Genomic DNA, 144,179 nt, shown 5'->3' with positions numbered 1-144,179 from the left:
ACTGAGCCGCAGGCGGAAAAACACACAGAAGACAAAAACACAGGCTTTCATCTTTCCATGCGCCTTGCAGACATGACAACTATGGTCCAAAAAAAAAAAAGAGATGGGTTACAGGTTTTCATCTGTCCCCAGGCCGTCTGCTCCGGTTGAAAAAGAAAAGCTGCATGTTTGAAGCAAAAAAGACTGGAGGTGTGATTGTTCAGCCAGAAGATTTCTCTTGGAAACTTAATGAAACTTTAAATCACACTGTAACTGTAAGATAGATTAAAGATGACAACTTGATGAGAGGTTTGTCCTCATCTGCTTTTGAAATGTCAAATTCAACAAAATCTTCAACCTATCATATCTGCAGCGTCTTAAACATTTGCTGTGAGTCTTGAATGTGATGCACAGCTCTTGTTTACAGAGTGAAGAAAACATGTGGTTAATATATGCAACTCTCATCATTATGCTCTTGTTTGTTGACAGAAGTAATACTATTAGAGTAATTTGAAATCAACAGGATTAAAAAAAAAAGAACACTCAAGGTCCACTTACCAACTTTTAACTGGATTTTAAAGCACTCTCCATCGTCAGTGATTCTGCTTCAGTTGTTGACTTGTGTATGAAATAGTTGTTTTATAAGATGGTGGAATTACAACTGCTTCCGCTCTTTGATCACAACTGATTCAACTCTGTTTGCACAGTGAAGTGTGGTGCAACACTTTGAAAAAAAGAAATCTAGCAAGTGGACCTTGAGTGAAGATTACTTTGCTCAAGTACGAACTTTGATGCACAACAAGAAACCAGTTAGTTAACATTCACAGGACTCCCACAGCAGGATTAAGCTTAACCATCATTTTAATGGAAAACCTCAAGGGAACTGCAGTGAACATCGTCTGTAATAATCTCTGCAGCGTCCTTGCAAGATCCAGCATGGTAAGAGAGATAAACTACACCGAGAGCAAAAAAATTAAATACTGCATTACACTAAATAGGCTCATTCTGAAGTGTGATACAAACCCTTTACATTCCTTGTTTTCATGTAATTATTATTAAAAGCAGGGCTGTAATTATTTTTCCACTCACTGGGTAGTATATAAAAGACATGTCACAGAAAAAGAGGGGAGAAAATGCAATGTAGGTCATCAGCCAAATGCTACCGAGAGGTCCAAACAAAATTTTAAAAGCATAGTAACATCAGATTGTATTCATATAATTAGTCATATCTTCAGTTTTAGTCCATTTACTGAAATTGTTTTACCTCAAAACCCTCTAATTTCTTGCTTCAGTTTACGATAAATAATATTTATTTGACTCACAGAGTGTTTCTAGTAGTATCTGTTGAAGAATCTGTTTAGCTTTCACACATTCTTTTATACATTCAGTTCTCTACTCTCAACTTAATCGGGTTTACTTGCATGTGTTGCTGTCTAGGTTGCAAATGTAGGGTATTTTCATATTTTATGCACACAGATTTAAAGAAACAACCAAAATAAACCAAATATTTTATAAAGGTAAGTCCCATTTAGTGACAAAGACTTTAAGCACATGCTCATGCAGATTGCTTGGTTGATGCAGATTTTGTCTGCTATTTTGAACAGTGTGCCCGAGGACGACGATGTAACAACAAGGGCGTAGTAGAGAGACACTGGGGTGAATACAGGAAAGAGATAATAAGCATAACCCCAGATGAATACTGTTATTGTGCTGTGTGGAAGATGCCACGGCAGAGATCTCATAGTGGAAACAAATAAGTGATGCCTCAGGCTGGAGGTGCTGCCTGCAAACAAGTGTTATTCACTAGGGAGCTGAACACTACCGAATATGCTGGAGCAAAACTATCTCGATGACTGCAAGAGGAAGTTAAGACAATGGTTGATGGTCTTATTTACTGGAGGTAAAGCCCAGGGGAACGCAGCAGACCCATCATCAGAGCAGTGGCAGCGGAAAAGTAATTAGACCTTCCCCTGAGAGTGTTGCCATTAATTGGAATTATTCAAGGGTGTCATTGGAGGTCAGAGGAAAGGTGAAAGAGAGCCAATTAAAAGAAGTAAAAGACAAACGTTTACAAAAAAGTGTCTCTGAGAAACAAAACCCAGGCATCACAGAGAAATCAAAAAATGCCACGTAGTATGACCTTTACCACATTGAAAGCACTGGAGCTTATCTTGAACTGATTCAAGATAATCATGATCAGCAATTTAGCTCCAGCACACACATGCAAGACTGAAATGTGCATTTAAAGGGGGCATTTAATTGCTTTTGTGAATTTTATGTTAAGGGTTGTAGAAAATCAATGTATAAACTGTGGACTGTATGACTATTTGTATGTGACAGCCAAGTCTTTTAGTGACAAACTCACAGAAAAATTATTGTATCCCCAACTCATGTTTCAGCTCACTATTTTGGTTTTCCAGCCAATAAGTTTTTGCTGTTTTGGCTCAGTCTTGCATCCTTTGAAACCTATAGATATGGTGCCAGATCTAAGAAGCAAGATATAACAATGTCACTTGCAATTCTGACCTATATTATTTACAGTTAAGTTCAAAATTACCCATACCCATGCCTAATACTAATTGATCAATAGAGTTATTCTGGCTGGAAATGACACAAAAAATTATAACACAAAAGAGGAGGCGTAAATGATTATGAATGCTATATCCCAAATTTTTCATAGCCTTTGTTTGTGTCATTTCCAACCACAAGAAACCTACTGTTCAAATAAAAAATCACTATAAATCAAAATTTGGCATGGATCTGAACAATATGGGGTAACTGTAAACTGTGCATATTGCTACTACAACACGGCTAACATTGTGATTTTCATTTCAGTGAAAGATGTTTTAATTAAGGATTAAAAAAATCCTTGTTTTGACCTAAACCAAGTAAAACAAAGGCCTGAAAAACGGACTGTAAAATCTCTGAACTCTTCTCTCGCGGCATCATGTTTTATGCCCGGCGATTTGATGAATAATCTCTTTATTGAAAGTTCAAATGGAGGCAGTGAAGTGCTGCCACACTCGAGGTCCGGGGCCTCTGAGCCACAACCGAGCTCCTGTGTAAATGCCACTGATTCACACACTAATAATTTCAAATAACTTATGTGTGCCCTGTGCAGGTTCAAATGGCCTCATCACTCATTCTTACTTCCAGACTAGACCATCCTCTCTTACATCTCTTCCACAGTATAAAACCTAATCAGAGACAGTCATTTATCCTGCTGCAGGAATATGACTGCCATTACTGGACTGAAAGTGCTGTGTGTGCAGGTACACCACACGCTCATATATAATGCCTATCAAACTACTCATTAATATTGTGAAGCTATTTTCAGCCTTCCTCACCGGTTCTTATGCTAACGTGCACAGCAGAGAACCACACACTTTATTTGGCAGATGGGTTTGGAGATGGCGACCCCAGGCAGTAAACGAGTTTTGGCATCGTCTAACCAGAATAAACAGATGAGATCATCAAAGCCCATAAAAGACAACGGTGTGAATCTCACCGAACTCCCTTTGAATCTGTGCGTTTTCTCACTCATTTTCAGCGGAATATTTTCACTGTAACAATAAAACAAGTACATGGTGCGGATGAATAATGACAATCATTTCCATTTACAGTACGCTGTTCCCTCACATGTAGCAACACTTTGGGTTGTAGCTGCAAATTAAACAGATGGCAGACAATTGCAGTGAAAGAATATCTAGTTTGACATTTTGCATTTGTTGCCTCTCTTGGCTCTCATCTTACTTATAAAACAGGCAGATGGAGAGAAGAGGCTGCAGACGGGGAGAAATCACTGAAGTAGTTGTACTTGTACGTGCTCTGATCCATAGCTAGATATGTTATTTTAATAATGACGTCTGATCCTCGGGCTTTGGCATTTGTATCATAATGCTTTTTCATTTTCTCGATTGCACCAACTTTGCATCTCAATGTGGCAGTTTGTTCAGTGAGCTGGTAGATTTGTCAGCAAACATGATATGACCCACTTCAAAGGAAGGCATGCTGTTGTATTGGCTCAGTCCCTTTTTCACTGCTGCACTGATGTTGCTGCTACTACCTGCAGCTATTGTTGAATTTGCTTTAGTTGGCAGGAAAAGGCGGAGGTGACCTTGAGGTCACACTCTGGGGACTGTATTTACACCTGACTCAGACCACACTGAGAGCCTGATCACCTCCAAATGTGGCCTCTCTGTTCAGATCACACACTGCTCTCAATGCACTCTGAATCCATTCACATCTTGTATTAACACACGTTTTTCCTGATTCAGATGATGTATCCAGATATTTCAAAGCCAGCTGCAGAAAGTCGGTTTAAATAAGAGAAAATGAAAAGTTACTGCAATTTTCTCTTGAGACATATTGAAATACTTGCAGTCACTGTGACATTTATCCGGGTTGCGCTTCTGGTGGTAGCAGGAAGAGGAAGGCAGCCCAGACGTCTTTGTCCAAAACCACATGCTCCATTTTTCTGGGGGAACCTGAGGCACGTCCGAAGCAGATGGGGTGTTTAGTCACTGAAGCGTTATTGCATCTGTCCCAGGGTCTTCCCTCCATTAGTCTGTAGGATATTACTCCTGCAGTTAGTGTCATCCATAGACTGTATTTCTTAGACATTCAAAGGTTTCCACCTCATCAGACCACAAGGATTCACAGCCCATGTCATCAGAAACTATCCTTGATATTTATTATTTAGCCACAATTGTGACCCTTCTCTTCACAACATGACTAAGAAATCTCAACTTAATACAGTTGCAAGCTGTAGGGTCATCAGGTAATACAAAAATACTGGTGAATACTGACAATGATGGCAGAAAATGAGATAAGATTATACAAAATAAGATAAGTCAATGAGAAACTTGAGGTAGAATCTGGTGTGACTCACCAGATGTAGCCTTCCATTTCCACCACACATTTCATATAGCCTTCTCCTCCCCTATCTGTACGTTCCTGCTTCCAAAGTCCCCTCACTATGTAAAATAACAACTACATCTAAGCAGCAACCTACATGCTGAAAATGTCAACTTTAGCTGAGAGTCCTGCAATAAGGCAGCTCTGCTTGTTCAGTAAATTTTCCTGTTTTAATGACAATGTTCACTTTCTTGCATGCAAATGTTCCACCAAAACAATTCCCCCATGATTATTGTGCAGGGACATCATCCCTACATCCTTGGCTGAACACTGTCCAAGACATTTAGGATTGATTTAGAACAATACAAACAAGGCAGAGCATTTTCCCCACCTGAAAAGCATGGCAGTGGCTGGTCCAGCTGTGTGGGACTGCATAGAAGGTGACACTCACTGCATACCTTACTGCTGCCGCATTCAATCACTGGAATCCAGCAGGTGTCTAAAAGGGAGGAAAGACAAACAGGCAGCTGAACACACACTGCCACACTAGGCAGGACCCACACAGATAGAGGAGCCTTATGTAAGCAACACAGTCTGTCATACAGACAGCAGACAGGCAGTGACCGGTAATGATGCAGCCACAGACTGGGCTCCCTACAGTTGGGGGCCGTATTAATGCGGTGTGTGGAAGAAGGTGAGAAAAGAGACTGAAAAGAGAAGAGAATGTCAGTCCCAAACAAGACAGGGTTATACGACAGTGAAATAGATTGCTTTAGAGTGTGGGGTTTGAAGTTCTCCAGTTTTGAAGAATTAGCTGAAGGAAGTTGACTCCAAAGTCATTGAACTCGGCAGAAAAATGCTCTGCTGCCTTCTTATTTTTCTTTTTGATTCTCAAGACAGCATGAAAAATGTGATCCTCTGAGGGCTTGGATGAACAGAGAGGTCAGATAAATAGGATGGTGAGCACTTGGAATGATATATATGTTACTGAATCAGTCTAAAGTAAAATCAAGCATGATGATGTTTGGTGCTGCTACAAGCAATTATTTACCATGAAGAAATCCTAATGCTGAATGGATCATTACTCACGGACTGTAGATTGCAATGGATCTTTGGCCACAGGTGACTGAACATTCAGATACTTCAAGTGAAGGCCATACGGACACCAACACCTGACAGTTACTCTGATGAACAGTGTTTGAATAAGCTTAGCTTAATACAGAATTCAACAGACTAATTTGGATTGAACAGGGAGCAGGCAGATCACCGAACTTTGAAGTTGATGATGCTCCAAGATGTTTGTCATGAAGGACTGGTATGAAGAGGTGTGCAATTCATGGAGCTGTTGGAAAATCAGCTCCTGTATCGTTTTCCGTGGTGTGGTTTCGAACAAGTCTTAAAAAATTGAAGCATCATCAAGTCTGACAGCAGCAGCAGTCGTGACATTTTGACAGCAATAGTCATTGTGTTTACGGGGAAACATGCAGGCAGAGGCTGCAACTGCTTGCCGTCTGAAAGCACCTTGAAATAGCACTCCAGTTATTTGGTATTATGCTCTTACAGCAGTGTCATTGTCAACATTTTTTTTTCCAAAACACTTTCAAAATCAATGCAACAAAACCAGAGATATTATCCTTTTTATTCCACACTTCATTCTGCTGGCGCCTACATTTGCAACCCAGATTGGTTGTAGATTTTAGATCAGCTCCAGACGGCTAATGTAGCCTGAAGCAGAGATGATGACTGCGCTATAAAGGTCTCGTGAGGTTCAATTCTCGCTATCTCCACGCCCCCTGACTGTTTTTCATTTGCGAGTTTGTAATCCTAATCAGTAGCAACTCTAAGTGTCATCACTTGAGGCAGTTCCCTGGATTTCACACAGGTCTCTGGTGCCATGAAAGGTTTTATGCAACTTGCTTCACATATGCAGCAATAGTTCCTAAAACCCCTCAAATCCAAGAGCAGCCTTGTTCTGTGGTGGATTGATGCAGCTGCTTCGTTTAAAAAAAGGGCAACATAGTCGGTGAATTTTTAAACTTAATTGAACAAAAATATTCCAAAATTCAATCTATTTTGAGGGATGAATCAGAAAGAGGTAACAATGTGTTTAATTTCTTAATATGTTTTTTATTCAGGAAGGATTCTATCACCACAATGCTTTTGTAAGTTTTCAGTAATAAGAGCTTTTCTTCTAAAGTTTAGTGGGTCAGATCAGTGGACATCACAACTGTTAAGTGTTAAAAAACAAAAGCATTTGTGAGAATTTTCAGAACTCTTCTGTACATTATGTGAGTCAAACAAATGAAATCAATTTAAAAGATGGTTATTTCTGCAATTAAATTGCAATGTAGTATCTGTAAAAATCAACACATTCATCTGTGAAGTCACCCAACCCATTTATGTCAAACAAGAGCTTACTATAAAAGGACTGGAAATAACATCAGTTACAATAATAGCCCAAGAAAAGCAATAATAAGTCTCTGATAGATGACACTGATGATGCAGACTGCACAATCATATGACAAATATGGACATAAAATGATATTAAGACGATATTTATCTTTATGTAGACAACATTATTACCCATAAAACACAGTGCAGTGCCTACATTGTTTTCAGAGTGAACTTAACATAAAACAAAGGAGAGTTTAAGCCAAATACTTTAGTCATATGGAAACTTGCAGAACACGTGGTTGGATGAACTTAACGTAAAGGTCTTAGTGTTTGTAGTTCAGCAGCTCCAAGCAGCAAAGGACTGATAGATACAATGCATTAATGGATGCAGCAAATGATGCTTTGTCCCGCAATAACAAAGGCAAGAACATGCCAGTGGTGCAACACTAAAATATAAAGCTGTTGAAATGATACACAGATGCTTTATGGGCAAGGACAGACAAACATAAAGAATCATTTCATGAAAATTTTCTGTGATAGCCAGGCTACTAGCAAACAATGTTAAGCAGGCAATGAAAGTGGGACACACGGGAAAGAAAAGTGACTATGTTTGGGTGCGAAAAAAAAAAGAACAAATAGTGATCATAATGAATAAAAATGAGCATAGCAAATGTGTAACAGCATAAAGTAACAGTGGCTGCTGCCAAGCTCCAGAAAAGATAGCTGGAGGAAAACTGCATGTGTAAGTAAATAGGCTTATCACTGCCAGGTCATTAAAGAACTGCAGGGATTTTTTTCATTAATACAGTACGATGTCGACACACTGAGGCGGCGGAGGATTTTCAATTCACAGAGTTTGCTTTGGTCTGTGTCCCCTAAAGGCCTCGCTAATGTGAATGTGAGTGCAATCTTTTGCTTCAGTCACTCTCGAGACTCCAGTACAGGAATATCAGCACACTTAATATGCAACAGAAAATTTAATTCTGTAAATATACTCGACAACTATGACCCTCTTTTTTAGTCTGGAAAAAAGACTTGTATTTTTCAGTAAGTCATCACATTCCCTCCTTTGTCCTTTGGACTTGGATGACACAGTTGCTCCATTTTCCACAGAGTTCAAAAGATTTTATATTTTGATCCGCACAGCCTGAGCAGGTTAGCTTAGCCCCAAACTACATCATTGTGGTGAAACAGAAAAGCCAGGGCTAAGCCCAACTTTAGCTTCGTAACCCACTAATCCTGCTTTGTGAGGAAGGCCCTTGAAAACAAAATCTTAATGTCACATCTAATGAGAAAGCCCTTATGCCCCAAAGTTCTTTTCAGATAAGCTTCTTCATGTACCCACTTGCAGCACAAAGCTGAACTCAAAAAATAAGCTCTTTTCATCTTTCCTAGCCTTCACTTTTCTCGTGGATGCTCTGTGTCGCTGTTTGCAAACTGGTTGAAAGTTAACATTTAGCAACTTTTATTTTACACTATTATAGGCATAAATGTTCTTTACAAGGGGAAGGGAAAAAAAACCCTTAAGGACCTGAATAAATGAGGCAAGACAAACCTTGGAACAGAATAGCTACAGCAAAAGTGGCTTTGAAACAGCATCCTGCAGAAATCAATTTGAATACAAGGACTGAAATGGTACACTGAGATAAATTATACATGTTACAATCCAACAGCAGATCTTTTACACACAGAGTCACAGGTTAAGGTCTACTGGTGTGGATTCCTTTTATCTTAAACACGACAGTTGGGGTATTCGATTAATTCTATTGAAATATTGTCACACTGAGTATTCCCGATTAGGCTGTTGTGAGCCGCATTCAGCATTATTTCCCTCCAGGGGTCGGGAAACCACCTCTCCAGCTGTCACAATAAACAATGGCTCCTCGAAGAACCAACCCACTGACCGAAAACTCAACTTTTTCTGCGCACAAAGTCTTCTCTGTTTCTTTATCAGTTCACACAGACTCCGGCTCTGCCCTCATTAACATACCAAAATGCCCGAAACACGTGAGATGCACCTGTTCTGCTCACCTCTAATCTCACAGAGTGCAGGTGTTGTAACATGATGCAGATCTGACTAGTCTTGTGTTTGTGTCGTGTATTCTTATCTAACACAGGTGCAGCATTCATATTAATCATGTAGGACTGGAGGTAAACATTCTTAGGCAATAATTAAATGGTTAATCTGTTTTAAAACCCCTTCAGATATATTTGTTTTACACGAACTGTGAGCTACAATCATTATTTTTTGCCAAAAAAGTCTCATCCTTTCTGAGTCTGAATGCTTTTTGAGGAAAATGATAAATCAAATTGAGAGAGCGTGTAAAGTCTCCTTTCTTTGAAGATATCACAGAGAGAAAAAAAACCTGTGGTTAAAGCATTTGTTGGTCAAAAAACCACAAGATGGAAGTTTTTGAAGTTTGTCATTTTCAGTCTCACTGATAGCATGAATCAGTGGAAACAGCATACTTTCCTTTTGCTCCATCATGATGTTAAATTTGAGGCAGATGTTCGCAGGTTCACAGCAAATGAATCCTAATGATCTCATTGATCCTGACTCTTTTACAAAACATCAAATGGAAAATTTCAGTTTAACTTTGAACATTTTCTATTACAAATAATTAATAAGAAATTGTCCATAGTTTTGGTTTCTGAATAAATATTTGTGAAACTGAAGTTATTCCCATCCACCTCATCTGTACTTTGGGTTTTGTCCTAATTAGCAAATATTAGAAATATTAGCACTAACATGGGTAACTATGACAAGTAAAGAAGTCCTTTTAATTTATATAGCATTGTGTGCTATAGACGTTATATAGCCTCAAATGCAGAATTTCTAAATCAGTCACTTTCCAGATGAGGCAGAGGGATAAGCAATAGAAATATATGAGGAGTACAAGTGAAAAACATAACCAGAAGTATGAGTGAGATAAAACAGATGAACAGAAGGAATAATACATAAAAGGCAAGTTTAAATTCAAAAACATACGAAGCGAAATAAAAGTGGTAAAATCAAACTTTAAAACAACAACAAAGCAAAAAACTGGGTGAGAACAATAGGAATCATTAAAGAAAAGACTTTAACAAGACCATGAGGCAACCTCAGACTAAATTAAAAGCAAGACAAAAGTGGGGATTTATGTGAGTCATGCATTGCCTTGATGTTCCAGTTAAAAGTCCAGCAGCTACATTTTGAACCAATTCTAGATGAAAAAGGTTGAAATAGGTCAACACCATTCATTTAAAGTTTTAGTAAATCCAACCAAGAGATGATGAAATAAAAATGCCTTTATTTTGATAGTTTTGAAGTGATACAATCTGACTTTCTCTACACAGATGATTTTTTTTTTAATTTTATGTTTTTTTGTTTTGTTTTTTTAAGCACACAGTCCAGGAAGGCTCCAAGAATTTTAGGTACAATTTGCAGGTTAACAGACAGGGGGACTAGAGGGACGACCAAATAAAATCAATTCATATTTGATTTATTTAGCTGAGGGGAGTTCTTTGCCTTCCAGCCTTGGATGTCATCTTGGCAGTCTAAAAGGTTCTTCAGTAACAGGCACAATAACACCATAACAGTGACACAAATTATTGTACTTTTAAAAATAGAGCCAAAGGGAAGCAGATGCAGAAAACAAGAGCCCCTAAAATTGTTCCTTGGGGGATGCCATGTTCAGTCAGAGCAGACAACAGTATCTTAATCTGAAGAAAAGGGTTCTCTCTCTGAGATAAGATGTGACCCACCAAACTAGATTGCTGAGCAATAAAACACACACAATATGACCTTTTGAAGTCAGAATGTTAGCACTGGGACTTTGAGTATATTAGGATGCTAATTTTAGCATTTAGCTCAAATCAAAGCCCCACTGTGCCAAAATACCGCCTCACAGAGCTGAGAGCATGGCTGAAGATGATTTAGTTTCTATCATCCTTGTTTTTTTTCCTCCCATTTAATCCATAACATGCAAGAAACTGTGGGATCACTGTAATATTTAAAAGGAGACACACATTAGGAATAGAGGCATATGCATTTCTTTAACAGAAACAGACAGCGAGAGAGTGAAACTGTACAAACTTTATAGATATTTTAATTCTACACTAACACTTCAAAGCAAGATGATGGTTTTTCCCTTTCATGTCTTACTAGGGGGATTTGCTCTGTTTTTCTATTCAAGTGGTGCATCAGTGAGGGCTTGTGCTCAAAGCCCTTCTGCTCTTATCTTCACCCTGAGCCCAGGATAAGACAGGACAGGACTTGCTGTCTTAAGTTGCCCCTCTTTAGGCAGTTTGGCTTCTTGCCTATTGCTGACCTGGAAATGCAAAGCATGGAGTGAGAGCTCTGGAGAGATGACAGAGCTGTGTCCCTGTCTTCCTGACAGAGCTGATCTTTAATGCCGCTTTGCTTCTCCTTAGCTGTCAATCTGCTCTCCCTCCAACCGATAACTGGCTGCTCTTGCCTCCTCTCTAATTGTGTCTCTTAAGCTTAAGTTTGTCATAACATATTGGTGCATGGCATCGTGGCAGTCATGAGCATGGACAGCCTCGACTGCTCTGACAGCCTGGTGCTTGCCAGGCTTACGCCTTAGATGCCCTGTAGTGAAATTGAAGATTTTTTTTCTTCTGGATCCTTGTCCATACTTCAGCAACATATTTAGCAGAGCAGCAGACAGAAGAGTTGCCTCACAGCAGTCCAGCTTAGGTGTAGTGCTTTCACAGCGTGGCTGCACGTTACTGCGGTCACTGGTATTTAGGAATCAGTTTACCTTGATACATTTTCACAGGAGAGGGGCTTAATAACACATTAAGCCGGGAAGGAAATGGGTGTCATCAGAGTGCAGAGGATGAAACTGGCAATAACCTGCTTATTAAATACAGCCGAGTAAATAAATGGATATTTAAAAAGATAATCTGTGAGAGAGATTTGCCATATGGAAACTTCTGCATAGCATCAGTGGCTGATATCCACAGCTCATAAGCCACTCACTTACTTTGAGAGGCTTATGAGTAAATATGGATACTGCTTCTCTCAACCTGACAGAAATCACAAACTCAGAGTAAACTAATTAATTAGGAGAGACAGAACCTGTTTCTCTGACTGCATGCAGATTACACTGCATCTACTTAATAAGTTGCTGAAATATGAGAGAAGAGCAATCTGGCAAACACACTGAGAAGTGTATTTAATTTTATGGTAGCTGGTTTAATATAAAGAATAATAAGAAACTGAGATGATAAAAATGAGAAAATGATTTAAATGGAATATAATGAAAAGATATAAAATAGAAATGTCAAGTTCTTTTAAAAAATACAATTCTTTGTACTCACAGCTTAACAAAAAAGTAACACATTCTTAAATCTGTGTTCTAATTATGAGTGTGTTACTTTGTTTTTCTTATTTATATTGTATATGTCACCTCTTCAAATCAGAATTGTGTTTTGTTTTACTTTTTTCTTCTGACACTTTGCTACAGTGATATTACAAATTTACCCTTGTGGGACGAACAAAGGATTTTTACTCAATTCTATAAAATAGAAAGCTATGAAAAGTAGCCATCAAGTCTCAAAGAATAAACAAAAAGATGCGTTGTTTGTCCTCCAGACGCCCCCATCAGCAGAACAACATAATGACATAATTCAATGTCTGTGCCCTCCTTTCAAAATGTTACAATTTTGTATCATATGAAAGCTAATGCTTAAATTGTTTTTGTTGAAGCACACAAACCATCATAATTTGGGCTGAAATTGCAACCGGGACATTATTGATCATCATCAGTAAAACAGGTGATGACCAAGTAGCTGTGCTTTGGTTAGAAACAATGAAAATTATTCCTCTACACAAACTTTGTTGTTTTTAAGAACCTGAAATCACCAACATTACTGATGTTGTCACTGCTCTTAGGACAGTGTAAAACTAAAAACTCTACAATTCAGTGCAGCCACTGAAAACACAGATTCATGCAAACTTGAGTTGTGTGAATTGTTCCTCCATTTCTAAGGTGACACACATTTATATAGCATTGTGCAAATATGTAAGGCAATTTAAATGTTCAGACTCATATCCATTGCAGTATCATGAGGGAGCTGCTGCTTGATAATGATCCCATACAGTCAGAGTCATGAAGACCTTTTTTCAGCCATAAGTAGAAAAAAACAGTCCTGCAACAGATGGTATGGCCTCCACAGAGTCCTGATTTCAACATCATGCAGTAAATCTAGGATTACATGAAGAGACAGAATAAACTGGGACAGACTAAATCCACAGAACTATGGCGAGATGCTAGAAACAACCTACCTGCCAAATATAATAAAAAGCCGGGTCTATAAAGCATAAAGGATGCAGCATGACCAAATGTTGATTCGATTTAGGGTTTTGTACTGCATAAATGTTCAAATTTAACTGTAAATGTCATTTTTGTTGAAAGCATTCTCCTCTAAGTCTAAAGCATTTACTCAGTACTGTATATACACATTCTCTCTCTGCTGTAACCTAGAAAAATCCATTATACTGTACATGTTACTCTTCACCCTGGAATTTAAGCAGCAGTTACAAGCATGTCCCTCTGTACTTCTGTGCAGAGGGACATGCTTGTAACTGGTTTAAAAGATTGGTCTGTGCTTACAGGGCAGAACAAGGATTAGACTGCTGATATCACTGGATTTCTGGAGTGTGAGTTAGGCAGGATTCAGCTTCTGAATGAACATTTGACAACACTGTTTGGCTTTCGTTTGCCTGTTTCACTGTCTTAATTATTAACTTGTGTTTCAGGGCTTAAATAGAAATGGACTACAAGCAAGTGTCCTTGGTTAGACTCTCTCAGTGTGTGTTTCAGGCAAATGCTACTGAGGGGGGAAAAAAGGAAAACACTATTAATTATTCTTTCACAAGACAAAAAACATTTCAGCTACTGATTTGTCGGAGATAGCAATTGCAACATATGAAATTTGTGAAATGGCTTAAAATGGTTCTTTTTTGTTTGTAGCTGCTTTTGCTTGTCAATTCAGTGTGCTCTTTAGCACATAAACGAATCTCTATGGTCTGGCCTTACACCAATATTGCTGCTGCTTTATATTACATACTGTGCGAATGATGTTAGTTTCTGCTGCTGCAACGACAACAATGACCAACATCGTCTCAAAAACTAGATTTCACCAATAAAAATAGCTCAAAACCGCTTATTGTAATTGGTTTGATGATCTTTAAAGTGCAAAAACATTTTTGGCCCACCTATCTGTGCATATCTGTCTGCACAGGAGTTGGACAAAATGAAAGCTTATGTCAATTTTCAAGATCATGAAGCCAAAAATATAAGCGGCTACTTCACAGACTGCCATGATATCTGTCATGGCTATCGCATTCATGTTATTCTCTGACCTCATGACCTTTCGCACAGCACCACCGTCAGTTCAGAAGCTACCCCTGACCAACACTTATTCATGTTATTTCAAAGTATTGGTTGTGTTTCTATGACATTTCTTGTGGATATTCATGGTTTCCTGACCTTTTCTCTGGAGCTACTGTCAGGTTCAAACTTCAACATGTTCGCAAAAAGTATTAAAACCCAAAGGGAGGGTTGTCTTGAAATTTACTGGCGCTTTTACTCTTTCAAAATATATGAACTCTCTGCAATTTTGCAGACTGTGCCAACAAGGCAAAGAGACAAAATTTGCTCTTGCTCCCAGAGGAACAAAACCCACATGATTTTATGATGCTGTGGCCTTAAATCCAGCACTACCTTCAGAGCAGAATTTGCATTTTTTTTCAGCTGCCTGGGGTCATAACAATGAACACTAAAGAATGCAATCTTACAGACCTTGTGTCTTGTTTTTTTTCCCCCCATTTTAACAGTATTTTAACTTCTGTTCTAGTAAAAAAAGACACGATTCACTCTAGAGTTTGGTGACCTTTATTGACCAAATATTTCTAAGACTACAATATTCTTCTTGCTGCAGTGCCTTTTGTGTTTAGTGTTGCTCGTAAGTACATGAAGTCAGCAAAAGGGTCAAACTATTCCATCCATAAATCATACAAAAAAACTTTATGAGCCCAGTAAGCTGCCCTTTATTATTCAACCACCAAACCATCCATCTATCTATCGAGTTTCTCTTTTCGTAATCCATCTTGGTACTTAGTGATTCAGTTTAATGTGGCAGTCTGACAGTTTGTCTCATACATTTTCACAGAAAAATCAAAAAGCCCACTTACACCTGTGATCTGTACTTCAATAACTTATCTGGACAGTGGGAAAAGCTTGTTAATGTGAGCAGTAAATCCACTCAGAACACACCGGGATGGTGTTGCAATCGGAGCAGCCAGACTGTTTTTAGAAGTGGTCGGGCTTGCACTGTGATTGGTCTCAGTCGGCTTAAAGTTCACCAAACTGGCTCTTTCTGTAACTCAAGAAAGCTCAATAAAAGCTAAAGGAGCAGCAATGGAAGCAAACAGTCAGCCTCTCCTGTTTAATTTACATATTGAGATCAGATCAATTTCAGCCACAGCGGAGATAACAAGAATGCATTTAAACACCAGGTGTAAATGCAAAGGCCCATTGATCAGATGTCAGTATCCAGAAAACTTCTCCCAAGACAGACTGCGTGATAGTACCAGGGCTAAATTTCCTTTATTCAGAAATACTTTCTTATGTCTTTATTGGGTTGCAATAATAGTCCAAACACAAGTCTGTCTCTGACTTGAAACTCAGTATGAGCTATTATCAGATTTTAAGAAAAGACCTTGCTGTCAGTCACTAGACAAAAACCCAAGAAAAGGGACTCTGAGTGTTACCATTTGAATAAATTTTCTCCGCTCAGTTCAGATAAAAAATTAAAACCAACCGTCTTTCTGGATGATTAAAACAAAAGATAAGAAAAGATGGAAATTACTTTGAATAAACTGTTGATTTAAAAAATTTAAGACCCTACATGGAAAACATTTCTGGCACTTTTCTTATCACAAGTAGAGCATGAGTCCACACCTGACACATACAACTTTGTATTTTTCTCACCAAAGCTGGCGGTGCACATGTTATTAATATTTCAACACCTGTTTGGCCAGATCTCGAGGACTCTTTAGTCTTGGATATCTTTGCTTAAGTCATTTTTGTTTTTATTTGTTAAATTATTTATTATTAAGTAAAGTAAAAGATGTTTCTGACCAATTTTTTGTCCATTTGGGGCCCTCTCAAAAAGGTCAACTTTGGCATTGGTTAGAGAGATCAAAACAGTTACTGACTAGTACTTCCAGCAAACACAGGGCAACACTAGAGCTCATTTAAAGTCATGTTTCTGGCCATCTGGCAAATGTAAGACCAATAGCAACTCTGCCTTTGGCTCCGTTTTGGTCACCACTCACTCTAGAGGGAAATCTGTGGCTCTTCAGCTGCTAAATGCTCCACAGTGTTCGCCAGCAATTTTCACTATCTGTTGGTGCTGAGCTGCAGTAGGATTTTAGAGGTTTTTCACTGAAATACACTGCAGACTATGGCCAAAAACAATCCTATAAGAGCAGTGAGGCTGTAAGTCAATAAACTGTTCTGGAACCAGAGAAGATCTATAGGTAACACATTCTCTGTGGATTTGTCGCTTTGACTTCTTTTTGACTCCATACACATACAGTCATTTCATCTGTGCTTAACAGATGAAAGAATGAATACTCTAAGACATTCAGCTCTCTGAAGCTCTACTTACACACAGCAGGGCCTTGAACTAAATGCCAGTGTTGGTTTGCTAAGTGCTCACAATGACAGCAACAGGCTGATGCTCAGCAGGTACAATGTTAACCATGCTCACCATTTAATTTGGTATTTCAGCATGCTAACATTTGCTAATTAGCACAAAACACAGTGTACAGCTGTAAATGATGAGTGTAGTGAGTGTTGTACTGAATTCATCATTAACCAGAACTTCAGCTGATGTTGGCAATAGAAATAAAGTCAGAGATTAATAAACATTGGAACATAACACAATAAATGTTTTTAGTTTAAAACCTTAAAGTAATATTTGGGAGATTACATTAAAAGTCAAAATTGTTAACCTGCCAGTTGTGTTAATTAAGGAGATCACCAAAGTTGATGTAGTTCATCCTCTGGGGGCTAAGAATGCTGTTACAAAATAGAAGCTGGTGGACCGATAAACAAACTCACATTTTGAGAGTCATGCAGCTGAAATAGTCCTCAGTTTTAAATAATTGCAGATACCGTTCTGTATCACTGTGAGCCAGCTGGGTTTTGAACGCATTGCATATTGGTAACCAGGTACAGACGAACCAATTAACATTTTTCACTAACAGCCACAATGTTTGCAAAAGGTCACACTGTAGAAATTATTTCTGGACTACTTCAGAGTTGTCTCGCAACAAGTAACCTCACATTAACATTTGCATTCTCCTGTGACCCACAGGGAGAGGCTGAGATGTATCATTATACAGTATCGCATTATTGTAGGCTGCTGCTCACGGTGAATGCATTCAGGGTCGGCGCACCCTCAGCTGTGCCTGCTCAGGCACAAGTCTCGACTGTTGAATTTAGATAGAAAACTAGAGGAGCACGTTCATAACTTTCACTTCGAGCCAGGCTGCAGCTCTGATTATGACTGCAGCCTTGGGATAGCTGTCACCGTGGCTGTAGCCATGGTGGTGCTTTGGTGGTTATGGTTATGGCTGTGGCACATTCATGTTTAACGGCTGTAGCAGTGATTGCATGCGGTGGTTGTGTGTGTGTAGTGTTAAAGTGGATCAGTGTTGTGCTGAAGCCACAGCGTTCCTCCTGTGGCATGTCGGCAACACATCTGTCAGGTCAGTTTTAAAGTGATGGGCATGTTCATAACACCACAGAATGAACAGCCAATTACTATATTCAGTCACAGTGGGGCAGAGCATCCGTGGCTGTATGAGATCAGCCTTTTAAAGCAAGTATTATTCTGTAAATGCATCATGTAAAGTGTCAAATCATGTCTCCTTTCTGTAGCATCTGCAGAGCTTTTGCCTAAACTGCACACTAACTGTTCACATTGATCAGAAGGAATACAAAACCTATTGCAAGATACTGCAAAAGTAATTCAGAAAAAAAATCCCAACCATGATCTTTTGGGGCTTTGTGATACTGCAATATCACCATCTCATAGCACTCTATCATAAGAAATGTATTGATCAGAAGCCATTAAAGTCAGCTTTAAGTTTAAACTGCCTATACATCTACTTATTTTATGTTACTGTAGCCACATCACTCAAGCTATTATAGTCTCACATTAAAGTCAAATGGGGTTTTTCCAGATGACTGCAAATGCTGCTAATTTTCACACTATTTCTCTCCCACTCATTTGTTTCCCTAAATTAATTAGCTTTATTGAGGTAAATTGCCCAGCCTTAGTCACTGTGTGGTGTCTGCGAGGGAGCCATGGGTGAATGTGTCACGCTCAGGGGTAGGAAGCGGTGCAAGAACTCGGATCAGGTGTGTTAATGGTTCTTTATTGCTAAAGGAGGGGAGTGTTTAGTGGAGGAAGGGTTGGCTGTGGGGGTTCGCAGGGCTGGGGATCTCGGCTGGGTTTTGGCTGTGGTTCAGGGCTTGGTCTGGGCTGTGGTTCCGGGGTCCGTCTCGGGCGTGGTTCGGTTCGTGGTCGTGGCTGTGGATGTCTCTTGGCTGTGGTTCTAGGCTCGGCCTGAATCGTGGTTCGGTTCGTGATCGTGGCTGTGGATTTCTCTTGGCTGTGGTTCTAGGCTCGGCCTGGGTCGTGGTTCGGGTCGTGGTCGTGGCTGTAGATTTCCCTTGGCTGTGGTTCTAGGCTCGGCCTGAATCGTGGTTCGGTTCGTGATCGTGGCTGTGGATTTCTCTGGGCTGACTGCCTGTGCTGGGTCCGGGATTCGTTCAGGCTGAGCAACTGGAACTGTGAAGGCAGACAGAGGACAAGAGATTTACTGTTCGTTGATTTCAATTCCGATTTCAGAATATCTAGACAAGGATTCGTATGGCATGAGCTTGGCTGGAGAGTCACTAACATGGTAGTCGTATAACAATCCGGCGTCGAATGAATGTCTGAACCGGCCTTTTATTGTCAGAGAGGTGTGATGGTGAATCTGAAACAGCTGCTCAGCCCGCCCTGCACCCTTGATGAGAGGAGTGGCCTCAGCTGATGCTGAAACCACTCTGACCTAATTATGGGAGAGAGAGTTGGGCCAGAGCACAACACAGACAGGCACAACATGGCACAAAAAACAAGGCTTGGTCTGGAGGACAACACAAAACCTGGAAAGAGTCCAGGAACCCAAGCAGTCAGGCCGAGAGTCATAACAGTACCCCCCCCTCAATGGGCGCCCCTCGGCGCCCTACAGGGCTTGTCAGGGTGGGCGCGGTGGAAGTCCCGAATGAGGGAGGGGTCCAGGATGCGGGCCTTGGGTACCCACAAACGCTCCTCTGGTCCATAACCCTCCCAGTCCACCAAATACTGCAGACCCCGACCCCGACGGCGGACATCCAGCAGCCGCGAAACCGTATACACCGGATCGCCATCCAGCATGCGAGGAGGCGGGGGGACGGGCACGGGAGGGGCCAGAGGGGCTTCCCGAACCGGTTTGATTTGAGACACATGAAACGTGGGATGAACTTTCAGTGACGGAGGTAAATCTAAACGAACAGCGACAGGATTAATGATTTTGGAAACGGTAAAGGGACCAATGAACCGGAGAGACAACTTCCTAGGACAGGCACGTAAAGGCAGATATTGAGTTTTTAACCAGACCTTCTGACCCGGGGTGTAGATCGGCGCCTCGGACCGATGACGATTCGCCAGATCCTGAGTACGGCGGGACGACCGGAGCAGGGCGGCACGTGCCCGACGCCAGGTGCGAGCGCACCGGCGGAGATGGGACCTGACCGAGGGTACCTCAATATCCTGCTCTTGTTCCGGAAACATGGGAGGTTGGTATCCATACACACACTGGAACGGAGAGAGACCCGTAGCGGCACTGGGGAGGGTGTTATGGGCGTACTCCACCCAGGGGAGTTGTTTGCTCCAGGAACCCGGATCCTTTGATGACACGCATCTAAGGGCCGCTTCCATCGACTGATTCAGCCGCTCCGTCTGGCCATTGCTCTGGGGGTGAAAACCAGAAGATAAACTGACCGTGGCTCCAAGGGCCGAACAAAAAGACTTCCAAACCGCTGAAGTAAATTGCGGCCCACGGTCAGATACAATGTCTCTCGGGAGACCATGGGCACGAAAAACATGGTGAACCAATAAATCTGCGGTTTCTCTGGCCGAGGGAAGTTTCGGCAGAGGAATCAAATGAGCAAACTTTGAGAATCGATCAATTATAGACAAGATAACCGACTGACCGTGAGATGGAGGCAAACCCGTGACGAAGTCCAAGGCGATGTGCGACCAGGGTCGTCGAGGAATGACCAAAGGCCGAAGAAGACCTGGAGCAGACGCGGTGGAAGTCTTATTTTGTGCACAGACGGAGCAGGCGGCAACGAACTGGCGACAGTCTCCAGCCATGGAAGGCCACCAAAACCGCCTTTTAAGGTTCGATAAGGTTCTAAACTCCCCTGGGTGGCAGGCAAACTGGCTGGAGTGAGCCCACTGCAGGACTTCTGATCGGGCTGCTTCAGGAACGAACAAGGTTCCAGGAGGACCGGCCTCGGGGAACACCTGATCTTGCTGAGCTTTCTTGACCACTGACTCGATATTCCACGTGAGGCAAGCCAGGTGACAAGGAGAAAGAATGGGTTCTGGATTCTTAGGAAATGCCTCCTTTGAGGCGATGCGGGACAGCGCATCGGGTTTACCATTACTAGAACCGGGACGATATGCCAGAGTAAACTGAAACCTATCAAAAAATAAAGACCACCTGGCTTGCCTCGGGTTTAGTCTCTTGGCGGTCCGTAAGTACTGGAGGTTCTTATGGTCTGTCCAGACCAGAAACGGCACCTCTGCACCCTCCAGCCAGTGCCGCCACTCCTCCAGTGCCATCTTTACAGCCAACAACTCTCGGTTACCGACATCATAGTTTCTCTCCGCTGGTGAGAGTTTTCGGGAGAAGAACGCACAGGGGTGTAGCTTCCCATCTCCACCTGCACGCTGAGACAGCACCGCTCCTACTCCGGTGTCCGAGGCGTCGACCTCCACAATGAACTGTTGCGTGGGATCTGGCTGAACAAGAACAGGAGAGGAAACAAACTTAGATTTCAACGTGTTAAAGGCATGATTCGCTGCCGGAGACCAAACAAACGGACGTGAACTGGACGTGAGTGTTGTGAGGGGAGACGCAATCTGGCTGTAGTTCTGTATGAAGCGGCGATAGAAATTGGCGAAGCCCAGGAACCGCTGGAGCTGTTTGCGGTCCCCGGGCTCCGGCCAATCCGCCACCGCCGCCACCTTGGCAGGATCCATCCTGACCTCCCCCGCGGCAATGATGTAACCCAAGAAGGTCACCGACGACACGTGAAACACACATTTTTCGGCCTTGACAAAAAGCCGGTTCTCTAACAGCCGCTCGAGAACCTCTCTCACGTGTCGCCGGTGCTCCCCCAAGCCGCGGGAGAAGATCAGGATGTCATCAAGATACACGAAGACGCACCGGTTCAAGAAGTCCCTCAGGACGTCGTTCACCAGATGCTGGAAGACAGCCGGAGCATTCGTTAACCCGAAAGGCATAACGCAGTATTCAAAGTGACCAAATGGAGTGTTAAACGCTGTCTTCCATTCATCCCCCTCCCGCACCCGCACCAAGTGATAGGCATTTCGTAAGTCTAGCTTGGAAAAGACGGTGGCGCCATGCAATGGAGTAAAAGCGGAGTCGATAAGCGGTAAGGAATACTTGTTGCGAACCGTGATGTCGTTTAATTTTTTATAATCAACGCACGGTCGGAGTCCGCCGTCTTTTTTCCCCACAAAGAAGGTCCCCGCCCCGACTGGGGAAGTAGACGGACGTATTAAACCTGCGGCCAACGATTCCCTAATATAGTTCTCCATGGCTGATCTTTCCGGTTTCGAAAGATTATATAGCCTGCCATTCGGCAAAGGTGCACCCTCCAACAAGTCTATAGCACAGTCATAAGGTCGGTGTGGGGGCAAGGTCTTAGCTCGGTCTTTATCGAAAACATTAGCTAAATCATGGTATTCCGGTGGTACGCCAGATAGATCAGGGTTAAAAGACAGAGTTCTAGGCTCTGGGCAACCGGGGGTCTCTGCCGAACCCAGACATGATGCATAGCAGTCTGTACTCCATGTTAAAATCTTTCCCAGTTTCCAATCTATCTGAGGGTTGTGCTTACTTAACCAAGGATACCCCAAAACCACGGGCGAGTTCAAACCCGATAAAACATAAAAAGACAAGGTTTCAACATGGTTACCTGATGTCCGGAATGTAACTGGAAGGGTCCTGTCACTGACCTGGGCTAGGCGGCGACCGTTGAAAGCTACAGCACATAGAGGCATCTTAATGCATTCTGTAGGCAAAGATAAACGTCTAACTAAGGTCACATCAATAAAGTTACCCTCCGCTCCGGAGTCAATGAGAGCTTCCACCGGTGTTTGGGATCCCTCCCAGTGAAGAGAGGAAGAAACCAAAAGGTGTGTTAGCACAGGGGAGACTGATGCCTGGCTCACCCGGATCTCCCCAGACCTAGGTGAGCCGGGTCTTTTCCCGGCCGGGATGGGCAAACGGCCACTAGGTGGCCCCTCTCGCCACAATAAAAACATGCCCCTCTCCTGATGCGCTCCGCTCGTTCCTCCGGAGAGAGGCGGGCCCTTCCGAGCTGCATGGGCTCCTCGCTCATGGTTGTAGCGGATCTGGCTGGCGGAACCCTTCGTGGAGGTGGGGTAGATGGAATCGTCGGAATGTAATCTCCAGGTCGTGGTTGCGCAGCGAGGGTAGAGCGCGTCGCCTGCAGGTGGGTAACTCTCTTTTCTCGCCTTCTCTCTCGTAGTCTATTATCCAAGCTGATGGCTTGATCTATAAGCGTGTTCAGATCCGCTGCTTCATCTCGGCGGGCCAGTTCATCCTTTAATTCCTCCGAGAGACCACGAAGAAACTGGTACCGGAGGGTCGAGTCGGTCCAGTCCACCTCAGCTGCTAACGTCCGGAACTCTACCGCGTAGGTGGCCACACTTTGATCCCCCTGAAGCAGGTTACCCAGTCTTTTCATGGCTTCCGCTCCTCGTACTGGGTGATCGAATGCCCGCTTCATCTCTTCTATGAAGGTCGCGTATGAGGCGCACGCGGGACGTTTATTCTGCCAGACCGCCGAGCCCCATCGAAGCGCTGAACCCTTCAACAGGCTCAGAGTGTAAGATATTTTCTGTTCGTCGGTGCGAAATTTCTGTGGCTGAGTGCTAAAAACTAATGATACCTGCATCAGGAAGTCTCCACAGGCTCCCTGATCCCCAGCGTATCGCTCCGGGTCTGGTATCTTGGGTTCCGGAGCCCAGTTCGGGGTTAACATAGCTTGGTCATTGCTGAGAGATGGGGGGTTCGGCGGAGGAGCTGGGGAAGCTGGAGGGGGCTGCGGGTTTGAGAGTCGAGCGAGAGCGGCGGTGATCTGGTGCAGCTGGGTACTCATGTCCCCCGATCGGTTGTTCAGAAGCTGACAAGTTGCTCCAAGCTCCTGAAGCGCTTGACTGTGCTGTTCCAGCACCGTGGGAGCTGAGGATATCTGCGTCATGTGGTCGGACAGGGTCTGGAGTTGGGCCGAAACCTGGTTCCCCGCTTCCACCAGATCCTTCAAGGTCTTACTGTGCTGTCCTAGAAGTTGACCATGGATGGCAACAGCCTGGAGGACCTGGGCGGGGTTTGGTTCTTCGGGACCTGAGTTCTCCGCTTCCATTGAGGCCGGATTGTTCTGTCACGCTCAGGGGTAGGAAGCGGTGCAAGAACTCGGATCAGGTGTGTTAATGGTTCTTTATTGCTAAAGGAGGGGAGTGTTTAGTGGAGGAAGGGTTGGCTGTGGGGGTTCGCAGGGCTGGGGATCTCGGCTGGGTTTTGGCTGTGGTTCAGGGCTTGGTCTGGGCTGTGGTTCCGGGGTCCGTCTCGGGCGTGGTTCGGTTCGTGGTCGTGGCTGTGGATGTCTCTTGGCTGTGGTTCTAGGCTCGGCCTGAATCGTGGTTCGGTTCGTGATCGTGGCTGTGGATTTCTCTTGGCTGTGGTTCTAGGCTCGGCCTGGGTCGTGGTTCGGGTCGTGGTCGTGGCTGTAGATTTCCCTTGGCTGTGGTTCTAGGCTCGGCCTGAATCGTGGTTCGGTTCGTGATCGTGGCTGTGGATTTCTCTGGGCTGACTGCCTGTGCTGGGTCCGGGATTCGTTCAGGCTGAGCAACTGGAACTGTGAAGGCAGACAGAGGACAAGAGATTTACTGTTCGTTGATTTCAATTCCGATTTCAGAATATCTAGACAAGGATTCGTATGGCATGAGCTTGGCTGGAGAGTCACTAACATGGTAGTCGTATAACAATCCGGCGTCGAATGAATGTCTGAACCGGCCTTTTATTGTCAGAGAGGTGTGATGGTGAATCTGAAACAGCTGCTCAGCCCGCCCTGCACCCTTGATGAGAGGAGTGGCCTCAGCTGATGCTGAAACCACTCTGACCTAATTATGGGAGAGAGAGTTGGGCCAGAGCACAACACAGACAGGCACAACATGGCACAAAAAACAAGGCTTGGTCTGGAGGACAACACAAAACCTGGAAAGAGTCCAGGAACCCAAGCAGTCAGGCCGAGAGTCATAACAGAATGGGAAATGGTTTGGAAGGAAAAAGCCAGCAGATAAAAACGGAACAATAGAATCCCTGAATGCAATTAAGCAAAAGAATTAGAAGTGTCTGCTGTGAAAAAAAGAAATGTCCTGCCTCAGTAGATCCTCTCGTTCATGCAGGGAAAAAGAACTTTGGTGTACAGATAAAGTAAAGCCTTTCATTCGGGAGCTTCTGGTGTCCAAGAAGTGAGGAGAATTTCAGACTTAATTTTCATGCTGTGAGCTCAGTGTGCATGACATTAAGAACACCTTCTTCACTGACTGGTATTATATTTTCCTCCCCAAACAGCAGGTGCTCTTTGAAAAAAAATGGATTTTACAAGATGTTCCACATGAATGCCGGCAAATACTGACCCCTTTGCCTTTCATGTTTCTAGCAAATTTTCTCATGGTGGATCTCACCCACCGTCTAACGCTACTCGGTTAGAATGAAGATCCCGGTGTAAGTTTAAGTCACTGGAATGTTTAATGAACCATTCCTGGAAAGTGTAGCTCTTGAGGATCGAGGAATTGTCAGATTTACACATGAATCAGCTGTCATCTTCGAATGCAGTTAATTAGTGAGGATGTTTTGATTTGTGTGATGTGACATTTGAATGCCTCTCCATTGTAATCAGGCAATAAAGAAACAAGAATCTGACAGCGTTGGGTATCGCAGTCAATTTATGTTCTGATTAACCCACAAATCACCCCTAGAAAATGTGATTTATCATAGTTACATCTGCTTTTTTTTTTAGACAGAAAAGCTACCTGGCATGTTAAAAGGGGACAATAAGATGAGGTCAGAAATCTGTAATCTGCATGTAACAGCACGGTAGAGGAAAACAAAACTAATCACACATCATGTTTTGTCCGTTGTTCTGCAACATGATCGACACTCTCATCAAGGATGTGAAAAAACCCAGTGAACTCGACAAACAGGATACAAAAACAGACAAGTGGGGGAAGTTTTGGATCTTTCCTCACCAACACTGTGATTGTTTAGGATTAGTGCTGTTTGTATTTTGTGTATGGTTGCTTCCATTCACACTGTAGGTCTGAATTAAGCAACTATAAGGCATTGTCTGGTAAGAGTTCCTTTTAATGTGATTTTGCATGATCGAGAAAAAGGAATTGACTGGTGTGTGTGTGTGTGTGTGTGTGTGTGTGTGTGTGTGTGTGTGTGTGTGTGTGTGTGTGTGTGTGTGTGTGTGTGTGTGCTGATGTGAACAAAAACACATAAAACAAGAGAACCTGACTATACAATGTTTTGAGAGCTGCAGTGTAAAGTAGCCATTTATGTGGGAACAGCTTGGAATTATTTCATTTCTAAATACAGAGTAAACAACAGCAACAAACAAAAAAGCAAGGAAAAAATGGAAACATGGCCTGAGGGACAAAATTACTGTAAATAGGAGACGGAGTCTCACAGCAATCAAGCTCTGCTGCTGAATTTACAGAATGCACTGAGTTTGCTGACGATGCTGATTAGTTACAGGAATTAAAAATAATTCAAAGTCAATTTAAAGTTCTTAATAAGGCACTTAATGTGCTTTTCTCAATACCCATAGACGTGACTCCGAATTCTTGATTGACAGACGATTGTTCATATTTACTGAAAAAGTGTTTATCCTTTAATTCTTTCAAGGCCTCAAGAAAAAGTTGAGGCACAACTTTCACAGCATTCGTCACTAAGTTTGAAGAAAATCAAAATGAGGGACCACTCTTGTCAGATTTTCCTCCTCAGTTGTTACAATTTTACATCATCATTAATTCATCTTACTTTCTTTCTCACTTAGCAGATGACACATTTCAAGCAGAGAAGCAGATGTACAAGCTGATTGGTGTGATCTGTAGAACAGAAGCACGCCATGCGTGGAACATTATACCATACAATTTTGCATAGTTAGTCAGTTGGAGTGAGACAGATGTTGTCAGGAAACAGAGGACGACTTGACTTGAAATGATCTCCTCTAGCTTCCTTTCATGTGGCTAATTTGGAAATAATGTTGGCATAATATGCAAAGTTGTATTCCTTCTGAGCATGAAAAAGCTTTAAAATGAATATTGGATTCTTGGATTCAGCAGTTTAATTAGGAAGGGCAGTGAAATACCATGAACTCATTAAGAGAAAATCATATTACCAACATCTCTTGACGTGTACAGAATTAGTTAAAATAGCATTTGTGAATATTGATAGACATTTGGTTTGGTAAAACCACACTACCATTCAGTTAACTTTTTAGTCCTCATTAGCCACATAACATGAGCAAACTTTACATCGTATGTTAATACTGAAGACATCAAAGCTATAAAAGAATACATATGGAATTATGTTGGAAGCAAAAAAGTGTTAACCTTCAGTATTAATCTACAATGTAGAAAAAAATACAAATAAATAAAAAGCATTGAATGAGAAGGAGTGTCCAAACTTTTGACTGGAAGTGTATGTGGAGCACTTGGCTCGTAAAACATGTCAGAATGCAAATGTACCTGTTTTATCATCCTGAAAATAAAGTTCTACTTAATGTTTCCAATCAAAGATGAAATAAACACTGTCTTTACAGAAAACTATGTCTTTCAACTGATATACTTTAGATGAGCAATCTGTATATTTGTACTGTGTGACCTCTGTGCTGCTGGAACAAACATCGTATAATTCACTGTTGATTTTATTGCTTTGCAGCAGGCTGCAGTATCATTTAGCATAGCTTGCACTAGTTATGAAAAGTTATTAACTGCCCTGACAGCTTTCAGTTTAAAAAAATAACAGCTTTGACTTTGTTTCGTCTTTTGCAGTGACAAAGTGCTCGATTTTAATGCTGCTGTGTGAGGGGCTCAGTGAACTTTTGCAGAACAAGAGGGCACATTCACACAGAGCTTTGTTTTTGTAAATCCTTTTCACATGCTGTGACCAGTAGTATTCTGTGATACTTCAAGGGAAAAGACCTTGAAGCATCTCGACTGAGATGAAATACCATTGTTTGCTGAATATGAGACAGAATGGTGAAGTAGGATGCTGGCTGTAGAGTGGAGGGGGGTTTCAGGAAGGATTGCTGTGGCTTTTGGGATCGGCAGACCCCCGGGGGACCCTGTGAGAGATCAGAGAAGAAAGAAAGAAAAAGAAGAGGGGGGGGGGAGGCTACAGAGAACAAGAAAAAACAAGAATACAGGTCAGGAAGGCTTTCAAACAACAGAGATGACAGGAGGAGCAGTGTGTGGTTCTGCCCTTGAACTTGAACTAAGTCGTTTCTTTTTACAGTGATTTGGTGGGATGATGTCTGCTCGGCTCTCTAGTAACCAGAGCTGGGTTCTGACTAATCTGTGAATTTGTTGCTACATCAACTTGGCATCAGTCTCACTACAAACCCACTGAATACATTATAAAGCACTACACTTGTGCAATGACATATTAAAAATCTTTCTCCCTCCATTGCTCTTGTGTGGTGACAACAATAAATTGACAAAAATGAAAGTCTGAGGGTTTGTGTTTGTTGCATCAATGGTTGACAAAGCCCATTATATGGAGGGTAGCCAGTCGACACTGCAGTCATTACCAGGCGGAGAGAAAACAACTGTGCTTACTCTGCCATCACATCCAGAGCACTTCTCTGTGCACTTGCTTCTTTATCTGAAAGACTTTAAACTATGTAGTTTCACTAAACAATTGGGTAAGGGAACAGTTGGAAAAATACAGATCTCTGCACCTGAAAACATGCAATAAGACATATGGCCAAACACAAATTTGTAAATGTCATAAAAGTCACACTCCAGTATCATCAGATGAGAGTCATGCAAAAGCAGTTGCAAGGAGGAAAGCATTTAACATGGACCTCACTAGTTTTGCGCATATATTTGAGTTTTTTGTTGTTCAGTTGTCTGAGTGCTGATAGCAGTGTGTGACTTTCAATAACCTTTGCATTTTGAAAATCACATCCTGAGCACATCCATTCAGCACAAAGCTTAAAGGACATCCTTTGTTGAGGTGCTGAGCTTTAATACCCTACACTTAGAGGATTAAAGGGGGTGTGTTGGGTGGAGGTGCAGTCAGGTAAGTGAGACTGCGGGGTTCAGAGAGGTCCACACCTGAACAAAACCCTGCCGGTCAGACACAGGCTACTGGGTGGTGACACACCGCATGAACAGCCCCGGAGGAGTATCAGAGCTCACTGCAACACCAGTAACATAAGACCCAGAAAGATCCTGTTCGATAGAAGCCAAACTCAAGGGCCCATTTTCACTTTTTATTCATGATATTAGGAGTACAGTGAGCTTTAATAACAAAGAAGATAAAATCGATGCTGAGAAAAATAAGAGAAACACTTGGCAAACCTTCACCAGGCAACCATCTTTATTTTTCTGTGGTTGGTTTCTGAGTGGGTGACTTCTCTGTATTGTGTAAGTACATGTCGCAAGCTTGTTTCGAAAATTTCATGCTTTACCATCTTCGTGCTCAACTAAAATACTACTTCACTCCGCTAATCTGCAGAAGGGATGCAAGCAACGTATCAGAGGCTGATTTACAGGCGTGCTGTCGCTTGCAAGTTCCTCCTCATTCCTCTCATGTTTTGCTGGATGACTATGACATTTCCAAAATCAAACCAAATATTTCCTTTTTTTCCTTTCACTGCCTTGTTCTAACACATGTCACTTTGAACCGTTGACAAGATTAAGTATTTTGTTGAACAGAATAGAATAGTATACAGTGCTGTAACTGTGTTATAGGAATATACTGTGTGTCTGCAAATGCCTTTTCAATGAAAAAAAAGCAACTAACCTTTGCATTCCCTCTCTGACAGACTGAAAGCTTAAATATCTGTACACTACACTGAATGTGAGTGTGGTAGGTGAAGAGAGAGTATTGATTTTTTTTTTTTTTTTTTTTTACATTATGGTGAAAAATTGTTGTGGAAGAACACTTAAGGGTTAGTTTTTATCACTTATGTTAGATCTTAGGCTACAGTGTAAATCAATGTGCAATCAGCGCACAGCAAATTGTGCTGCAGAAAGTAGTTGAAAATCCTCCTGCTTATCGGGCTCTCGTGTCCTCTCATCCTCAGCAACATAATGGTGTTTTGTATCAGCAGTTATACATGATCATAATAGATTATCTACTGCCCTCTACATCTGCTGCCAGCTGGAGAGTGACAAGTTGATTTATGGGACTTGGAGGAACAGTAATGAATTAATTAGTTTGATAAGTTGCACTCGTCAAGGTCACTGTCCACTGGTTCCCATACATCCACTCGCTGGCTGTAAATCTGATTAAAACACGGCGAATAAACAATCAGCGGGCGACCATAAAAAGACATGACAACCGCCAACATCATTATGCGTCATCTTTCTGTTTGTTTTAGCTTTATTTATAGTCTTTAAAACTGCCTGTCATCTAACTGAGGGTTCCAAAGCTTGCCTCGAGGAGTTTTCAGTTAATTAAACACCATTTAACTTATTTAATTATGCAGTTTATTCATTTTACACAAAAATATATCTTATTTTTTTTCTAACATGTATAAAGCTCATATTAAAAGAACTGCCGTACGCATTACAATGAGTTTCAGCTGACTTCTAATAATCAGCAGGCCTGATGAAAAGCAAGCCTGATTAGAAATGTTTAATTCAACACAGAGTAATGTGGCAAAACCAACCAAGAGGAATGTAAACATGGAGGCCTTAACTGTAAGACTGCGCTGTCAGATTAAATTATAGTCTTATAATTAGTATCCTGTCTTAATTACAGCCGGTGCACTGAGTTTATCTTCTCCGGTTTTGTGTTTGGCTGCTGAATGGTTTAAGACAACAGGTGACACATTCACTTATTTCTGCTTTGTTTACAAAAAAATTTCCCATGATCCAGTAGAAGCATGTAATAATCTTTGAACAACAGATATCTGCCCAAATTTAAAGTGAAAACATCTCCTGGTACGGCCCATGGTTGGATGTTGAACGAAAGATATTGTTGATTTTCCATTATTCTGTTTACCACTTATTTGACCTCCACGTTTGCTCGTGTAAAACGAGAAACACAAAATGTAAAGAGATTTTTAATGAGAGCAGCAGGAACAGACTCTGACATATCATCACCTTTAAAGGTGAGAAGAAGAACACTTTGGGCGGCAGTTCTTCTTTACACATTTTAAAAGGTGCGGAGCAACATTAGCATTCGTACAGAGTCATGTCTCCGGCCACCTGCAACTCTCCTCTTGCATGTGTTTTTGGTCTCTACCACCTCCCGAGGGAAATATCTGGCTCTTCAGCTGCTGAACGCTCCACTATGCTCATCAGCTAGTTGCTAACTGTGACTCTGCCGTTTGGTGCTGAGCAGATCATGCGTAGAGGCTGTTCTCTGACAGCAGCTGCCTGCCAGATGAGCAGTAAATTTTCAGGATGGAACACCAAAAAATCTAAAAGCTGGTCACTGTTGCCCTGCAATAATAAATGTAATTGACTGTAAATGGGGGGGCTGTACAGTGCCTTGGTGGTTAGCACTCTCGTCTTTCAGCAAGAAGATCCCTGGTTTGTGTCCTGGCCTTCCCGGGATCTTTCTGCATGGAGTTTGCATCTCCCTGTGCACGCATGGGTTTTCTCCGAGTAGTCCAACTTCCTCCCACAGTCCAAAAATATGCTGAGGTTAATTAATTATTCTAAATTGCCCCTAGGTGTGAATGTGAATGTGACTATCTGTATATGTAGCCATGCGACAGACTGGAGACCTGTCAGCTGGGATAGACTCCAGCCTCCCTCTCCCCTCCTGCGACCCTAATAAGAATGAGCGATGTCTAGATAACGGATAGATGGATGGATGGACTGTAAATGGAAAAATGTAGAATACAGGATTTAAACAAAACGCCTCAAGGATAAAGTTTACATAGAGGTTCGATAAGTTAAGCAGCCAGTATGCCTGTGTTAGACATTAAGAGTTTAGCTTCTCAAACTTGGAGATGTGAAGGTGTCTCTGAGACGAACTGTCCTCCTCACCCTGTGTTCCCAGAGGCTGCCGTTCAAATGATGAATCCCATTAGCAGACCATCCACCCCCTTTAGTTCTCCTACTTAGTGTGCCAGGAAAACCAGATTTAATTTACTCCCAAAATGGATCTGTCACCTGTAGTCACCGCCAATTTCTTCAGTTTAAGGGAGGCACAAGCGTACAGTTTCCATTTATTGGTCGCAGCAAACTAAGAACTTCCACTTTGCTCAGCAAAATACCTCAGACTCTTTCCTTTTGCAGGCCATTAGTTCCCCGATCAGAGGGAGTTAAGATGGGCAGATTTTACCAAAGCTGAGGCTGTTAAATAGAGGTGGCCTGTGGGTTGTGGGTTTCATTGATGATGCAACTGAACGGGCTCAAGCTGTGTGAAACACCCAAAGTGACCCAGCAGGGAGCTCAGGGGGAGAAACCATTTAGCCAGCTCAGCATGTATATGAAGCAGGCACCATTATATCCCATTTGCAAACATAGGGAACGGGATCTGATGTTATTGTTTGAGGGAGGCAATTTAATTTTATTGCTCAGTATGCCTCAAGAACGATATCAGTTAGTTTGTCTTCATGAATGCTATGCGGCGTTCCTGCCTCTCTGTTTCTGTAATGTCATATCTCCCTTTATCTTTTTTTTTTTTTTTTTGCCATAACAAGCAAGCAATGTTTCTCACAGTTGCTATAAGGCTCTTTAAGAAAAAGGCTGTAATTTCTGACAGTTGTAATATCAAACCACAGCATGTTAGTATGTGAGCAGTTTCAAAGCTCGTTTCTTTTCATGTGGTTCTTTATGCTAGAAAGTCAAATCCTAGTGTCAATCTTGGCAGTGAAATATGAAACTGTAAGAATGCTCACGATGAAATTAAATCTCTGGTGATGAAGTGAATATATTTCTATGGATGTAACATATGGATATAAAAGAGAAGACTTCTATACTGAAATGTCATTTCTGAGGCAATTAATGGTGCATTTGAGGTATGTGCTGTAACAGCAAAACATATAAAATACTTGCAAATACAAAATCCACACAAGGGTTTTGTGTTTAACAGTAACAGGAATTAAGGTCAGGGACATTTTTTTTTAGGTACATTATTTCTTTTCATTCTAAGTTACACTGTGTGCTCATGCACTGCTAATGGGAGACACAAAAAATTATTTGCGAGAGAAACATATTGCCATGTCATTTTTTGTTGCCCAAAAAAAAAATGTTTTAATTAAGCATCTCTTAAAAGTCAAGTCCTTGCACAGGTTAGCATTAAGATCATAGCATGAAGCTTGATTGTTTGAACCTGCTGCTTGTCTTGCCTGTTCTCTGACAGTAATCTGCCTCTGGAATAGGCTCCAGTCCTCTAAGACCTGACAGATAAGGAAGGTATAGCAAGTGGATATCTCCAAAGTCACATCTTGCAGTTTCAGTTGATACTAAACTGTTTCACAAAAATGTGAGCTTTTCTCTGACTTTCCCAAAACGCTGTTGTTGCATAAACTCTGGTCAAGTTGCCTGCACTTTGTATGTCTGCCCTACACCCTGACCTCCTCTCTGCAATTCTTACTATGACTTGTTAACTGTATGCAAAGGTGCAAAATGTAATGTTTCCCGGAAACAAACCTAATCTCAAACAGAAATCAGGATTTCAACCGTTCTCACTAGCGTCAATTTTCTGTAATCTGCACACTGACTATCCACCCTGATGCCAGTAGGAAATGGTAGCTGTTTCAACAGCTGATTAAATACAGTGCAAGCAGATTAAAGATAAATGAAGATTAATAATGAAGAATAACCCTTTTTAACAACATAATTCCATATGTATTCTTGTATAGATTTGATGTCTTCAGTATTAATCTACGATGTATGAAATAAATAAAAACCATTGAAAGGTGTGTCCAATTTTTTGACTAGTAGAGTATATTTTCTTCAAAATATATTGACAGATTAAGTATGTACATGTGACTTCTAGGAATCTGGGTTGTGTATCACTCTTATCTGGTTTAAACTTACATAACCAGTGACAGATTTGCAGGTGAACAGATGTTTAATTTACAGATAAGTGTTCATATTAATATCCGATAACACTCTGTCGCGGTGTTTACAAAAGCAAATGTGCTTTTTTTTCTCTTTTGTGCGTTGTGCATGACAAACAGAAGAAGACTGTTTTGACACTGCTTGTACTGTTCCTACAAAACATAAATCTGTGAGTCATGGGACATCACAGATACAGGCAGCATCTTTAGTTGTCCCTGGAAACATTTTTCTGAAGCTTGAGGCAGGCTTGTTTGTCAGGTCCTCACACTATAAAAAGAGTACACAAGAGCTTACACGAATAATTGCCAGTTTAAAAAATTCTGCTTATTTCTTTCAATATTCTGCTAAACAGCAATAAAGTTTCCAGCCACAGCTGAAGTAACATTGAGTTCTATTTATCTGTACAGAAAAGAGTGATCTTGAATAAACAACAATATGTAGGACCCTATCACAAGAGACTCACGTAAAAGATCGATTGTACTTGTGCATGTGCAGTGGTGTAGTGTAGTGATGCCTGATGAAGTGGGTATACTTTTATTTTATTTTCTATTTTCTGAGCAACTGGTCCAACAAAGTACAAACTGCCTTCCTGAACAAATACACTGTGACATGTAAGACTGTCCTTGCACATTAGTGTCCAAAAATTAACCAGCAGTGTTTGTGCATTGTTAGTCAACTTCTGTTGTTTGATTTCTGGGATTAAAGATTATAACGAAATTAACATCAGTCGCAAAAAAGGTGAAGATTTTGAAATCAGTACCAGCCTACAACTTACAGGATGAGACAAATACGTCCGTGAACTCTTCATATGTCAATCCACACATCAACTATCCTCTTGCTTTGCAAGTCTATAGGTCAGGTGACCCTTTGAACAGTCGATATGCAACAGATAGACCACAGTGAAACATTCTACTGCTCCTACACACCTAATGTATAAATATTAGATATATTCAAGATGTGGCAAACTTGACATTTCAGAGATTTGTTCATTTTTAACAAACATGCAAAATGACTAAGCTTATTTCCATCAGCTATACACTGCTTAATCCTGCAGGGGGCTGGAGTCTATCCCAGTTGATATAAGGCAAACACAGGGGACACCATGGACCAGATCACCAGTCTATCACAGGACTACACAGAGACAAAGAAGCACTCTCACATTCACAGCTATGGACTATTCTGAATCATAATTACCCTCAGCATGTTTCAGTACTGTGGAAGGAAGCTGGAGAACCCGGAGAAAACCTGTGCATGCACAGGGAGAACATGCAGACTCCACACAGAAAGATTCCAGGCCCAGGCCGGGACACAAACCAGGGATCTTCTAGCTGCAAGGCGACTGTGCAAACCACTGAGACACTGTGCAGCTCACACAGCGGATTTTCAAAATAAAATATTTCAAACCTGGATTTGGCTAGTCTCAATATATGTTTACAAAGCAAGTTTAGGGAAGCAAAGGACGTCCAGTTGTTGGTAACAGACTCCTAAGTGTACTTTCAAGAGACAATTTAAGAAATGTTTCGGTCTCGTGTGTAAACCAAACCAACACAAGCAACAAAGGTGGCAATTTCTAGCCAGTTTAAGGCAAAGTAGTGCACGTCATGACTTTGCTCTCTTTGGGAAAAAAAGGTGACTTGTTTGCACAAATGATGGATTTAGAAATGGGTGTAAAAAAATATGTGTACCACAGAGGTGATGCACTGTGTGCATGAGTTTCTGTCATTCTGTAAATGAAATATACAATGTATGTGTTTTGCACGCCCATTTACACCATTTTGTTTTTGCTGTTTGTTGTCACACAATCCACAGTTGAATGGGTAATGGCAGTTAAGAGACATTTTCACACCATGCAAGCCCATTATCATCCAGTTAAATGTCCCAGTAAGCCATGACAGTGAGCCAACATTCACAATACCAGAACCCTGGAACAGGATCGACTGCAGTTGTTTTAGCTATTACAGCTGTGCTTATCTTGCTGTGACATGTTAAAATGTTTGTTGTGAAAAAGGTGAATTTGAACAGAAATGAGGAGACAGAGAATTTTTTTTGGCTCAACCAGTTCACCAAACTGAATAACAGAACACGTCATCTGTCTGTATCTTCTAGAGCAACACATAAAAATGTTTTGTCGTCTGATGTTCCAGTCAGTTCGATGGTATTGTTCGTCTCTGCACTGAAAAGTCAAAAATGAACATATGAAAGATGAATTTCTTTAACCAGTTGTCAGCACTGTAGTTGGAGTCTGGTTACTTGTAAACATTAAAACTTCTTGAAGGTAAAATCATAGCAAAAAACAAAATAATTTCTTTGCCAAGGTGAGACAAACATTGTGGTCTGAGGTACAATGATTGTTTCATTGAGGTTAAGGTTCCTTCCTCAACATGGTTATATGGTTGGATTGGAGGATAATCACAATCATTCTTCAAAAAAACCACTATTCTGTCTCTGTTTTCTTTGTCTGCAGGCTTTGTGACTTCAGAACAACATCACCAGAGTGCCTCCTTTGCTCCTGTCATCAATCCTGTGCTTCAGGGCTTTGTCTTGTGTGGAATTTTTCTCATATTTTCCTTGATTAATAGGGGACAACAAACATATAGCTGCAAAGACAAACATGAAAGACAACACAGCAAAACAACTACATAATTGAAAAGTTCATGACTATTTCTCCATCAGTCACTGCAGAGTTCATGAGTTCCCTGCTGTTTTGGAATGTCTGTGGACATGTCAGTAGCATATGTCAGGTTTTACGTGGCGAGGCAGCTGGAGAGGCTACATGGCTGTTGATTAACAGTTGGCGTTCCAGATGTTTTGCACTACAGAGAAATAAAATATTTTGCCAGTAGGTTACAAAGATTAAACAGTCTTGCATTAAATTTTGATAATTTCATGTCACTGGGAAAGAGATCCACAAGGCAAAGACACGTACAGAATGGATATGTTTAAGAAACAACTTAAGATCTGTAGTTTTTATCCAAAAAATCTGTCTACGCATGCATTTCAAATAACAGTTCCCTCCTTCGTGCTACATTTAATACACATGCCAGGATTTTTTCATTATTTAGATCAGCGGATTTTATATATGATTCATTAATACTGCAACCATGTTAATGACAGATTTGCTTTTTGAATGCACGCATAATGTTATATGTGATGGGTTTATCTGTAGGAAATTTGTTAGGGATAATGGTTGTGATTCTGTCACGGTTACAGTAATTTCCTAGCTGCAGATCTATAATTGTATCACTTATTGGTGTGTGATTCTTCTGCCATGCAAACCTGTGAAAACTAACAGTTTGGATAACCATGACAACCAGTGAATAAGAAAGTCATGATTAAATTAAACTAATGCATGCTTGAGTAGGTCAGGCATGTCTTTGCTGGAACATTCATCTTTTTCTCTTATTACACCTCGTAATTAAGACAAATGAAGAGCTTCATGTTTATGTACTTCTTGGTTTGCTGGGTTCTGTAACAATCTCTCTTTCAAAACTGAACACTAATTGCAATTATTGTAATTCTGCAGACAGGGACGATAGCTGTTTCCTATAAATAGCTGCACATGGCTGGCAGTTGCTTCTTTGTTTTCTTTGATGGTCAAACAGATGACTTTGGTCACTAAACTTTCTCTGCAAATTACACTCGGTCCAAATGGGCTCTTTTGTCTTATCCAGCTCATTTCTGCAGAGCGAACATCTGTGCGTATCCATGTACTGAACAATCGAGCAACATATGGTGCCATATTGCTTGTCAGGGAAGGATGGTTTACTGTAAAATAGAGGCTGATGCTGCAAATAAAAGAACAAAGTCCATATCTGTCCGTCCATAAAGAATGTATACATAGAGAGAGAGAGACAGAGAGAGAGAGGGAGAGAGAGAGAATTTATGATCGTTCAATAATTTGTGACAATGAGCCGTTATCTGCAGGCTCAAACTGTATTGGTCAGGTAGTTTATATATAAAGAAAAAATGATCAATTTGCTCATCAGTGTTGTCCTTAAAAAAGCACAAAAAACAATGCCTAATTCTATTTTTTAATTTGAAATTTACCCTGCCACCATGCAAAGCCAGAATCTCAAGAGACAGGGACGTTGAAAGCTTGATCTAGCTTAATGTAAAGTAAATGATGCCTGCTATTTTAGGTTACAAGAATAAGGTCAGAACTATTTTAAGCACGCTGAGCAGAACCTTCCCGTCTCTGAGGTTGTGTTTTATGCCGTCAAAGCAGGCAGTTCACAGCCCCGATTTCATCGCTGTGTCTAATAAAGGGGAGCTCTCGCGGAGCCAAAGGTTAGTTGCAACAAAGGAAACGAGGAAAAGAAACAGAAGGAGCAGCATGATTGAGAAGCAGGAGAGTAAGTCACTAATCAAAGCTGCCCCTGGATCTGTAACTTTACAGCTGGATGTGGAGAATCTTCCCTGCTAGTCCTGCTGGCAGAGATGCACTAACCTGCAGTGACCAGGGGGAACAAAGATTCACACTTTAATTGATTTTACTTTTATGTTCTCGTGCTTAATGAAAATCAAATCAAAACTAAGCCACAGGCCACTCAGTCTCTCTTTCTTTCTCTTCATCTTCTTTCCTCCCTGTCTTTTCTTCTCCCCCTATCCTTCACTGTGTGGCTTTGAAGTGTAAATCAGATTCTACTGATGTATGAAAGTAAAGTGCAGACTGTACACCAGAGACCATTTTGCAGCACTGAGGCCATGCAGGGTGTAACCAGATGTAAGTCTATCTTTTTCACCAAATGTTTAGGTCAATAATGCTTTATGTAACCCTGTGTGAGTGGATGCGTAAAGCCACTCCACTAAAGAACTGCCTATTAAAATTTATGAGGCTACACAGATATGAGAGTGATGTATTTCATAGATACACCTGCAATTTCTCCTTTCAGTCTACTGTAGACAAGAAACACAGTAATGTCAAGTATTTTTGTCGAGTGCTTGTCCTTCCTCAACATGGTCCTTTAGAGGAAGTTTAAGCCTAAGTTTGTACTTTGTGTTGTTTTTGCTGTGGGGATTTCAAACAAATATATCTAAAAGTGAAGTGAAACTAAGCACATTGTATTATCACACAGCTGATTTCCAAAAGATTAGAAAAGCCAGCTTCATGTTCTGTTTGGTCATTTTCATCTTACGCCCATCTGACTTCTGCTTCCTTTCATTTACATCTTCTCTCTCGAGATTTGGAGAGATTTAAATAGAAAGATCAGTTTCATTAGATTAATGATAACTACTTTCAGTTGGATCCAACTCATCAGTGTTCTCCCTGAAAAGAGCAAGTTTTAATAGATTCCGATCTTTCAGTATCTGTTCATGTCCTGCCTTTCACACCCGAGTTCATATAAAACTTGGCTCTGGTTCATATCTGAATACACAGAAGCTGAGCTCTGCTTCCTTTCTGCTGCAGTAGTCCCATCTTTCAGACATTTCTTCACATTCAGTTGTGGGTGAATGTTACACTAAAGTATGTAGCACTACTAAAACAAACTGATAAAACCCAGATGTGCATCGGTTTCTTCATTTCACTGATACTATTCTAGCACATTAAAAACAAAAGTAAAGCATGTGCATGGTTAAATCTGCCACTGCTGTCTTTTCTTAAATTGAGTCTTTAATTAAACCTCCACGTTAATGAAAAATTGCATTTTTCACACTCAACTTGGGCAGGAATTGACAGACAGCAAATAAATATAACATCTACACCATTCATTCTTTTGTGTTTGCGTCAATGAACTGAAATGTTTTAATCTATTAAGTTACATTTAGTGATCATTACACTTGACTTATCCTGCTGTCATTTGTTTAAGGCGTGTAATTGTTTTCACCTGAATGCCATAAAGACTCATACAGATCTTCACAAAGGTTATAGAGGACAGGTATTTACCTATAATGAATTCATTCAGGCTGATATCTCCTGTCCCAGGTTTTGTTTGTGTCGACAGTAGCTATTTAACATGCATCAGAATCAGTCAACCTCATGATTTTACTGTATGAAAGGCTTTTATTTATATTTGAAGGCTGTACAGTCAGCTGTAAATGGCCTTACTTGTGTCTGATCATTTTTCATCGAGTCTCTTTCGTTTGGTATCTGTCAGTGTGTGGTTGTGTGTTCACTTTTGGCCTGTTTTTAGTGCAAATTTAGATTTTTTTTTTTTTTTCGATTTCACTCCAGCGCAATTGATGATCGCTAAAAGATCAATACAACTGAGGATCATGATGCATTCAATGGTGTCAGCTACTGATTAAAAATCTACAGATAAATCGATGTTACGTACAGTACCAGTTCTTTCCTGGAAGACTGATTATGACCTCAGTGGTTCAGAAATCAGAGGTGTTGTTTTCACATCATCTGCTGCAGAATCACCTATTTTTTCTCAGAATCATACAAACATACTGGGTCACAAGTGCTAAAACACTTTTCCTGACTCAAAGTGTTGAACTCATTTCCAAGTCACTCTCCCACAGCAAAGAGACGTCACCTTTAATACCACTCAAAAATTGTTTAAGTGGATTTGCTGCATGATGTTCTGCTTGTTACACCTGATATTTTAGGAGTTTTAGGCAAACTGAGATTCAGCATTAAATGTTTAGCCTTGTTAGGAAATATGAATGAATCATTCCTGGCTTAAAGGCTTATAAACAAAGGGATTTAAGACAGATTAGTTTTTTAATAAGCAGGATTACACTTGAAGCGCTCTAGGGTTAGTACAATATATACCATTTCAAGAGAAAGTAGTGTTCGGAGATGAAGAGACTGACTTTATTCATTTACAGTGACAAAAGGAAACCATTCTGTGTATTAAGACAAATGTACAAAGAATATTCACTTCAGTATGATTGGATGTGGGGAAAAAAGGCCTTAATTGACTTTAAAATGATCCAAACCCTTGTGATGCCACACAATGCCTTGAAGAGATTTACTCGTCACCCTCAGAAAAATTATACATACGGTAGAAGGTTTGGGATTCTCATTCAGAGCAACAGATCTATATGCATGATGTCAAAGTCTGGATTCTGCTCCACTCTGCTGAGTTTGGCCAAATTCACTTCAGTCTTGCATGAAAGATGAAAAGAGTCTAAAGCTGAAATGGAGAAAGTAGGGCAAAGAAAGGAGATTTTATGGTGGGCATTAGTCTTCTCTATTATAATGGTCAGTGATGATGAGTTCATTTCTGCTCCACAGTGGCTGACTAAAAGGCCACCAGACTTTGAAAATCTTTTCTGAAAAGAGGTTTGAAACGCTCAGAAGCATGAAGCTGAGAAATAGCTGCCAGTCTAGATGGAGAATTTTAACATCTGATAGCCATGACGTGGAAAGAGAAGCTGATGAGCAAACATGAATGAGGGTTAGTCACAGTGGTATCTTAGTGTTACTTGGAACCATTAGTACTAATTGTTAAACAATGAGTTTAGAGTAGTACTTCCACTGTGTACGAAAAGCTTGATGCTGTCAGAGTTCAGGCATCAATTATAAGTCCAAAATGCTCTTTGAATGGTTTGATGTTCACATTTTAGCAGCTTGAGCCAACATCACACTGGATTGTGTTACATTTGGTGACAAATGAAGGGAAAAACCAACATCATGAGAGTTAGTAAGATGTTCAGTCACCACAAGCTGCCGGAACAGCTTCAGCGTACCTTGTCAGTGATTCTACAAGTCTCTGGACTCTACAGTGATGTGCAAAGCAATTCTTTTCAATGCCCCAAATGACTAGAATCTGCTCATTATAAAGATTTGTTCAACAGATTGGTACAGAGTTTCAGAACAGTGTATAGCAGAATAGTGTATATTCCTCATGCTCTGTAGCTTTCAGAACTTGAAGCGCTGTTTCTTTGACAGATATGGGAAATTCTGTGTGTAACTCTCAATATCTGTAATATTTTCACGCTGAATATCAGAGATAAGCGCTGGCTTATAGGAACTTTTGAGCCTTTTCGAACAGCTCGGCTCTACTGTTGAACTTGCTCGACCTGATTTTAGCAGTTTGAGTCACTCACACCACTCAAGGCTCACATTCACTGTCAAGACTGTTCAGTGAGGCAATCACAGCAAATTATTGAATTCAATTTCCTGTCTCATCGACCAGAATAACATTTTAAGTTTGTGTTTACCTGGGAAGCCTGTTAAAGCACACATTAAAAGGTGCATGTTTGTGTACATGTGGCTTAGTATGTGAGGGGTCTGAATATTGGTTATATAAAGACGCCTTAATATGCATTTAATGTTTTAAAAAGAAGCCCTCCTTGGAATACGTTATCCGGAGTTTTTAAATATATAACTACTGACATTGCACATGCTACACACTAAAAAGGTAACACAAAAAAACTAAACGTACAATGGTAATCAAAAAAGGTTAACAGTCTGGTGTCCAACATTTTGTTGGACAACATGAAGGAAACTGAGATGAGCCGAAAAGAAGAGCTCCTGTCAGAGCAGAACTAAAACATACTGTTCAGACGAGGTGAACTAACAAGCACTTGCCACATGTTTGACATTGTTTCATTAGTTTTTTTTACATGATAGAATGAAATTGTCAGAATAAAAACATCAAAAGTTAGTTTATTTGTCTCATTTCTTTTAAAAGTTAGGATGAGGTTGAGTCATCTCAGCATAACATTGCAACAAAGGATCTTCGAGTCAAAATTATTTTTCAATTTTCCTTAGACAAAAGGATATTTGCAGAGGAGCGTAGCTGCAGCAACAGTGTCTTCTGGAGGTCACTCTTCACTACTAGTTTCCCATCATGTCAGTGGTTCTGACAATATCTCGCTTTTTCTGTTTGTACTTTTAGAGTTTTTAATTGCACCATGTTTGACTGGAATCCAAAATCTTAAATTATGTGCACATGAAGATAATGTTATGCTTTTGCTTTCTTCTGTTTTTCTCTCTTCCGATAGACACAGATGGCGATAACCTTCTTTGATTCCCTCCTGCTTCCTCCCATGACTTCATTTTCAGGGCACCAAACTGATTTTGTAAACTCGATTTCCTTGCAAAGCCCAGGTGAACTCGTTCATCTCTCTCCTTCAATATCCTATCAAGCTGAACTTCTGCTTCTCCTTGAGTGTTCTGCCATCACTTTCTGATACATCAGTTAATTTTTCTACATTCAAAAAAAAAAAACCCTTTATTGCCTTCATCTTGAAAAATTGCTTCTCACCAGCTGAGAGAGAACAAACCAGTCCCCTCGTTGGTTCCCCTCTGGGTCTCGCTTTTCATTTACAGCCATTTTCTGAGCCCATTTATTCAGCAAATACTTTCCAAAATTAAAGACACACGTATTGCTTTCTTGGTCCATTAAGGCTGTCTATCTCCTCAAGACCTGTGGCTTCTCATTTTTTGGTGGTTTTATTCGGAAAAAGATGACTTGGTGCACATCAGAGGCAGCCTGCAGAGCTCAGCATGTTAATAACACTCAGATCGCTGACCTCAAAATGTACAGAGAGATGAGATTATTAAAATTATTCTTAGTGAAAGGATGCTGTGCTTCAGATCAGATGACACCAGGTGGATGCAGCTTTGAATGTGCTGAGGAAATGATGCCTCTTCCTGACTGTCGACAAAAATTTGGCTACATTATGCACAGGGGGATGAACACGAAATCTGTGCAACGTAATGAAATTTTGTGCAAGATCCTTGCAACATCGCTACCTCAACATGCTTGAAATTAAAAGGTGCTCATTGTGTATGGTCCACACCAGTTCTGCTCAACACTGTATGACACCATTTAATCCAAAAAATAAACACCACAAAGAGTATTGTACCAGAGCTAGCTAGTCTCTTAACCCATCTCAACAAAAACAGCATCATACTTTAAGCTTCGGAAATTAAATTTTCATTACAGAACAGCTAAAATTGGTTATACTGCATTAAACAGCGCAGGTCTGTGTCCACCTCTTGTAGATTAATTAGACATATGAGGCTATTCTGAGCCTGGCGCTTTGTTTGTTTTGCATTTCACTTGTTACATCATGTATTACAGCACTTTCTTCTGTCATGTGAAAGATTACGATAAGAGAAATCTGGATAGGTTGACACTTTCTCTCCGTGGAGTCTTTTGAGACACTTAATGAAGGGCTCTACAAATAAAGGAGCTTGAACTTAATGTGTTTCTCATCTCACAATCAGGTAATATAGATTTGCAACCATCCACCTTAGCATTATCTAAAAGTAGAAATATTCAGCACATGGCGTCGAGTTAAAAAAAAAGTCTTTCTGATATGAAAATATCACTTGAATCCACTCATGCCTTTGAACAAGGTGCAGGTGATAAAAAGTCTGATGGCGACTGAAAGCATACATTCATCGCCCAAATACATAAAAATAAATGTATTCATCTGTTGAAATAGTCCATGTATAAAATTCATTTCATTTTACCGCTGTTTGAACTGCAGAGGAGCTGTTCAAGTATTTTCTCTTCAATCCTAAAAACTGGAAAATATGCAGAAAGAAAAAAAGATTACTTTTAGGTGCTATTTCCCCACAGTCTAATGAATCATATGTGTGAAATACTACGGCTGCACTGGTGCATGTACATCTATATTTAGATGCATGTGTGTGTGAATAAATCTGGAGATATTGTGTAATTGTGTTAACAGTCTTATGTCATGCAGTCATGTGGTATATAAAAGTGAAATGTTTCTACTTGTGGATGTATTAATGTGACGACAGAATACTGACAGTGACCATGACAGTAAAATTGGAGAGCTGCCTAACTCAAATTAACTGACGTTTTTTAGGTTCCTGTACAACATTTGACGTGTGCACCATTTAAAAATGAAATAACTTAAAGTGAGTTTGTGTCTCGTGGGAAATTTCCTTTTTCTTGTTGGCCTCAGTGCCCACAGAGAGTTCACAGCATGGGTGGAGGCTGTGACCAACAGGAGGTCATCCTCAGAGCAACACCTTCTTTTCCAAAATTTGTGCCTCATTGTGGATGAATTGTTTAACAATAAATCTCTATAATTTATAGCAGTGAGTTGCAATTCAATTTCAGCAGAATATTTAAAAGCTGCTGCAAAACTTCACAATTATGCGCATATCTTTCTATGTTGTTAAAGCCTGATACTTAGATGTCCAGTCTGAGCTTTGTTGATTAATGGTCACTGTCTCAGCAGCTGAGGAACTTCCAGTGGTAGTGTCTTTGTCTTGGGGACCTCACACTGATGATTATAGGATAACCTCTTGCCCACTGTAATTAATCAGCCCAGAAGAAGCCTATTCGCTTTGACTAAATGTGACAGTTGCTTGGCTGAGTGGATCATTGAGGAGGAGGATCATAGGCCTCTAACACCAGCCTCAAAATGTCCCTGAGCCTGGCTCCGGTTCAAAAGAAATCGATAGAAGTTGCAGGTCCAACACCTGCAGGTGTTTATGGCTTGTCAGTTAAATGTGCACAACACAACACTGAGGCTGTCTCTCAGTGACAATACTGCAGGACACTCATGTACGAGCTTCATTTTTCTCTGGTGGCCTCTAAACAGAGAGAGTCATAAAACAACAACAACAATAAAGTGAAACCAGAGCTGAAACTGCACATCAGTGCTACTCATACATCACGGTGCACCACTCTGTTAGTTGGAAAACAAGCTAATCTTCGATCACAATCTCTTCAATTTGACTGTCTGGTGACTTAGCAGAGATAAAAATTTTCTCATTATAAAATTTCAATCCACTTTAATTGTGTTCATCTCTACACTGTGCACAGTCTGCAGTCTGGAAATCACACAGACCGTTTGAACTCAGTGAAAGAAAATATCCCAAGTTTGGATTAGAATATTGCAATTTCTACGCTTCATGTATCAAAAGTATATTTTAGATGATGTGAAATTTGAAACCATAGTCCATATGGATCCCTCACCCCCCGAGTTAGGGAGGATGAAAGTTCGGCTGGCTAAATATTTGATCTAACATTGACACAGCAGGATTACATAAATCATCAGTTTAATAAATCATGAGTGAAATCAAAACTATGCAAACTTCAGAGCTGCAACCGTTTCTTTTTTTACCATAACGGATTCATCATTGTTCTAAATAATGGTTCTGCCCAAAAAATCTGAGAATAAAATTCATATCACATCATTTCAGAGCTGAAACAATGACTTCATCCATGAAACAGTTCGCTTAATAACAGAAATTAAAATGCAACTATAGCGATTACTTGCTGATGTTTTCAAAGAAAAATGACAAATATCCTTCCAGCTTCTTAAATGTGCTCTTTTTAATACCTTTATAAATGAGATGTCTTTGAGTTTTGATTAGATGGATGAAACAAGACAATTGTTGCTGTCACCTTGAATGAGAGTGATATAGATTGTTTATCATTGTCTGACATCAAAAAAATAACAAGCAGAATAATTAATAGTGAAAACACATGCTAATTAACCCAAAGCCCAGACTGGTGTCTTCAAATTGCTTGCTTTTATCAGGCCAGCTGTCAAAAAACAAAGAAATTCACTTGATGGAGGTATAAAGCAGACACTTCTCACAATAGAATTGCTTGAACTATAATGTTTGGCTGAAAAAGTCACTATTAAACACATTATTTATACTAATTGTTAAATCCTTTTAGCTAGGCTTCTATAACTGTTCATTATATTCTACATATAACATTTTAAACTTGTATAACAGACCTTTTTCAAGGGCAGCTCACATCGGTTTGGGGGCACAAGTACAGAAACAGTTTATTGACTTTCAGGAGAGTCTAATGGATTAAGATGAATAGAAACAGGCTAAAAAGCAAGAAAATGCTTTTTCATTACATCTATGTAACTAGCAAACGAAAAAAATAACCTTCACATATTGAAACGAAAGAAAAAAACCCTACCTTTTTGTACTCTGGCAGGTCTGTTAGCTGAGATGAATGAGCAGACAGCTCCTGCATTGATCATCTCAGAGCCATAAATGGCTGCAGCTGAACACAGGACGAAGGAGGAGGACCGTCATGTGACCTGGGTTTCAGAGATGTCAGGAGCTGAGCTGAACACAGAGATTAGATTTTTAAAAAGACGAGTTTTGGTTGAAAAGATAAGTATCGACTAACTCTGTGCCCTAGAAGAGGTCAACAAAAGTCAACTAACCTCAGAGCAAACTGAAGTGCAGCACGAAGCAAGTTTGACATCGGGGTTATTCCATCTCAGATCTTCAGGGACCTTCTGCTCGACTATCTGCGATTTACTTGAAACTTTTCTATCATAAAATTGATAGAAAAGATTGATATATGAAGTACTTTTCTTGATTAGATTCATTTTTTCTTTTAAAAAAATTGCCTGTCGACCTGTTTTCGGTACGTTTTTCCACACCTTGAGATTTGAGGTTGTTTGACGCTATCTGACAATATCTCAGGAGCTATTTAAGATAAAAGCCTGAAATTTTCACCAATTTTTCTTATAATGCGAGAGTGAGTCTCTGAATATGGGCGAGCATTGAAGCAGCCACGAAAAGTCCAATCTTTGAGCACACTTTGCAGTTTTATTCCAGCAGTCAGCTAGTGACATTTTCTGAAACATATTTTCTGATCAGTGCTGAAAGTGGTCATTTTCAAGAAATTCTATGAAAGTATCTGATATATCAGGCCTCTTAACAAATCCATGCTATAAAAATCTGAGGCAAATCAAAGGCGGTAGAGCAGGAATAGTTTTACAAATGTGATGGTTTAAGGTTGAATGACCCATAGCCAGGCTGTTTCTGTGTAAGCTGGCTTGAAAAAAAAGAAAACCTCAGTCAGAGATGGTGGGTTTTACAATTGTGGCTGTCCACTTTCTTTGTTAGCCCAGCATTACTTCACCGGGCTCCATGCCCACAACCAGAAAAGAGGCGTTGGACGTGTCATGTAACTCTTCTTCCACACAAAATGAACTGATTGTTTGCCGCCTACTTCAGTCAAGAGGAACAGGTTGGTAAAATGGAGAGCTGAGCAGAATGTGAAGATTTAGGGGAATGCTGATGGACAATGATTAATTATGTAATATGATGTGTATTTTAGCACCAAGTGCACTGGGTATTTAGCCTAGCCGCGCTAGACAACCCACGGCAACGAATTTAATTCTATGCCAGGGAGGGTCTAGTTACCCTCCATAAGGCTCGAGGCTGGATTCTCCTAAAACTGGCCGGACCAATCACCATGAAGTGTAGAGTCAGAAGGCGGGCGTAACGAAGTCATGACAGAGGCGCGACGATTCTGACAGAAACAACCGGCGCACAATAAACAGTTATCTTTCGACTCGGCTTTGGCCACAGCCCTTAAAGATTTGAAGCTAAAATTCAACTTGAAAGATAAACAAAGGACGGCACTGAAGTGTTTAATTGAGAAGAAAGACATATTGGGACTTATGCCGATGGGATATGGCAAATCCTTAATAGCTACACCAGGCGGCTCCTTGGCTCCGCTGGTTAGGAAGCTAATGGGACTTAGCCACAATCCGCCGGTGCTCTAGGAACTACGTCAGCCTATTCGTTGCGCTGATTGGTTGTATACCTACCCAATTGCTGCAGAGGGATTTGATAGACAACCTTTTAGCCCGCCTCCCTCCCTGTCGAGCTTCCCTAGACCCTTGAGCCGTCAGAAACATGGGTGTAGCGTGGCTAGGCTACTGGGTATTATTTTTAACATGAGAATTGCACATTGGAGCTCTTAAATCTTTAACTCCATACATTGAAAGATCATACTCAGTAAAAGCATTTAGGTCTGACACCGTCTCATAATGACAGATGCAGGGAAATCATCCATCCATTATCTGTACACCACTTTATCCTCATTAGGGTCGCAGGGTGGCTGGAGTCTATCCCAGCTGACATAGGGTGAAGACAGGGGACACCCTGGACAGGTCACCAGTCTATCACAGGGCTACATATACAGACAAACAATCACACTCACATTCACACCTATGGACAACTCAGAGTAACCAATTAACCTCAGCATATTTTTGGACTGTGGGAGGAAGCCGGAGTACCCGGAGAAAACCCACGCATGTACAGGGAGAACATGCAAACTCCATGCAGAAAGATCTCGGGAAGGCCGGGGAGAGTGGAAATCAGTTTTTAGCCAAATCACAGTGAAATGAACACTAGTGACTGAATATTCTCAATGATAAATGCTTGCAGAATAGTACATTTTCTAATCTGTGTTCTCTTAGCTGTAATATCCAGCACTGCAGACTCGGCAGCAAATCCTGATCAAGCACACACACATATTTAAGTATTTTCTGCAGCACCAAATGAATTCAGGTGCTTCACACAGCAGATATAAGTCCCAAACTCGAAACAGAACCTCCTCTGGAGCATGTTAGCTGTGCAGCATCAGTTACCATTGTGCATTGTTGCTACCTTTGTATAGTGCTAATGTGTAGTGACAGATCTGAGTTTTAAAAAAATACATTATGAAAATAAATTAGAAAACTTTTCTCTTTCAAACTGCAGCACATCTCCTGTTGTCATTTCAATCTTCACTTCTTTCTATCATTCCCTATAATCGAGGGGTATGACAGCAGCTAGCCAAAAAGACGACGATTCAATTGCATTTTGCTCTCAGGAGTCAGTGATTTGGATATCGATGCAAACACAGAAATTAGCCGGCATTTGCTCTGTTTTTCTTTCCATCATAGTCATTCAGGAGAAAGACAGGAACCCAAGTGTCACTGTAGCGCTGCATATTACATTTAAAAGCATAATTCGTGTACTTTATTGATGTAAATTTTATTTTTCATTGCTGAATATAATAGCTCCACTCTGGCAGCCTGCTGTGTTGTAGCTGTCAGGCAGATTGGATGACAAAGGCTGTTATTAGGAAATAATCATCTGGCAAAGATGATACTGGAAAACGCTGTCAAAACAATCAAGCATTTTGGTTAAAAAAGAAAAAGAAAAAAGAGAGAAAAGCCTGTAATAGAATGTATTCAGAGGCTGCAGTTTTCATGTGCATTCAGATCTTCATTTGCAGAGAAACACAGGGTGTCCTAAAATAATTTGATCTTCTTAAAGAGGACAAATAAATGGCAAATCAAGCAGCTTTAGACACACAGAAAAGGACAGCAACTAAACAACTGGCAGATCCACATAATCCAGGGGCTCTGCTACATCAAACACATTACATTCCTGCAGATAGGAGAATTAGTGCTCGGTATTACTGAAAAATCTCCTACACAGGGGCTACATTTCAAGCTTCTTCCTTTAGCTGTGTGTCATTTAATGAGGCCCTATTTTCTCTGGCTGCAGAAACAAGCCCAACTGAGACCAAAACTATACATAAAAATACTCATAAACCCTGGGAGGATGTAAATAGATCCTGGATATAGACAAGTCCACAATCTGAATCCAATCATCAGCAAGAAGAGGATGCACACAGAGACAATAACAATGCACTGCCTCAAAGATGGAGATGTTTAGAGGTTAAACTAACGATTTGCAGTTTACACTTTGGCAGAAAATGGCTTCTTGGTCTTATTTCCCTGTACTGGTGTAACTTAAAGCAGCATGTGGGTTGGGTGTGGGCTATTTTCTGTCTCCTGTGTGGCTTCATGGTGAGGTGGACCAGAGCCAGACCTTGTAACATGACCCCACACCTCGATTTCACAGGGAGTCCCGTTGTCTCTATCTCGTGGTTTGATCCAGTATTGCAGCAGCAGGTAGGGTGCACAATTTTTCACTCCTTCGTGTTTCAAAAAAATCGCTTTTACGCATCTGCCCGCTCACGCACGGGACAGAGATTGCGCTTCAGTGTTTCAGCTGGATTGCAAATACGCAGCGTAACGTTGGCGTGGCGCAAACATCCCGCCGCCTGTGCAGAAATAGGCTCTAATACTTTACGTCCTCTACTATGGAAATAGTCCGGTCAGATCCACTTTCACAGTGAATCAGTGCGCAGCGGGGACGCGTGCAGCGGGGAGGCTGTCAGTCCTCTCCATCCCTCCCATTGGCTGCAGCAGGATGCTCGGCGTCTCTCCTGTTTCCTTAATCCTCAAATGCAACTGGACCTGACGGAGGTTCACAATGGAGCGACAGAGGGGACCTTCACCTGTAGATATTTGTTATTAACCTGGCGCAGTCCTCAAAATAAAACTCACGGCACTTGCCAAGTGAATGCTTTGCGCGTTGGATATCGCATTGCTGCGCAGTCGCTGGGAACAACTTCGGTATTTTAAGGCTGATTTCTTTTCTTTCTTCTCTTCTTTTTTGTTGTTGTTGCGGGTGACTGTCGCCCAGTGCTCCGGTTTAACGGGATACTGCAGCCTGTATGGAGGGATGTCGGCATGGCTTGCACCAGGAGAACCAAAACTTTGGTGTCCACATGCGTGATCCTGAGCGGCATGACCAACATTGTTTGCCTGCTCTATGTCGGATGGGTCACTAACTACATCGCCAACATTTACATCAAGGTCCCGATGCCTTTACCGGAGAGAAAGTTAGAGGGGGACAAAAGAGGAGACACTCTCCGGATCATGGAGAGGCTCGATCGGCTGGAGAATGTGGTCAACCAGCACATACAAGGTAAAACACCGGTTCTGCAGCCCCTTAGTACTTTGCGATTCGTGCTCGTCTAGGAGGAAGTTTAAGTGGGTTAATACCTTTTCTTCTGCTTTGCACAACAAGGTGTGTGCTTCTCCTGTTGTGTGTTTTTGATTAGAAAAATGGGTACAGCTGGAACTTCTTTTGTCTGCTGGAGATCAGGTTGTTCAGAGGGTGTGATAGAGGACAAAGCACTGTGAGAAAAGCTGCAGGTTCCCCAAGGATCAGTACAGAGAGGCTCCTCACTGTACTAATATGTACATACAGCCTAATATGATACTACAGATACAGTACAAGAGCAGAATAGTTCAGCAGTAAGTGGGCTGAAGCGAGCCTGTGTTAAATATGCAATAATGTCTAATCAGCTCTTGATTTAGAGACAGTGAATGGATCTGATGCCTCATTCATTAGTGTTGTTAAATGCACATTTGTGTCAGCTTGAATGCTTGCAGTGCTGAATAGAACAGCATATTTTCCAGAAAAGTGCACAACTTCACCTGGAAATGTACAGTGACAACACATTGCATTGCTTTTGAGAGTACAATAAAATGTCAAGTACTGGCAGTAGAACAATTCTGCATTCAGCTGGAGTTACATTTTTAAAAAAAATCCAGCCATATTAAGTGTGATTATGTGTGCGAGGAAACTTGCAAAGAGAATTTTGTGATCTGCTCCGTCATTCCTCCCTCAGTTACATCATCTGAATGAATGAAACTGCTCAAAGCTAAATCTCTGCTCCCTGAACACCATTTGACTTGAACTTGTTCTCATACTTTTAGGAATGTCAGGAATTTTTTTCTCTTTTTGCTCAAATTCCTCGCTGGTGTGCAGTTACCGGTACTTTACGCTTGATCACACATGGTTAATTTCTCTCCATTCTGCGCCTTTAGAGGAGCTATTCTTGTCATCACATGGGGGGGAGGAAAGGATCATTTTGGGAAGGTCCCAGTTTGAAACAGCACAGAGCTGGTGCAAAAGTGAAACGCAGACAGAAGTCTACTCATGCTTCCTTCAGCAATAAGGCTCTGTGCTAAGCTTGGGTAAACATTCCTCCTGGGGGCAGGTCTCCATTTCAGCTTGGCACCCATAGGCGTCTGCAGGGTGGAGCTTTGCTGAGGTGCCCCCAGTGACTTACCTCTAAAGAGCATGTTTCAGCTACTTCGGTTACTCTGACGGAAAGGATAATTCTGTGCCACATTTATGCTTCTAAATCTGCACGGTCGCTTCTTCAGTCATTCTTCAGGAGAACTTCATCTAAATGAAGAGCACTCATAAACATATCTACTACTTATACAGAAAAAGCCATGCTCTCAAGAATCAATAGTGCTTTATTTGCTTTATTTATGCCACTTTTTAAAAAGACAGATGGCGCAGTCTGTATCTTAGTACTTGAAATGCCAGTTGTAAGGTGCGGCTTGTTCACTTTATTGCATTAAGTTCAATGAAAAGATTGAAAAGCCTCTTATTTCTGTTTGGCGAATATGAAGCTAAAGCCAGTGGCTGCATTGCCCAGTTCATCATAAAGGAGTGGAAACAGGGAAACAACTCGTCTGGCTCTGTACAAAGGTAAAAAAGAAAAAAATGAGGGGGGAAAAAAACCCTGCCTGCGGTACCTCTGAGGCTCACTAATTAACACATTAAGTCTCTGAAGTTACTGCACCCGGGCCAAGAAGTAGTCCCACACACAACCTTTCATAAACCACAACGCAGTGTTTTTACACTTTGGTTTTTGTATAGATTAAACAAGCAAGATATATCATGGCAATTAGTGAGACTTAAAGATGCTGATAGGTAGGTTTTCTACAGAAGTTCACTTGTTTTACTGTTTCCAGTCTTTATGAGGAGACACCTGGCTGCAGCTTCTAACAGTATTCTGAATCCTGACATGAGTTTGGTATCAATCTTCTCATCCTGCTCTTTGCCAGAGATGGAGAGAGCAAGTCAGCTCCCCCAAAAGTGAAACTCCTCCTTTAAAAAAAAAAAAACTGGCCATGGTTCATTGTCTTTTTATGCTACTTTTAAAAACTAGGACAGTCGCTCCGTAATTAGTTTTAAAAACGTCATGCATATCAAGCATTCTCACTTCTTCCTCTCGTCTCTCTCTCACCGGATCTTGCACGGTTAGCCAGCATCATTATTGGCTGCTGTGAGTGTTTGTACTCATTTTAGTTTGTGAACTTGTTTCCAAGCCCTCTAACATAAACTGCAGGGACATGACAGAGATCCCATTAATAGCAACAGTTAGTCTCTGTGCTTGTCTTTTTTTTTTTTTTTTTTTTTTTTACAGTTTGGGAGCACAGAGCTGTTGTTGACAACAGAATCTGCTGCAGCTACTGCAGCAGGAAACCGTTGATGACGTACAAATGCATATTTTGAACAATAAAAACTATTAGAACCAAATGACCTGTCATTTTCTGAGCTATATTGTTACATTTCACTGATAATTGCTCTGAATGCTTCCGCTGCAAATCTAGACCCATAATCTGTCTGTAAGTGGCCGACAGCGTTCTCAGTCAGACAGGAGCCAGAGTCATTAGTGCACTTTTGAAATCTCTAAAAAATACATATTCTTCCTATATAATGATGAGACAAGCGCAGAAATGGCATATTCTGGCTCTTGTATTTATTTCCCACTGAGACTTGTATACTTAAAGTCTTCGTGCACTACTCACACAGCCATAAACCGTACATGCACTTAGTTTCAGCGCTCTAGAGGCCAACAGGAGCTCTCACACCACAGTGCATTACGGCATGTGAGAATGAAACATTTAGTGCAGCTGACTCACTGCGGACAGTCAAGCGAGATGTCTCTGGTGTCAGCTTCGCACTCAGGGATGAGACAGAAGTATTCCACTAGTGTAACTACGTGTTGGAGTGAAGTGGTCTGCTCCCAGGACAAAGCAACACGGCAACAGCACATAAACCAGCTCAACTCTCGCTTTTATTAAGTACAGTCAGCCGAGGAGAATTTATTGGGTAGCTGGACTGAGCAGGTTCACACATGCCCGCCATGTGGGCTGTTTGCTGCACTCCTCTGCTTCATGCTACCAGAAGCAGAAATGTCTCAGCTACATGTTGTTTAGAGAACACTTTGTCAAGGCTGTAGTTTGAAATGTCTTATGTGCTTGTTGCAGTGATGCTGTAGCTTTGTTCATGTCCTACTTCATCTGTATGCATAGTATTCAGACTGCAGTTTAACCGCTTTTCTCTTCTTTTCTTCTATTTATTGTGTGTATTTGTTGATCTGGGTTAGGAGTTGCTGCGTAGGTAGTATGACTGAACGGAAGCAAGCTTCAGCTATCAGCTATGTTAATTATTGCGAAAATGGTCACTTGTTTTATTGATTAAGTGTTTTGTCTATAAACTGTCAAAGAAAATGTGAAAAATGGCGTTCACAGTTTCTCCGAATCCAGAGTGAGTTTTTTATAATTTGTTTTTGACCACTAACAGTTTGCCACCTAAAGATGGTTGGTTTACTGCTGTATATAACAAAAAATAAATAACAAAATCCAGTTAATTGTTACGTTGTAGCGGGAAAAATGGCCGAAACAAGTAAAGGAGAGTGCCGGTTAATTGTCTATCAAATGATAAAAGATAAATCAACATATCAGATTGCGTTAAAAAAAGTGATTCCTTGAAAACAATCCGAAGTTTACATGGAATTCTGATCATCATAATATTGTCAGTGCAGGGATTTTTAAGCGCTCAGTGTAAGATGTATGTGTGTCATGTATGCCGTTAGAAACGTGTTTTTAAAGAGTTTCATTAGTGCGCCGTTGATGAAAAGACAGCTTGTTTACAGCTTCCTTTGACCTCTGAGAATGTGTATTACAAGTGTGTTGTCTGATTGAATGGCCATGAAGCCTCTGAGAGCAAGTCATTAACGCAGCGCTGATTTAGCTGCAAATGATCATGACGGCTCCCATGATGGCTTCAAGCAAATCCACTTGTCAAGTCAGCTGAGAATCGCAGTAAATCAGCATTTCTGCCGATGCTCAGAGGGCAGTTATATTTTGGTATTTATCTGATGTGATTTTCCAAGAGTGACAATGAGTGCAGTGTTGGAATATATGAGTGTGGGCAAAAAAAACAACTCGGAGAAGGGAGGTGGGAGCATGTTCCTGTGCATAGATGTGTGCAGGTGTTTGTGTGCATGCTTGTGCAGGCTGTGGTATGCAGCTCTGGAAAGTACAAGTTAGGCTCACACATACTTTTGGATTCTCAGGCATTTCAGAGGAAAAAAAGAGTCTTTCATACAGTTTTAGAAGAGGGCGAATGTGTGTTGTTTTTTTTTGTTTTTTTTTGGCAGAATAAGAATTTGCTGAAGTTTTCAATGTAATATAATGTATGACACCTAAAGGCAGGAAAGGCATTCAGTGCAGAAGAGGTTGAAAAGCCATAATCAGTATGAACCAAAAATCTCTTGTGCTGCAGAAAAATGGGAATAAAATAGGCTTCATTTGTGGGGGCTTTCTGCTGCTTCATTTTTATCATGTAGCGTCTTCTCAAAGATTTTAATTTGGCAACTCTGAGAGCTCATTACTTGAAGGTAGCAGGTTGGTGCAGCAAAACTACACAAATTGCTGCTGCCATGGTGAAGTGGTGAAATGCAGATTTTTTTTTTTTTCCTTTCCTTGCTTTTTCCTTGTGGATACATGCTGCTATGCGTAGAGGTTATACTGATCTTTTAGTTTTTTTACATGCAAACGGTGATTATTATTATTATTATCAAAGCATAGTTACGGGGATGTTTACTGGAACACAAACTAGGGATGCCCTTCTCTTAGTGGTTAATTATTCGTGTCTTCCTCCCAGAGCAGTACGGAGCAATGAGGCAGAAGGCCAGTGTTAGTGGCTGCAAACTGGGCGGCTGATTAAGGTGAACGAGGTGCAGGTGGTAGCAGGTGATGATCAGGACAGCAGGAGCAGCTGAGGACTGCTGCTGGGTGGAGAGTGAAGGCAGCGTCTAAAGCGACAGAGCAGGTTCAGACTGGCAGACTAATGGATAATAAGCCAAAAATTGCAAAAGTATCTTGTCGCTATGGCAATTAGTTGAATTGTAACTGACTATTGACATCTTCAGTGATGAAAAAAAAAAAAGAAGCCACTGTATAAAGTAGTCATTTCCAGATAATATATGTTACATTTTGAATTATACCGTTGAACATCTCTTGCAACTTTTAATAATAATGAGAAATTGCAATAAGCTCACACTACAGAGTTTTAAATCCCAACAATAAGGAGAATTTTTACAGATACTCTTCTCTCTAATCTCAGACATGCACACGCTGCTAGATCTGGAAATAATGCTGTGTGCACACGTGCTACAGGATGTTATTAAGATTATGCTGCCGGGGGGAATCGGGGGAATCACCACCTCTCGTGATCTCATGGGGATACGGACGTAAACACAGTGAGCAACTTTTTCTAACGTTTAATAATACCTCGCAGCGAGGAAAAACAAAAGCAGAAGACTGAATAAGAAACTGTTTGGGAAGACGTGGGTTGTTAATTTTTCAGTGAGAACGGGAGGTGAAATTTCAGCTGTTAGTTTTACTCTCTGTTGCTAATGTTGGACTCAAGGACTTGAACATAGAACATTTAGGCATAAACAAAAAGAAAGAAAGCAACAGAGCGAAGCCTTTTTCCCATTGGTCACCACAGCCTCAGGTGGGAGAGGCAATTTATTCTCCTATTGGGCAGTTTTGATAACATGCCCTGTCAGTCACTTAGCAGCGGCTAATCAGGTTAGACTACCTGTGGAACATTCCGGAATTCTGAAAAAGAAAAGATAAAGGAGTGAAAAAGAAGAAAAGAAAGAAGGTAACAGAAAACTGAATTGTAGAGTGACAGACTGATTTAATTTTGAGAGGAAAAGGTCTACATGGAGATAACAAATGTTACGCCAGGTGTTCGGTCGTTTGTTACACGTGTCGTAACAAATGATAACGAACAGGTCTGCTGCTCTGGGCGGTAATTGTAACCATTTTAACCATTTTTTTTCTTTTTTAGGGCAGCCTTGATCAGTCTGCCATCTTCAGGTTAAGGCTAGATCTGTACAGCTGTCACATTACCAATAATTTCTTTGTAAATAAACCCAAAATTCTGCAATGTGAGCTCAGCCTAAGACAGAGCAGCACTTTGGCTTAAATGCTAAACGTCAGCAAGTTGACATATGTTTACTATATTCATCATGTTGGTTTCTATTTGTGCAAACACTGACTAATGAAGTAATTTAGCAGGTATTTGGTCATAAATCAAAGCTGTTGTTGTTTGTGGACAAAGTGTGATTACGATTCAGTTCTTGATATATTTCACTGTGGAGCAAAGTAATGGACCAACTCACAGGCAGATGCTGCCATCTTGGAGCTTTGCTTAAATTCAGTAAATTGGCTGATATTCACTTTCATAAATTAATTTGTGTTACAGATTTTTAAATTTCTACTCAGTAAGGTTATTTACAGTAGAAAAATAAACATGTAATTGCTTTTTGACCCAATCTATATCCTGGCAAGATTTTTTTGCAATTAAAAACAGGATTCTTCGCTCATTTTCCTGCAAAATGCATCTGAATTGGTGCTTCTCAGCTGTGGAACAGTGTTTCCAAGTAACTGCAAACATATGTCGGGTGTTTGTGCACTGCAGTTCCACGTGACATTCGATATACGTATGTATGCCAATAGCACAGATCTGTGACAGGATTCTGTTGGTTGATAACGTTGCTGGCTGACTTATTGATCTTGTTCTACTGTAAAAAGATTATGTGAAGAATACAAATTTGATTTATTAAATATTTTCAGGGCTGAACAGTTAATCAATTTCAAATCAGAATTGCAATTTGAAACGCTGCAATTAGAAAATCACAAAGGCAACAATTTAGCGTATATATTATGCAACATGCCTGACCCAGGAATTAATTTGTTGTGTCAATCACCGTATAAATTCACGCTGTCCTCGTTGTGTCGTGCTTTCATTCTGCCTCATGTGGAAAGGCTCTATCACGTCTTAAAACTATCACACAGCCAAGACCGCACTGAAGCAGGACTTTGAAAAATTATATCACAAATCAAATCTCAATATGCGTCAGAAAAATTGCAATTAAATGTCAATCAGCCCTGTTTGACATGCCAGCAGAATTCATGACTTATTCAGTAACTACAGGTAGAGCAGTGGGCACATTTACAGGCAGTATGAACATTAGAGTGGTTAGAATAGCCCGAACCCTTTAAACCTTTCTGTGAATTGATCACTAGACCGCATGTCAGACCTCATTGAAACAGAACAAAGAGAATTTTACTGCACAACTTTTCCTTACTGTACAGAGCTTTGCTGTCCTTGGTACGCACAAAAGTAATGTAACAGTGCCTATAAATATTCTGCTGTACATTTATTACAGCGCTGATTCATCTGTCAGCACTTGCTGTTTGCAGCCTGTAGGCAGGGCTGGAGACTGTGTGAGAGAGAGCAAGGACGTGAGCGGGGCGACGACTGGGAATATAAAACAGGAGAACGTTCTGGGTGGTAATTCCAATAAATTTGAGAAGTTATTGAAATACGGGGATATGAATCCACTGGAGAATGTTTGGCAATAAAAACAATTAATTAGTTTGACTCCAGAGGGCTAAATCATCATGAAGAGTCTAAAATAGGCAAATAAAAGCCTTCTTTATGAGTGTTGATTCAAACATTATCCCTTGTCAATTTTTACTGTAGCAGATGTTCTTGGTGTCATTTTTTTCCTCTTGTTGAGTTTCTGAAGTTGCCACAATAACATGAAAAGCACCGTTGTAAGTCAGGTGGAGATTTGGTTGGAGCAAAATCAGCAGTCAACATTATTATTATTATTAATGACAGTCTCAAAAATGCAGATTTTAGTCTTCCAGAGTTTCATACATAACAAAAACCGAAGGAACCATCAAGTCAACTTGCCGGGGAGAATGTCCTCCTTGAAAAAACGACCACATAGGTCGTCTGTACACGCCCTTATTACAACCTAGTGTTACGTTTTGAAGTTAAGCGATCTCTAGCCGTTGAGTAAATATCGACACTCCGGTGTCTCAGCTAAAACGTCACCATGAACAAACTTTGACCTAACACTAACCCTAACCATAACCCTAAACCCGTCTTGCGAAAGTGAGGGAAAAGCTGTTTCACGAATTAAATCCCGTAATGCCTTCCTGTCCCTCGTAGAGGTGCTAACCTAAATATGCTCTCATGGGTCGTATTTCAGGGGCACATACATACGACCTGTGTGGTCGTATGAGTTTGAGGGCTTGTTGTGCCGGGTGGTGCTTTCTGAGTCACTCTTCTTCAGAATAGGTTTCCGGATGAAAGATGTTTGACTAAATGACTCTAATAATGCCTTTGTGTAGAATAGAGTATTTTCACAGGGCAGAGTCGTAAGTGAAGCTGGTGTGTTCAGCTGCAGCGAGTCCAGAGAGGTGGGTGGAGAGATGTCAACGATCTGCACATTCTAGAGGAAGCAAAGATGCACAGTTACATCTCAGCCATTTTAACCCAAGAGATACCCATTTTCCATTGAATATGGATCACTTTTGACTAATGTTGTGGATCAAAAGGTTAAATCAGGTTTATTCAAAAACTGGAAAGGTATTTTAAGGCTATAAGGATTCATGGGTGGCTGTGGCTCAGGTGCTGCAGCGGGTTGTCCACTAATTGTAAAGTTGGTGATTCGATCCCTGACCCCTGTGTAAGTGGATGAATGTGGAAAACATTGTCAAGTGCTTGAGTAGCTGTTAGGTAGAAAAGAACTATATAAATGCAGACCATTCATCATTTAAATAAATGTTTATACAAAAAAAAATACACCAAGATTTTCCCTCTGAATTAGAATCACTGAATCCACTGAAACAGCTTCCATGATGAAAACCGCTGCTCTTCTGTAAAGGCAGCGGCAGTGAAGAACAAACTAAAGTGTTTTGTTGTTACATGCTTTCAAGATTTGTCAGCAGTTGATTTATTTTTTTTCTAACTCCTCTGCTCTTTTTCATAATTAATGACACTAAGTGAGGAAGTGTGCTGTGGTTCAAACACACCCATTATGTGGGAGATGTTTTCCTCGACTGAACAAATGTGGTCTGTCATCTTCTCATGCAGCGTCTCTTTTCGGAGTTCAGACCTCCTCGGATTTGTTTGACTAAATCTGTCTATTAAATCAAATCTGTAATTTTAATCGCGCAACTTACTTGCCTGTCTTTGGGTGAGCTCGACTGTGCTTTCTTTAGATGTTACCACAATTATGTAAAAAAAATAAATAAAAAATAGATTTTCGAACAAACAATACAAAGTATCGAGCTTTTCCATCAGGGGTTTCTCAATAATGCCCGTTAGTGCAAATATTAAAATTAGTAACCTACTTAGTGGCAACTGAGTTTGGCTATTTCATACCTAACAGCACATTTAATGTCATCTGCACACAATGTGGGCTGCAGCTAACTATTATTTACAATTACCATTTAAGCTGCAAAGTAATGAAGTCATAGAAAAAAAGTTTCATTAAATGATACTGTCAGTCCTAATAAATTTAGTTTACTATCAAATGGGCTATATAAAAGCTGAAAATACTCACATTTAGATAAACCAGGTGATGTTTGGCATTTCTGCTCAAATGTGAAAAAAAAAAAACAAAGAAGAAATTAAAATGTAACAAAAATAATACAGCAACTGAAGTTAATTTTTTTCATTGCTGGACTAGTAATTTCATCTCCACTCCTATAAAACTAAGGCAGATTGTGCAGAAAACTGTTCCTGTGCTGCTGCTGGTCCATCAATGTCTGTCTGACTGTTTGTGCTCACAAACCATCACCCAGCTGCCAGCTGCTTGGATTTGTTTCCATGAACCATGTGGACCTTCATGCAGTGTGCGGTCTGCATAGCAAGTGCATAGTGTGCAGTTCATGTGTGCAGTCAGTACACACAGACAATCTGCTCACATTTCCACTAAAACTTTCAATGAAGTTCCAAACTTTTTAACCCCACTACTTGAGTTGTGCTTTTCATGCATTAGATTGAAGCTGTATTATTTTCCTACTCAGCAGATCTAAGTGTCAACTCAGACAGTGGACTTCAGCTGTCAGTATTCAATTTGTTTTAATTGGGTCAGCTGTTGCTGATGTGAGGTAGTGATGGGGTAGGTGGAGATGGATTACAGGGTGAGATTCAACCAGACAAGCAAATTACTGCGGCCTCAAGACGGGATTCATCACAGCTGACTAATTGGGTTCTTCTATCAAAGTACAGGCCGTTCACTCATCGTTAGTCCATCACTGATACAGGAAAAAAATGGGGATGTAATTTGTTGCCACAAACTGTCATACAGTTCAAATCCATACGGCTAATATTTTTCTCTTCCACACATGCATCCTTGATTGCAACACTAATCTAAATGTTCATCTCTGCAGCTTATTACACTTAAGCTTTGTTCGCTCAGGACACAAATTACTTTGAGTCCTCCTGTGACTTATAATAATCATCCTGTGCAAATCTGCTGGGTTTGTAATCTGTTAAATAAAAAAATTAGGCTCTTCCGATTGGATTTATTTCTCTAGAGGAGGGTGGATGATGTTAATATCACATGAAACAGCGATTTTTTTTTAGCCCACCCAGAGACCATATGGATTTAGTATTTCTTGCACTACCCCATTAACATTTACGCCCCAATTATGAATAAGTAATGTGGAAGGCAAATTATGTAGAAAACGTAATTGAAATATGGCATTTACATTGGTTACAGCCTCCTTATCGTGCTACCCAGATCTGATTGTTTCATTCACTTCGCATTCAGTTTTTCATTCCCGTTGTTTGCCAGTTCCTGAAGCTTTCCTGTCATTTCACATCCAGCAGCTCCATCTGCCCTGCAGTAACCCCAGACCGTCCCACCTCTCCTGATCGCCTGATTCCCCCCTTAACCCCCTGATCACCTGTTGTGCTTTCCCTCGTTAGCTCCCTGATGCACACTGGTCCTCTTCCAATTACCCTCTGCCAGATTGTCTGTTGTGCTTTAACAGTAGTGGCTCCCAAGGCTTTCTCCTGTCTTTTGCCTCCTGCCTATTTTTTTGGGACTTTCGCCTGCCCTTTCTGCTTTTCGTTTCCTGATATTTCCGCCCGCCTTTTGGCTTTACCCCTTTAGCATGCCCACACCTGCTTCTGCATGCATTACCTTTAATAAAGGGGAGCTGTTTGAGCTTTCAGCGTCGTGTTGTCGTGGGCTTTGACAGTTTTTGTGTGCTGCAAAATTTCATCTCCTCGGTGAGCTTTAAAGTCACGTCCTTCATCGTGATTTTTTTCCCTCAGTCTGTTTTCATTGTATTCTATCACGTTCTTTCCACCTCAGCCAAGAGGAAAAACTTTCTTTGTGTGTGTCAGTTGCGTCAGCTTTTCCAATTACCAACATTTCAGCTCACAATTTTTTCTTCTGTAACGTTGAAAATACAACGGAAAAACAGGCTTTATTTAAAAATAAATAAATAATAGAAACACTAATTATTATTTGAAGCTTATTAAGTCCAGTCACATTGGTCATTATCACACTGTGTGTGTGTGAAAAATCCTCAATCCAGTCAAACGTGCAATAAAGACAGAAGCCCTTTTCAGAGCTGACGGGTAGATCATGAGCAAACTGTGTAAATGTGCCACAGAGAAGATGCTGTCTTTCTGCTAATCACATGAGATCTCCTACTAATTTATTGGCGTTTGAGTTTGGATTTAAGGCAGATGTGTTGTTTAATCGTTAATTAAAATGAAAATGTCATATAGGTGCAGCTGTTAAATAGGCTTCTTCTACTGTGATAATTCTACGACGTGTTCATTGAGCTGTTTGATTTGGCTTTTGTCTTACAGCATGTCTGAAAGTCTTTACACAAGCATACAAATCACCCTCCTGTCTTCAACTTTTTATGGCTCTGCTGAGGTTTAAATCACTGAGGAAAAACTTCACATCATGTCCGTGAAATTAAGAGGTTGTAAAAGTGTTTTATTTCCAAGTCCTCAGTCCAGTGAGTCTTTTCCACACGTTGCTTTGGATAAAAAAAAATATAGCACTGTCCAACAGCTGTCAAAGCGCATCTTAGTTACTGGAATATATGAGAATTTTTTACCCGGCTGTTGTCTTCTGCTCTTTCTGACACATGAAATACGTTTATGACAGACTGTGAGGGATCCTGTGAGTAGAGGCATCCCTTTATACCTGAGAAGAACTCACTTGTTGTGGTGTGTGTATAGATGTGCGATTTAGACCCGAAACAATCAGTAAATTAATCAGTTCTTGAAGGCTTGAAAATTGCTTATTGATGTCTGAAAGTTTTTGCTGGTTCCTGCCTCTCAAATGTGAAAATTTCTTCTCTGGTTTTTGTAATAAGTTCATATCTTTGAAAAACAAGGATTCTAAAGGAGTCTTCGTTGTTTCTGTCATCTTGTGTCTGATATTTTAAACTATTCTCTGATATTTTATAGACCACACAATTCAGGGATTAATCGGTAAAATGTTTAGCAGATCAGTCGATAAGGACACTAATCGGTTAATTAGTTGTGGGCTAAGTGTAATTGCTGCAACCCGATTATGTTTAGTCATAAAAGCAATGAATGATGGTTTTAAATACTAACTGAAGTGCATAGTTTAATCCTAGTTGAGCTGCAGAAGTGAAACATGAGAATGCTCAATTGGTTTTCATTCTAAGAAGAACATTTCCTTAAACCACCACCTTCTTATGTTCCATATCTCTTGGTTTCAGTTCAGATACTGTGAATACAAACACGGTTTTCTCTGAAATTTGAAAGTAAACACTAGCTCGTTTGTTTCTCTTTGCCAATAACTTAAGAAATGATCAACAGTCTTACATACAAAATGATGCCGAATGGAAAGACTGGGAAATGAAGAAAAAGAAGACACATGCTGCTATTTGTTTTGTTTCTGCATCTCCTTTGCATCCCATTATCAATATCATGAGCACACAACAGATTTCGGTCACATTCTGGGGCTGTTGATGCCTAAAGCTCTGCACCGGCTTCCCCTGCCTCTCTGAGCCTCTTCCTGGTGCAAGTGCAAGCCATCAAATATTCACAAATGCCTCTTGAATGCAAATGCTTAGCATAAAAATAGATCCAATCCTTTTTAGGGAGGTAATTCGGTGCAGAAATGAAGTCATTACATATTCTCCCAAAAGATAATACTTAGAACTTGGTGTGTATTTGCATGGGGATGTCTCAGCTGAATTGTACGCTGAGGAGAACAACAGTTGGTGCATCACAGATCCAGAATTATTTCTTTACAGAACGTTCAGCTACCATCTGTACTCCTCTGAAGGTTCTACATCGGTCGCAGTTAAAAATGCTAAGTGGAAGGTGTGCATATTTTTGTCCTCCAACTTGTGGTCAACGTGTCTTTTATCGAGTAGTCTCTTTTTGTAGTAAAAAATCTGGTGCAATCTTGTGAAAATGCAAAAACGGTGATCTTGGCTCCTGTTATTAAAACTATCCTTCTTTGTCCTTGTTTTTTTTTTTTATAAATCAGCCCTCTCAAAGCTTTCGGATCTTCTGACATTACATGATAGGAGGATTCAGCCGTCAGGCAGGGTTTTGTCAGCCTGGTACAGAGGCCACTGACTGCCATCAGCAACAAGCCAGCAGCCTTTCAGTCTGACTGGCCCGAGGTACAAACCAACACTGTGCAAAAACTCCCCTGTCATGCGCCTTTGTGGGGCATCTGCTATGTGGTGATAAGGACTCGGCTGCTTCACTTTTTTTGCAACAAAGCACAGAGTTTTGGAGCTAATTATATATCTCATTGTATTGCCGTTGGAATTAATGTTCAACCTATACGTTCTGTAGCCGCGTCATGACTTGTGATAGTGTGAGCGCAAAGCCGAGTGTAAGGCTTTTGATGTGCGAAACGTACGAGCACATCTGCCCCACTGCGATTACAGAAGTGAAACACAAAGCAACTAAACCTTCATATTTCTTTCCCGAGTACTCCCCACGGCACTTCCTGTGCATCAGCAGCCCTCAGGTTCAACACATACACTCGCTGGCCTTCGCTGTGGCTCTGCACACTGAAATACAGCTCGGTGGCTCCTGGGAAGAACATTTACTGTTGGTTGGTGAGTTTATTTTGGGTGGTACGCTGAAAACTTTCCTAGCCAGAAGCTGCAAACAGTGAATTCTGTGTATGAATTTAAAGTCAAACTACAATTACTTTTTTAAACTAACGCATCATATATACACCGATCAGGCATAATATTATGATCACCTGCTTTATATTTTGTTGGTCTCCTTTATGCTACTAAAACTCCTCTGACCCAGTGGGACATGGATACAGGACCTCTGCTGGTGTCCTGTGGCACTAGCCTGGTGGCAGAGAATCCTGGGTCCTGTGGGTTCCAGGGTGGGACCTACATAGATCAGGTTTATCCTACAACATCCCCACAGATGCTCAATAAGATTTGGATCTGGGGAGTGTGGAACCCGGGTGAACAGCTTAGCTCTGTCGTAATGAGCAGTTTTTGTGGTGTGTCTGGGTACATTGTCCTGCTGAGGAGGGCAACTGGCATCAAGGACTGCTGTTTGCTGTTCCCGTAAGTGGGGGAGTTAAGGTAGTTGTTTGACCTGCAATGCTTAGTCCTTTGAGTCCTGACATCCACATGAATGTCGGGACTCAAAGATTCCCAGCAGAATGTTGCATTGTAACAAGATGATTGATGCTGATCACTTCACCTGTCAGTGGCCATAATGTTGTGGCTGATGAGTGTATATCATTGATCTGTTTTGACTTGTGCAATTATTTTGTAGTCAGAAATACTTTAATCTTTTTACAAGAACAGAGCCTCCTACAGTGGTGATCTTTGTACTAACTGACATTTGAGTCTTTTAATGTCTGTGAATAGGCAATAAAGATATTTCCTAATTAGTGTGGAATGATTAATAGATTGTAAATCAAAGTTGCCATTTCAAACAATGCAATCAGCAACTCACAAGGGCTGCAATTTAGGCAGCACATCTGAACTGCTTAAACTGTTCTGTCAGTGGTTTTTACAATTGAATGCCCTCAGCTGTGTCTGACTTTTGCTGGAATCTCTTGTCGTAACACTTCACCATATGTTCCAATTCTCTTACACAGTGAATACTGAGCTGGAAATTATATCACAAATCAAATATCTGTTAGAAAATAACCTCCCAGAATCAGAAAGGTTTTATTGCCAAGTAGATTTTCACATACAAGGAATTTGACTCAGTGTTACATATTTTTCCTGAAATCTTCAGCCCTATTCTTAATGTCAGTTCCATTCCAGCAGCCACACAAACGGTAAACAAGTTGAGGACTGGTTAGCCGTCACTTATTTCCATCTGTGATCCGAGTGCTCCTTATACAACCAGTCTCCCAGACATTGTGTGTTCCTCCATGCCATGACTCAAGTGTGGTTATCAGCAGTCACCACAACTGAACCTGTGAAAGAGACTGCAAGCACTAATGTGAGACAAACGCAACACTGAGTGTGTGAGAGCTGCCAGTGACTCAGCATGTGATGAAATAACACGGACACAAAGTAACCTTTATGAAACCTTTAGCAAGTGAGGCTAACTTTCTGCAAATTTCCAAACTGACCAGCAGCATGGGGCAATTCAAACACTGAATGCTGAAAATGAGACATAATCAGCACGATGAGGACTTTTTGAAACGGATATGACATTTAAAGGCTATAAAGGGATGTGACGGCTCTGCCACCACCATACAGCAAATCTCATTTGTTTATCACTGGCAGCCTTTTCTCACTAGAGGTTGATCAGCCTCATTACTGGCCTTTAACTTGTTGCTTCACCCTTTAACGGGTGGTGTTAAAGGTGCAGCATTTTGAGCCAGATGGCCCGAGGCTGTTTTTCTACATTTTCTCATGAATGGGTTTGTCAGTTCACATTTGGATCTGGAGTGTGAAGTTTTTTGTGACTGAGGTTAATGACATCTGTAATTCTAAAATGCATCTTTAGTGTCAAATTTGATTTTATTTTCCTTTTTGCCTTCTGTTTGTTTTTCACCATATTTATCACTCCCACTTTGAATCCTTCAGGCGAACTGTAGACTGTTTTGTCTTGTAGTTTATGCTTTATGTTTTGATTTGTGTCTTACCTTTCTTCCACAACAAATCAGGAATGCATGTATACAGCCATTGGCATATCCATCCACAGAGGGCCATTGTTGTGAAGTTTTTCTCCACCAAATTTAAGTTAGGCCTGAGTTTTTTCTCCCCCTCAACCAATCATTGCACCATCTGATTTATTGATTTCACACTGCAGTCACAAAAGCATAACAGTAACAGAAGAGTGCGTATCCAGTGTAGCAGCCGTCTATTCTTGAGCTTTGACAAGAAACTTTACATCACACACATGGAATATACCAACACTGTCCTCTTTAAAGCATTCAGCAAAAGCTCTATTTACTGTGGAAACGTTTCTTCTTGTTGAATCCCTAATGTTACCTGCATTTTTAGATTATTTTATTTTCACAGTGCCTAATTTACAAGATGCCATTTTATTTTAACATGAAAGCTGTAAAGCAGAGGCAAGGTGAGAAAAAAAAACAGATACAAGATAAAAGGAAACCTCACAAGGGTCTTTTATAAATCTCTTCAATAAAGGCAAGGGCAAACAACAAATAAGGACACTGACTAAACTAAAAACCAGGGATGGGAGATATCAACCAGGAGAAACTTGTATGATTCGATCTCTATAAACTGTGAAAATAACAAAAGATGTAAATATAATCTAATGTGAAGCACAGCACCCAAAAATATGTATAGCTGATCCCATAGCTGCAGTGATTCTAATCTCATTTCACATCAGGGCAGTTGGAAATGGATGAGAAAGACTTTATGTTGGATAAACATCAATGTATTCATGTTGTTAGTGTCTTTGTGATTGTTAAGAATATTGAGGAGAAGTGTGACACAAAGGCAGGACTAACTGATCTCTGGTTTGAGTGAAAACTGAACCACAATTGGCTCTGCTTGAAAAGAAATCAAAGTCCAAGTGATTTACATGATTTCCTTCTCCATGATCAGAGGTGACGTGTGTAATTTCAGTAATTTATTAACAGCGCAATTTGGAAATTTGAGGGAAGGACTTATTAGACCGGTTTAGTGTGTGAGTAAATTTGAGCAGAATAACACAATTAAATACAAAACGAACAGCAAAAGAAACTGAATGTGTACCTTTCTAATGGAATTTTGTGGCTTCTGGGTTCGACAACAACATTTCAGCCGGTGTTTATCCGTCCTCCACAGGCAGCCATGCAGTTTGACCTGCAGGTCTTACCTCCTCCTCTGAACAGAAATAGAGAAATCTTGATTGATATCATTGTCCAGACCTTCAGCTTACTTGCAGATGTTGAAAATGGATAGTTGGTTATCAAACTCGGGGAGCTTGACGATTATTTGTTTGTGCCAATCTTCCCCAGGAGGCAATTTTCTACTCCCCAGCATTTGTCTCACTTTCTCTCACTTGACTTACTTGTCAGCGTTTCCAACCACAATAATGCTGAAGTTACCTCCATGATTTTAGCCCAGAACATTGTCTCACGAAGCTCGCATTTATTTTCATTACCGAAATGTCTTCCTCCAGCTTCTACTTCCCAGGGATGCAGTTTGTCCGCTCTGCTTTTTATACATTATCAAACTAATCACGCTTCAGATGAAATCCTAATTTGGCAACAATGCTACGTCAAAGGCAGCCAATAAGCAATGAAGTGTACTATATTATTGCCTAAGCTAAATAAAAAAATGTCTTTTACTTTAGTTTGGAAATTCATCTTCACGGTTAAATTTCCCACATTCAGTTTGAGATTTTTACACCCTTAACTACCACAGAAGAACAAACGTGTGAGCGGATGAATTCACCTATATTTAAGCTTGCATCTCTCAAACTCTTTTACCACGAACAGGCATAATGTTTACATGCACACAAGAGACCAGTGGGTTTTACTACAGAGCAAGTTTAACATGGACAGGCTTTGTTTGTAAAAGAGCTTGACAAAACCTAAAATCCCAGCCTTTGTTAAACCCTTTGTCAGTGAGGTTCTTCACGAGGCTCTCTCCCAAAAAAGATGCATCAGACATTTGAGGCATTTTTTAAAAAAACTTCTTCCACAAAAAATCAACCGACTGGGTGCTACCTGTTTTGGTAAAGGGAAACAGGTTGAGAATGTTGTTGTAAATTATACAAGAGATGAATACTAGTTAAAAAAAACAAAAAAAAACTTTGAGTATGGCGCTCAGTCGCTGTGGCATTGTTTCGTTAAGCTTCTGCAATGTCACAGCATTTTTTTCTGTCCATTTCTGTTCTTATATTGATGATGAGAGAGTCGGACCGCTGCACAAAGTCTTCTCCAGCACATCCCAAAGATTCTCGGTGGGGCTGAGGTCTGGACTCTGTGGAGGCCAATCCATGTGTGAAAATGACGTCTCATGCTCCCTGAACTACTCATTCACAATGTGAGCCCCATGAATCCTGGCATCGCTATCTTGGAACGTGTCCATGCCATCAGGGAAGAAAAACTCCACTGATGGAAAGACCTGGTCATTCAGTGTATTCAGGTAGTCAGCTGACCTCATTCTTTGGGAACATAACGTTGCTGAACCTGACCAACCCCAGATCATAACCCTAACCCCTACAGACTGGTAGGCACTAGCCATGATGCCTCTCTTCTTACCCTGATACACCCATCACTTAAATCTGGACTCATCAGACCACATGACTGAGCACATTTGTTCCTGGAAGATGATTGTTCTCCACTATCCTTCAGGTTTTAATAATGCATTGGATGGTTCTTAACCTGATTTTCAGAAATCTCCTTAGTTGTTTTCTTTGCTTGATGCAGACCAGTAATTTGACCCTTGTGAGACAGATTAACATCCTTTCCAAGACCACAGGATACGTCTTCCAACATGGTTATTTAAGAAATGAGAAGCTCCTCACTGCATCGGCTCGGGTTAAATAAGTTGTTGCAACTGAAACGTATTCATCACTGCAGTAGTTATCCAATGGAAGGCTCTTACCTATTTGCTTAGTTAAATCCAGGTGACAACTTTGTTTTTGGTCATGCAATGTCAATCTATATACTATACAGTCCACTTTAAATGGCAAGGTGACTTAACACATTTTAATATAACATCCAAGAAGTGCATTTAGGTCTAATACTGTCCTATTATGAAGGATACACAGAAATCACTCGGCCAAATCAAAATGAAATTAATGTTACTGAGGAAATTCTCAATTTTCTAATCTGTGACCATCCAACTGCGACACCAGCAGTGTCAAATGGACTTTGCAGTTAATCAGGACCAAACATACAAACATAATTACGCATTTTCTGCATTACCAACTGAATGCATGTAGGTCCCTATGACAACGTGACACATAATGTTTGCCTACTGTGACTGCATGGCTTTGCTCAGTAAGACTGCCAACAAAGAGCGCAACAGGTTTGCAAATGCATTCCCTAAGCTGACAATCTACAGTGCCTTGTGAAAGTATTCGGCCCCCTTGAACTTTTCAACCTTTCGCCACATTTCAGGCTTCAAACATAAAGATATAAAATTGTAATTTTTTGTCAAGAATCGACAACAAGTGGGACACAATCGTGAAGTTGAATGAAATTTATTGGATATTTTAAAGTTTTTTAACAAATAAAAACTGAAAAGTGGGGTGTGCAATATTATTCGGCCCCTTTACTTTCAGTGCAGCAAACTCACTCCAGAAGTTCAGTGAGGATCTCTGAATGATCCAATGTTGTCCTAAATGACTGATGATGATAAATAGAATCCACCTGTGTGTAATCAAGTCTCCGTATAAATGCACCTGCTCTGTGATAGTCTCAGGGTTCTGTTTAAAGTGCAGAGAGCATCATGAAGACCAAGGAACACACCAGGCAGGTCCGAGATACTGTTGTGGAGAAGTTTAAAGCCGGATTTGGATACAAAAAGATTTCCCAAGCTTTAAACATCTCAAGGAGCACTGTGCAAGCAATCATATTGAAATGGAAGGAGTATCAGACCACTGCAAATCTACCAAGACCCGGCCGTCCCTCTAAACTTTTACCTCCATCAAGGTGAAGACTGATCAGAGATGCAGCCAAGAGGCCCATGATCACTCTGGATGAACTGCAGAGATCTACAGCTGAGGTGGGAGAGTCTGTCCATAGGACAACAATCAGTCGTACACTGCACAAATCTGGCCTTTATGGAAGAGTGGCAAGAAGAAAGCCATTTCTCAAAGATATCCATAAAAAGTCGCGTTTAAAGTTTGCCACAAGCCACCTGGGAGACACACCAAACATGTGGAAGAAGGTGCTCTGGTCAGATGAAACCAAAATGGAACTTTTTGGCCACAATGCAAAACGATATGTTTGGCGTAAAAGCAACACAGCTCATCACCCTGAACACACCATCCCCACTGTCAAACATGGTGGTGGCAGCCTCATGGTTTGGGCCTGCTTTTCTTCAGCAGGGACAGGGAAGATGGTTAAAATTGATGGGAAGATGAATGGAGCCAAATACAGGAGCATTCTGGAAGAAAACCTGTTGGAGTCTGCAAAAGACCTGAGACTGGGACGGAGATTTATCTTCCAACAGGACAATGATCCAAAACATAAAGCCAAATCTACAATGGAATGGTTGACAAATAAACGTATCCAGGTGTTAGAATGACCAAGTCAAAGTCCAGACCTGAATCCAATCGAGAATCTGTGGGCAGAGCTGAAGACTGCTGTTCACAAACGCTCTCCATCCAACCTCACTGAGCTCGAGCTGTTTTGCAAGGAAGAATGGGCAAGAATTTCAGTCTCTCGATGTGCAAAACTGATAGACATACCCCAAGCGACTTGCAGCTGTAATTGCAGCAAAAGGTGGCGCTACAAAGTATTAATGCAAGGGGGTCGAATAATATTGCACGCCCCACTTTTCAGGTTTCTATTTGTTAAAAGTTTAAAATATCCAATAAATTTCGTTCCACTTCACGATTGTGTCCCACTTGTTGTTGATTCTTGACAAAAAATTAGAATTTTATACCTTTATGTTTGAAGCCTGAAATGTGGCGAAAGGTTGAAAAGTTCAAGGGGGCCGAATACTTTCACAAGGCACTGTATATCGCTCATAGAGAAAAGGGTGAAAGGATGATACTCCTTTCAGCAGATTGAAATTCATCCTAAACTCTCAACCTAACCTCTTCTGGAGTAGGTTAGCAGTGCAACATCAGTTACCATGGTGATCTAGCCGTGACTAGGTGACACTGACACTTTGGTTTGAGGCTCAATACACCTCTCTAACCCATTAATGTAATTTAATAGCGCATGCTGCAGGTTGTTATAAAGAAACGGTTTTCTACAAGAAACTAATCAGTGCATTTACATACATTTGTTACGGTAACTAGATGTAAATGAACCAATGTGTTTCAGCCTCATTTTTCTGTTTTGGAAATTTGCTGTCCTCAAGCTTAAAAAAAAACACCTGTTTCAGCTATATTTTACTGGAAGATGCACTGAGGATGCTGTTTGTACTTGTTACCGTGAATCTAGTTTATATGCAGAAGGTCAGTAATCAGATTTTCTCATAATCTGCTGATTATTTTTGGGAGCTTATTGAACAGTACCTGCAATAAATCGTGTTGACGTGCAAACCTGTCTCCCAGAAATTCTGCTTATACAGAACTAATTTGTTTTCTCAATTGCATTTTACAGTGTTTTTAATCCAGGGGGCTCTAAATTTATTTCAAAAAGGGCCTTTGCCTTTGTGAATTTCTAATTTATGAATCTTATTTCGAGGAGAAGTTGGTTTGTGTGTGTTAGGTGTAATTATAGAGGAGGCTCTGTGGCAGTGCACAGCTTTTCTTAACAGTGTAAAGTCTGAAATACACTAAGAGTCACCTGTTCAGTGGTGGCAATGCACTTACTTTGATGCCTGAAGGATAGTTTTAGTTTTAGTGTGACTTTACAAGGAATTATATTAATCACAAGGCTGCATTTTTGTCACTGAAGAAGCATTTTTGACTAAATTTGATTCCTCTGTTTCCCTGAATTAGGGGTAGTGGTTAGCACTTTCGCCTTGCAGCAAGAAGATCCCCGGTTCAAATCCTGGCCTGGGCCTGGGATCTTTCTGCATGGAGTTTGCATGTTCTACCTGTGCATGCGTGGGTTTTCTCCAGGCACTCCGGCTTCCTCCCACAGTCCAAAAATATGCTGAGGTTAATTGGTAATCCTAAATTGCCCGTAGGTGTGAATGAGTGTGATTGTTTGTCTGTATATGTAGACAGACTGGTGACCTGTCCAGGGTGTCCCCTGCCTTCGCCCGAGTCAGCTGAGATAGGCTCCAGCACCCCCTGCAACCCTAGTGAGGATAAAGTGGTGTATAGAGAATGGATGGATGTTTCCCTGAATTGCACACAGAAGCCAGATTTCTGATACACATTGTGACAGGAATCCAGTTTCTGAAGAGGAGTAAAGCCTTTTTACTTATGTGATCATTTCTTTTTGAAGTAGTTGTACCAGACAAACATACCAAACATGCAACAGCAGAATCCTATTCACGGTGGTGTAGAAAGCATGAAGGGTATTTTTGTGTGCCTTGTACTGTTTCTGAGCTCTTTCATTTGAGGAGAATCGCAAGCAAAACCTCCCGCACAAACCCCAGGAGATGAGCGGCTTTTTGAATAGTGACTCTCACAATAATTCCGGCTGTTAAATGACCTGTGCCTTTTTTCCCTCCAAACTCCCCAAGTGAAAAATCAAGGAGCTCTGGAGCTGAATAATTGATATGTACCCCTCACCAGCATCAGCAGAGGTCAGGATCAAACTGCTACCAGAAATAAGATACTGGATGTCAATATCTGCCTTCCAAATCCGCGTAGAGTTCATTAGAATTAGAGCTGAGATTTCTGTCTCCACATGCAGCTTTTAAGAAATAGACTAACAATGTTTTATGGATTCTTTTACTACTTACCAGTGAAATATTAAAGACAGTGTACCACAACCCTTCAGACATCTTAAGATGTTTTTTCATTAAAAGAATCTCTACATGGAGCTGTGATACTGTAGGTGAACATTTTTAGCTAGAATCCTTTTCATTGCTAGAAAGCCACCAAGCAGTAAAATATTCAAGATGAGAAACTCTCTGAGAAGTCAGTGGAGTGTTTTTGTTCTACCAAAGGTGAAGTAATTATGATAATGTAACCATCACTGACAGATTAAAACTTATTTCTTGTTATTGTCATAGTCCTTTGAGAAAATATGCATTATAATTAAATGAATATACTGACACATCTACTTTGATTTGATTTATATACAGCTCCTCAGGCAAGTGCTTTATTTTGGAGATTCTGTTTTTTTTTCCTCAACAAAGGCTAATGATAGAGAAGCTACCAGTTTCTGCTGTTTTTACCTTTTCTGTTTGTCTCATGAATACAGACAAACATTCAGGTTTCTGGTGACACTTGCAGCACAGCCGGCGATGTCAAACAATCGGCCCACCATTTTAGTTCAGACTGAAAAATCTCAACAACTGGCGGTTGTATTGCCGTGAAAATCACGATTCATAGTGGATGAATGGTACTGACTTTGCAGATCACCTGACTACTACTTCTTCTTCTTCTTAGACATATGAGGGAAATGTAGAGATCAGAGTAGGGGTCAATCCAGGTATATTTCAATCTCCTGAACCCCAAAAACTGCTACTGGGTTTACAGAGTTGCACTATTTATTTGTCAGAAACTGCTGAAACAGAAAGAATAGTCAGATTTTCAACTTTCCAATGATTCTATAACTACTCATCTGTGTAGTGCCGTTACATCAGGATGCTTCCAAACGAATCCAAGCTTAAAATTGTGATATTTCATCAAAATTACTTCTACATGTCTCACTCAAAAAATAGTGTCTCCACTGCAACCAATGGACAATCGACAGCTGAACTGCAGGCCGTATATAACAGAGCTGATAGGAGGCGCACATGTAAGCAGTGAATTATATATAATGTGTAAAGTCATTTGTCTAGTATCGGTGACTCCTGTGGGCCACCAGGTTTGTAAAAGTAAACAGTTGAAGAAGTTCAGTTTTCCTAGATGGCACAAAATATTTGAGGTCCTCCAACTTCTCGCCATAATTTTGCCATTTTCACAGAGGTGCAGGACTTTATATTGCTGTTTAAAAAAAGAGCCCACCGTCAGTAAAAAGCAACAGGAGCAAAACAACGCCTAGAAACTGCCTTGGGTTCAGAAGGTTAAAGGTTGGTGTTGGTTGAAACATTTAGCAGGAAGAAGGCTGCGCATTTCCTGCCTACTCTCCAGTAGATTGAATCAAGTCAGTTCTAACAGTCACATTTCCAGTTTAACTTCGATTAATGTTGCACAATATGTGAAATATATTTTCAAAACCAGACATTCAGAAAGACATCAGCATATGAGTAAATGCAGGAATCACATCAGAGGGAATAAACAGTTAAAGAGCCCCCATTGGACTGGGAAAAAAAGAAAATTCGAGTGAGATATTTATTGTTGTTCAACAAGGGAGCAGTTCTGTCACACTAAATGAAGATGGCTAATGATACACCTGTCAAACAACAGCTTGTTAGTTCTATCGCGGTGAATGTGTTGGCATGTTAATATTAGGATTTACCTCGAAGCTGTGTCTAAGTGCAGCCTCGCAGAGCAGAAAACTCTTGTGATTAGCTGCACTTTGGGCTGAAATGGAGACTTTCCATTTTCTGTTCAGTTCACTAGAGATGCTGAAATACTCATTTTTCCTCTCATGCAGTCTTAAGGAGGATCTTTTTTACCCACTTATTAAAAAGTCTCTGAAAACTATGAATGCAGTTGTATTTCTATTTTTTTCTGCCCATTCAGGAGTAATTTCATCAAACTTCTCCTAATTTACTCATTTGTCTCTGGCGTGTCAGGATGTGTCGCTCTGTTATTGTCCTGTTGTGTTATTATGTGCTGTGATAATTCAGCCCCAAAAGCAGCATATCAGCTTAATGGAAAATTATGGGAAAAGTAGGCCTTGGTTCAAAAAATACTTTTTGTACTTTAAAACTTCATTGGCAGTGAATAATTGGTATTGGCTCAGGAAGATAGATGTCCTTTATGTGAGATTAATGGGATTTTTCACCCTGTACTTTTCCATGCCTTGGGCCACATCAGTTTATTTTTCTGCTCTCTCAACACTTTGAAATATTTTTGATTTATATCCTGCGCCAATGAGTGCTTTTCTGAGGAGAAGCTACACCCCAAACTGGAGGAAAACAACCCCGCCACAAAGGACAAATGATGTTAAATGCAGGGCACAGATAGGAATTGCAAGATAAAAAGTGAAAAGATACAGTGAAGAAGCCTTTTTTCTTTCTCCATGCGCTCGGTGCTGAGGAAGTCAGATCTGATAGGAGGTTATAGAAAAGGCATCTCAGATGACTGAATTTAATGGAATGACAAATCCAGCTTTTCAACTTGAACAGTGGGAATGAGAAATGTGGCTCAGAGGCAAGATGTCCAGAGCTTGATATCCCATAACGTCGACACTGTCTCATGATATCTGCTGTTCTACAAAAGAAGCAAAATATTGCAGCTAGTTGCTCGGAATTCTGTGCAATTAATGACATTGAATTTCTAGAGAATCCTTCCGCTAAAGGATGAAAAAGCACAAAGAAAGCCTTTGTACCCTTCTGAAGGGCACGGGTGATTTCAGCGCTTTAATGAGGAGAAATGAACAAAAGGGGTAGAGATGACAAAGGCCGCTCCAAGTAAACATGACCCTCCTCCCAAATTCTGCCACTGCATATCCCCTCCTGGGAATAAACAAAGAGAAAGACACAGCCACACACCCCTATCCTCTTTCAAGAGGAAAATGTCAGTGTGACATGCCAGCTACTGATGCGTCCTAATGAGAGAATTTTCCCCTCCTTAAGTCACAGAGGCCCATACAGCACCTATACCGTGGTGGACTCAGCTTCCCACAGACTAATTGGTTATTAGCTATATATTCTGTCATGAAAGAAAGGACTTCCAGTGAGAAAGGAGTAATAATATAAGTGTTGTTCAAACATGCAAAACTGACCATAGTCTGTATGTAGGAGGTTCTGATTTCTGCAAACATGATCATCTTCTTCATAATATACTTACCTGAGTGTGAAGATAGCCTGATGTCTTTTTCTCTCTCTGTCTGTTTTACAAGCAAGGCATCACTTTATAAAACCTGAACTGATTGATTTTGAATTATGATCCCTTGAGGGTAGCGCAACAAGATGTAAATACAATATTGGCATGCTCTTAAAAAGTTCGTGTGGACGAGGAATCGAACAATGGAAGCAAACCGTTTTGTCCTTATCCAGCAGACAGAGAAAAATTAATATTTATTCCGAGTTATATTGTAAATATATTTAATATTCATCCCTTTTTTGCCTCTGTTTTGTTTTCCACCAACACTTGAGAAAAATATGAGGCCCTTTAGCTGTTTAACTCAGACAAATTGCAGCTGGGTGATCATTCTATGCGAGTTTGTCAGTATGTTTTACGTGGCTCATATTTCTAACGCGGGTCACATGGTGGCTCTGTTGTTAGCGGTGTCGCCTCACAAATAGAAGATCCTCAGTTCAGCCAGATCTTTCTGTGCAGTGTGGGTTCTCACCAAGTGCTATGACTTCCTCCTACAGTCCAAAAACATGCTGAGGTTAATTGGTGACTCTAAATTGTCCATAGATGTGAATGTGAGTGTCATTGTTTGTCTCTATATGTAGCCCTGTGATAGACTGGTGACCTGTCCAGGGTATCCCTTGCCTTCCCCGTAAGTCAGCTGGGATAGACTGCAGCCCCCCTGCAACCCTGCAGAGGATTAAGCGGTGTATAGATGATAAATATTTGAAGTGCAAGCTATCATAGAAAAGTATTGATTAGTGCAGCTTTCAAGTTAATGTGATTAGCGACTAAACTAATCTTGTTGCAAAAAGGGGCATCATCTGTCCAACACTTATGAAAAACATCATCATTGTGCTTCATTATTTGATCTGTTTTTCTTGTTGCTGTTTTGCCAGATGCTTTGCAGACTGCAGGTCTTGGCACAGAATGGATTAAATTCACTTGGTTCATTTAGTAACAATCCCCAAGACGCCATATGCTGCTGAAGTTTGCACAAATCTTTCTAAATGCAGACATTTTCCAAGTCCCTCATAAAACCACTTCTGTTATTCATTCTGACTGCTGCTGTACTCCTAATCTGACATTTAAGGCACCAATTGTGCACCAATAATTGCAGTAAATACTAAAAGCTGTGCATTGCTGCTAATTTCATAAGTGAGGGCTTGACTGGCTGCCAGGTCGCCTGCTTGATTCTACTCCTTCTGTTTTTGCTCATTTTGTTTGATTTAAGGAACGTTTTCATTCAAGTGTCCTCACTCTCAGCTGGCATGTGAATGAAAGAGAATGTGAAAACAATCACTGCCACATACACTGATTAAAAGGAGCTGTATAAATGACTGTGTTTAAAAAAAAAAAAAGAGCTGCCACTGAAGGCTCAAGTCCATCTTTACTCTAGACTGCGGACGAGTCGGGAGGTTATTTCCCAAAGATCTAACACTCCTGCGGCCCAGACTCTTGGGGAGACCCTGTGAAATGGTTTTGAACCAGGCGTCGGCAGAATCAATTAAACCTTTAAACTCATTCTGTACCTCGGAGAGAAACGGTGCAAAGATGATAAAACTGGAGTACTGTGTCTGTGTCATTTAGCTTCTGTTAGGCATCTATCGGCAATATTTTCCAGCAGCAGCAGCTAAAAAGACACAGGCAGGAACAGAACAAGTTAATTTATAAAGAGATGAAAGCATAACTGACCTCCTCTGTGTAAATGGGAGATAAGAGCAGCTTAATCTTAGCATATTTATGAAATGAAACACAGCTCATCTGCTTGCATGTCAAGTTATTATATAAAAACAAGACGTTCTTTGAGGCTACACATTCAGACAAAAGCGTTGAGAAGTGTGAAGGAAGTCATCTGTGTCAAGCGGTTACAAAATGCAAATCAGTGTTTTTATTCTTTGAACTGCTCTTATGTGAGTACTTACATGTATTAATGAGTTTCTGTTGGAGACAAAAACAAAAAGAAGAACGAACATTAGACAGTCGTCACAGTGGTGGGCTTGAGTTAAAGAAAATACCCTCTCATTCACCTCCTGGTACATTACTTTATAAAGTGGACATTGCATTTCTTCTGATCCGTACTGAGACTGGTGCCGTGATAACCTCACAGAGTTGGGCAGTGCATCCTCGGAATATTGCAAACTGGATTTCCTGATCCGTATCTTATTGTCTCAGTGGCTGTTTTTGCACAATGCTTTTGCAACACAGGAGCTTTTTTGTATGTGTTTGTTTATTCCACTGTCCATTCAGCTCTTTCTTTATGTTCAGATTCAGAACATTCACAATACTTCACACCTCTACTCACTTGAGGCTGACAGCTTTAATAAGAGGCAAAATATCCTCAAGACTTACTAGAAAATCCTCTTTATATCCCATGAACAGATAACACTGCCTCGATTTTAATCCACATTCCTGAGAGTTTTAGTATTTGCACAGTTACTGTGCAATTTATTTTTAATGAGCTCATGGTGTCATATAAACCACTTGAATGATTTAAAACTGTACAGTGACTATATGTCATTGTGCAGTTTTTTTTCTGAGTCATGTGACTAATAAGGACAACATATGTACTGAAAAATATTGTACCAATGATAAAGCTGCAGTGAAAAACATATAATAGGTGCATGAAGATGTAAGGGATGCAGAAGGTTATGTCCAGCTCTCACCAGTCCAGCGCTGAGCCTGTACCTGTGTCCATACATACAATACCGCTGAAATCAATACCACAGTATTAAAAAGAGTATTTTTAGCTGAATCAATATATGCAATTGATATCGAATTAACTGTGTTTCACTGCAATTAATTACATCTCAGATTTTCCCATGTATGAAACAAAAACAACGGTCCTTTGTTTTGTTAAACTTGTATTATAATCTTCAAAGTTGGGAAAACAGGACTTTGGAAATCAGTCACGCAATATCTTCATATCATCACATTCCAATTCCACTGAAAGCAATACTTTTCAGTTAACTGGAACATCCTAAAATTCTTTATTATTACTATACCAGAGAGTGCAGGACTCCGCCACGGCTGCTCAGATGTTGTATGATTTTCAACAGATAAATCCGCGGCGGTGTGTTTGCAGTGGTGGAGTCGGTCTGTTTGTCTGTGTGCAACATTACTCAAAAACGGAACAAAACATTTGGATGGAATTTTCAGGGAAGGTCAGAAATGACACAAAGATGACCTGATTCGATTTTGGCAGTGATACAGCTTGTAGTCTGGATGCACGGATTTGTTAAAAATTTCTGTATCATTGAGAGACAGCGGCATGGTGTCACTGTAACCATGACAACAAGTGAACACTATGTCAGCTGCCTGCTGACGATCACATGATTGCAATCCCACTTCTATTCCACTGCTGTGGACTTATTGGGACTTTTCTGTAAGAAATCATACAACAATTGAGCAGCCTTGGTGGAATACTGCGCTCTCTGAGTGCTTTTCTTGTTATTATTAACAATATGACATAATAGAGGTAAAGAAGGCATATCATTGTAGCAGTGAGCCACATTTTTTAAATTCATTTTGCACTTCTGTCAAAACTGCCTTGAACACTAAAAGTTTTTTTTAAATACCTGACGTCTTTTGGCTGACAGCTTCTTTGACATCAAGCAGAAGAAACACCGATGTGTCCTGAAATTTACAGGTGGATGATGACACCTGATTTTTTTTTTTTACCGACATTATACATGAAGGTTTTCTCCTCGCTCTCAGTCCGTGAATATTTCGACTGCAACACGTCGTTTGATGTTTTTGGTTCCATATTCCGCTCTCATTATGATAGATGTAAAATGATACAATGACTGAGGATAAACTGCAAACTGCCTGTTTTAATTGGAGGGTTTTTACAGACCGTTAAATCACGAGAACAGACAAAGAGCTGCCGAGTCGTTTTTGAAATGAGTGTCTGGTGTCGTAGTCAAACAGGGAACTTTAAGTGAATAAAGCGATGTTCACTTGTCAATTTTAGCTTGTAGTTAAAAACATATGAATTCTACAGTCACTGCCATAAGCAACTGTGCCATTCTATGCAGTAGTGATGGTTTTCATTATCTCATTGAGAGTTAAGTCACGATGCAAATAAATTATTGAAACTAAAGCTAAAAGTGAGATAGAAGTAGCTCATTGCTTGTAAATGTAAGCATTAATAATAATAATTTACCCAACACTAATTTGTTTACGTAAATAATTTATTTTCAAGCTAATTGACATCTTTTAATGTAGCTGTTTCACAGTGTTAAAAACAGGCAGCTCCACCCCTTTGCCCTTCATTTCCCAAAGCAGAACATCTGCTTTGAAAAATGTGTGCAAATGATGCTGAACACACTTTGAATTCCTAACATTCCTACCAACTTCCTATTGATCACTTGTCACATTGTCACCATCTGCTGGGCTGAAACGTTGGAGAAAAAAAGTCAGTCTCATTACAGCAGAGTTCCTTAATAAATCAATGAGCTAAAGGTCCATCTCATGTTAAGAACACGTGTTTTCGACCTATTTTAATGCCTTATTTGTCAAAAATAAACAATAATTGGAAGAGCTGCTAAATGTCTCTCCTTTCTTACAGCAAGCTAATACTGGCAGAAAAACAAACAAGCCTCCCTTGTGTGAGGTCTTGGCTGCCTGTTCAGCCAATCACTCATGGAATCCATTTTTTTATTGGTTTTAGTGCATTGATTTTCTGTCGCTTTTTACACCCACCGACTTGTATTCGATGGAGACAGGATCAGGAGGGACCAGTATCGAATTTGTATGAAAGGGCCTCTGGAGGTGCCCAACTTTATTTTATGTTTATTATTCAATATTAAAATGCCGACCTGTCTGGGGTTTGCACTGACTTTCACCTTAAATCAGCCGGGATGGGCAGCCACACCCCCACAGCCCTTCACAAAATAAAGTGGTGGACAGAAAATGGATGGATGGATGGATGGAATATTAAAAGATCTAACATGTAAAAACCAATTCATTTGCTTTTCATCACTGGTTTTCTGCCTCCCTGCTCCACCCACTGTAATTGTTCAGCACAGCATGGAGAGTACAGTCCAGGTTTCTTGACCGAGATTTTACCCTTTCATCGATTTTTCACTAAAGTACCTACAATGGACAAATGCATCCTTCTTTTCTCCCAGTGTGTGCCTTACAGTTTGGAGAGGTGGGTTGAAAAACAACAACCTGTAGTGCCTACAGCAGTGTTATCGAAAGTCTACATCTGTACCACCGTGAGTTAGCACTGCATGGAGGAAATTTATCTCCGAGGTGTCAAAAATGATAATGACTTGCGCTTGAAATTCAAAGCATTTTCCTCTCCACGGGCAGGAGGGCATGAATAAATATAATTTGATAAAATCTTTGTGCATTGTAGAGTGGTTTCATCACTATGAACTGTTTTTTATGGGATGAAATTTAATAATTTACCATGTTCTGCTCTGCCTTTAAAAAGTTTGCTTGTGTTGGACCTGGAGGTTTATTGTTTTCCATCAGTGATGTCTCTGTTAACTGTTGTCTGTTCTCCAGCGGTTTTGTGTTGTTTTTTATTTCACGGTCAGGTTAATGACAATGAGTGCATTCTGGTCGTATGCGCATATCTTCTCCCCTGCCTCTCTCCTCTGTGACTGTGGGAGCAGACAGCTATAACTCAGTTGCCTGGTTGTGCACGCAATGAAAGCACACTTAGTGTTGCACTTCACACACGCCTGGAGTGCTGCTGGGAAACCTGGGGAATACTTTCCCTGTCTGCAAATGTGCACCACTATTTGCCTCAGGTGTTTGGCTGTGCTTTACTTAAGTTAACACGAAGGTTAGTTTCATGTATGTGCATTCAAAAAGACACCGCTGTCCAACACAAGGTAAAGATAAATCACATGGTCGGAGAAGAGGTCCCATGGCATGTCATTAAGCTGTTTAATTCATTTGAACCACCAGATGAATGGGCCTTGAGGCACACTCGCCCAGATTGAAAGACTTACAGAACTTGTATCTTGTCCTTAGTTTAATCACAATGTTGTTTTATCTGGAGCTGAGACCCTTCCTCTCTACTTTGCTGCTGTGAGACTTTAAAAACTGTGTTGAAGTAATTCTGCCGTGGGCTCCATTTACTGTTTTCTCAACTTGGAGTGGTTGTTGGCTTTTTTTTTTTTTTTTTTTTGATTTGTTGATGTTTCACTAAGCACTTTTTAAAATACAGTCATAGCTTCAAGAAAATCTGTGCCAGGATTTCTCAATCGATTACTCATAAAATGTGGTCTGATCTTCATTTAAGCCCCAGTTATGTATAAACACAATCTGAGTAAACTGAGAACACACAACGGTTGAACTTTTCGTGTGGTTTGTGAACACAGTGAACGATCTCTTACATTGCAGAGTGGGAAAAAGTAGGTGAATTATTGAATTTAGTAGCTCATACAAGCAACAACAGCCTTCATGAGAAGTTTCTTGTATCTACTGATGAGACTTTTACAACAGTGAGGAGGATTTTTGCCATTCCTCTCTACAATGCTGTGTCTTGACTGAACAGCTCTCTTCAGGTCATGCCACAGCATCTCAGTTGACTTAAGGTCAGAACTCTGACTTGGAAAAAAAAAGTTCTTTCTTTTCAGACATTCTGCTGCTGATTCACTTGTGTGCTTCAAGTCATTGCCTTTATTGCCTCAGCCAACCTCTCCTTAGCTTCAGGTCATAGACTGTTTCCCTGATATTCTCCTGTAAAATTTCTCGATACATTTTCTAGGCCCTGAGGTCGCAAAGCAGACCCAAACCATAATACTCCCTCCACCATGCATCACAGTTTAGATGAGGTACTGGTGTGTAGTTCCTTTTTTTCATCCAAACATAGTATTGTGCATTTTAGGTAAAAAGTTGCACTTTTGTCTCATCAGTCCACAGAATACAGTGTTATGATGGATATTGGAAACTTGAGAAGTGCTGCAGTTTTCTTCCCAAGAGCAGCTGTTTCCTTTGTGGTGTTCTTTCTTTCAATACCATATCTTATTTAGTGTTTTTTCCTATGGTGGAAACAAACAAAAGCTTAACAGGCTGGAGACATTTCTGTGGGATTTTTTTATGTTACTGTTGTTCTTATTCACCAGATGCCACCTTTTTTTTTTTTTTTTTAAATCTTTGCAGGATGCTAATTTTAAGGGAGACTAGCAACGGTCCTGAATTTTTACAAGGTCTAATTACCAAGTAGACCAGTAAAAATCCAGGTCTTTGTAAATGCTTTTGTTGCTTTTTCCATATTCATGCATCTCAATAATACTTCACCTCAGGTCTTGTGAAAGTTGTTCATCAACCAATCACGAACCAGTCTTTCTTGAGAAGAGCCAATTTCGTACAATCCAATACCACGCAAGAAAGTTACATATGAAACTAGACCTCATTGTAATCGCACCTAGGTTTTTATATGGATTAAACACGTGAATGAATGTTAATTATTAAACTGTCAATAATGAAGTGCTTGTAAATACATAAATGGTGAATAAATGACACACCTAGGATAGCTGTGAACCCAGTTTCCAGCCTTTGCACAATTCCCTGGCTATAGATTTACATTCAACATTGTGAAATGAAACATGAGGTTGATTTTTCAAAACTTCCATCTTGTTTAAATCTACAGTAGATTTTTTTTTTGGCCACTTGGGAGCTGCAGAATGTACTGTTGAGTACAGCATTTACATATCATCAAATTTAAAATTGAATCTGAATTTGTAAACTGTTGTTCCTTTGCACATCCTTAATTATGGTGACTAAATCATTTAGTTGGAGTTATATTTCTAACCCATTGGCCAATCTAAGTCTAACATTTGCTCTGTTTCATCTGTTTTTGGTTATCTTCTGGGTCTAGCTGTTAAATGATGCACTATGCTGACCAGCTAGCCACTGTACTATCTGCTATTTACTGTTTGCTGCTGGCCAGAAAACGAGCCATTGGTTTACAAAATTTTGAATCTTGTTTTTATGAGAAATAATCTAATATAATTATTTGGTGAGCAGTGGTACCACCAAATGCCTAGAGGCTATTGAAAGCTTATTCAGGTGCCTGTTTGTAAGTCAGGCTTAGGGTGTATAAGTATGAATTTGTTCTCTGAGTAACCATGTAAAACAGGCACTGTGTGTTTTATTTTACAGGATATGAACTTTGGAACTACAGATACAATCCTTTTACTTCAAGCAAAATTCACTATTATCTCCTGCCTTTTCTGAAGAAGTTCTTTTTGTTTTGGTTCACTATGTAATCCTATTATACCTGCCTATCCTCCATATTGTTGTTTTAGTTCTGACTTGGCTGACACGGTTTGTCAGTCCGGTGCTAAAACAATCTGCTCATGAATATTAACCATTCTCAATCTGCTTAAAACACACACTGTACACACACACACACTTAACCTTGTCTTCTGTATGCAGTGTCACCGAGGGCTCAGAGCATCTCTCCTCTTTGGCTCTTTGAGGCTTCTTAGTTTTTGTTTATTCCTCACTGTTTCATGTCTTGCCTTGGATTTTAAAATAGTTTTGGGTCTTCATTCACCAGCCTAAACTGTTCATTCATCTTTACCATAGTCTGACACTTTAAATGCATATATTAATCTAAAACGGCTTCAACATAAGCAGCAGAAAACACCGCTATGACAAATAGTATTATTAAAAGGAGGAAATCATTCTTCTCCCATAGCCTGTATTTCATTTTAAACTGTTTATTGTGTCTGCTAGGATGTGAATTATCCCTGATAGCATCAGCCTGTAAAACCCAAACTAAAATACTGAAGCTTTATAATGAAATGTCTCTTTTTTATTGTTCTATAGCCTCAATATGCTGCATGATGGTGCTGATTTCCTTTTCATCTAATGAAATTATAAACGCATAATAGCAGAACCACTTTTCATTAGATTTAATTTCCTGTTGATTTGGTCATTTTAATTAACAATATGCCATTATTTACCATGACACAGAGGTAAATTATTGAGTATATTATTTTCTGGCCAGTTTTTCTCTGAGACCATCTGTTTGCAGTATTATAGGTTGTATAAATTAAATTTAATGTCTATAGATTGAACCCATCATACAGCTTACAGTCCTAGAGAAAGAAATGCCATTGAGGATTTTTCTCTGCTGCCACCAACCTCTCACCCGTACTCCATTTTCCCAGAGATTATAAATATCACAGTGCTGTTCAATAACACCGCAGTCCCACAATATTCAGGCTCAGCTGTCACACACTATTGAATCCCTGCATAATGTCCCAACAGGTACTTGGACTCAATGAAATTGCTGTATTAAATGAAAAACCCTGGAAATCTTCGGGTACTCTTTGATTTTCAGTGCTAGACAGTGTAATCATGCAAGTGCAGTTGAGAAATTTTTTGCTGTGTACTTCCTCTTGAAGATGATATCACTTCATTTTTATCTACTTTACGTACTGTATGTTTGGCATTTAAAACACTCGCCTGTGGGTAGAGCTCCCTGACTGTTAAGTACACTCAGAAGTTTGCCTTTAAAGTGCATTAAAACTCTCTTGGAAGCGGTACAAAATGTCTAAGAGATACCACCAGTGTTTTAGGAAGTCTGAGCATGAAGTGAATCTATCAACAAGGACCACAAGCAGGACTTTATCACGCTCAACGTGTGTTTGCTAAATGTCTCTGTGCTCTCATTTTTTAAACACAAACTGAATCCTTCTGCAATCTTATATAAGAGCACACTCAGAGAAGGGTTCAGTTATTCCAAAAAAGATCACAGTTGATTAATTATTAAAGGGAGGTTGTGTGTTTTACTGTAGCGATGCCTTTAGGGAAATTAGTTTCACTTTTCTTGTCTGTGTAGGTCAAAGAGCAAAGGCAGCTACAGAACAGCCCACCAGCAGCTGGTAGGAATCAAATCTTTTGTTCAAGGACAACAGAGCATCTCATCGTGTGCGTGAACTCGTGGCGTTTCTGTTGAAGGACAGCCAGTCCGTCTCTTTAAATAACAGGCCACCCCTCACCTGCTAACATACATTACAGCACAAGGACGGCATTCATCACAGGGATTATATTAGTGCTATCATTTTTCCACATTCCTTAAATGTCACCTTACAGTCAACCTCGCCAGCAGGTTGAGACGCTGCGGCCTAGACAAATATTCATGTGTTATTTGTCTTCCTGTGCCTCCCAGAGACACCGGGGAGAGGAGACGACAGTCAGCCGGACACATCATTCTCTGACTCGTCGCTGTTTGCTCACTGGGGTCAGGAGCTCGGTCCAGACAACCGGCGGGTGGCACTGAAGATGTTCCAGTACTACGGATATAATGCCTACCTCAGCGATCGTCTCTCTTTAGAAAGGCCGATACCAGACCTCAGGCCTGATGGGTAAGATTGCAGCGAGAATTGTTCTCAAACACTTTTCAGATACTGACACCCTACACTAGATGTTTGAATTGTTTGAATAAATCATTTATTTCACTGTTGTTTTCTGACACATTCTGAGTTGCAGACTGAGAGTGAGTTCTGTACCCAAATTTTGTGCTGCAAATGTAGCAGTTTAATCATGTGCAAACTCATTTTTCACCTCGATTTTCACCTGGTGGATTACAGTTGTTACAGCCTACAACAAAATTTATTTTTTATTTTAGTTAATACTTATATTATCTAGAGGATAAAGTGGAAAAGCATAAGTAGCAATGGGAAGCTTATGAAAAGGGACATGTATTTTAGACAAATGTGCTGATGCACCACTTAGATATACTTGAACTGCCACTGCAAGGCCAATGGGGATGCAGAACATTATTTAATAAGAACAAAACTAATTAGTGGTGTAGTGTAAGTGTGATATCAACTAACATGTTCAGGTTTCCGCATCATTGCATGGGGAAATTTTACATTGCGATGTCAGTATATATATATGTCTATACGGATTATTAGGATCATTTAGCAATTAGCACCTGAACAGTCCACTGATGAAAAAATCAACACCACAGCATTGCTAGAGGCACTGTAAGGATGTGCTTTGAGTTAAATGCAGATATCAGCATGATAACATGCTCACATTTGTGACACAAACAGCTGTAGATTGTTTCGTCTTAGTTTAGCATGATATCATGATCCCATCTGCTAATTAACAGGAACCAGAAAGTAAAGCTGACACTGATGAAAACTCGTTCATTTTGCTGGTTATTGGTCTAAAATAAAAGGATTGGATTATTAGAAATTTTGACCTGTGGCAGTGTGAAATGAAAAGTCAGGCACCTGATGAAAAATCTGTGTCACGACAAGTCATTAGGATTTGTCTTTTTAGGACTGCGAATGTCAGAATGAGATTTCTGGAGTGCAGTAGTTCACTGATTGACCAGAGCTGACAAATCTATCATAATTATTTTTATTATATATCACTATGACAGTTGCTTTCTCTGTTATTAGTGATTCTAGCATTTTTTAGTATATAGTATTCAAGAAACCAAATATTTGGTATGTTTCCTCAAAAAATAAACTATATGAATTACTAAGGGAACTGGCAGAGTTCATCCTCCACTAAGGCCAACGCCTTGTCTCACAGTTTAAATGAAAGGTATCCAGATCTGCACTGGAATTTTAATTACTTATTCCTGTGCCATTCCTCCATCCTTCCACCAGGTTTAGTGAAGTATGATGATTTTTGCATATCTTGTATCTTGCTGCCAAACAGACAGATGGACGGACAGACAAACAAACGGCACTGATCACATACCTCCGCCTCAGCTCTCGCCTTGGCGGACGAATAAACAAAGGACCTCATGGAGGCCACATGGAAAAACACATTGCAGTTCCCTCTCAAACACTGAGTGCCTGTAATCGAAAACCAATGAAGAGTTTACTTTTGTGTACACCATTCAATACCCCTACCTGCTGCTGAGTTAATCATGTTATGGAGGCTAAAGAAAATGCTGGTTTAGGCTTGTTAGTGGGCAGTTCTTGCTGTACAAATGCAAATAACGGATCGGCCATCTGAAGATGACAGGACAGCTGTAAATTAATAGACAAAGTAAGAATATATTCAAGATGTCATGCATGTATTTTTGCACTGTTGGCACTTTTATTAAGTTCTGGACAGAAAGCACCACATTTCTACAAAGTCAAAACAGCAGCATCTTCACAGGGAGTTGTTTACACCCTGCCATGTTGGCTGGGACTCAGCAGAGCTTTCATGTTCACATTACTTAGGTTGCAGGAGCACGTAAGATGATATCCTGGTGAGAAAGTTTGCACAGCTCAGAAATCTTCGGGGCATTTCCTCCACTGCACATCGCTAAACTCCCTTCAGACCATTCATTCTTACTAATACTGGCTCCGTACACTCACCCGAAACCGTTCCAGGGGAGACATTAATCATACACATTTTGTGTCTCTGTTTCACATTTCCCAAACATGGTGCCTGAGCCATGGCATTGTGTAAATACAACAGGAGGGAGAGCATGATGAAGCAGAACAGCAATGTGATTTTGTTCAATTTTACAGGCTGGAGCGGATAAGATATTACAATCCCAGCACAGTTTTCTCTTTAGAATTAAATTAAATGGACATGTCAAGAGGATTAGGATGAGGGCTTTTTAACAGATTTTGCTTCCACAGTCCACAACTATTATTAAGGGAATATTCATCTTGTAATTTGTTGTACACAGAAACCACAAACAGAAAACTCAGTGATCAGGATTTCATTTTGAAAAACCTCAATTCAAAGTGAAAGGCATGCTGCCTGGAGCTTTGTGGTCATTTATTACAGCTTGCTTTGTCTGCTGGTCTTCTCGTCCACAATGCAAATATCAACATGCTTTGAATGTATTGGAGAAGCTCAATTTATTACAGACTTTCCTCTATTTGTTCCCGCGAAACCAATTCATTTCATATAGCTGCATTGCTGTAGCACCATGAGTACAGTAGCACTCTAAGTGTTAAATTTTGAAAAATCCACCAGCCATAAAGCGTTGCCAGTGCCAGCAGTTATACCTTGATTAATGAATATAGGTTCCTGATAAAATCTGCCAAGCACCTGGGTTGGCATGAAACCTGACAATATCTTGCTCTTTGGGAATTAAAGTCAAATGATTCACTTAATCTTCTAGACGAGATAAAGACTGACGCTTTGTCTCAACGAAGATTTATTTGTCCTCCACAGGTGCAGAAACGTTACTTATCCTTTGAACCTCCCACAAATGAGCATTGTGTTCATTTTTGTGAACGAAGCCTTGTCCGTCATCCAGCGGTCCATTCGTTCTGCCATCAACAGGACGCCGTCCCACCTTCTCAAAGAGATCATCCTGGTGGACGACAACAGCAATAACAGTAAGCAGCATGACTTCATGATACAAAAAGGGACTGTTTCATAGTGTTTTTTTTGTTTTACCCTAACAACAACGAATCAAGATCTGAATTTATTAATATGTCGAAGCAACATGCATTAAGCCTTTCCTAAACCAAAATCACAAACACAAAAGGTGGAAGTAAGATAGCAGTGCATAACCAAGTGTGTTAATCTACTCCTCCATAAGCTGCCATCAGGTAGTCAGCTCATTACATACAGTTGTCTAACAAGTACAATTTCCAAAACTAAGGAGAACGTAATCAGATCAACAATATGTGGTGTTGAGTTGCAGTTTATATATGTGTCGTGTTTCCCCACTTCAAGCTAGCAGCTCTTTCCTTCTCTTTATTGGTTCTGGAAGCTGAGCAAACAAAGCCAGCAAACATTACGCAAGGCAGCTTTACATTTGCCAAACATTTGTCGGTTCTCATTTTAAAGGCCCCTTTTCTTGTAATGTCAGAAATGAAAACAATATAGCTTGAAACACTCTGCATTTCAGTTTACATACCAAATATATTTATAGAAGTGATGTATGTACATGTACGACTCTTGAAGTCTGCAGAGGAAGATGAAATAATGTGGCAGCAGCAAATAAATTTTGTATGTTCCAAAATAAATAACATCATATGTCACACTCAATGAAGACATCAGAGCAGCACAGACACATTTGTGAATCTACTTAAGGGCTTGCTGTTATAGGACTATTCTCCTCGGGATACAACAGAGATTAACTTGGCAGTCCTTGAGAGCAGAGTTGCTAGCTGCTGACCAGCCTCACCAAACTGCAGCTCTCGCATCTCAGGAGATGCAGAAGAAGTTTTTGTTTGACACAAATGCATTACTGCATTGTCAAAATTTAGGGTCAGCAATGAAAAGGCCCCCTGAAACAGTTAAGGCCTTCAAAACCCTGATTTTCTGATCAGTAACCCACAGCCTCAACCATCAAGCCTTTACTGTGGACCAAATTTCAAAATTATCCAGATACATTGGCCTTACATTCAAAATCCGAATGGTTGTTTCCTCGTCTCCACCACAGCTGGTTGGTGTTGATGCATTCTTGGATATTTGTCTGCCGCACAAGTCAGCAACCACAGTATCCTCGATAAAATGGTCTGTGAATGAGAACTCAAATGGAGCAAGGCCACTATAGTGTACATATCAGTGTTTACATGTGTAGAGAAGTCCGTATCTGTGATATTTACTGCTCCACTGATGGCCTCCAGACTCCTTAAATGTTAATTAGGGTCTGTGTTCACTGGATTTAACTGATAGATGAATAACACTAATGAGCTCCAAAGCCAGGAAATTTGCCCCGAGGCAGATAACAATCCAGCAAGGTGATGAAGTGTTTGTACATGTCTTGTCTGCATTTGCAAGCCTAATTCCTACATCTGCATGCATTGGATGTAGTGTAAACAGCATCAGGTCGAAAAGGCATTTTATGTATGCTGACAATGTGTAACTGCTGAGCTGCGTTCATTCACTGATGTTGTCTCTGAGATGACAGATGTGTGAGATCACTGATGGGTGACTTCGGTCTGCCATGCAGAGACACAAAGAATAGCTTTGAAGTTACCTGTGAGAAGTGGCCTTAGTAATTTACAGTACAGTGCAGGAATTAACTACTTTACGGAGGCAGAAAGCCGGCTATAAAAAGTTAATGATAATGTGCCAAGGTCATTTATAGACGATGCGCTTTAAAACGGGCCGCACTGCTTGTAACAAGGACTGAATCAGCCATTAGAACAATCAACATGGGAAATAGTGGCATTGGGAAGATTTTTTTTACTGAAGTCAATAATGCAAAACATGTAGCATGGCCTGTAGCCTGCTGGAACAGAATATAGATCATTGCGGTATTTTTTTTCTAAACTCATCTCAACATGCTGGAATAAGAATGGTCGCTGTCCCTGGGCTGTTTTTGACCAGAGAGTAACATTTCCAAAGTTATCAATTAAAATGTAAAAGTGAAAACCTAAAACTTTGCTGCTGCCTCTTCTGGCACAGGAGGATTAGCACATCGCCGCCAATAAACATTCATATTTCATCATGTAATTGAGAGCTGGGGAGTGGTTGCCTTTAGCTCTTTCAGAGACCCAAGTCACGCATTGACATTTTGCTGATGGCATTTCACCCTGTTTGCTCGAGCACTCTGTCACAGTGCGTCTGATAGGCCTGGTGGTATCATTATCGCCATGACTGTGAATCTTATCTGTGCTAAATGTCGTTAGCCTATTGACCCGTGATGCTGCTGAGATTGTTGAAGGGGTCATCATCCACCGCTAACCTCCCGGTCATTCACAGCTTTACATTAGTCACCCGCCACTGTCACAACCAACCTCTGAGAGGCATTAGCATGCAGGAGAATGTGTAGCCATCAAGGGAGAGAAGGGCAAATTGACCTAACTGATTCCTCCTTAATTGGATAATGTCCCAAGCTGTGGCCCGAGAAAGGCTCATCTGTGTAAGAGCAAGGATTTGAGAGGGGCTCACTTATTATACAGGCTGTTCGAGGATTCCATCCTTTACCTTAAGTGATAATATGCCAGGGAAGAGGATTTTGTGATGAGCCACTAACTTCAAGTAAAGCACAGACAGCAGAAAAATGTTTAGAGAATCTATGTTTGTTGCAGAAGTCTGTCTCTGCAGGATCACTAGTTGTGAGGAACTTTTTGAGTCGGCCATTTAAACCTTTGCCCACTGAGAAGAGGGTGTTGAAGATTTTTCTTTGGTTCATTAATCCTTTATTTACACAATCTAGAAATCAATACGTCTGAAAAGTCAATTTTATTGCCTAAGGTAACTTCTTTCATTTTCTTATCTTTCCCTGTGGCATAGGAAGATATTCATTTCATTACAGCTGCAAGAAAAGCAGCAAATAACTTCATCTGAGACGTGTTTTTGGAATTTTTGTTGTGACAATTTGTTGCTAGCCAAAACCTGTGGCTTGCGTCTGCTCTCTTCCAAGCATTGTGCATTCCTGTTAGTGGACTGACTTCATGTGGATTCATTCGGCACCTCAGGTGTGCAGAGAAGTTCCAGCAGCCATTTGAAACCAGTTGGATATCCAGCAAGTAGTTGCTGCAGGTTTGGCCAACGAAAGCTGGAAGGCACACAAAAGCTGGGATGATATCAGCAAAAAAACCAACAGAGCTGAGTTTACAGTTCTGTACTGCCAAGTATGATGTACAAGCGGAGCACATTTATGCTGGAACTTCAGCAACATGTGTTCACAGTGTTTTGAACAAATTGCCAGGTGGACCCAGGGTTTGATTGTAAGGAAGAGCGAGTATTTTAAACACAGATTTTTCACCACCACAGAGTTGTGTAGTGAGAAATTGCCAAATGGTGCAGTGCAAACTACACAGCAACTGTGAGACCTGTATCCATGCCGATTCGCCATCTGCTGTGCAAACAGTAACGCCTGCGTGGTGATAAATGGTGTTTAGTTTGAACGTGCAGGAGGAGGATATAGAATATTCGAGGCACAGACAGACAAGCTCAGGGTTGACAAATACGGACAAACAATGAAATATCCTTGAAGGGTTGTGCACGGAATAATATATATGACATTGCCATGATTAATTCTCTGCACAGTCAAAGAAAATTAATACGGTTTTTAAACCATGTTAGATGTAGAACATTTTAAAAAACAAAAGCTTTCATAGAGTGCTGCTGGTAGTTACACACAGTTCCCTGCAGTGTCTTTTTGTCATTTCTGGCTGAAGAACTGAATAGAAGTGAGCTAAATGGTGTGTTCTCCATTTTGCTGCTCACCATTAGCTTTGCTCTTTGTCTTCTGAGAAAAGCCTTGGACATTCTTTGTTGCATTTAGAATATGCTACCGGATTTACTGCTTGAATGCACAGTGATGTTAGAAACCTGTTTACTTGTTGTTCCAGCCCAACTCCATCCCAAAGCCCATTGCCTTCCAGCAGAGCTTCAGCAGGATATCAGTCCTGAAAGATTGATGAGTGTTGGCCATCAGCCATTTCTGGTGTAATGAACTGTGCTTTATTATGATTTGTTATGAGGCACAACACGGCATCATTCTTATTTTCAATTCGCACGTACATCAGGATGTCTTAATTATTGATGGATTCAGAATTATTACAGCTCTGCTTACAGCTGCTATTATGAGTAGCTGCAATAGTTTTCCTTTAACAAAAATTAAGAGCCCCAAGTAAAGGAATTATGAAGCTAATCATTCTGTTAAATTTCCTACAACTGCCCACCTGGAATTTTTTAGCAGATTAGGATAAAAACTGTCCACTGCTGGCTCTACTAGGTGAGATACTGCACATACATGTGGCGTATCGCCAAGTTTCATGTTGCATATAGTGAATATTCAGCGCTATGAAAATTATTCTGCTCCAGACTTGTTTATTGCCTGGTGGGAAAAAGCAGCAGTTCTCAGTGTCTCAAAGATCAGCCTCCATAGGAATAAGAAAAACACTCTACATCTTTGACTCTGATATGTCTTTATAAAATGCTTGTTTATTTATATTTTCATTTCCCCAGCCGACTGTTCAGGTCAGTACAAGTCGAAAGAAAAGTTGAAGTAATCAGACAATTCCAAAGTTTGTGTTTGTGTCGTATTAAAGTCCCTACATACCTACAGTCCATCCTCAAACATGTTTTAAACTTTTCATGACATTTCCCCTGCTTGACCTCCATCACTGCTATAAGTTTGTTGAGATTGTTGGGGTGGGAAAACTTATTCTTATCATTATTCTTATTGGTTCACAGTGTTTGTTGGCTTCACAACAACACTGCAGCATCACACAAGGTCAACCTGAGCAAAGGTCTAATCAACAGGAGTAACTGAGGGCACCCTTGTGGCTGTGCAGCTTTAATCTAAAGGCACATCTCAGTCTTGTATTTGCCATTAACAGTAATAATAGCTGCCAGTCATGCATTATCATATCCACTCATCATTTGTTATTGTGATTTTAATTACTGCATATTTCAGCACAATCACAAGTCCTTAGAACGTTTTCTCTTTTTTCCTGTTCTCTCTTTGATCAATTTAGGTTATACACTTTATGTGTAGATGAATCTGTGACATACAATATGTGTCCTTGTGGAAACAATGTTGCTGTTCTATGCTTTTCAACTAAAAGAAAACAAAATGATTGAAATTCTTATACTTCACATACGGGTGACGATAATACAGCTTCTCCAACCTCTAAAGGGGCTGCTGATGAAATCTTGGTACATTTTCCTGCTTTTTATTCAAATTGAGTGCTGTAGAAGCACCGACTGATAGCCTGTGAGACTCGTTTACTATCAGGTGCCAACAATAACCATCAAGCCAAGCAGTCAGGAGGAAATAAGTCTGCTGAATTAGAATATTTTAACACTTCCAATTCACATTGAGATAATTCTGTGCTGAAACAAATCCATGTAGAATCACTATATTTAAAGAAAATACATTGCTTTCATTGTATTTGAAGAGTTTCACAGACACGTCCACAGTGTCATACATTTTATTAGTAGACAGTATACTATCTACTTCTCTAATGCAACTTTTTCCAACATTCTTGGTTTGTACAGTCTTTTTTTGACTTCATAAAATTCCTCATGCTACCTCTGGAAAAGCCAGGCACAGCATGATTTTACAGCGGCCACTTTTCTGTCTGCTTGCAGCTGCTTCCCATTCTCTTTAAACACAAAAGATACCACTGGTTTAAAGCAAAATAATGAGAACACAGCCTAAGGTGATTTTATATACAGAATGATGAAACACCATGCTGATAAAAGTTTTATATTTTCCAGTTATATTTGGTTTATAGTATGGTGTAAAGTTGGGATTTAATTGTAGTTTTGCTCACTGGCTTGCACTGACATTTGACAGCAGACTCTAAAGTTTGGCCCTCTTTCTTTCTTTTTTTCTTTTTAAAGAAACCGTTTTCAACCGAAGCCTTTTTCACTTGTCTTGACATTTTTTAGTTGCAACACAAGGGGAGCGTCTAATACACTGCTGCGATTTATTGTATTCTTGAGAAAATTAGCCGAAATGCTGCTCTCAACCTGAAGGGAAAATCATCCTTCTTTGTCACATAAGTAGCGCTGGCTCTTGTACCGCACTGCATGATTCATCATAAAGTATATAACTCAGGTAATAATGGAGGTAAACTTTGAGGCCAAACATCAAACCCCACGGACTTCCACCATCTCCTCCCCTTGTGTTCTAAAAAGCATTGCAGGCTGAATCCTCAATATTGCAATAGCCTGTTATGACTGGTAAGCCCCATGGAGGTCTGCAGAGCTGGCTCAAGCTGCTGCCTATTTGGTCCACTGATCAAAGCAGTGAAGCATGAGTGCTTTTGGCCTCTGACCAATGAAATACTGCCCACTGGAAGAGGACATGATGACGACGTCTTTGTGGGTGGAAGTTTGCTCACAAGCAGCTTTCACTTTACTCACATATCTCAAATGGGATCTTCAGCAAGTCCTCAGGTGTTGATGTGAAATTCATGTGTGCGTCTGTGTGTTTTGCAGATGAGCTGAAGGAGAAGCTGCAGGATTTTGTGTCCGAGACTAACAGCCAGCGTCCAGGATTCATTAAGATGGTGCGGCACGCCAAGCAGGAGGGATTGATCCGGTCCAGAGTGAGTGGGTGGAGAGCAGCCACTGCCCCAGTTGTTGCCCTGTTTGATGCCCACGTTGAGTTCAATGTCGGCTGGTGAGTCACTCGCAACGTGTGAGATCAGCTCGACTCAGCACAAGAGCGCAGGATCTCGAGTCATATCACTCTGTGTGGGTTCACAGAAAATAATTTCATTTATAAACAAAGCCTGCAGGTTTGCTGTTTTTCCTGCCGAAGAGAAAACTCCTCAAACACACCACCTACACTAAACAAACAAAGCACAGAATAACATATTAATTAGAGAGGTTTGGGATTGTTGGTGGGTGCCTTTTGTTACCTTTAGACAGACCCTGGCTGTTGGCTCTTTCTAACCTGTTTGCAGTCTTTATGCTGAGAAAAACTGATAGTCTCCTGGCTACATATAAACCTGTGTAAATATAGTATACAACAGAACTGAGTATGCCTCATCACTTACATTTCAGAATGATTTCAAGTTGCATCCCCTCTCATTAGTTGCATTATTTCTTTTGAAGAGGCTAACTCAAAAACCTCTGAAAAGCTGTGTTGGAATACAGGCCCCAGAGTAGAAACCCTGTAATCACTGACTCACAAGTTATAAAACCTGCGGTTACTGAAACAACACTGAGTACACTTGTGAATTCCACTGAGCCAGAATTCTTGTACAGGGTTATAAAATGAGTTGTGAACATCAGAACTTTATCAGTTTTGGACCTCTCGGCTGTGTCTATCTGCATGTGTGCATCATGGCTCTGCATGGAAAAAATAAAGTCAAAGGAATTTAAAAGTGATTGTGTGACCTCATACAGACTAAAAATCACTCAGATTTATGATTGCAGCAGTAAGAGGGGTAGAGAATGTGCAATTTATATATAGTGCACTACTTTAACAAAGTAACTGAAAAACAGATTGGCAAGTGTTTCAGACTTGGCACAAGGGTTATCAGTGGTTCAAAACCATCTGAGAACACTTGAATGGTGAAAACTGGCCACACATTATTTGATCAGATGAGACCAAGATACATTTGTTCAGCTAAGATAGCACTGAAATGAACCTGACTCGGACTACCACAGTGAATGCATCGTCCCAACAGTAAAGCTCGGGGATGTATAATGATATGAGGCGACATAAGTGAAAAAGGAGTCGGGTCGGGGACATTTATAGTGACGCCCCATGAATGCCTGTAGATGCATCAAAATACTGGCTGATGAGACGACTCCTAGTCTGCAGAAGCTTGGCAGAAGAGAAATATTCCAGTATGATAATGATCCAAACACCCTGCCAAAACCACAAGAATTTCTAAAGAATGAAAAAGTGAAAACTATGACTTGGCCAAGTGTGCCACCGGATTCGAATCCAACAGAACACCTTTGGGGTGTTTTAAAGAGAAAGACAGAGCAACACAGCCCCTCCAGCAAAGAGTACTTGGAAGAAAAAAACATCTCTGAAGAATGGCCTTGCATCTCTCCAGAAATATGTCATCCTCCATGCTGAAAAATGGAAAATAAAAGATTTGATTCTTAGTAATGGAAGTTGTACTGACTCTTGTAGCAGAGAGTTTCTACTGAGGAGCCTGTACTTTTATTGTAGTATATCTAAAGTGTGAGTTTTCAATTTGCAAATAGAGCAATGTATGAGTAATGCAATTGTTGAAAGGTGATACAGTTTTGATTACTATGACTAAACAGTATATTAACTAAAATGTAGAGCCTCTGCTTTAAATCTTCACTTTTTAATTCCCTAGCCAAAAACCAAAAACGTCACATCATTGTGACTCACTTGCAGCTGTCTTAAAAAGGTTTCCTGGCTAATCTCAGCAGACAAATGGCTGACATATGAGGGTCATCAGCTGATGTGATTCACCTGGGCCTTCCAGGCTATTAAAACTTGCCCATATGTTCACTCTGGAGGCTTTTTATTATGCTAACTTATGCTTCCTCGCGTCCTCCTGTGACCCAGAAATCATTCCCACTCTGACATCCTGGAGGATCTTCCAATTACTTAAATGCACCTTGAGGAGACTAGGAGCGAGGAGAGAGGAGTTTAGATTGAAGAAGCACAGGTGGATTCTATGCAGAGGTCTTTTATCAAGTCGTGGTTTGAATTGGCAAGTGATGCGCATGTGCATCAAGTTATAAGTAACTGGCGATGCTTAAGACAGACGATATGGAATGAAGGATTTCTCATTTGGCAGCTTCGGCTTCTCCGTGGTCGTGTCTCTTCTTTGCAGCTCTCTGTCACATCTTGCTGGCAGAAAGTAAGATGCGAGGAAAAGATGTGAGTGTGAGAAGTGAGGAGACATGTTAGCATAATGAAAAACACCCTCTATCTCTCACCCTTGTTTACACCTTCAACACCACCACGGCACACCTGATGCGCATCCACCGACTGCAGCAATCCAGCGCTGCTTCGTGTCAGGCTTACTTTTAATAAGATGCATTTGCTTCAAGCAAATCTCTTGTATGGACGTCCTTCTTGTTACGCTTCTGGAATGTAAATCCTCCTTGCCAATATATTCAACAGTAAAGGGGAGAACATGCACATTAAATAACCTTGTAAATGCATTGTGCAGTTATTTTCATTTCATTGTGTGTCAAAGAAAGTCAACATAATTTATCTTTTCATATTTTGATACAGAAAAATTCTAATTTCCATCCAGTTATCATCAGATGGGCAATGATGCTTTGTCAGACTAATAAATTGAACTGAATTCATCTCGTGAAATTGTTTTTTTTTTTAAAGTGCCCTTACATGACAAGCGTGATCACAAAGCCTGTCAAACCAAATATTCACAGTGAAATTACTTTCTCTCTCCATATTAACAGGGCTGAACCCATTCTGGAGAGAATTAAAGAAGACAGAACCCGCATAATCTCCCCATCATTTGATAACATCAAATATGACACGTTCGAGATAGAGGAGTATCCGCTGTCTGCCCAGGGCTTCGACTGGGAGCTGTGGTGTCGCTACCTTAACCCACCCAAGTTGTGGTGGCACAAGGGCAACAAGAGTGCACCAATCCAGTAAGTGAACACCTCAGTGGCTTGATAGTCTGAGTCAAATATTATAATAGGATTAAGAAATTAAGAACACAAATGTCAACCCTGTTAAAATGCCAATTCATGCTGCGTTCACAAACTAATTATACGTTGTGTAAGGTCGTGTACATTTTCCTGTCCTTGCTGTCACTATAGCAACTGTGCCAGACTAGCATTACCTGTTCAGAGGACTGCAGCTGACAAACATCTTCATCATCTTTAATTCCCCAGGAGCCCGGCCCTGATTGGCTGCTTTGTGGTGGACCGGCTGTACTTTGAGGAGATTGGTCTGCTGGATGAAGGGATGGAGGTGTACGGGGGAGAGAATGTGGAGCTGGGCATCAGGGTGAGTAATGATGTTACTCATGTGGCCATGGGCCATTGTTCATCCAGGTAATGCGTGGAAAATTAAGTTTGATAATGACACGTAATGGTTGTTAGGAGCAAGGTCGCAGAGGGCATCGCTCACCTCTTTTTACGTAAAATACTGAACTCATAATACCCAAGTGTAATTTGGCTTTCAGCATTGTGATCTGTACATTTCAGAATGATGCATTAGGGATGTGGTACTCAGCAACAAAATGCTACTGAAGAGAAATACGTAAACGAAAAATCTATCTCACCTCAAGGTCCATGTAGTAATGATGTGGAGCTTTTGTTCATACCATGCTTTTGCAGTAAAGTGTGAACGTTTTCAGCGAGTTGCAGAAGCACCTTAACGACCTCTAATCCATTTTGACTTAAAATTTGAAGCTAAAAGTGATGATTAAAGCAAGTGCTTGAACCAGCATGTGCTCTTTTTATGGTTTTTCTTGAAAATTAAAAAAAATAGAGAAAAAAAACCCGACATGATCTGTTGACCTTAAAACAAATGTGATTTCATGCCAGTGTTTAGATGATTTGACAGAAACACAGCAGAGGAAATTATCCATTAGTGAGTGTACACAGAGCGCAGAGTGACTTGCTCTCTCTCTTTTCATACCGAACAAATGATTGCTACTAATTAATTCTGAAGTCTGAATGATCACCTTCATCCCCTCGTGGTCTCTCTGCTGCACACGTGAGATTTGTAGGAGTCAAAGTCATTGTTGCTGTTTGCAATGATGTGCTCAGAGAACGCCGACATTGTTCAGAGCAGAGACGTGCCTGTCATGTTGCGTTCCTCTCACAGTGCTATAATTAATTCGTACACTGTCGTCAGCTCTGACTGAGAGCTGAAAATCGCAAGGTGTGCGTTTAATTCAACACAACCAGGAGCAGATGGGCCAGAGAAAGAATTACACTCCTAAGGAATAGCTAATGATTGCACACATGTACTGTACCAAGACCATTAATGCAGCTATCAGCCTGTTCAATAACCGAGCAAGGAGCAGGGGACCACTCATCGTCAACTGCACTCTCACTAGATTGCATTGTGAAAGGAAATGGAGACAAGTTTATGACAGGACGCTGAACGTGGAAACATCCATCCTCACTAATGACGGAGATGCAATCATCAGAAAAGAAGCGAGATTAGCCCTGCAAGTCAATTTCCTCCAGAAATGACATGCTTTTAGAATTCCTGGGCCTGATAATAGCCACGCTGAGTGATTTGTAGCCTCACACATTGATGATTTTATCACATTTATTATAAACCGTCATTTCGGTTAGCTGCTTTTGTATCTTTGCTTTGCCCTCTCATGTTGTTTACTTCCTCGGTTATGTCGGACTGAAGGAACTCGCCTTTGCCTGGAGGTGACTGTACTTTGTAGTTGTGCAGAGCTTTTGAAACACGGGGTGACACAGTGAGCCGAGAGCTACAAGGCTGCAGGACCCTGGCTTGGCCCCAGATTAGCAGTCCCATAGAGTTCCTGTCTGTCTGTCTGTCTGTCTGTCTGCCCGCCTGTCTGTCTGTAGCATATTGGTCATGCCTCCAGACCACCTGCCAGCACACAGACTGGCTGCTGACGGATCCTCAGAGACAAACTCAAATCAGGCCAACAGCTACAGGCTTTTGGGGCTTGAAAGGGCTGTCCTCTGTAGTGTGAGGGGGAAATAAACTGCTGTTCTCTCTGCACATTCGGTCACAGTGTGGATGCAAAATATTTCTGTCATGATGCTTTGTTTCCATAATATGACATCTTGGTTGCAACGTGTTAAAGTGTCTTGTAAAAACAGGGCCAGTATAAATTCCTGCACAATCCTATGAGAAATAATCTGAGATTTCCAGTGTTATTTCCCCGTGCTTCATGAAGTGCTGTTTTTATATTTATTTTTAGGAGCATTTGCAATAAAATATCATGAAAAGGTTTTGCTACACTGGTTACATGTTAAAAATATTGTTATCTAAATGCCACGGGAATGAACAATATAATCTGAACAGCTTAGTTTGCAGTTAAATTGAATGCAGTTTTAGCAGACATTTGGACGTCATACTGACTGCTCTGTTCTGCTATCAGCTAATACGAAACCCACAAGGCTTTGCTCGATGTGATTAATTTCACTTTAATACATTTCCATTAAATCCTCACATTTGCACACTGACTGCCAACAAAAGACTGGCCAGCCACTGTTTCTGTGAAGTTATGTGTGTCAGATTTGCTGTAAAGTATGTATTATTTTATTGAATTATAAGCTAGTATGTTTGGGTTTAATTACTTCCAGGCTGCTGAGGTTAGATGAAAAAGGTCATACTAATGCTTGTCTTTACCCCAAAGTTGTCATAACTGATATCAAAACTAGTGATTTGAGACCGAAAGACCGCAAATTTATATGTGTCAAAACTGTAAACTGTAATCAACAAGTACTTTTACTTACAGTAAGGGCATTTGGTTTGATTATGTTCTTGAGGTAATTAGCTTTATTGCTTGTTCTAGTAACTATCCTGATTACTTATCCTATAGAACAGGGGTGTCAAACTCATTTTAGTTCAGGGGCCACATTCAGCCCAATTTGATCTCAAGTGTAAAATCAGAGCATAATAACCTATAAATAACCACAACTCCAAATCTTTCCTTTGTTTTAGTGCAAAAAAGTACATTCTGAAAATGTTCACACTGAAGGAATTATCTTTTTACAAAACGTCATGAACAACCTGAAATTTATTAAGAAAAATAAGTTAAATTTCAGCAACATTATGCCTCAGTTTGTCATTTACACATTACAACTTCCAGATCAGAGTGTCTGCAAAGGAACAAAACATTTAGTCTCTCATCTTCTAGAACTGAACAAAATAGTATTTTACTACATGATGAAAACGACAAAAATCAGACAAAAAAGACCAAAAAAACAACAAAAACAAGACAAAATATTACAAAAATAAGACACAAAGTGACAAAAAAAATGGACAAACGACAGAAGCGAGACAAAAAAGAGACAAAATGACAAAAACGAGACAAAAAACAACTAATAAAGCAAAACACAAAGTGACAAAAACAAGACAAAAAACACAAGCGAGACCAAAAGGAAACACAAAATGGCAAAAATGACAAACAAAACGACAAAAACATGAGACAAACGACAACAGTCAGAAAAAGCATGGCAAAATGTTACAAAAACGAGGCACAAAACGACAAAAGAACAATGAGCAATCTCGTATTTTACTTTATGATCAAAACAATTTGTCATGGTCTAGAAATTATTTTAAATATACTGTTTTTACAAAATTGTAATTTACAGTTAATGTTTTCTCTGCAATTTTTACACTTTACAAAGTCGTCCAATGGGCCGGATTGGACCCTGTGGTGGGCTGCTTTTGGCCCACAGGCCGCGTGTTTGACACCCCTGCTATAGAGACTCTGTGAGTGCAGGGAAGTTATAATGAAGCCGTCTGTGGTGTCTTGCAGTAAAAGATAATCCTGGAGTACAAACTATTATCTCCTTGAAAACAAAGTGCAGCGTTAGATCCATAACGCAAATTTGGCTCGCCACAGCTGTCTGTTTGAGTATCAGGTAACAATGTGTTGTTGTTTTCTAAACTTATGATGAATGTGCTGCAAATCAGAGATATAGTTTTTGTGAGGCGATCCTTCAAGCCAGACTGTGCAGCAGAACGCGCGGCAAATTGCAGCGGGACCCTGAAACTGAATTGCAATACAAATGATTTCCCAAAACACCTGTGAATACTGGGTATTGTGCCAATGAAGCCAGCCTGGGACAATGTATCACAAGAAGACCAAAGCAGACATCATCACTCTCAACCAGTGCCAGGAAGGTTGTGTTGAGAAATGAGGATCATTGAGGGCTATGAAAAACAATTATGCAGCGGGCTTTGTGCACAGAATTTATGGAAGTGGCAATAAAACACCATAACTGTCATGATAATGATTTACACAGTAGATTTCAGCCAAATATTCAGCGAGCAATTTGTATTCAATATAAGCAAAGTGTAATCTGTGGGAGCATTTTAAATAGCAATGTGAACAGCACAGATAGGACACAGAATAAATCAAACTCAGGTAAATGCAAAACCAAGGCCAGGTCCTCATGGTGATGTATTCTTCTGTTTTAATATTTAAAATTACGGTTATCATTGATCGGACCTTGTCAGCTTGAACACTGTCATTGATTATCAAACATTACAGGTTCACAAACTTGACCGGTTGATCTGAACCAATAAATTCTATCTGTTGCACTTTTTAATTCGATGTTAAGCATAAATGTAGAAGGTAGGCATATTCTAGCAACTCAGATTCAACATATAAAATATAAGACAGCTGTAGTACAACATGGTGTAAATCATTTAGATGTATTAATATGAAAATGTATCTGTTCTACTATTGTGAAACAAAGTCACTTACCTTCTGTCACGTTTCATTATTTTATGTCTTAATTGCAGCATTTTACAAATAGTGGTTTTAATTCTAAAGCTAGTTTCAAGCAAATTAAACTAATAAAAAAGAACACATTCACAATAATGAGAACCATAAATAAATGGCTTCAACTTATGTCAGTTTTCAGAGTCTACATTGCTGATTTTATTTTCTCTATCATGTGAAAAATACAAAAAAATGAGTTCTGTGTGATCATACAGGATGAATAACAAAACACTGCAGCATGATGGCTCAGTGTGTAATTGTAGCAAAGCTCTGATTGGGTTTCATGACCCCTGCGCTGCTAAAAAATCTATTGAGCCCCGCTGCGTAATCTCAGACCAACAGGACAATCAATGAGAAAGTCTTTTGTAGCAGAGGTAATGTGAATAGTAATGCAGCCCTCTGTTAGGAGAATGAGAAATATCACAGCTTTTTTAAGATGGTCCTTGTTGCACAGTGGTGCTACTGGAGCCATAATTAAGTCTTAAAAATAACAACAATTCACAGTAATCTGCAGGACACTTGTAATATTACAAACTCTATTTCTGTAACAGTGTTCAGCTTCCGCCTTCTAACAAACACCGGTCTCCTCAAACAATTCCGATTGGCTTCATTACTCTGGCTTGTTTTCCAATTGATTTACAAATTATGTTTATTACCTACAAGGTATTAGATGGCAGAGCTCCAGAGTACACTTCTGAACTTCTAACTAACTTTTTAAAACCACACAAAACTTAATTTGATCTCATTTGTTTGTCAAACTAAAAGGTCCAATACAATTAAAGCTTGTATTATTACACTCTTACAGCTGCCTTTTTAAACCGCCACTGGTTCTGGTTTCACTGTACTCTGCTGAAATGTGTATTTAATGTTCTGTGTATAGTGATTTGAAATTAGATACAACTTGAATGAGACATCCATCACGGCAAATAAACATTTTGCACAAGGGCACGCCGTCTCAAAACTCACACACCTCAAGGTAACGAGAGTGTAACTCCAAGTGTTGCCAACATGTCAGAACATTTTTCTGCTTACAATTGTAAGGAGGAAGGAAACTGTTTAGATAAAAAATGTAATCAAGTCCCTCGTCAAAACAGATATTTTTCTCAGTGGATTCAATATTGTGTCCACACAGCAAAACTGTGCATATCAGCGTTCAGACTCCAAGCTTTTATTTTGTAATAAGCACCATTCAAGCGTTTCTGCTGGGATTTCCACTGTACAGATGTGCCAAGACACGCTCATCATTAAGACTGCTGAATTAAATTCTTTATAGTGTTGCTTCATGGAGGGAGAATCTGTCGGCAGCGACCACAGCAGCATTTTGGAGGAAAATATTGTGTTCTTCTGCGGTCATTCAGACTAGTGCATACATATGTGAAAAAAATAAAAGGAAATTTCCTTTTCACTGTGCACGTATTGTTTAGATTTCTGGAGCACATAAATCCTTGTTTGGTTTCATTATCCAGACTCTATCACAGCCTTTACATGTGGGCTACTTTATACAATTTGAACAAATACTCCATTCCTGCCACTATAATTCGACATGAATTCACACATTCACACAAGTGGCTGGCTCTGTATAGAGAGTAATGGTAGTAAGAATCACATTTTAAATATGACAGCCTCTGCATAGGTTTTGTCATCATCTCAAACCTTCTCAGGAAACTACTTGTTTTCCACAAGTTTTAGTTGATACATCAATAATTCAAGACTATAAACCTTCACATGGCTGTCTGTATGGATTGTTTCAGCCCCATCTCCTAGAAATTACATTTATATGCATTTATTCTTCATTAGCTATTTATTTTCAAGGGCAATGTTCAGAGCCAAGTGAGGGTCAGCAAAAAATACCAGGAGGATGGGGGATTTATACACATGTAAGACATTAACCCACAGAATGCTAATTAGTCCCAGTGTTGGGATTTTCAGTACTTAACAGCTCTCCCCAAGCCCCAAAATATAAAATATGGTGCAAATGTTAATTCATAATCCAGTAAGCAGAAATAAAATCTCAGTTATATTGAGTTGGAATATCTGTTTTGCCTTGAAAGCAACACCATTTCTTCTAGGTTTCCTTGCAGTCAGTTTTTCAACCTACTTGGTAAATAGGTTCTTCTGAGCATCTTGCCACAGTTCTCCTGTGGATTAAGGCTGTTTCTGTGTCCTCTGTCTCTTCATGTAATCCCAGAAGGGCCTATACCATCTGCTGTAGGACTCTGAAGATAGTTCTTCATGACTCTGGCTGCATGTTTGGGATTGTTGTCCTGCTGCACAATGAATTTTGGACTGATCAAATGCCTCTGTGATGGTATTATGTCTCAGATAAGAATCTAAACATCTAAAGTACCTGAAGTTTCAACACAGTGCTGCATATTCTGTATTTTTTCTTGATTGTGTCTTTTGGTAAACAGTCATAAACACTATTTTGGTTTAATTAGCTGGCTGAAACTGTTTGTGGTGCTCACAGCTTAGCCACTGGGAAGGTCAGATTCAAAGTCAAAGACAGAAGAACGTTTTTGAATTTCTAAATATGCTTGGTGTAGGCGGAATATAAAAGATAGATGTATCCACTGTGACATCACCAACTGGTTTGTGAAGTACCATTTTAAGGCCTTAAGTTTAGAATTTGGTCGTCATCATCTTGGTCTTTTGAAACTTTATGTGGCTATTGAGATCTGACCGAAAATTGCCCAAGTAACAGCGACTTGTCAATCAAAACTGACGCAACAATGTAAAAGGTGAATTTCATGCCGTGTTAAAGGACACTTGAAACTAGTGATTGAGACCATAAACTTCTTAAGAAAACCTTTAGCGAAGTAGAAGATTAAGTGAGAAGTTGAATCATTTTGTCATAGAGTTCTACTCTTATTTTTGGAACCAGAGGAGTCGCCCCCTGCTGGCCATTAAAACAATAATGCAGATTTAAGTTACTTGCACATAAATTGGCTTCACTTTCTTATTTAGAGACTACATCCAGTTTTTATGTACAGTTTATTGTAGGGCTGCAGCTATTGGTTGTTTTCATCATTTGTTATTTTATTATCTTGATTCATAATTAAGATTATTCTGAAACACAAAATGACGCTTAAATTCTCCTTTTTTTTGTCAAACCAAGAGTTCAGAACCCTAAGATATTCAGTATTAAACAAAAAAAGTTGTATCTATCACATATTTAATATCAAGATGCTACAATCAAGCAGTGAAACCGACACTTGTTGACCTTTTAAAGTGGTCGCATTTAAACGTAGGTTTTGGTTGACCTAAAATGAACTATTTAAATATAATTGCCGATTCCCTGCGCACAATAATTTACATAAAGGGTGTGGCTGTACTTGAGTGAGAAGGTTTTACATTGTATTTGGCTGACTGTTTATCTCCGGGGTTTAATTAATGACCACAGTGGGTAAGAAGGATGTTCCTCTCATGGCTCTAATCAAGCCTGGAGATCTCCCTAATAATTTTCTCGTGAATGACATCATTCATTAGAGAGAATATTGGATTTAGTGGCTTATTTTATCGTCTACACTTCAGCAGCCGCATACTTTCAGTTTCTTTTGGAGCACATGTTGTATGTAAAGCATTTTCCTGGACATTCATTCCGTTAGCAGTTTTTTGTAGATTAAAGTCGAACACTTATGATGATATTCAAATTCGAGTCTTAATGGTCCATTTGTGAAATTTCCACAGTTTCACAGGTTCATAAAAGATGCATTAAGTGACTGATATTTAATTTCTAAGAATTCCAGGACCAGTGCATTGAACATTTCTGTATTAATGGAAGATGTGACACTTCAACTGAAGGTCTTTAAATATCATCACAAAAGAAGCAATGGCCGGGCAGAGACACTGATATAAATGTCCATTAGAGAGTTTGCTGCAGTTGAGGTTGTTCATGGAGTAGAAAATGCGGCCTGATTGATTTTACAAATGTCCTTCACCTAATGAATTATGCTGATCTGTCTTATGCTTTCTTCACGTGAAATTAACAGCTATTTCTTTGTGCTCAAGTTTTTTTTTAAGTTACTTTTCCTTACATCTGCTAGATTTAAATGTGGGCTTTCACTTTTTAATTTGAGGTTCAAACTTTCATCATCCTCAGTGGTAATCAGCTGAGATGAAAAGATGTCTGTGAAGTGGCATGAGTAAGGGGCTTCACTGAGTCAGGCTCCATTAAAGTTTTTGCTTCAAATCCAAATTAAATTGTTTTGTGATCCAGGTTTGGATCAGGGTTCCCGTATTCATTATGTGGGGAAAAATCTGGATTCATATACTAATGATTTTTATTCAAACCTGATACAAACATGAAAAATTCCCACCATATAGTACATATTGAACTGCATGTCTCAAATTAGCATAGGCAGTTTTCTGTTATGAAATATACAGAATGATTTGGGCATAGATATGGTCAAGTTACACAAACGCAGACAGCCTTCATCTAGAAATGCATCACTTGTACATGATTTTGTATTCTTGTGTGGTTGTGGAGACAGAACAGTGGTGAAGTTGCATCCGGCGTTGACTCTGCAAGTCGGTATTATCTGTAAATGGTTCAGCATTTCTGTGGACAGGATGGGGAATGCACTCCTCCCTTTCAGACAACAGACAGTGCGAGCTGATACGCATACAGTGGAACCTCTATGCCAATTGTCTGCAGTGCTTCAACTCTGTGCTCTGGGCAGCGAAAGAGGAAGCTAAGCTTTACCTTTAAAGTAAGTCTGCGCTTTGATGTGCAGGGTTTTATTATCACAAAATACTGAGGAAATGTGAAATGAATGCAGTGGGAAATATTAGGCTGTTTCTTAAAGCCAGCTAAGGTTTCTGGAGGGACAGGAGAGGTGGTGCAGGAAGATGAAAGCAGATAGCTTGAGATACACAGACAAGCATAAAGGGGGGAAAAAAGGAAATTCCTAGCACAGTAAATCACAAGAATATATGGAGCAAAGGTTCCTGAGGTTCTGCTCATCTTGTCAGCAGAATGTAGATGTATGAGTTTCCTTTGCTGTTGCATTTCCTTTCAAGTTGTGACATTTATCACTGACAAGGTGTCACCACATTTTCACATCAGAAACGATCAGGATGCCTGTAACATTGCAACACATGTTTCAGGCTGAATTAACAAAGGATTTGCTCATTTGCATCAGTTTAGACTCCAGTTTTCAAGTCATTTTCCAGTATTGTTTTAAGTGCAAATGAAAAAATAATCTCTAGACACTTTGCTGTGGCATCCCGCTGAAAAATTTAATAAGAGGTAGATGCATCATATCCTTACATCTAGTGGCATTCGAAAGACGGGCAGCTTTTTTTTATTAAGGGCTGTGATATATAGCAGGAAGAATCAGCCCATTTCATTTCCCTACCTCCAGCGTGCTGTGATGACTCATGGCATGACTGATGCATGAACTCATGGTTTTCCAGATCTTAGACTGCCCAGCTTGAAATGAGACTGTATCATCTTTTTAAATCCTCTGGTATCTTCAGTGTGTTTTCTATCTTCACTGAAACATAACATCCCGTAGGGCTGCATGAGAGCAGGCGTGAAAACCAATCTATATCTTTCATACAAGTTATGGTATGTGGAAACTGTAGTACTTTTCAAGAATGTATTTTTCATTTCTTTCAGTGAATAGGAAAAAAGAAAAATGAAGCAATTTATTGCTCATTAATAACATGTTAAGATAGGGATAATATTGTATCTAGACAAGAAAGAAAACTGTAGTCATTTAGAACTTTCTAGTATTGGGGCTTCAGTTTTAGAGTAGAGTTTCATTGGGTAAAACATATTGCAAGGTAGTATATTTTATGGTAATTAGTGACTAACAAGTAATGTCTCATTAAGCTTCAGCCCCCTATGTTCTGCTGCTGTGGCTGTTGAGGCTTTCATTCTTAAATGCTGCATAAAAGTGGCAGATTTGCCACACGACCTTCCTAGTGTTTTTTTTAAAGAAATGAGTCAGAAATTAGCAAAGGTTACTCTTCATTTGTAGCTGTTTCACTTCAGCTCTCCACAACTATTAAAAGCAAGTATTCTCTGCTTAAGCTGGCTAGAAAATTAACACTATCTCTGTGAGTTTGGTGAAAACTCTGTTTCCTGGTAACTGCTACTGACTCTGGCCTTTGTTCACCTCTAGGACAACACATTTCATTTCTAGAGCTGTACATGTGTTGCTCCTGAATGTGATTTTCTCTAGCACAGCCTTTACCAACACAAAACATCGAGTTAATTTGTGTTATAACTTTTGGTCTAGGAAGCAAGTCTTATTTGTGTAGAAAATATTTGTGTTTATCTATCAATTAATAACAACAAAATTGCTATTATTCTACAGCAAAGAGCTGTTTTATGCTGCAGGAGTGTTTTCAGACAATTTGTGAACATCTTTCTCCTTTTTTGACTTTTAAAGTCTCTCTTGTTACCAACAAGACTTCAAGCGACTGCTGCTAATAGTGAAGAACAAAAACATGAGCATCTTGTAACCGCCTTTAAAGCCTGCAGGGGGTGAATGCTTGACACTCTAAAGATAGATTTTGGGTGGAGTACTTTAAGGCTGTGAACCACGCACAAACCAGAGTTTGCCAAGAGCTTACGACATTAAGCAGACTGACAATCCAATTATGAACCTAAAGCCTGTATACTGGTAATTTGATTACAACTATTGCTGCGCCATAAAACTGATCATTATTATGCTTCATATCCTCACTGATTTTTGCTAAATAACCTTGTGAGTGCTCCCATCAAAAATCCACTTTAAGCCACTGTACATCCTGCTCAGTAACCAGCACCACCACTCAGAGAAAAATGAATAAAGCACTTCCACTCACATTACATTTACATTAAAAGTATTTAGCTCCTGCTCTTATCTAAAGTAAATTATGATGAGGGCAGCAGGAAAATTAGCTTAGGCTCAGCCTGATGGTGCTCTGATAATAGATCCAAGCAAACACAGCTGTAATGTGAGACAGCTTCTCTGCCAGAAAAGTTCTACAAAGAAAAAGAATTAGAGAAAGAACCACTAGCTGGTGATGAAGATGAGATTGATGAGACAAGAGTGTATTTGCAAGAGGATATGGCAGAAAAAGGTCTGGTACAAGAGGGAGCAGAGGACGTGAGGTATTTCTTGAGGAGATGAGTTTTAGGTTTACAATGGAAGGAGGTGGATGTGCCGCCCTGACTGAAACTGAGATTGTTCCATTGCTATGGAGTCGGGGAGACTTGGCGGAGTGAGCACCTGACTCTTAATAACGCAACGTAGACACAAACATGGGCTGTATGCGGCAGAGAGGTGATTTGATTCTACCACAGTGTGGGTGAAGTATTGCCCCTAAATGACATGGACCAAGTGTCAGCAATTAGGTTTACAGAACTTCTATTTGACAGCATGGAGGTGGAGCGCCGTCTTACATCCAAGACAGTGCCGCCACCGTGGAGTAAAGCGTCGTGTAATTGTTTGCTACAGCACTGTCGAGCATTTTGCTTCGGCAGCACGCTGGAAAACAGATTGTCTGAGTCAACATGCAAATTCAATGGTGGGTTTGATCATTCAAGGAGGAATGCACCATTAGGAATATCCGACTGTATGAAGCCGTTTTGTTTTGAATGGAATAACAATACAGCCATCCGTAGTAATGGAAGACTCCAGCTTTTGTCTTGACAGTAATGGCCCATTTCGAGAAATGAATTTGGAAAATGGCTGCAGACAATTAGTGGCTAACTGCAGGGGCGTCACAGAGGCAAAAACTCTGAGGCTTTTGTTTCGTTGTCAGAAAAGAAAGTTGACTCTCAAGAATGGAGGAAAAATTGTGTTTGGGCCGAGGCTGCACACAAGCTGTAATTGACTAGGTTTTAGAAAGTGTAGGCTCCTAGACAGGCTGAAGACTGTGCAGTAAAACATTGCCATAAATCTCCAAAGTCATGTGTTAGCAAAAGATCTGTTGATTTTTTTTTTTAGCATCAGCCAGTCCTCCACTTTGGTTTAGACTAAAATATTTCAACAACTCCTTGATGGATTGCACATTAATTTATACCCATGTTGCCCAAAGAATGAATCAGTCTGACCTTTCACCTGGCGTCACCACAAGTTTGACATTTGTGGATGGTTTAGAGAGAAAAGTCTCAACAATCATTGGGTGTCACGTGGTTTAAACATTCACGATCCCCACATGATGAGCTGTAATAACTTCAGCAACTTTGTTAATTATTCCCCGGCTTCCAATCTGGAAATCTTATTGTTGCTCAATTTCACTTTGTGTCACTTGCTTAGAAAATCTTAGTAAACTATCCTGCTAAACAAAGATGGGAAACTACTAATATCAGAGCTGCTAATCAGCATGTTAACACTGTTTTACTCATTGTTAGCATACTGATGTTTGTCATCAACAGTCTTAACCTCAAAGTTATGCAGCTTACAACAACATAAACTAGAGCAAAGAAGCAAAACAGCAGAAACTTGAACAATGAAAATTGGTTCCCTTTTTCTTCCAATGGTTTATCTATCATCAATTGCTAATTACAATTTTGTCTAATTAATTCAATAAACTAATCTATAACAACTAATATATAGTAAGAGTTGATTGGGGTTATTTTTTTGGTTGATCACTGTGATGATCAACCAATGGCTTCAGCTTTGAGTTTCCCTGCTGTGATTGTTGTAACTTAAATTGACCTGCCACAACATTAGAAACATATTTATGGGTGAAGTGAGCAACACAGAGGATCTTGTTCCAATGTAGTGCTGTACTGGAAAACCTTTAGTCTTGGCCTTCATTTAGCTTTGACATGAAGGAAGTGCCTGAGCATTGTGTACATTCTCAGTCAAGCATCTGCAGCAGGCACTGGAACAAACTCAATACGCTCAAGCTCCACCCTGCAACCTACAGGATCCAAAGGATCTGCTGCCAACGTCCTGGTGCCAGACACCACAGAGATCCCGTGTCCTTTCCCAATGAGTCGGAGGCACGCTAGCAGCACGACGGGGACCTAGACAATATTAGACAGGTGGTTGTGTGATGTGGCTGACCAGCATATTTGTCAGTGTTCAGTTCGAAAACTGCACATGAATAGGAATATTAAGTAATCTGTGTTTTTTTTTTTTCTGTGTCCTTCAACATCACTGCAACTGGTACAGCTAACCAATTTCTTTTGAGATACTGAAGCTACTAACCACCACCACACCACAAAAATGCACTGCGGCACCTTAAATAAACCAAGATGTTCTTCAGTTCGCTTCAAGTCTGATCTGTACATGGATTCTTTAATCAGTTGCATCCCAGAGAAATCCGACAACACTGGAGACTCTTTAAAATGTGTGTGAGTAAACATGTACCATGTATTATTATGTACATAATTCACAGCTCTCCACCAGCTCTGCTTTCAGATTGTGTGACCTCTCTCAGTTTCATGATTTACTGTTGTGTTATAAAAGAAATTCAAAAGATCCTCCTTCCTTTGAATTATATTACATTTTTTCACCCGGAAAGTAGTTAATAAAAGACACAGGAGGCAATTTTTGCTCTTGAATAACAAGACAGCGGCTGCACAGCAGCTAAGTCACGACCAGATACGCTTGACAGACAGTTTAATGTCTACTGAGAGTGTCCTATCATTAGTGTCCCCATCATGTTCACAGTTTATCTCAAATCTGATGCTTTGTTCTCTGTCCTTGATGATGCACATTTGCACCAGATATCTCTTTTGTGTCTTTGGGCTTTTGATGGAAATGACAGGAAGGATGTCAGCTGTGCCATTCGCCCCTCACATAACAGCACAGTGGGTTGATTTCCACCTTATTCATGCTGAAACATCGGGTGTCCTGTGCTAATGTCAAGCTCAGGACATTTAAGTGATTTCTGAGCGTCTTCCACAGGCTCTGGTAGTGACATCTCCTTTAGTGACCCCACATAAATTCCAAAAGCACATCTTCATTGCTTGTCTGGAGTGTTTGAATTGCTTTGAGATACCATTCAAATTCTTCAGATACCAATCGGGAGCTTTGTCCGGCTTAATTTATTTCCAACTCATTTCCCTCCAAGCTTTAATTCTCATTATTTCTCACTGATATCTCAACTCTGAAATTCATATCCTTTTTGATGTTTTAGTATTAATCAAAAAAGGACAAAATAAATTTGAAATACGAAGAACTCATGTCTGATTTGACTGTAAAAGAATGCAAGAAATATTTTAAATAAGAGTGAAAATCAAGTGGGTTTACCTAAATGTCTATAACCAAAACAAAACATTCATACCAAATCATTTCTAAGATGTCCTTGATTATGATTCTGGATTTCATGTGCACAAAGTTAACAATATTTAATTAATCTTCCCTTCAGTTCCCTTCATTTTGGATAAATTGTTATCATTATCTGTGACTATTTGCAGAATGAAGGTCAGAAAAAGGTTTGCAGAGATTCCTGCAGCAGGGTCTTCGGCCTCCCAGAGGTCTTCATTATGTGAGGAGTTAGTGCCACTGGCTTTTGGTCATCAAGGAGTCAGGGTTTCCTCCTGGGCACCAGGGCTATTCACATTCTCTACCAGGGGGAGTTCATCCTCATAGAAAGGGATGCAGCAGAAGTGATGAGGGTCCTCTGCTCATCAGCCACTCCATGCTTTAAGCAGCTTAGATAAGGTGCCATCACGGCCCAATGCATCGACTGTGAGGAATTCCCCGAAGAGCTTTTACACCTGAGTGTGTTTTATAAGGATATCGTTAGCACCAAAGCCGAAACATGGACCAGAAAGAAGAAACTAAACAAAATAATTATAACTGAGACAAATGAGGAAAAGAAAATCATGGAAAATGGTGCATAGTTTCCAGACAAAAAATAAAGTTAATGAAATGACTCAATTGTGAAATGAGATTTTTTTGTAACATTTTTGTTCTCTGGCAACATGAGGAATTGAGCTGTAATGAAAATCTTTTCTTTTTGAAGTAAATTTCAGACATTTTTTTTAAAGGCAGCATAACTTGCTTTTGCATCAGACTAAAGCCCTACAGTGTGTAAATGCAGCATCTGAGCAGCGTCTGGTACCAACTCTGGTTCAAGTCTTGAAAGTAATTTTTTTTTTTAGATTTTTTTACTTTAATTTACTGCCATGCTGCAAATATATTTATTGCTTGGCGTAATGTAGATGAATAACATAGTATTTTCTTTTCTTTGTTCCAGGTGTGGCAGTGTGGAGGCAGTGTAGAGGTCCTGCCTTGTGCTCGCATCGCTCACATAGAGCGCGCTCACAAACCCTACACTGAGGATCTGACATCTCATGTGCGACGAAACGCCCTCAGAGTTGCAGAGGTTTGGATGGATGAGTTTAAAAGTCACGTCTACATGGCATGGAACATCCCCCTGGAGGTGAGAAGTCATATAAATCATTTGTTGTTGTTTTACAGTGCAAGCTACTTATTGAATGTTTATGGTTGGTAAATTGATGAATTTCAGCTTACGGCTTGTCAGCAGATTTGAATGACATGAACAGTGGAAATTGTTGGCTTTTTTGACATATTTGCCCAAATAAACATTTTATCCCATGTATACTTCAACATGGACACGAGGAAAACTGTCTTTTCGATCATTTACTTAAAAATATCAACTGATGTGTATTTTGGGGTGGAAAAAGTAAGTACCCCCATCGTATCAGAAGCTAGTTTTGCCCCCTTTAGCGGAAATACCTTCTTGTATTCATTTTGCATAATTTTCCAGCAGCCTCTGATATCAGTTTGTTGAAAATTTTCACCACTCTTCCATGCAAAATTGCTTCATTTTCAAAACATTGGAAGGTTTTCTTTCTGGTACTGTTTCCGATACCCTCCATCGTATTCCGTTGGGATTGAAATTAGACTTTTTTTGTTGACGCAGCCATTCCACAACCCTCCATTTCTTTCTTTCTTCTCAAGCCATTTCTGGGTAGATATTGCTAGCGTGCTTAGTATCATTATCATGTTGAAAGGTCCAATTCCGGTTCAACTTCAACTTTGAGACAGATGGCCTCGCATTATCTTCAAGCACACTTTGATTTGATTCAGAATTCATAGTTGAGTCAGTTGCTGCGAGCTGCCTGGTCCCAAAGGCAGCGAAGCGACCGCAAGCCATAACATTTCCACCGCCGTGCCTCAACATTGGCATGAGCTTCTTCTCCTGAAAAGCCATCTTTAGATTTGCTTTAATCTTGTTTTTGAACAGCGGAGGCTTTTTCCTGGCACGTCTCCCATGCAGGTCAAATTTCTCTTTTGATTTTAGAGGCATGCCATCTGACACAAACAGTTGCATGAGATATTTCTTTGGATGGATTATAGTAAATTTGCAGATAGCAGGCAGAAAGAGACATTTAAGTTTTGTATCTTAAGTTATGTATCTGATCATTGCTTTCTACCATAAATGACTTTTTTTCTAATGTCTGTATTTTTGGAGCAGGAAACAATAATATTTGGATATGCAGGGACATAAAATCCTAGTAAAGAATCATTTTTTTACACTAAACCAATGAATTTCTTTTTTGAAAGCTATGCCTACTTTTTGTTGTGTCAAAACCAAAATTTAAAAGCTTTAATCTGTGTAATTTCTCACAAAGCAGAAATCCATTACAAGCTGTCCTACATTATAAAGTTCTTTCAGCTTCACAGTGTTTTTTTTTAGCCTGCTGAGAGGACACAATGTCTGCAGAGCTGCGATTCTGAACCATTTTAATACAATATAATACAATTGGCTGAAGGCAACAGATAGCAGAATCATTTTGTGCGGACAAGGGAAAAAAAACACCTCCTGCCTCAATAAGTGAGCGTATTACAGTATGTTGTTATTGTATCAGTAACGCATCAGGAAAGACCACATAACAGAATTTTGTAGCATTGATTATTTTTCCCATCCTTAATAGAAACAACATGCAAATAAGATATTCAGTTTGTCAAAGCTTGTTTTGTTGTTTTTCTTTTGTGTCATAATCCAAAGGAAGCATTCATACAGTCGCACCAGGGAGATGTGAAGAAGTGATGCACAAACCCACAAATATGAATACAGATGATATCAGACTCAGTCCATTCTGCAGTCACCGAATCTTCGTTTTACGGGGTTTTGAGTGTCATCTGTTATCAGCTGCTCCCTTCCCATCGCAGATGTTTAGTTGAACGGGGCCCCTGACACCTCCTGAAGGCTCAAATGAAATGATTTTCTTGTCACTTACAGAATGGCCTGAATTAAATACGTGCCACTGAATAAATAAACGCCTAATATGACTCCAATAAAATGGTCTAAATGGAGACGTTAGCAGTTAGAGAATTCATTGTGAAGGGCTGGGAATAAAATTTTAAAACATTAATTAAAGAAACTAACTATATTATGGCTGTGGCTTTGTAGCAGAATTATTAATAATGCAGAAAGAAAGAATTAAATAGAATGATTGAAGATGTACATGATTTATTTAAACAGCTATGTGCTTTGTTTTTGAACAGAAATGCAATTCATCTGCTCGTTTGAATCTCTGTGTATGAGGCTTTGTTGTATAACTTAAGATGTTAAGTAAAGACATCGCAACATGTTGTGCTTTTACAGCTGCATTAGTGTTACATTTCAGGGTTTTCACACAAATGCTAATTTTTGTTTGATCTTGAACCAAATTCAGTAAATTGAGATAAATAATGTTGTCTTATGTTAAATGTAGCATCCCTCAAAGGCGAAGTCAAATGTTTGTTCACCGAAGCTCTCCTTTTTTTTCTTGTCCTGCATAATCTGTTTGAATATGTAAATCCACGTTATGAATAGATGAACATCTGCAGGCAATTCATTCAGTCAATAATGAGGCGTTTAACAGAGTCTGTACTCAAGAAGCATGAAATTTAGCCCCAGCTTTAGCCCCATGAATTAACCACACAGCAAAATTGTCAGAGTTAATTTACCTCTGAGAGCGTAGAAATCAACACAGTGTTCATCTTAAGTTCGCACCAGTTTGAGTTCTCGTGGTTCTGAGCACAACGTCAGCAATATTTGCACCCACTTCAGCTTTTTAGGTGTTAAAAAAAGGCATCAGTGGTGGCAAATGAGGTGCGTGGACAAGGAGCAGCAGATGGTGACATGCAGGGGTGGAAGAATTATTCTGTTATTAAGTAAAAGAACCTGAAACATGCTGTAAAATACACTGCATTGAAGCTAAATCTGAGGAGTTAGGAGATAAATAAAGTGTCGGTCCAGCATTACAGTCCAAAGTTCTTTGCCTTCCAGACCAGTGTCTTCTTCTAATACCTTCCTTAAAGGGGAACTTTGGTTTTTTTCAACCTGGGGTCTGTTTCCATATGTAATTTCATACATGTGAGTGATGGAGAAATGAATTTTCGACATAGCTCCAGTATTTAGCCAGGCAGGCAGCTTAGCAGCTCAGGTAGCAGCTCGGCTAGCGAAAAGTATGGGGCAGCTGCCCCCCCCGCGTCAAAGTCCGCCCTAACGTGCTTAAAATACCGGTTTTGGCGTGAGCTCTCGCGCAATTTCGGAACGAAATTTGCTTTCTAGCGTCCTGAGATTTGGATACAAACCACAACAAAGAGCGATCGCCAGGTAATGTGGAGGTTTTCGTTCACTTCTCATCTCTAGTATGTTGTGGGACACTCATTGAGACTATCTGAGCCGGTCAGTGTGGGGCAAAAGCATGTTAGGGCGGACTTTGACGCGGGGGGGGCCAGCTGCCCCATACTTTTCACTAGCCGAGCTGCTAGCTGAGCTGCTAAGCTGCCTGCCTGGCTAAATACTGGAGCTATGTCGAAAATTCATTTCTCCATCACTCACATGTATGAAATTACATATGGAAACAGACCCCAGGTTGAAAAAAAACGAAGTTCCCCTTTAATGTTGTGCTAGGCTTCCCAACCCTTGTAACAGTATCGGGTTTCCGTAACCGTACTCAACCCGCTGCTTCGTTGTGTCTCACCACATGCCCAGCCAAGGCTAGTCTACGTTGCCTAATGATGGTTGACAAGCATGGATGTGGGCCATATAGCAACTTGTTGGTGAGGTGTGATTTCCAGGAGATGTTTTGAACCATCCATAGCATTCTGTTTTTTAAGTCCCATCAATTCTTTTTGAGAGTGTCTTCGATCGTGACCAGGAGTCAGATCCATAGAGTAAGATGGATTCCACTGATGACTTGAATACTCTCATTTTGGTTGTTGTTTTAATTGGAGATACCCATATGGTGGTGAGGAGATGACAACTGCCATCCACCGGGAACTCAGGTGGCAGACAGAGGAATGGCTCGGACCAAATTGCGGGCTGCTCTTTGACAAGGCACAGCACCCGTCTGCCGCCCATGCAGGGTTATGTAAAGATCCACTCGAGAAGCAGGAATGGTGATAGCATTGGTGGGTGAACATCGATAGACAGTCACTGATGCGTGTTTGTTAAGTGGACGAACTGTCAAGAGTCAATGGTTAGGAAGCTCTGCCCCCTTCAGTGAGGAGCTGCTCCTGTGATAGTCTTGGCAATTCATCACAGTATTTCTTCTACTAGAAATTCATGATGAATTCAGATTACAGCTCCACCGTTGAAGCCTGTGCTACTTGTTTCCTACATGGTTATGATAAAGTCATGTAGTGGATTATAAAGTAAATTTGAATGTGAAATGTAGCTGAGGTCGAAGTCTTGAGTAACAATAAAATGTTAACATAAACATGCAAATACAGGAGTGATGGGCCTTTAAAATGCATTTACAGACAGTAGTTAGGAATATGTACTTGTTATTTTCCATCTCTGGTGTTATGGGACTGTGGCTGTTTGAGGCCCTGGACAGTCGATGGTTTTCAAGTCAGAAAAGGAAAAAAATCAAAATCCTTATAGAAGCTATTCAAATACAAAACAAATGGCTGCAGAGTGCTCCTCAATGGCCCATTATCGGATTCACTTCTTCACAAACCACAGTTAATCAATTTTACGCTCTGTGTGTATATGTGTGTGTGTGTGTCTGTGTGTGTGTGTTTGCTTTAAACCCATGCAGGACTCGGGGATTGATATCGGCGATATCTCTGAGAGGAAGGCTCTGAGGAAGAGGCTGCAGTGCAAAACTTTCAGGTGGTACCTGGTCAACATCTACCCTGAGATGAGGATGTACAGCGACACCATCGCATATGGAGTAGTAAGCTGCTGCCTCTTCCTCTCTCTTCATCCCACATTCAATTCAGTGTCTGCAAAAGCCAAAACAGGGCGAAACCGTGCCTGAGCAAATCATTTTAATCCCTTGTGTTGGGATCCGGATGGCTGCAGTCAGGAACACAAACAGTTCACAAAGACGAGGGTTGCTGCAGCAGCTCGGACTCTTTCCTTCACTCGTGGGAAGTTCCTGAAAAACAGCCTTCTGTGCGATTACTGTGGTGGTTTTAGGTACACAAATGCACAAATATATAGATCAAATGAAGCTGATTCTGCTAAAGGGCTTTGCAGCAGGATTTTATTAGTCAAAGAAGCCAGAAAAACTGACAGCCAACAGGGTTTGCTGGCAGTGTTTCTATTTGCCCATTCCTGGTTGTTCTCAAACAGCTTCATTTCCACGGTCCTCCCACCTCGCATCACTGTGATGCTCCCTAATACACAGTGACACAGAGACCGCAGTATTACGGCACTGCTTTCTATGCGGAGTGGATTTTTTTTTTTTTACTCGTACAAACTGACAAAAGCTGGATGGATATGCTGAGGAAACAGATGGGCCTCATTACATTCATTTCTGCGCGTTCGTTGACCTCATTATTCTGTATTTGCGACATGCATTTTACGGGTGAGGCAGTCGTGTGTGGTTTGAGGGTTCATTACATGCGACAGATTGTGATCCCTGTTTAGCACAGCAGTAAAGAAGGAAAACATACAGCTAAATTATGTAAAGACACAGTGAAATAAGAAAAACATTCTACATATTCATTTTGATGCGCTAAATTTTTCAGAACAAAATCTGTTCTGATTGTGTTTTTATTAAAACTCTTATGTTTTTCTTCCTGTATGACATTATTGACATTTTTTATGTTGATTTTGGGGATGTTTACGTTGTCCAATCAAATGTGATTTGGGATGACTAGCTAATCCCGCCGAGCTGATTTAATTTAATTTGCCCCAAGCTGTACCATGTTTTGCATACATAAGAACAACACAACTGAGTAGGAAAAGAAATACAAGAAGCAAATGTTACATCAAACTTTGCCATGCCATGTACTGTATTATCTTAGAAGAACAAGAAAGGAACAAAATGTTTACCATTAGCATCATTAAATTATAATCAAGCCCACCTCGCGTCATCGTCTCACTTGAGAATTTACAGCAATACTTTGGATGTAAATTTTAGTTTTTCAGTGTAGCAAAACCTGACCCACCCATCTCTGCTTCTGAATGGCTGAAGATAACATTCTTAGCTTAATCCTAACCAATCTAAGTGCTCACTTCCTCTTCACCTGCCAATCAGGTTTCCTAGTGAATATAGCCCTATTCGCACGGGATTAGTATTACCTCAGGACCAATAGTGATTTGTAATAATCGTGGAGGATGTCTGTGATCTTAATCCCGTGCGAATGCGCCATGTCTGTAATTCGTATAGTAAAAATTCCACCGCAAATTATCTACCACGTTTTGCCAAACACCGATGTCCTGTGAGAATACTAGTCCTGTGTGAATCTGCATCTCAGTGACTGGAGGGTATTTTAGTTGTTGTTGTTTTTTCTACCTCTTTCTGGTTGAATGCCAGTGGCGGTACTTTCTTTTTAGGTAGTCCAGCCTTTCTTTAATTTTCACCCACTCTCCAAAGTCTTTTATTGATGGGCACCAGAGTTCCCTATGATTGTCCTCCCAGACGGTGTAATTGTTTATCATGTCATCAAATAACCTCTGGTACTGCGGCTCACTCCACACGGCAATTAAATGTAATGTTTCTTTGTGCGACCAGTGCCTGTTTTTTTATTTGTGTGTGTAGCAGCCATTTTGCTCATGGATGTGACAGCAGCGGGTGTTGCCACGTGCGCAGATTTGACATCATATCTGGGCTGTGATGTCAGTAAAATCAAGCAAAATACAGACTTTGCTTATCCCGTGCAAATGCACTGCTAGAAACACAGGCATTGGAGGGTAATTCACAAATTACCAGAGATCCCCAGGCAATACTAATCCCAAGCCACACTGCAAAAACAAAAATCCACTTTCAGAAAGGACTGGCAGCAGAGATAAAACCGTCAGGCCTCTGATTTGACAGTTTGATTCTGCTTCTTGATTGGATTGTCAGTGTCCAATCACATCAGAGTGAAAAGACAAACTCAAAATCTTCACTCATAACTTTGGTAGCAAACATAGTGTGGGAAGTTTAAGCTTAGAATTTTACTTTCAATTATAACTTTTCAACAGATGTTCTTTTTTTTTATTTTTTTGTCTGTTTTTCTTGCAGATTTATTTTACAGGTTTGCAAAGTTTGATTTGCAATTACAAACTTTGGAATTATTTAGGAAACATCACGACACAGTGCCGTTCCTCGAGCCATGCCACGAGCAAGTTGGAAACCAAATTTTCAGACAAAAATTTGCTCTCATCTCCAAGGAATGTGTTTGAGGTCAAATATATTTATTTCTCCTTCATCCCCCTTCTTCCTGAACGAAAAGTGTGAGTGTGGGAGGAGACAAACTGTCCTCTGCAGCTCTGCATCTCACTCCAGCGCTATCTCGCTTTGTATTCGCTAAGCCATGCGCACGTCAATCAAATCTGAAGGATTTGATTCAAATCCCTCTTGTAAATACACTCCACCCACATATTTAATTCAGAAGTACATCACATCACTGAAGCTAAAGGTGCACTAGCTGCTGCTTTACTGTTACTGCGTCCCTACAGGTGTCACTTAGCGATGCATACTTACTATTTTTTCACGGCACTAGTAATGTTTAGACCTGAGCTTTTGCGGGGACCATGCGCTGCCTGTGGATTTACTGATTATCAGATAGAAGTAGACATCTCCGGAGCCAATGGGGAGCTGAAATCATCCCTAGCTGTGTTCTTCTGATCTCACATCTTTGCCTAATTCACTCCTCACACAAACCACAATCCCTGGAGCTCCCTATGGTGCAGTTTGTATCTTGCAATCAGGCAGACCTTTGTCATGACGTGTATGAAAAACGCTCTGGGCCTCAAAGCCTGAGTCATGTTCGTGAAGCATGACGCGTCTGATTTGCATTTTTATAAAGCAGAAATGAGTTAAAGAGGGTTCAGAGTTTGTTTCACATTCTTGTTTCATCCGACTCAGGTTGGGCTTCTTCTGTATTTTCTGTAGTTTTGCTTTAATCTATGTTTTCTATTAATGTGAATTCCAGTGAAGGTGTCTGGCTGTTGCTGGTATTAGATGGTTACTGTGTGACTTAAATATGTACAAACTTACAGTCGTGTGGATACATTTACAAAAAAAACAGTACTTAAAGTTTGAATTACAATTTTGTCCGCTTGTAGAAGAATTTATACACTGTAGAAGTGACGAGTGAACCTCTTTGCAGGTGTGTGTTTTTTTTCATCTGGACTCCACACATGCTCAGGAATTATCTTAACCATTAGTCACAGTCCATTAAATTTAAAACAGGGGCCACTACCAATCAGTACCTGAGGCTTAATTCCCAACAGTAAATATTTTCTTTTGTCTTCCCTCCATCAAATGCAGATTCTCTATTCAATTTGCAGCCTACAAATCTGTCGTGATTATCAAATCAACACTATCACATTTTTTTTTTTAAAATGCTTTTTACTCCATTTAATAAAACAATTGCAAAGCGTAGTATTTCCACCGTCGTTTCTGAATGTTTTTCAGCAAATGGCAGTGAGAAGTAAACATGGGTTCACCTTGTAGCTTTGGGGCACAGTGTCCCCAGATACTTCATTGATTTTTTTCACTGATTTAGGGTTCAAACTAACAGGCTACTGGAGTTTCTCTGGAAAAAGAAAAACAACTCCTGTTGCAGTAAGCACTATACAATGGGAGCAGGATCAATAGATAGTGCGATAAAAAGACATATAATTTACCAGAAAAAGAGGATGGTGTGTTCAGTTACTCCAAATCTTAACATTATGGCGTCCTTGTTCTCAAAAACTCCTATTGTGAGAGCAAAGGTAATCCAGCAGAAACCTTTGAAAGAGTTCCTCCTTTTGTTTCCTTTTTGCAACTTCATCAATACATTCTGTCAGGTGAAGAAAGCACAGTGTGGCTTTTTATTCTAATGGGCTGGAATTGAAGCTGGTCTGCACTTCTGTGTGTCGAATTAGATGCAATGCTTCACAGACGCATGCATTTTCATGTGGTATTAAAAGTTAATGTGACCAACCTGACCCACTTTACACTTAGAACTAATATGTGGCTTTCCTGGTGCATATAAACACTGCTTATCTGTGTGTGTTTTCTTTGTTAGTTGAAAAACTCCCTGAAGAATGATCTGTGTCTGGACCAGGGGCCGGATAACGACAACGTCCCCATCCTGTATCTCTGCCATGGGATGACACCGCAGGTTAGAGTCACCGCTCTGTCTCTCTGCACCACTGCAGGAGGAAGCATATCACCAGATTTAATATATCATCTCTGTATTGTGTTTCCATCTTGCATTTTTCTTCCTCAATAAAACATCCCTTTCCTCTGCTTTTCAGTAGCGTTGCCTCGTAAAACACAACCACACTGTCTATTTTGCCCTTTACAATGACAGCCCTTGATATTTTTTAATGCATATTAAACTTATCTCTATTTTTCATACAGCTCCATTTAGGGCTGACACATTCTAACGGATTCCAGCTTCGAAATAAAACCCCACATTATCAACAAAACACAGTGTAACATCCTGATTAAGTTGTGTCGTGCTTGAACCTTTGTCTCTCGCTTTCCTTAATTTAATGTCAAGAGGTTTGCTTTCTGGTAAAAGAGCAAATCTGTTACAAATCCAGACTCTCACCCTTGTCTTCAAATGTTAGCACAGCTTGATTATCATTTAATTTCTGCAGCCTCTTCCAGCTCATATCGATCCCTCCAACCCATTACGTCTGAGCAGATTGTTTTCAGAGATTGTTTAACCTTGCGGTGGCAGTTGTAAACTTGTCGTAGAGAGCGCAGCTTGAGCTCACATTATCCCTCTCAATTGAAATGAGTCCACTGTTTCACACTCGTTATGCCTGTGTTAATATTTACACCGTCGTACGCATTAAACCTGATTCAGTCTTTAGGCCTGAATTCTGTGTAATCTTGTCAAATCTTATCCACACTTTTTCCATCGTCTGCACCTTCGAAGATCTAGATGATGTTAAAATTTGCTAATTATAAATCTATTATGTGCTACGAATCCCCACGTATCAAACAAAGAGTTGGAGTAGCACCAGCATTTCTACTAAGATTAGGGATCTCCTTTGCATGACACATCTAGTCTGCTCTATTTTTATGTTTCAGTGTTACATCATTGAGTGGAATTAGTCCTTGGATTGCCTCTGTAATGCTACAGAGGCAAACGTTTGCTGTAGTCAGTCAAAACGTGTCATTGTCAGCATCCGCTACTCCTCACTGATGTTGCTTTGGGAGAGTCAGACCTTGTGGTAAATGCAGTACATCAAGGTGCTAAAAGAAACCTGCAAAGGCACACATGAAAGGAAGAGTTTCACAAAGCTTACAATGCAACACGTGACTGACTTTACAAGATTGTGTTGTCAGCAAACACACAGTACAGCACTTCAGCTCAAGCAGGAATAGGGAAAAAAAAAACATACCGACTTAAGCACAGCAACAATAGAAACCGCTGCCACATGCAGCCTGGCAACATTTGTGGCTCCAAACGTGAACAACACAAACAAAAAAATCACACTCATCAGACTGTTTAACATCAGGTGGGAGTGAGGGAGGCAGTGTGAATATCATCACCCTAACAAGATGAGAGTAAAGACAGAAGTAGTTATACAGGAACAAGCAGAATAAGAAAACATGGCCCTGATTTTTTTCTTTCTGTTCAATGAAACTAAATATTTTGGTGTGCTTTGACAGAGAATGTGGGGACAATCTTTAGCCCGGTTCTGCTAACAGAGTTTCTGCATAATTGTCTGCTCCCAGCCCAATTTGACTCTGATATGAATCTCACTTCCCACATTCTTTTTGCAGCTCTTTATCATTTGGATTCTGCAAAGTAATTAACGTGTTCTCCTATGAGTTTTGCTTTTGTTCATTTGTTTGCTTTAAGCTGCCAGCGGCGAAAGAAGTGCTCACATCCTATTATACCATTAAGCAATGTAAAAATACTGTTTTTTAAAGGACTATAATCAAAAGTAAAAATACTCATTCTGCAGAAGAAGAGGCTCTGAGACCTTATTAGATAGCTGATAGTGATGCATGGATATGCAAGTGGCACTTTACTGCTGTAGCTGGTGGAGGTGGAGGCGTGGAGCTAATTTTAACTGTTTTCTGCAGTACATACTTTGGCCCTGTTCACAGCTGGTATTGACGTATGCCTTGGGTGATCCTCTATGTGCAGGTGTTAACAAAGCCACATATGGTCATATTCTTCTTCTACAGTTCTCATCAAAATGTGTCCTGAGCCACAATGAAAGGGTTGTCTACTCAGCTGAGGTCCTTTGTATGAGGGGAAGTATGCATTTACTCGACTGCCAACAAAGTCATTCAACTGCGGCAAAGACAACAGGGAATCTGGCCCCTTATCGTCTATCTACGTTTCCTCATTCCATTTGTGCTTTCGCCTCTTTAAGTGCACTTTCAAACCAACTAGCCTCAAGTGGAAGGTGTTTTAGGAAGTCCTGAAACACCAAGTCTTCATCGATGCAAGTTTGCTAACTGCTCTCGCATGTGCAGCTCCTGTGTGTGGGCCTTTCAGAAGGATGGCCTCAGTAATAGATAATATGAAATGCATTTAGTAAAAATAGATTTTAAAGGTATTTGCAGTGGTATGTGTTTGAAGACTGAATCTATGGAAGGCTGTAAGTGTTCAGAAATACCCCTTCTTGTGACACCAAAATGGCTCCCCCCCATTGGGTCATGGATACGGGGCCTTTAGGGATGTCCTTTGATGCCTGGCAAAGGGATGTTGGCAGAGGCTCTTTTGGGTGTTGTGGATTGTGAGGTGGGGCTGCTGTGGATTAGGGTTGTTCTGACTACTGTCCCGAGGATGTTTGGTCTGATTAGGATGTGATGAGTTTGGAGGATGGGAAATGGCTTTGGGCTTTTTATCGTGTTCCATTTCTGGTGAGGCTGTTGGCGTGTGGCAGCGGTGTTGCTGTAGGGGGAAGTGCTGAGTCGTGCATGTTTTGGTGGGTGGTACATGTCAAACATCCACATAAATGTCAGGACTCAAGGTTTCCCAGCTGGGCGTTGCATTTTAATAAGATGATTGATATTATTCACTTGACCTGTCAGTGGTCATAATGTTGTGACTGATCGGTATATTTGATCTAACATGCCAAATAGTTTGAATTTTCCTCTAAAGCATGTTGGATCTCTGCTTTTGTTGAGTTTTTGTTGTTTAAGAAGAAGGAAGGTAAGAATGAAGACGTTTGTTTTCGAAAATATTTTATCGTTTCTTTTCTTGGTACTTGCCTTTACATATTCAAAATAAATATCTCAATCAATCAATCAATCAATCAATCAGTTGTTTGTTGTAAACACCTGAACTCAACTGAAGCAGAATAGCCCATGGTCTTAATGCACTGATCCAATGGAAGTATAAAAAATAATAACAAATAACAAAACAGATGAGGGGTATTAACAGAAGTGTTTATACCCTACCCTTTAATTAAGAGCCCCTCCATAGGCATCAGTGTGACTCCACAGTCATCAGTGTGACTCCACTGTGGAGTTGGAGGATGTAGATTGGGCCAAAATGATGATTTCTTCTTTTAACTTCCAACAGACTTAGCACTGGAAGTGCGTTGCTGCTCCCCATCAATTGAAAACAACGTATATATTTTGAAATTTTCTTTGGAAGAGTTACTAAATAAAGTATGCGACAAGTAAAACCTGTAAAAAATAGAAACAAAACCCCCAAATGCATTGTTTTATAGAATCAATCAATCTAGTTTGCTTAATTACTTCCGCCTCTGTAACACGCTCAAATGAGTAATTTCATATCATCAGCACTCAGTATATAGAACATCATTGTTTTTCATGACTTTTCGTTTATCACAAACTGAAGGCAGCTTCAGTCTTCCAAATGATTTGCAGCTTTTTGTCAGCTTAATATGAGCAAACAGTTGCCCTTGAAAAAAGGCAGTAGGGAAAGTTTTCCATCAGAGGGAGCACAATTAGTCGGGTTTTCTCCCCATTCCTGAATTAATAATGAGCTTCTTTTGTTTGCCTTGCCTGCTTTTTTCCTGCTCTCTATTCAGTGAGGAAAGCAGTATAAATATGCATATTTTGTGTATGTAAATCAACTTCATAGATGTCTCTTTTATATTCAAAGACACCCCAAGAGCAAGCCTCATTTGCTGCATAATTTAGGACCTGTATGATCATGTATGGTTCTGGAAGGGCCATTATCTAAATGTCACCTGCAGCACTCGAACAGAACGTACAGTGAAGCAGCGCATACTTTGTTCTTTCTTTCAGAACGTGTATTACACCAACACGCAGCAGCTCCACATCGGGCTCCTCAGTCCCACCGTCGATGACGACGACAACAAGTGCCTGGTGGATGTGAACAGCAGGCCGCGCCTCATTGAGTGCAGCTACGCCGCAGCCAAACGCATGAAGCTTCACTGGCTCTTCACTCAGGTGACAAAACATGACACACGACCCACATTACAGAATAATCTGGAAAAACAAAACAAGCTTCCGTTTTCTGTTCTCATTAAGGTAATTTGCTGAAAGTGACAGCAACTGTGGAGGTAGCTTTTAATCATGCAGGTGGGTTAATTCACTCTTAGGCCAGAGTTCTCTACAATTCTGCAACTCATTTGGACGTGAGGAGTCAGTGAAACTTAATGACTGTCTCTCTTCATTAGCGGCTCTGTGGTTGCTAACTGTATTTCAACAGAACCAGCAGTCAGCTCTCAACATGCCTCAAAACAGCAGACGAATTGGATTTACTGTATGCTTTGATTCAGCACAAAAGACTTAAAATTGTTGTCTGCCGTGCTGTCAGTACAGCATTAATCATACATTTTTATTCCTCTTTTAGTCAAACATGTATATAATGCCAAAAGGTGCTTTTATGAGGCACATGTTATGACAAGAGCAGTATTCTTTTGACCACTACATACATACGTCTGTGCGGTTTTACAGTGTAATGGGCACAAAGTGTCAAAAATTAAACTCGTTCAAATTCACAAGTTACATGTTTTCCCACTGATCTTTCAGTGGTTAGGTTTGTATAATTTAATAAGTGGGATGGGGACATATCAGCGAGGCAGAAGCATATCACGTCTCTGAAATGTGGCATCAATAATTAACACAGTTTTGACTGCACATGTGCAAAGTGTCAAGCTCAAGCAAAAATAAATCCCCTCGTTGCAGCCAAAGCAACTTTGGGGAACATAACACTCTTCAAACAGGAGAGGGAAAGTTGGTTTTATGTTAATTCCAAAAATGCACTATTTTGCACAAAACCTTCTCAGCTAACATGCTTTCATTTCTTTCCCGATGAAATGTGCAAAATTGCTTAACCTCCTGTACCTACTGTAAAAGCCTCTCAGTAGCCACACAGATTTTTCTAAGGCTTGATTTGAGAAATAAATGAAATGTGTGCTTGGATGTAAAGATTAGTCATGTGCTGGTAGGTTAGAAAGCAGACACATGTTCAGTGGGTGGGACTGCAGAGTTCGCTTTGTTTGTGTGATTTGTGGCTATGTGTGGGTGTGACTTTATTTATTTTATTTCCAGCAAATACCTCTTATTCTGTATATAGCATAGTGAATTCCATGAAAACGCTAAAGCACACCATACCATTCGATATCAAATAACCATCTTCCCCCATGCTCTGTGCTCACATGTGCATTCATTAGCGAAATCCTTGATGTTCCAACAGTTCATATTGGTAGATAAGTTGGATGATCAAAACCATGAGTCACTCCTTTTATCAGCTTATTTTACAGAGTTTCAGGGACTTTGGATTGTACTTTGGCCTTGTTCCAGACCTGTGAAGCACCACCCACGTCTTCAGTTTGTTCAGATAGGTCTGGAGTTGGGCTCTGGTTAGAGAAACAGCCAATCAGAGCTTCATAATGCAGGATCAGGAACAGGGATGTTAAATTCTTTTTGCAACTTTGTATGGAGATAATTATGCATTAAGTTTTTGAACTAAAACTTGACTCCGTTTCTTTTAGTCAGTATTTGTACATTCTGGCAAGTTGGCACAATCATCAGTGACAAAGAGGCTACTAGCAGTTTCTGCTTGCAGAAAACTATTACCGGATCACTTTTATACTGAAATATGTAGAGGCTATAATATTTTCTCTAGGGTTTCAAAGCAGATTTATGAGGTGTTTATGTCCAGTAGCTATAATGATGTCCTTAAAAAGTGTGAATAACAGTGAGCACACATCCAACAACCAAAACATTAACGCCACTAACAACTGAATAGCATTGATCATTTTGTTACAATCTAATGTTCTGCTGGGAAACTTCGGGGCCCGGCAGTCATTTAGATATTACTTTGATATGTAACGCGATAAAAAGCCCAAAGCCATTTCCCATCCTCCAAACTCATCACATCCTAATCAGATCAAACATCTTTCGGCCAATTGCCAGAACAAGCCTAATCCTCAGCAGTCCCACCTCATAGTCCACAACACCCTAAAGAGCCTCTGCCATCATCCCTTTGCCAGGCATCAAGGGACATCCCTAAAGACCCTGTATCCATGGCCCAACGGATGGAAGCCATTGTGGTGTCACAAGGAGGCCCTACACAGTATTAGGCAGGTGGTGTTAATGTTTTGGCTTCCACAGTTCTGTCACAGCTTTAGCTTCTACTCATGTTGGTAGATGAGTCAAATTAGCGGGGCAAACTACAAAGTTCCCTCTCGTCCACCTCACCTCACAGTGTAGTTTTTCCTGACATCTCTGCCTCCAAACTCCTCCATTAAATCTCCTGTTTCCCCCTGAGATATACGGTACGGTATAAAAGTGTCTGCTCTAAATGAAGCAGTCGTTGGTGCAGTTTTTGGAATTTTGCGCTCTACACCAGCCTGTAACTTATGAAGTATTTGAAGTCTAAGACAATTAGATGTAGTCCTTTCTTTAGTAGTTTAGCATGCGGTAAATATGCCACTCTGGGTCGCGCTATTAAAGCTGGCTAAGCTAAAAACAAGAACAATTTAATTCAGTCTTAAAGGTTGACAGTAAGTGGGTACATTGGGGGTCTGTACAAGTCAAAACCAAAGACGCATCATCCACCAGTATGAGTCATCTCTGAGTAGGACTGAAAAAAGAGAAGTAACACACATTCTTTTCTATGTTCTTGTTTTGCAGTAATGATTTTAAGGCAGATTGTTAAACTTTTAAACCACATCCCAACAAGCAGTTGTCCAATTTACTAGTTGTCTGTGAAGCTTCTGCATCTTGTGGCCCACTTTAGCAGTTGGAATTGATCAGTTGTGAATTTGATGTGGTTTATATGGCTGATATCCTTTAGTTTAATGCCTTGATTGCACCACATATCGCACCATGGGCTGGCTCAGGCTGTCACTAAATAATGGTCCATAAATGCCCACTTCCAGCCGTTACTGCCAATCTGTTAACTATAAAAATGTCTTTTAGACCTTGCAGACAGGCCAAACTCTTCTGGAAATATAGAAAGAATAATTCAGCACACAGCCTGTACAACCTGTCCAATCCTCGGGTCTTTTTCCTCCCACATCCCTCCTGCATTCCTCTCATAGCAGTGAAAAGAGCTCTCCTCACTGCTCTCTCCACACTGTATTGACTGCCTCTTCTTCAGTCACTTGCCCTTTGTCAGCCCTGACACTGTAATGAGAAAATCCTGCCTCATTTCATGAGGACATGCTGTAATATTTTCACTGAGCTGATGTGCTCATTCTGCTCACACTCTGGCAACAGCTGCCATATTAAAGTTTATAAATTGTTGGACCTTATTTCGTTTTGCACTAAAGATTTTACTCGTCCTCAGGCCTTCACATCGCTCATCTCCCCATAAATCAAAGACTTCTGGTCTATTAAATAATAGATTTTAAACAACATTGTAATGGCTCCTACACTTAATATGAGGTGTTCGTGTCCTTCAAGCCTTTGTTTCAATTTCTTTCTCTCTCTGATCTGTGTTGCTCTGTTTGCGTCTGATTTTCCTCCTTTGATTTATTCTTTTCATCAGGTGTGTTTTCTCAAAATGTTGGCCCCTACTAGGAAGACAGCTAATGACTGCACTTGCAATTGCATTGTTGTTTTTGCCTTTAAACCATATTGATGCAATCTGGTGGGCCCCAATGCGGATGGTAGTGTGAATCAGCCAAAACACCCAGCTTAGGGCACTTCAGCAGCTCACATCCATATCCATTCACAGCAGTGTGGGTTTAAAGGAGAGAAGTTATATTGCGCACACAAATTATTCTTCTGGAGCCCGGCACAATTTTAACCAGCCTGCTTTTATCTTTTCAGGGAGGATCCATTCAAAACAGGAAATCAAAGAGATGCCTAGAGCTTGCAGTGAGCAGCGACAATGAGTTTGGCTACCAACTGGCTCTGCAGAAATGCACTGGACAGAAATGGTTCATCACAAATGTGCTGTTTAGCAGCTCCCTATGATCGACTGCTGAAGGATACACTGGAGTGAATAGCACCTGGACTGGACGTTGTTTCTTTTGTGTGCACATGTGTACGCGTGTGAAAGAATAAGAGGCAGGCGAACGATGCACGGTTGAACAAGTTCATTTTGAGCGCCACGATGTCCTCTGATGAGCAGTTGACATCACATCGTAAATGTTAAACATTTTATTTTGCCTACAGGATCAGCCATAGCTGGCGCATATTTTGCAGATTTGACAAGGTAGTATATTTAGTATATTTTGTGGTAAATACAGTACAGTCAGATTTTTGTTGACTTAAAAGATGTGATGGGTCCAATATGTTTTTGTACTTTGTTCATATTTGCTACTGTGTAGCAAGCTTTCTGAATCTGTCCCTGCTGTAATTATTATTATTTTAGTGTCTCAGGTTTGTAGGTTTATTATGCGATTCAGCTGTACAATTGTGGGAAATGTTGGAATAAATCAGAAAATGATATTTTCTAAATGTAAATATTTTGAATATTTGTAATATATAACAGTAAAATAACAACGATGTAAACTATTGAGTACAAGTGTCATTTTTATTTGTTGCCAAAAGTACAATTACAGAGGGGCTACAAGAGGTGACCCAGTGACAGAAATAGAAAGGACTGGAATCTGCTGTGAATCCCAAATAGATGTTTTTTGTTGTTGCTGTTGTACTGAAAATGTTTTGATCTCTACAGTCGCCCTCACAGCTCAGTAGACTGCAGCTAGAGGAAAACATACACAAACCCACAAAACACAATCAAATGACTTGTTTACCAATTTGAAAATACATATGTAGCATAGAAATTGTACTAATACAAGAAAACCAAACAAATAGTTTGACATAACTGAACAAGAAAGCACTCAGAGAGCACAGTACTCTGCCAAGGCTGTTCTTTCCCCCATAAGGCATTGTCAGAAATGCAGCATATTTTTTATAGAAATGCAGCATTTTATTATTATTATAATTATTGATGGTCAGACATCACGGCACTATAGAATGTGTCCATTTAATATAGATGTACCGACAAACAAAATGACCTTGTGCTGAGCACAGGCGTGTGTTATGTACGGATACGGGATCGTGTGACCTACATATGTCTAAATTACTCTTTTAAATGTGTGTTGATCAGTTCATCGCTTTTTGCGAGGCTTTGTTTTGCTAGGGTTAAAATAAGCGTTCTCTCCATGCTTTTATTTTGAAGTGTTTTTCTATTGTTACTGCCTATTATTTTTGGCAACAATCCAGCGGCACAGGAAGTGTTATCTAAGAGGCGGTTTCTTGACATGAGGAAGATGCTGCCGAACAGTACTAAAATTCACAAGGATAGAAGGGAAACGGTTACACTCAGAAACACAGGCACAATTCAATCGATTGTTTCTTGTAACATTTCCGACGGATAAGTCCCGATATGTCAGTAGTGGGATCGTGATTGTGATCGTCAGCAGGCAGCTGATGTAGCGTTCACATGTTGTCATAGTTACAGTGCTGTGCCGGAAGCTATCTCGCAATGGCAAATCTTTAACAAAATCATGGATCCAAACTAAAAGCCGTATCACTGCCAAAATCTAATCACTTGGTCCTTGTGTCATTTCTGACTGTCTGTGAAAATTTCATCCAAATCCGTTGGTCCGTTTTTGAGTAACGTTGCTAACAGAGTCATGTCGTCACTTTTTCATCCAGACACCATCCGCACAACAACTTTCACTTATAGACGCAAACACAATGCAACAGTCCTTTTCTCGGTAGTTTGTAGCTTTTGTCGAACTCATAGAGCCATTCGCAGTTTCACTGTACCGGCCGTGTGTACTTAGACTTGCATGCTTAATCTTTGAGACAAGGAAGGACTTACATATGTTGATCCTCAGGCGTTCTTTGTCAGAAGATGTTTTCAGGGGACAACATAAATTGATGAGCATGCAATGTAACTGATTGTTACTCATGATTTAGCATGAAATAGAAATACATTACCTTGTATATACTAATACATCATGCAAGCAGAATGGTGAAAACTGGAGTTAATTATTGGGACTGTTTGTTTCTTTACCACCAAGTGTCTAGCACAGGGCAAAAATAAAGAAAGTGCAGCAAAAGATCTTTGAGCATTTTACACAAGGAACCAGAGAGAAGCTCATAATCCCCCTGTTCTGCACATGTGCTGTAAAATTAGTGAAAATATCTTCTTCAGTTTGTTTTTAGATTTGTTTTCTGTCAATCCGCATATGTTTTTTTTCATGCAATGTGTTGAGCTGTTGAGCCATTAACAGCAACCTTTTATTCAACAATGTTCCCTCGCACAGACTAATGTACTTGCACACATGTAGCATTTTAAAGCGAGGAGTCATTGGAAGTGATGTTGTCGGTTTGTAATGACAAGCACAGGGGCAGAAGCTGAGAAACGGGGCAGCTTTCAGCTCTCACTGTTACGTGCACCTGGGGAGGAGACAAGTGGCACAGCCTGTTTTCAACATGCCAGTCCTCATTACCATCCACATCCAAGCAGAGCACTGCAAACCATGCCATTAAATATACATGGAAACCCACTTTCATCAAAAGGACCTCCCGACTAGCTCATCTTAATATATTGTAAGCAATAAGAGCGCCTGTGCACGCTCACATTTTAGAAATTAAAGAGAATCAGAACAGTACTCCCATGCACTTTATTTACATTTCCTTGCAGCTGTCCTCTGATGCTGATTACCTGCTGGTGTGCTTCACAGACATTACTTTCTGCTTTGAACTACACTGTAGATAAGCAATCTGTGTATGCTCAGAGTGTGCTAAATATTCTATTATCAGACATACATTTTTCAATCTTGTTGATTTAGCGCATCATCCTGTGCCACAAAATAACTAGATTTTTTTTTTCAAAGGTTGGCACAAAGTATACTGCAGAGAATTAAATTCCTGCAATATCTGGAGGAAGAGAGACATCCAACTATATCCCACAGTGATGGAGCTGTCTCTGCGCGAGCATGAGTCACATGTAATATCTCAGAAACGTGCTGGCCTGATTTCGACGAAGACATGGTGGTAATGTGTCTGTCTTCCCTTTGAGATCTAGCATTTGCAAAATTACAGTCATTGGTCTTGCTATGGGAATTAAATACTAACTTTCCTGCCTTTCTGGAGCAGCTGTCATGAAAATTGCATTCCTGACATGAGAAAGTTTTCGATGTTTTTTTTTTTTTTTTAATGGAGAACACTTCTTCAGTCTAAACTTTGCAGAAATATACTGATGCCTTGTAATGGAAATTCCATGAGCCAAAAGGGCACTGAGTGGTATTTGTGGAAAACATGATGTCTACTGTTGAGAAAAAGAAATGACTCTCTGGGTTTCCAGGAAAAAACATTAATCCTTGATTCCCAACAGTTTTGTGGTTGTTGTTTAATTATTTTTGCTACACTGAGCGCAGAAAGTTCTCTCAATGAGACTAAAAGTTTTGGTATAAACATGCCACTCAAAAATTGGACTATAGTATAGAATAGGAAGATGTAAATCACTGCATGCAAATTATAGTGCAATTATCTTGGACATTTGGGGTATCAGTGAAATCACTCACACCGGCATGTATATAGAAGTACAGTAGTCAAGACAAGAGATTAAAGAATAAAGAGGTTTGTGTTAAAGGGAGGGAATTTCAGTTGTTGTTTTTTTTGTTTGTTTGTTTTAATTTTCACATGTGTAAAAATGTCTAGTAATTGATATTTTTACTGGGAAAAAAGACACAAAAATGGTTAAACAGAAAAACCATATTGGAATTATTTTGACATGGTTTTCTGTTATTATTTAATATCATAATTGACAATTTGAGTTCGCGTTTACAGTGTATATAACTTTAGGTTTCTCCTTCCTATTCCTTGCTATTCTCTCCTTTCTATGCAATAGTCTGACATTTGGGGAAATATGCATATTTGCATTCTTCCTGCACAGAGTCAGATGAGAAGTTTGACACCACTTTCATATCTGTACGGAACCAGCAGTGGGTTTGCTTAGCCTGGTGTGAAGACTGGAAGCTGGGAGGAACGTCTTTCTGTTCCAAAAGTCACTAAATCTTTCTACCAGAACTCTAAAGCTCACTACTTAACTTAGTATGTCTTGTGCAAAAAGCGAACATTTTAAAATTGTTCGTGGTTTCAGCTAAGAAAGACTAATATATATATATATATATAGGGTTAGAACTGATTCAGTTCAGGTGACTGGAGCACTTATACAGTACTAGGTTATTTGTACTAATGTTAAAGTGTACTGTGTAGAGAAAGTTGCAAAAGACTAGCGATTTTTGTTGCCCAGTTTTTGTTTCATAGTACTGTATGTACATCTGTGCAGTTTTAAAGGGCACATGCACATTGATTCATATAACAATCAGCAATTTTGTAGCAGCTTTAATTTCACTCAGTATTGTATTGCTGCTGCACCGACATCAGGTCACTTTTTAACCCAGGGATTTTTAGTGTGTACTGGAAACACCATACAGACATGAGGGTGGTGCAACCTTCTGGTCCAACTCTCAATAAAAGAGCAAATAAGCATATTTCCCAAAATGTCAAACACGTCCTTAAAATAAATCCTAAGCCTTCCCCCTCTTCTCCTTCTCTCTCTCCTTCTCCATGCATCTCTATCTCTTTATACCTCTATAATTCATGTTTTTTGCCTCTTGTGGGAGAAAGCTCTGAGAAGCAACCTATCACGTCTTGTCATTATTTTCTGCCCCCGACACAGAGACATAAAACATTGAGGAATATATTCCTGGCAGAAGTCACACTGTGATCAGGGGAATCAGCTGAGTTTTGAATACCATATGGCAAAAGGAAGCAGCTTGTCAGAAGTGAGAATATCTGAACGCCCCCCAGGATCCAGAGAGGAGCTTTCCTCTGTTGTCTCTCCTGCAGGTGAGCCACAGGTAGCTGAGGGGAAGCTGTCAGTACTGTGGGGCGTATGGGACATCACACACACACACACACACACACACACACACACACACACACACACACACACACACACACACACACACACACACACACACACCGAAACAGAAACTGGGAATAGTCTAAGCAGCTACCTCTCTGTTAAAAATAAACATAAACCCTGCCAAAGATGAAATGACTCTTCCCTTACAAGCTCCAGCAAGCCAGCAGTGTTATGAAGAATGTTTAAGTACAAAAAAAAGGGAAAAAAGAAAAGCAGATTCCCTAGAACAATGCATGTGGGTGTGAAATTTGTGTTCACCACGCAGCCAAAATGCTTCACATGTGGATAAATGTCACTGTTAATTGTTTTTCTGTGAGAGTGAATCGGAGTTGTAACTGCGTTGCCATGGCTACAGGTCCTAAGCTGCATATTCACGGATATCCCCGGGCATCAGACCATAGGTGAGCATATTAACTGAAAGGACCTGACAGGATGTAATTGCCTTCAGATGCAGATGTAACTTTAATCTTTGCCCTTTTTGTCTTGCACTCTAATGCTTTGACCTATGCAAATGAACCAGATGACAAATGTTTTTTTGTGCAAATCTGTCAGTGCAGTATGTGGAGTAAAATAGCCTAATGGTGCGTGAGGCATTTGCTACAGCGGAAATGAAGCTCTCCGTGTGGGTAAAATAAAGTGGAGGTCTGAAGTTGTGGTGAAAAGGCCGAATATGAGATGTTTAAACATGTGAGATTTTCACACATGCAAGTGATATTATTAGAATATTGCATAAAGATTACCAGGTGTTGTTTAAGTCTCATGATTTATACATTTTCAAATATAATCCCATAAAATTAGATAGCTGTAGATACAACCGGTGAATAATAAATGTACTACGCTTCAATGAATTTTAAATCCCGTGTAAAAATAGCACTCACAAAATTAATACTGTTAATGTGCAAATGGAGACTGGAAACGTGCAGTTTTATCATGTGTGCCAACAGTCTGCACGTTTCATTAAAGAAAAAGATAGAGCAGCTAATTTACTACTTTAACTTAAGCTACAGTCTTTACAGCTTGGAGGCAGCGGAGCAAGTTGACTGACATATAATCACTTTATAAAGATATATATTAATTATAATGTCATATATGTTTGGATATTAGAAAATACCTGCCTTTTTTAGACATCCAGCAGTTATGGAGTAATACTGACATTAATTTAGGCTCCTGTTTCTGGCCAACTCATGAGGAAACATCCCCATCGTTCTTACCAGCTGTCTCTGACATTGTCTGTTTTAGGTGCCGAGCAAGGAGTGTGCACTGGGCTTTCGGTGCTTTTTCACAGAAAACAGCTGCTTGTTTCTGCAGAAAATGAGATTGAATTTAACACTCTGCAGCACTGAGGTCAACTGCAAATAACACAGGTGATACTTCTCTGTGGGATCTGCAAAAGAAAAAGCTACATATTTTGCATTACACTGTCTTTTGATTAACTGTTAAAATAAAACCATTTATTATTGCAGCCTTGAATGCTGAATATTTGCCACACATGCTCGTTTTTCCCCATCTAACACTGGAGGTCATTAATATTCACTTTGTTTTCAGGAGTTAAAACACTGAGCTTGAAAGAAACATTTTTTCTGGTTTCTGTATCTGCCATTCGTGTGAATCATCAACGCAGATTTAAAAAAAACCTCATTGCCTGAGCAGCTGGGCCTTACTATGCTTTACTTGCATTACTTGCTTTACACCTGTTATGCTCAGAAAGTGTTAACAAGTGAGAGGATGTCGACATTGTGACATTTTATCCATTACAATTTAACCAGCTTTTGGCAGTGATGGATGAGGTTCCACTCGGAAGCCCATAAATCAGATTAAGCTGCCGAAAATGGGTATTGACTGAGATATCTGAAGTCTGTTTGCTTTTGCATTTTAGTGACTTCATACCGAAGTTAAATCTGCGTGCCCTTACAGAAAGCCTTTGTGAGTTTTATCTGCCTCTTGAAGCAGCTGCCGCTCAATCAGAGGCTGATTAGAATGTTGATTTATTTAAAGCTGAGTCAAAACCTGCAGAACAAACCCCGAATGAATCCACTTTAGCTGCTGTTTCTCAAACCCATCTAAAATTCATGGCTCAATGTTACTGTTAAATGTATCCTATCCCATGTTTTGGATGGGAATTGCACTGTTTCTGGTTCAAATATACTGTAATGAATTTATAATTAGCATTAAATACGTGCATGATGGCAGCTGTGTGGCTGTTTTCTTACTTTGACAAGCTGCTGTCAATCACATCCACCCAAACTAAACCCAAACAGGCCCGCTGAAGCAGATTAGATGAGCCATTTACAGCAAAACTCCTATAATTAAAGGATCTTTTCTGAACGTCAACATAATATTTGACATTTAAAATTAAATTTTGAGGGGTGTTTACAGTAATAGTTTGGCATTTTGGAAAACATGGCTAATTTGCCCCCTTGGTGAGAGGTTGATGAGAAAACTGATACCACTCTCATATCTGTGTGGTAAATACGAAAGCATATATCTGTCTATCCATCTATCTGTGTACTTTTACCCATCTGGCTGGTTGTTGCTCTTCTTTTTTTTTTCCAAGTAGGCCCTTCAAAAATTCATCAGAGAACTTTTGACATTTTGCCTCAGTGAAGGCCTGTCTGTCAAACGTCACAGGAACAAGGAGAGTCTGAGGCAGCACGGGTTAATCAAAATTTAATCCCACCTCAAAGCCTGATCCAGTCTGTGCTTGTCACACATATACACCACATCAGGTTGGACCAGACCTGTATTTATGCTTCAGTTTTGTGTTACCACAATCTTCCTTCTGATTGCTAACTGACAGTACCAACCCCAGATACCACTGCCCTGAGAAATTTCAGACAGCCGCATTCATCCCCCAAGAAAAAAAAAGGAGAACATGCTGAAGCCCATGTACTCACAGCCTAGACACTCCTGACAATGTCTAATCACTGCAATCTGGATTTAGACTCTCTTTGCCTCTCTGCTCCTGCAGCACTATTGAGAACGACATCTTGTGAGCATTGGAGGAAAACTCTATATCTATTCTCGTCCTCCTCCACACAGAGCTGGATTTGATACAAGATTTCCCCCCCAAACAGGCAAATTGATAATGGTTCTGTTCTTCCACTGGATTTAGATCTCTCGGAAAGATTTTGGTTTGTCTGTGTCAACACAAAGAGCTCTGCAAAACATATGCATCAAAGATTTGTGGTTTCTTGCACATTATAGACATTGGAGTTGTGTGTCTTTGTTTTTTGGGATTCACATGAATCCTGACGGGTGTGCTTTTCTGAAATTGTGCTGAATGCAGATAAGACAGAGGGCATGCCTGTTTTTCAGCACCTGTCTGCCACAATCCATCTTTCTCTGTCTACCTTGTTCTTTATTTCAGTGTAAGTGTCAGTGTTGGAAGATTACTAAGTAAATTTTCACAAGTGTTGCACAGAATGAAAATACCTTTCCTGCTTTCCATTTTATGCTCATTTGTATGTCTGCTCAGCTGCATTTCAGTGGGAAATACACAGTGCAGATTATTAATTTACATAAAAACACACCATATTTATTAAAAATACAAATACTAGCTTGTCAATAACACCATGAGTTGCAGCTCTACACATCTGCACAGGCATCTTGAATGTGTTTCAGTGACATCTATGAACAATACGGGTTCATCAGTACACACTGATATCTGCTGCAGAGAAAAAAGAACAACTTGTCCGATGTGAGTTCTGAATAACCAGACAAAATGTGCAGCTCAGTTGAAGATAAAGCTTAAGAGCAATACTGCATTTGATGTGTGATGTTTTCTCAGTCGAGTTAGAGCAAATCCTTTGTATCTTTCATTTGAATTCCTTTTGAATGCCATTTTCATGTTTTCATGTGTTTGATGTTGAAAGCTCCCAACAAATATTCTGACCTAGATGCAAAATTAATCATTTTCTGGCAAAACAGCATCTGTCAAGCAGATGGAGAGCAATGATCTAAGTGCTGTCAAAGGAGAGGAGCTCAACTCTACGGCCACCTGACTCCGAACTTCACAGAGGTACACACAACACAACAAACGGTAATCCCCCACATATTGCTGCAGAAAATCCATCAATAGTCTGTTTCTGAATGTCTTTACAGAACTCAATTAAATGAGTATCGGAAACAGAATCCTCGCTATATTGAAACTCAGCGATCAGCGTCTGTCTGATAGTTTAGTGCTGTTTACATTTTGAACCACAATGCAATCACAAAAGAGAAAACCCCTGACCAGTTGTCATAGAGAGTACACAATCTTTTAAAAATCAATTTTAAGTTTCACAAAGTCACAGACAAACAGAGGTTATATTTGCTATGGGAGATGGGGAAACGATTTCTCTTCAGCAGAAGCATGAATATCTATGAAGAATGCATATTTTTGCAGATTTGGAGGGAGCTCCATAGAACATAATGAAAAAGTTCAACATTCGAGGAAATATGTTTTTCACTTTCTTGCTAAAAGATGGATGATCGCAGGTTTGTGAGTACATTATAAGCTGAAATATTTCTTGGTCAGAGCCTGTAACTTCTTGGAGTCTTTGCTGGTTGCCAGGCAACTGCACTTAGCCCACAGTAACACCACAATTTATTGTTGTTGCCCATTGATTTTTTTTGCACAGATAGGAAAAAAACAACATGCAAAGTGTTAATTTGTGAGATTTAGAGGCACTGATAGGTAGATGTGATTACCTCTGGATAGAGTCAGGCTTAGTAAGTTTATATTTAACTCACAGACAAGAGAGTAGCATCGGTCTAGGACAGAAATGTCAAACTAATCTTATAAAAGGTAGATGTACGGTGTTTTGATTGGCCACGTGAATGTGCTTATTCCCAGTTGGGAATCAATAGGCAGCTAATTTGTGAACATAAAAGCTGCCAGATGAGTCAGCAGGAGACTGATGGGTCTAAGTCAATGACTGTAACAAGTAAGGCTCCATTAGCTCAACTCTTAAGCTCAGAAAAGGGTCAGACGGCTTTTTCAGTGAGGGTAATCAGGGTGAGAGGAAAATTAGGTCCACGTTTTCATACCGCTGACCTAAAGTTTGTGCTAATTGGAGAGTGGACATACATCAGAAGCACTACTGTCAGCACCTCATTGTGATGGGACACATCTGGGAATAAAAGGGAGGA

General features: G+C 40.2%; 1 protein-coding gene across 1 annotated transcript; it reads left to right on the top strand.

Moving 5' to 3' along the window:
* The first annotated feature begins 50,461 nt into the window (after positions 1-50,461).
* On the top strand, positions 50,462-134,608 carry galnt18b (UDP-N-acetyl-alpha-D-galactosamine:polypeptide N-acetylgalactosaminyltransferase 18b). Its single transcript, XM_022212710.2, has 11 exons — positions 50,462-51,436; positions 87,771-87,966; positions 90,746-90,912; positions 97,436-97,619; positions 100,367-100,564; positions 100,811-100,925; positions 116,530-116,715; positions 121,337-121,474; positions 125,748-125,843; positions 129,920-130,084; positions 133,922-134,608. The coding sequence occupies exons 1-11, from the start codon at positions 51,199-51,201 to the stop codon at positions 134,066-134,068; spliced, it is 1,830 nt and encodes a 609-aa protein (XP_022068402.1). The 5' UTR covers positions 50,462-51,198; the 3' UTR covers positions 134,069-134,608.
* Positions 134,609-144,179: the final 9,571 nt, after the last annotated feature.

This window comes from Acanthochromis polyacanthus, chromosome 2, assembly GCF_021347895.1.
Source record: "Acanthochromis polyacanthus isolate Apoly-LR-REF ecotype Palm Island chromosome 2, KAUST_Apoly_ChrSc, whole genome shotgun sequence".
NCBI lineage: Eukaryota > Metazoa > Chordata > Actinopteri > Pomacentridae > Acanthochromis > Acanthochromis polyacanthus.
Note: the sequence above shows the minus strand (reverse complement) of the source record. Positions and strands in the feature narration are given on the sequence as shown.

Coding starts and splice junctions, on each gene's coding strand:
- galnt18b (XM_022212710.2), top strand. CDS start 51,199: ATGGCTTGCACCAGGAGAACCAAAACTTTGGTGTCCACATGCGTGATC. Junction 121,475..125,747: donor ACACCATCGCATATGGAGTA/GTAAGCTGCTGC, acceptor TTTCTTTGTTAG/TTGAAAAACTCCCTGAAGAA. Junction 125,844..129,919: donor GCCATGGGATGACACCGCAG/GTTAGAGTCACC, acceptor TCTTTCTTTCAG/AACGTGTATTACACCAACAC.